Here is a 144,179-nt window from a genome sequence, read left to right as displayed (position 1 = left end):
ATAAGAACTTGGGGCCTTTGAGCCAGTTAGAAGTTGGTAACTGGGATGCAGGAATAGACCTTTTTGCATGATCTGCAGGGTTCTGATCCATTGGAACATACCACCACTGTGCTGGTTTAGAAGTTCTCCTGATCCACTCAACTCTGTTGTTCACATAGACATAGAAGTGTCTACTCTCGTTGTAGATATAACCCAGTATCCTGTATAGAAGGTGGTGGGTTCTAAGGGAAGATCTATCATCTTCGTTATCGTGTCTGATAGTTCTGTTGTCAGTGCAGCTCCACAAAGTTCTAGCTGTGGTACAGTATGACTTTTTTACGGTGCTAGTTTCGCCTTTCCCATGACGAATCGAACATATAGTTGCTCTCCCTGCCATAGACTTTGAGGAATGGCACAGCTGCTACTGCCTTTGTTGAGGCGTCTGAAAAAACATGTAGTTCCGTTATACCGTGGAGGGTGAGATGGGAACATACGTGCGATATAGGTAAACATCTCGGAGGCAGCAGAGAGAGTTGCCTCCAACTCTCATCCCAATCTTTGGTGTTTTGGCAGAGCGTGCGCAGTAGGATTCTACCTTGAATAGTAACAGGAACTGCAAACCCTAGAGGATCGAACAGGCTGTTAACTGTTGACAGCACTCCTCTCCTCATGGAGCCGGTCTTTAGGGCTGGGGTTTTGAAGGTGAAGAGGTCTTTCTTCAAGTCCCAACACAAGCCGAGACTGCGTTGGATGAAGGGTGTGTCGCTAGCGAAATCGTGGTCTTGCAATCCCTTGGCATGGTTCTTGGGATTAAAGGCCTTTAGAACTTCTTCACTATTGGACGCTATCTTATGCAGCTTGAGGTTGGCTGTCCCTAGCATTTGCTGTGTATTCTTTAAGAGGTCTATGGCCTCTGCTGGGGTGGCTATGGATTTCAGGCCATTGTCTACATAGAAGTTGTGTTCTACAAACCGCTGAGCTTCTGCTCTGTATTTGTCTCCTCCCTCAAGAGCAGTACGTTGGAGACCATAGTTCGCAATTGCAGGGAAGGAGCCGTTGCCAAACACATGCACCCTCATTCGGTATTCTGAGATCCTTTGGTTGTGTTGATCATCACTGAACCACAGGAAACGGAGATAGTTACGGTGCTCTTCTTGTACGTGGAAGGAATAGAATATCTGCTGTATATCGGCCATAATTGCTATGGCTTCTTTTCTAAAGCAGATGAGTACCCCAGGGAGACTGTTTGTGAGGTCAGGTCCTGTCAGAAGGGCCTTGTTCAGAGAGTGACCTTGAAACTGTGCACTGGCATTGAAGACTACATGTATTTGGCCTGGTTTCTGTGGATGGTACTCTCCAAAGAATGGCAGGTACCAACATTCTTCGTCAGTTTCCAGGAGTGGGGCCGGCTCAGCGTGTCCGTTCTGTATCATTTTGTCCAAGAATTCCACCATATAAGCTTTCATCTCTGGCTTCCGGGTCATGATCCGTCTCAGACTGAAGAGGCGGGAGAGCGCATATTTCTGGTTGTTTGGCAAGTGTTGTCTGGGAGTGCGAAAGAGTAATGGCGCAACCAAACTACTGGTTGTGTCCTGTTGAAACTCCTTGTCCATGAGCTGAAGGAATCTTTTGTGCTCAACAGACAGAGCTAAGTCATGGTCTTCTCTGGTAGTCTGAAATAGTGCCTCTCCCAAGACAGGTTTGACTGTCAAAAGCGTGAAGTTTTCTTGGCATGGTGTCAGGAGAGATGGTCTGCCATTCTTGAGAACAGAGGTAGCTAAGGTAGTTGACTGGGTTGGGGCCTGTAGGCAATTGATACAGACCACTCCTACAATACCCCATCTTAGTGGAGATTTGTTGGCCACTGGGCCATCTACAGGGTCGCCGACTGACTCGGAGAAGAGAAAGGCGCGTGGGACATTATTTCCCAGCAAGAGTAGGATCTCAGCCTTCAGATCTAGAGCGGGGGAGTGATGAGCCAGGTACTGTAGGTGAGGTATGCTACTTATGACCTCAGGTGTTGCGATCTGACTGAGGTCGTTCGGTACCCCATAGCATTCAAACACAGGCGGTAGTGGGAACTGGGAACTTCCATCCAATGACTCTATGCAGAGTCCAATAGCTCCCCTTCCCACCATACTTCTTGGTCCATGGCACATTGATACAGTGAAGTTTGTCCTGTTGCACCGCAAAGAGGTCAAAGAATGCGGGTCTGGCCAGGGTGCAGATCCTTTGAGTGTCTATCAGCATGTACATTTTCACGCCATCTTCAGGGCATCCTTCAGGGTACACTTTGGCTAAACAGATTGGAAGACACGAACGAGGGCATGGTGAGTCCGCGCACAGTGATGTGCAGTTGACACTAATACTCTGTTCTGGTTGCAGTTTGGTAGTCTGCCGAGGAGCCCTATATGCTTCTGTGTTAGGTTGAGGCTCCTTGTTCAAAGGAGGGCTATAAGATATCTGCAGTGGTGGCTCGGAATCTGGATGCAGCATGATCAGGTGCTGGTCACTATTGCATAAGTCGCATTGCACCTTGGCTGTGCAGTACTTGGACGGGTATTTGGATTCGCAACATTTATAGCAGTATTGGTACTCCCTTATCAACTCTTTTCATTGGGTCAGTGATTTCGCTGCAAACTCAGTGCACCTGTTCAGCGAGTGATGAGTGTGGTGCATAGGACAAAACTGTATTCTCCTTGTATTTGGAGATTGAAATTGGGTTGTCTCTGATGAGTTCTCTCCCCAACTGTGTATGGATTAGGAGTCGATCTCCGTTTTATGGACAGCCGTGAAGGGTCTTTCCCTTGCAGTGTGCATAGGGCCTGTGGACAATATATGGTTGCTGTTGTATCATTTTTCATTGGGAGGGCTAACAGCTCTGAGTGCACGGGCCCGGGAGGAGTTGCACACTATTGCCTGGTGGGCCACAAATTCTTCAAGAATGGTAAAGGGTATAAAGTTGTGGCGACCACTGGCCATGAAGGCGTCGGACATCCAGAGCCATTGTTCAATTAGCACCTGTGGGAGTTTTTGAACGATCTTGTTTTGCATGTCGTCTTGGTCAAGACAAGCGAGTCCCGGTAACTTGGGATCCTGTTGTGCCGCTTTCAGTTGTATGAGTATATTAGAAAGTTCTGCAATCAGGTGAGGCTTGCTGATAGGAATTTTAGGAAATCTGTGTAGGCTATCCAGGGGTGTTGATTGTATGTCTAAGGCAGCGCCATACAAATTGTCGAGTCTTTACCATGAAAACTGTAGTGCAGCGTCTGGGTCATCTAAGTGGGAGGCATAAAGTGCCTTTGTATCTCTGGCAGACTGCGGCCCTAGCCATGCCATCAAGTGTATGAGTATTTCATCGGATTTCAGGCGTGTAGCCTGAATGGGGTGCAGGAAAACTTTCTTCCATAGGAGATATTCGCCGCCTGGCTCATCAGAGAATTTGTATACACCGTTAGCAGCCAAATCTAGCTTTCCTCTGCTTACTACCAACTCTCTCCAGTAGTCAGCATCATCTGTAGAGTTGGGTTGAGGCATTGACATAGAGGGTAGGTTCAAGTTGTATGTCAACAATGGGATGTAGCCTTTCTCCCAGTGCTTATGGAGGATGTTGTTCTGCCATTCCAGAGGCGATGGTGGAGCTTCACACTGCTGTGTAGGCTGGCTGCGGTTATCTTGTTGTGCCTGTGAACTTGGGTGGTGTGGAGGTTATGGCTGGAATGGTACTGCTTGTGGATTGAGTGTGGCAGGTGTCATTGGTGGCATGTCTACTTGTGGAGAAGTCGTGATCACTGGTGGGCTAATTTGCTCACCTGGCAGGCCATGAGACGTTAGAGTAGGGTTGCTGGTGCTGTGAAGAGAATCTTGGACCTTGGTACGTACAACATCAGTTGGGGAAGGTTCGCTGTTGATGGGAAGTGAATCTCGTACTTTAGATTGTACAACATCAGTTGCATAACTGACGTGTAGAGTTTGTGGTTGAGATTCCTCCCTGTACTCCCTTGGTGGTGGGAGACTTCTAGATATCAGCGACAGTTCCACCTGCTCGTTTTGAAGCGAGTGCTACTCATCCACGTAGGCCTTGACCCGTGTATCTGGGTTCTCTTCCCCCAACTTTTCGAGGTCGAAGTTGAGGGAGGCAGCTTTGGCCGCCTTCTGCCATGCTGTAGCTTGTGCTGTCTTCACTGTCATCTCTGTCGTTCAAGTAACTCCACTTGGGCATGAGCTTTGGCCATTTCTGCTTGTTGATTGGCCTGAGCTTTGGCCATTTCAGCTTTCTGCTGTATCACCTCTGTCGTAATACATAAATCTGCCTCTGCTGCTGCAGCTTCAACTTGGGCTTCTACAGCTCGTTCGGCATAGCTGGCTGCCTTGGAGGCCTTAGATGCGCCGCTATGACGGGAGGATGCTCTGGAAGGATGATGAGAGCTGGCAGCAGAGAATTGGCGCAAGACATTGGGACCTGCCTGTGATCTAGCCGATTTGGGATGGAGGCAGGAGGGTTTCTTAGAGTGGTAGAAAGAAGACACGTGTGATCGAGGAGCAATATTGGATGTGGCCTACTCCCTTGACACTACTTCCTGCCAAAGCGCATTGTGGAGCGCTGCCTGGAGGGCTGTTTTGCTTGCCTCAACACAGTCTTCATGTTCCTTGTGAAACTCCTCGAAGCATTGGACGTGTTGTAGGAGTTTGGGATCACCCAGTCTTGACTGGATGGACTTGAGGTTGTCTTTGCTGCATCTCCACCATGCGAGAAGGGCATCTAGATCAACTAGCAATGTGCAGCTTCTCGGGGGGCAGCTTGTGTTTTTGGGCATCACAGATCTTCTCAAGAGTCTGCATAGCGGCTTCTCCCAGTCGTTCCTCAAGTGTTCTTCTATGGGTTCGGTAAGCTTCTTACTCTTTCTGAGGTTGTAGGCTTTCTGAGGTATCACTGCTTCTGTAGAGATTTGGACATCTGAAACTGGGTTTCGGGAACCAGGCTCCCATGTTTACAGCAAGGGTGAGTGGAGGATTCAAGTCCTCTGGTACTTCAGGGACATCCGTCATGGCTGAAGCAGTTGCCATGTTTCAAATTGGTAAAAGGTGACTTTTGGAAAATTTAGTGATTTTCCATGTAATTCCCTTTTTTTGTACTAGGGTGCACTGCAAGCAGGTAGCAGAAAGTAGAATTGCTGCTGGATTTAATACTTGAGCACGTAGGTGGCGCTGCAGAGGCTGGGCAATGCTAGCACAGCACACAGTATGGCAGTTTCTAGGGTGCGATGTGTGCTTGCTACACAAGGGGGCATTAGAGGTTGCATAGCAAAGTCTGAAGACTGGATGGCTAAATGCAGAAATATGCATGGAAGACGCTGTTGCTACGCCTGTGTTAGGTTGCAGTTAATCCTGGAACCTTAAATTGATTAAATTGTCCACAATAATTGCAAAAAGGGTTTATCATTGGATAAATACTCTGGTCAAATTTGAGAAACTGTAAAAAAAAAAAATCAAACTCTGGGAAATATCTCCTTGAGCCTCAGATATAGCTGTGGGCTGCTTTGCTTAGGTCTGTTAGGTTGCAGTTAATCTTGGAACATTTGTATTAAATTGATTAAATTGTCCACAATAATTGCAAAAAGGGATTATCATTGCAAGCACGTATTGGTAAACTCTGGGAAATTTCTCCTTGACCACTAGATGGTGCTGTGGGATGCTTTGCTTGAGTCTGTGGGGGGTGGGGTGAACTCCAGAGGAATTTATTGTTTCCTTTCTGGAAGAAAAACCAATCAATCAAATACAACACTCCAAAGGTTTGCTTGCAGTGGTATAAGTTTTTTTTTTTTAATAGTTTAATAAAGATAGGAGAACTTGAAGAAATTTTAAGGTTTTGATCAGAAAGAGAAATTGTTCCTTTTTAAAACGTTGCTAGGATTAGACTTCTTTGCTTTGAAGATGATCTGTCAGTAATGAATTATGACCCCCAATAAAACGGTCAGAGTAGTTGTAAAAATAGCTGGAGAGGCTTCTTTTATTGCCTCTGAGCTGGAAAAATGCAAAGCCTTTCAGTTGAAATGAGCAGGGCAAAGTTAGTTTTCTTTTCTAGAAATGCCAGTAAGATTTCTGAAACTTTCTCATTGCGTTTAGGAAGGGCTTGTAATTGGATGAATACAGGGATGGATGAGAGATACTTGGCCCCTCCCTTTCTTTTACAAATTGGTTCTTTCTGAGTTAGGAGTTGTAATTTGAAACACTGCTCACTTCTTTCGCTGAAGAGAAAAGGAGGGGGAATTTGCCCCTTCCTGACTTGATACGAAGACAAAGGAATCCTGCCTCAGTAAAGGAAGAGGAGGAAAAAAGGATCGAAGGAGGCAAATTTGTTTGCCTTTGAAAGCCAAAGCATAGGTTATTTGAAAAGTATCTTGCGTAAAAGGGGAAGGGGGGATTCTTGTCCCTCCCTGCAATTCAAACTGAGGCACAGAACTTAGCATTCCGCATTCACTTCTGGCTTCAACATTACTTTGCTTTATCACAAATCCAAATTAACTGTCTTTATACTGATGGGCTTCAGGATTTCAAATAACCATCTTTTTATTATTCTGTATCCTGCACAGATGCAGATAGATAAACTCCACAAAACACCCATAACAAAGTACTTTTATTGGTTCATCAGGTATCCTCATAACTCACATTTGTGATGAAGTTCTTCTTTAATGACCAATCCTTTGCATATCTGTCTTGTAGGTAAAAAGATGGTTTCTCCTATCCTTTTTCTCCCATCTTGTAATGATAAAAGTAGAACAGTTACCACGAGTCTATGAGTTCAGCCAAGAGTGAGGAAAACTCCCCCAACCCATCAAGGGTCAATTTAGTGACCAATTAAGATTACAGATGTGGTCACGTGACATGGCCTACATTTCCCAGGATACCTTAACTACATTTACCATAATGCATTCCCTTAAGTTAGCTCACAATTGCTACCTAACTATCCAATTCCCATACACTGGCTGGACAGCACATGAAGATAAAGGATTTTTTCCTTCATTTGTTTCGGTAACCTCATTCAGACCACGGTTGAGTTCCAAACTTCAGACTGAGGATGTATGTAAACTATCAGATATACACAATATTGATTGATTCCACTCTATAAGAATAAGCCTTATTGGACACAGGAGCTTCCAACTTCTAAATAAACTTGCACGTACTGAAGATTTCAGCTCTAAATTTGCACTCCACTGAATTCCTAACAGAAAAAAATAGAATGTTCAACCAGTTTTGCAAAATGATAGTAAATACTTGTGATGATATGTGGGAATTTGGAAGATGGAAGAAAAGACCCATAGCCTACATTAGGGGTCACCAACCTTTTGGACCTCAGGGGACCACCAAACTCATAATTTTAAATCCCAGGGACCACTAACTGGTTGTGTGGGCATGGCCTAATTTTTTGCGTGTGGCTTGATCATGTGACTGGCTGGGCATGGCTTGTATGTAAATATTATAAATACTGATTTTTTTCTAAAAGAAGAGCAACTTTTACTCAATCAGGCAAAGCAGGAAGGCAGATTGAGTTGCTCACAGAATCATTGAGTTATCTATCTATCTGCCATTGGCTACCTGAATGTCATATAAAATTGGCTTGCCGTGAGTCTGCACTGAATAATATAACCTTCAGTCCTAAGGGAGGTTCGGCTGTGCTTAAAAGCAGAGTTGAAAATCTAAAGACTAGCTAGAAAGCAAGAAATCCAACCATTTTCTGCTTCCTAGCTAATCTAAATCTCCTGGCACAGCAGAATAGCTGATGGTCGAAAAAGGAAAAATAGCAATTTAGTAGGCAAATTTGCCAGGTAAGGAGTGAGTGGGCAGGGAGGGTTCACGTGGGCCATGTAGGCAGCGCAGCCTTGTGTTTCTGCGCAGCCTGGATTAATTGCTTTGGGGGTTGCTCTAGGGGTGAGATTTCTTTGTGGCCCACCAAAATTTTCTCACGGCCTACCAGTTGGCGACCGCTGGCCTAGACAACTGTCTGAGAAGAGGCATCTTAGTCCACAGGAGAAAGGGTAGAAAACAATGCAGAAGGAATCTCCTTAGTTTTTGGAGACTAAAAAAGGGAAGTTTGAACTAATCATTTATGAAGATTCTTAATCATCAAAGTCATGGTTGTCCCAAAGATGCTTTTCAAAAGGCAAGAGGACTTTCTTGGTTTTTTTCCTTTTCACCTCATCCAAAAAGCTTCTTCAGTTCTGACTGAATGTTGGGGAATAGAATGTTCTTTGTATTCATCTGGTTCTTAGCATTCTGAAGATCAGTCAGTCATTAAATCTCTGAGAGTTTGAGTCCACTTGGGGATTTATCTGTTCCCTCAAGGTCACCTAAAATCAGAGTGCAAATGAATGTGGAACCTTCTTGAGATTGCTGTAAGGACTGTGTTGTAGACAGGAGATATAGGTGGTGTGTATCCCTCTGCCTCTGTTGACAGAGGGCTGTTCAATTTTAACATAGATGCTATTTTTGACTCCTCTTTCAAATCAGTAGTCTTATCTATCCAGAATGTGCTTTGCTTCAAAACTCCTCAAAATGAGTGACATTTGTCTTTCAAATGCAGATGGATCTTGCTGAATCTTGAATCTGGTGGGTTTGTTTTCCTTTGTTGTGCCATGTGTTTGTGAAGTGGTTGTTTTGTTTCTCCAATGTAGAGATCTGGACATGTCTCACTGCATTGTACTGCATATACCACATTGCTCAGTTTGTGTCTGGATGTTTTATCATGGGGTGGACAAGCTTCTTCCTTAATATATTCTTCTGTTTAAAGCATGCATGTATGTTTTGTTGATTGAAAATCCTTAGGATTTTCAGATATTCTTGCAATGTATGGAATGACAGCATTACTTTGCTCTTTGTTCTTTTCTTTATATAGAGCAGTTCCTGCTGGATCTTTTTCTGCATTTGATGAAGGTCCAGTTGGGATAGCCACAAGTTCTGAAGGCTTCTTTGACATTTTTTAATTTTTTTTCTTTTTTCTCTTTGCTGGTCCCAAACCTTCAGCCCAGTGGTATAGAGTTCTTATCATTCCCATTTTGTGATCAAAAGACTTCCTAATGCTTTCCCCCAACTCGCGGACTCAGCTGCTTCTTACAGACCAATACCTTAGGCTTCAGAATTTCCTCCTGTCTGCCAAGGTCATTCCCACATTCATTACAGTATATGACTGTAGAAAAGGTTAAAATAATCCCTCTTATTCAGCCTGTCATTTTATTTCAGAACTGGCCAGTAACACAGATCTTTTGAAAAGTCACATTTATCTAGCCAAGTATCAATGTAGCCTAGACACAATAGAAATTGACTAAAATAAAACAAAGTTTTATAAAGTATATAGCATTTTTTCTAAAATTATAAGAATGTTAGAAGTAAAAATGTAAGTCATGCAATTTAGATAAGGCAATCAAATTTAGTTATTTATTTAGAAAATTTATATGGCCACTTACAGCTAATATTTAGATGACGCCCTCATCTCATTCGAGATCACAATACTACAGGACTGTAATAATTCTAAAAGGTTCAAAAACTTGATTCACCATTGTTAATTTCTTAACTAGATGTCAAATGCCTTGGCAGTATTATACAATTAACTTAAATAACATAGAGTTGTTACTTTAAAGGTAGAATTATGAACATGGGATATATGCACAAGATAATTCATATTGTTTAGCGAACAAACTTTTAATGAGTAATAAAAATAAACCTTAAACCAAGGCCATTTTTTGCACAAATTTATTTAAAACTTTATTCTCGGTAATTATGAACAGGATCATCGTCCTTGAAAGGCAGCAAAGATTCTGAATCTTCTACCTAAAAAAATATTGTTTTGTTTAAATGTTGTAGATATGCAGATATAGAGATGAAATACAGGAAATTATTTTATACCACTCATACTCATGGTATGTTTTATAAGAACACAAAAGATTTCACGAGTATTTTGTGCTGTATCTAATAATGGCAAAAGCTGAATATAGGTGTTTTGCATGTAAAGCTTAGTACTTCTTTTATATTTAATGTCTAGGTTACCAAGTCATGGGTAGAATAAGCTATGACTTAATAAACATAATGTGTGAGCTAAAATATTATCCACAGCCAAAAAGCAGTGTGTTATTCCAACTAATGACTGGCTTCACAGAACATAATAAACTAAAACCATATGGAGTGCACTATAACCCCTCATTTAGTGACTACAATCCATTCCTTAAATCAACAGCAAAATGGTCACTAAGCAAATACAAGATAGAAAAAGATACTGCAAAGATCCCAATCTCCTGCAATCTCATTTAGAAGCAGCTATTTGAGAATTATTCTTACTCTGCTGTGCATTCTTGTCAGGCACTTAGAATAACTGGTATTGTGTATAGGAACATCTACACAGTGCTAGACTCTCCCAAATGGAGATGGGAGATATCACTAAAGGTTGTGAACTATAAGAAGGCTTAAAATCCTGTGGGGTTCCAGTTTCAGATAGTCAGGCACTAGCCAACCTGTCAGACATCATGGTAATTGACAGGGATGAGATCACTGCAGTGGTAGTGGTGCCAAGTCAGAGCAACATTGGGAATGAGGAATATGAGGGAACCATATATATATATAATTTTGAAATTTTTAAAAAAGAACTATGTATATACTTTTTAATATATTCGTTAGGCATTCACCATCTCAGCATTTTTCTTTGGTTATAATTTTTCAAGTGGGAATACAAAATAACAGCTAGTAACTAATGTGTACAAATTACATTTTTAGGGGGGAATGGCGGTATTGAAGAACTTATATAAAGCTGATACTGAATGCAAAATATATATATATACATATAAATTTTAATTTCATTCTTTTCTTTTGCTTCATGACTTTTCTTGAAGGGATCACCCCGAATATCGACTCCATTTGGTACACCACATGGAAAAGAGAAAACACTGTCCAATGATGATGTGGAGAATTATTATAAACCTTCAATGCTTGAAGACCCATGGGCAGGCCTAGAACCGGTGTCTGTTACTGATGTTAACCAACAATTCAGCCTTCAACAAACAACACATTGTGGTAGAAAAGGCAGATATTTCAGCTAAAGAACTCTATCTATCTTAGAATCTATCTGCTGCCATTCTTTCAACCATATTGATAAGGAATGATAAATTCATAATTCACTGCAAGCCTAAAGATGTTTTAATGTGGAGGCAGGGGATAATATATTGATAATCTACAGATTGTTTTTCAACCTTCAACATAAATTTCATTTTCCACCTACTGGGGGAGGAGGTATTGTTGTTCAAACACAATACATCTTTCAATCAATCCAGTGGTCACTACTAATCAAGAATGAGCTAGGCACAAATTTATCCAAGCTTCTTGTCCACATATTAATAGGATACAGATCAAAATTGATAGAATATACAATAAGCCATTGTCCCACTATCATTCTTAGCATTACTAATGAAAGTTATGTGACTTTAACAATGAATATAAGCAAGATTATCTGAAAAGAATCCATAAAGCTTTCAGAGTTCACTTGCTGAAAGCACTAGATGATCTTCCAGAGCCTAATCAGTGCCCCGATTCAATCCAGAATGAGTTTCTTAAGCAGTGAATACATAAAGGAGAAAGTGAAGAAAAACAAAAATAGGCTTTCTAATGAATTCTAAACTATACTTAGGCATATTTTGTTTTTCCTACATGCTTCATCTTCTGCAGATCTCTGATAAATAAGGAAATTGGTTTTGTATGGAAGTCTTAATAATTCAAGGTCTAGCCAACAATCAGTAATTGATGATGTAACCAGTTATCAAGGCATGGCTTGAAGGATTAGAGTCATCAGTAAATATTGCTCCAAGAGAGATAAAGAGAATGCCAAGCTCTTTAGAATTTTAATCCGGCTCAGCTTCTTTGCAGGCATGGGCTGGTCAACTATTGTAACTTGACCAAGCAGTCATACATTGACAAAACACTAAATTCTAGCTCCTGTAACCACTGAACATTTTTACTACAAAAAACAGGTCTACAATGTATCCTAGTAAAAACAGATTTTGTGAGACAGACATAATGGTCAGAACAGACCAGTTTCAGCATAAATGACAAGATTTGGAGGTGTCCACACCACTTTCAAAACCAATTTTACCAGCTCAAGCAGAGGTACTTTTTAGACATGAGACTCCTGGTATAACAGCAAATATCCCAACCTGTTTGATCCTCTAAGTCAGGGGTGTCAAACTCATGGCGTCATATGACATATCACAACTTCTTTCCTTCACTGAACAGGGTGAGCGTGACCAGCAAATGAGGCATCCAGCCTGTGAGCTTGCAAGTTTGATACCCCTGCTCCAAGTCCTAATAAGTCTTATTAAGTCTTCGTTTTCCCCACACAGAAATTTAGTAGGACAGTCTTAATTCAGATGACTCCACTCAGGTGACTCCACTCAATTCCTTCATTCAGGTCTCAGTCACAACACCTCAATTCATTGCTGGATCAAGTAACTTGATTTCAGTTAGCAGCAGCAAACATTGACCAGGAAAAAAGAACGTTTGTTAATTGACCTCCTCCCCCCTTGGCTGATGACTCATCATCAGACCTATTGAACTTTCCTATACTGTACTATAGGAGCCGTCAATTTTTTATAAATTAAAAAACCAGATAAACTTTTTAATCTTTACCATCATCTCAACAATCAAACACACCTAACTGCCCAACCTCATCTACAGTCAGTCAATTTTAATCAATTATAGCTCTGTGATAACTTCTACCAAATAAAGATAATCACAAAACAAGAATCCATGTTCACATTTCTCGTCTTCAGTTGTTACAATGATAAGCATTGTGGATGGTTCTCAGACATTTTGGCATCTAGACCCTTTTTCATTCTTAAAAATATTTTGATACTTATGCTATAAGAAATTAAAATTAGAAATGTTAAAATATTTATTTGGCTTTATGGACTTCTTGAAAGGTTATTGGGGATCTCCAGGGATCCCAAAGCACACTTTGAAAACTGTTCTAGTTCTTAACCACAATGTCCTACACAATTTCAAACATCAAGTCTTCCAGTTTTAAAAATATATTACTTAGAAATATTTTACTGTTTATGCTAAAACCTACTATGAAATTTATATAAAATGCCATGAAGACTTTAGGGAAATATTTTAGTGCAGTGACACTGTATTGTTGAACAATTTTAATAGTGCAAGTGTATTTTCAGAATATGATCCATAACAATATTGAAAATATTGCTAACTTTATAGTAAAATACATTTAGATAAAATACTTAAGTTGAAATTGGGTAGAAAAAATCATAAGTTTAAAAGTGAAATAAATTACATAAATCTTATACCTATTCAATAATTTGCTGTATGCAAGTTTCTATTGCATAGAAATCTATTTTAAAATGGTTAATGAACTATCAATCTGACTTTGTTAATTTTAAAATGTGAATTAAGCTCTTAATGAGAAATGCAAATTGTAAGTTTCAGTCTTTTTTGTTTAAAAATATTTACATTAAATTAAGTATTCTTTGGGTATATAGAATAACTTAACATTTTCTGTTCAATTTTACTAAAAGATACATCATGATAAATTTGTCACCAATTTGGCTTATTCATTTATTATTTTATTTTAGAAGATTGATTAACTGTGATAGTATTTTAAAGGACACGTTTTGTGTTCTGATGATTTAATCCTAATGAAGGAATTAAATATATTGAGTGAAAATCTAAAGAAACTGGTTATTATTCAGCTATAGACAGATAATACCCAAAAATGTTTTTCTCTGGTTCAGATACAAATTCTCAAATGATTTTCAGAAAATGTCTTTGAAAATATCATACAACCATATTTCTCTCCTGAAATCAAATTTGTGAATCTCAGTTATTGATTGTCTTGAAAGTTTCTGAAATCAATATATTGATTTTTTCAGATAAAATATAAAAACCATTTTAAGAGTGTAGCTGCTTTCTTAGTATTACAATTAATTTTAATGTAATCTTAGAATTAAAATTTGCCTTTCAAATCAAATCAAATCTTTATTGTCAATTCATAATGTGTACAATGAAATTGAATGAGTCTCCCTTGATGCAGCCCCCCAAAAAACAAAATATATCTCAATAACTCAATAAATGAAAGAAATAGAGTCCCTAAACCAAATAAGTAATAACTAACACACATTCCCATATACCTATATGTACATAACACAGTGGTGAGATTCAATTTTTTTTACTACCAGTTCTGTGGGTGTGGCTTGGTGGGCATGGCTATGTGGTCATGTGACTGGGGGAGGTCAAAAGACAAACTCATTTTCTGGAGGAGAGGGTTGTACTAGATGACCTCCAGGTACCTTCCAGCCCTGGATTGCTATGCTGGTTCAAAGCATCCTCTGAAGCTGCGTCTAGTGCAGGGTCTTCAAACTTAAGACTTGTGGACTTCAACTCCCAGAATTCCTCCTCCAGTCATATTAGCTCAGGAATTCTGGGCGTTGAAGTCCACAAGTTTGAAGACCCTTGGTCTAGTGCAGTGATTGCCAATCAGTGGGCCGCAAGAAAATTTTGGTGGTCTGCAGAGGAATGTCACCCCCAAAGCACCCCCCAAAGCAATTAATCCAGACTGCATAGGAACACAAGGCTGTGCCACCCACATAGCCCGTGGGAACACAAGGCTTGCGTCGCATTGAGAACAACACGAGGAGAGGAGGGGAGAAAGGGCAGAGGGGGGAACTTGTCCCACACACCTCGCCTGGCCACCAGGCTGCTTTCTGCTTCTGCACGTAAGGAAAGTAGCAAAAATCTTTCCCCCATACTGCCAGAAATGAGCCTTTGGGACCCTGCAAAGCATCCTGCTCCAAAAAGACTGCTGGCAATTTCTAGCGGAGTTTGGGGGAGAGAAAGACAGACTACTGCTGCTTCTGTTGCTTTCCTTGCATGAAGCCAAAAGTCAGTCAGTCTCTCTCTGTCCCGCCCCCCCAGGAATGGAGCTGAAATTGTATCCTGACATCCGAAATAAAGATTGATCAATCGGTAGGAAAACGGGGTGGGGAATTTTCCTGCAGATTTTTGGGGAGATTTTCTGTCTGCAGAGACCCTGGGAAAATCCCCCCAAAAGTCTGCAGGAAAATTCCCCACCCTGTTTTTCTACCGATCAATAGATTTTTATTTAGGATCGCAGGATACCTTTCTCTCTCTCTCTCTCTCCCCCTGAGAACAGAGCTGAAAAACAGATTATTGAAGGAATGTGGCTGCCTTGGAGGAAGTGTGTGTGTGTGTGAGGTACCTCTGTGTGTGTGTGAGAGAGAGAGAGCACATCACCGCCAGCCCTCCGAGGTTAGACCGGATCTCTCCCACCAACGTCAGCAAGCCACCATCAGTCAAAATTTATATTCGTGGTCTGCGGAATTTAAAAGTATGAGTTTGGTGGTCCCTGAGGTCCAAAAGGTTGGCAACCCCTAGTCTAGTGGCAAGGTTTGTGGTCTTTCCTTTTTCCTTCTCTCTCTTTTTTGTTTCCTCCCTTTCTCCCATCCCTCTCTCTCTCTTTCTTTTGCAGCACCCCACTGCACACTATTTTTGGCCAGTGGGCCTCAGGGAAATACTAGAAAAATGCATTTTGAAGCGGATCCAATTATTTCCTGCTTTCTAGCTAATCTAAATCACGTGGCACAGCTGATGGTCACCCAGCTGATAGTCGGAAATACCAGTTTGGCCTAACAGGTGCATTTTTTAATATCGGTCCGGCCGAAGCGGGCCAAACCAGAATACCACCACTGATTTAACATTATACTGTATTACACTGATATGAACATGTTGCACTTTGTGTTAACCCTGCAAGTCTATCATATTAAACCTAATTCTGTTATGTTGCTTTCAGAAGTCTGACAGCCCATGGATAAAAGCTATTTTTCAGCCTATTTGTTTGGCTGGCTATGCTTCTATATCTTGCCCAATGGTAGGAGAGCAAAGAAGTGCTGACCAGGATGTGAAGCATCCCTGAGGATTTTCCTCACTGCTGAGGCAGCGGGTTCTGGCGATTTTGTCCAGTGGTGTCAGGGGATAGCCCATAGTTTTTTGTGCTGTGCTCATCACTCTCGTTCTGTCCACGGCTGTCAAGCCAACATACCATACCATAATACAATATGTAAGGACACTTTCTATCGGAGACCAGTAAAAGGAAATCATCAGTCATTGTTCCACCTGATTTTTCCTCAAGACCCTGAGGAAATGGAGTCTCTGATCACCTGGATCATGTTATTTTTCCAGGTGAGATCTTGCTAAGATGGACTCCCAGAAATTTGAAAGAGGAGACCCGCTCCACACAGCCCCCTTGATGTAGAGGGGCAGTTTCCTCTCTCTGCTTCCACTTAATACCATCTCCTTTGTCTTGCTGGTGTTTAGATGCAAGTTGTTTTCTGAGCACCATGTAGATAACTTCTGGACTTCTTCCCTGTATGGTTAATTCACCTCCTCCTGCAATAAGTAGGATGGTATCTGCAAGATTTATAATGTTAGATGGATCAGAAGATATGTAGTATTGAGCAGTGCTGAGCTTCAGGGAGGAGAATGTGAAAGACCTAGCCCTCACTGTTTGTAGCCACCTGTCAGAAAGTTTTTAATCCAATCACAGATGAGAGAAGGGAAATTCAAGTCAGTCAACTTTTTAATGAGGATGTCCAGCAAAATGATGTTAAAAGTCGAGCTGTAATCTATTGAAAAGCATTCTGAAATAGTTCTCAAGTTTCTCTAGATCACTCACTACAGAATTTAGGACAGTAGCATTGTGACGTAGTTCCCAGGTTTCTCTAGGTGACTCACTACAGAATGTAAAGCAGTAGCAATGGCATCACCTGTCAACCTATTTCCTCTGTAGGCGAACTGATATTGGTTGAAATCTGATGGGAGGCATGACCTGAGGTGTTGAAGAACAAGTCTCTCTAAGCACTTCATCTCTACAAACATTAATGCAATAGGTCTGCAGTCATTCAGGCAGTTTATTGCTGTTTTCTTCAGGACTGGAATGATAGTGGCTGCTTTCAGACATGATGGAACACTGGCTTTTTTCAGGGAGATATTAAAAATCCTTGTTAGAACCTCTGATAATTGGTCAGCACAGGTTTTTATCACTATTCCCAGCATCCATCTGGACCTATAGCTTTATTGGAATTCATGGCCATACAGCTCTCACTTGGTGTTCATACAAGGTGAGTGGCTGGGAGTTGGAGGGCCAGCAGGCTGGGGCTACAGGGTCAGGTCTCTTGACCTCATAGCAGGCACAGGAGTTCAACTCTACCAACAAGGCATCAGAGTTGACTGTTTTTATTATATTGCCCTTATAGTTGGTTAGGTGCTGCAGTCCCTGCCACCGGATTGTTGTCTGCTAGATAGTTCACCTTTTTTATATATTTTTGTTTAGCTACCTTGATGCATCTCCGTAGATTTGCCCTGGCCTTATTGTATTTATCTCTGTCACCTGCCTTAAAGGCGAAATCCCGGGCTCTCAGAAGTGTCCATACCTCTGCTGACATCCAGGGTTTGCAATTCTCATAGACTCTGATGCACTTGCCCACTGTTATATTATCCGTTCACGTTTTGATTTGTGAGTATGGTGTCAGTGAATTCTTGCAACTCCAAATGTTCAAATATACTCCACTCAGTAGTCTCAAAGCAGTCTTGCAATGGTAGAGTGCTCCCTCCGGCCAGATTGTAAGAGTTTTCCTGACTTGGGCGTATCCTTTTCTTATTGGGGGATATACTTTAGGCACAATAGCAGAGAAATGTGGTCAGACATACCCAGATGGGAGAGGGGGGTTGCTCTATATTCCTGTCTTAAGTTTGAATACATATGGTCTAAAGTGTTCTTACCTCTGGTGGTACACTGCACATTTCATATTATGTAGAAGTGTTGGACAACACATGGCTTGCAAACTTATATAAGAAGTTTATTCATAGCTGAAACTAAACCTTCCTTCAAAACTGCAATTAATAATGGATAGCTGCAGTATCATATCTAACAAGTGGACACTTTTTTCATCCCAAGGGCTTCACTATAAACAATGGACACAGGAAGAACAGAAGGTGCAATTGCTTTCCTTCAAATTAAATGGTAAATGTTATTCCCATGTTTTTTCATCTTGTAGTGTTAAAAACTATAGATCAATGGTAGTTTTAGGTGAAGAGTATGTTATCTGAAGTTGTAGAAATCTTCATGTTTTATTTTGTTCTGGCTTGGTTTGATCGGCACTTATTTTGTTTTCAGATTTTGCTCTTCTTATCAGCTGTATTTTTATATGTTGGTTCTTAGGTGTAAGCCACCTAAGTCAGACAGCTTATAAATTAAATAAACTAAAAAAATAGACTTGAGATACCAAAGTTTTGAACATTTTTTGAATTACAAAAATACAACTTTCCTATAATATTTAAACCATTTGCATTTGCTTCTTCTCAAAAATAATAATCAGGAATAAGATCTCAGAAAAGTAAGCCATACAACAGCTTTCAGTCACTAGTGCCACCTTGTGGTTAGTGGATCTTATAGCTACAATTGTATAGCTAAATTTAAAAATAAATTTATCAAAGCCTATACAATTTCCACAGGGCTTTACTAGTTTAGTGCCAAGCTTACAAGAGTATTGTATTGTACCAAATCATCTTCATACAATCTTAACTTCACGAAGACTACTATATATCAGCTGACCCAAGTCTTCTTCTATTAGGCAAAGATATTATGAAGCAAAGCACTAAATTATAACCATTTTTATTCTCTAAAACTTCTGCAGTCCATTGGAGGCTAGAAATATTCAGGGAAATAAAAGGGTCATTGGTCTTACCTGAGACAACCTTTCTCTGGGTGGAGATAGCATCCAGATTGGGTTGTCAATTGCTGCTAGCTGATTGGACTGAGTCTGTCTGATCTGTGAGGACACTCCCCTGTTACGAAAGGTCCCCAGAAATTGGCGAAGGATAGTGACAGACTGACCTGTTTTCTTGTTGCTGCTGACATGCTCCACTGGATTCGGAACAGACCTCCATTAGGGTGGGGCTGGATGCTATCTCCACCCAAAGAGAAAGGTGGTCACAGGTAAGACCAAAGACCCTTTTCCATTGTGATGGAGATAGTGTCCAGAATTGGGACATACCAAAGCTGGTTGTCCTATGGGCAGGTCTAGTTCAGTCTGAATGCCTTAATCGGGGTGGACCTTTTGAAGAACTCTCTGTCCAAAGGCTGCCTCCCAAGATGCAAAGGAGTCCAGCTTATAGTGTTTCATGAACAGGGAAGGTGAAGCCCAAGCAAACCTCTTCTAGAGACGCCTGAGTGGCCCATGCCATTGACGTGGCCAGACTTGTTAAATGAGCTGTTATTTTTGGAGGCACTGCAAATCTCTGGGATAAGTAGGCTCTGGAGATGCACATTCTGATCCATCTCCCCATAGTCAATGGAGTGACCTTGCAACCCATGGTAGAAGGTTGAAATGATTCAAAAAGGGATTCAGACTTCCTGAAAGAGGAAGTTCGTTTAATGTACATATGAAGAGCCCTCCTTACATCTAGAGTGTACCACCACTTTTCTAATACATGGACCGGTTTTGGACAAAAATCAGATAATATCAGTTCCTGGGCCATGTGGAACCATGAGTTCACCTTTGGCACGAAAGAAGGGTCCAATCTCAAGCCAACTCGGTTGGGGTGAAAAATACATAGGTCCTTCCTGACAGATAAGGCAACCAAGTCCGAAATCCATCTGGCTGAGGTGATGACTACCAGGAAGGCCACTTTGCAAGACAAAAATTGCAGAGAAGTAGATCTCAGTGGTTCAAATGGGGCCTCAGGCAGCAAATTCATTACTTTAGAGAGCTCCCATGTGGGGTATTGATGAACCACTGGAGGCCGCAGACTTGTAGCCCCTTTAAGAAATCTGCTGACGGACGATGCCTAGATTGGGGTTCTGAGCCCCCCAAAGAAAGTACAGAAGGCCGCCACCTGCCATCATAATGTGTTTGGTGACAGGCCCTTGTCCAGTCCTTCTTGAAGAAGTCCAGCACCTGCACGACTGAGGCCTCTGTAGGGTCCAACCCTGATCATGAGCACCATTCACAGAAAGCCCTCCAGATTGCATAATAAATATAATTAGTGGTGGACCTCCTGATAGCCTGAAAGGTTTGTATCACCTTGGAGGAGTAATGGTCCCTGATCAGATATCCCTGCTCAATTTCCAAGTGGTTAACTGAAGCCACTGGGGCTCCGGATGTAACAAGGGTCCCTGGCTGAGGGATACTCTTCCGCTGGCATTCTCCAAAACCTGATCGCAGATAGGCTTACCAAGTCGGCAACCCATGCCTGCCTTGGCCAGTGAGGTGCGATAAGTAGAAGCTCCGCCCTTTCCCCCGATAGTTTCTGTATCACCCTCAGGATCAGGAGCAGTGGAGGAAAGGCATAGAGGAGCCCCCGGGGCCAAAGGCTGCATAAGGCGTCTGTCCCCTCCACCCCCAGAACTGCAAACCTGGGGAAGAATCTCGGGAGTTGTGCATTGTCCTGAGAGGTGAAGAGGTCTACTGCTCATCGTCCGAAACATTCCAACAGGTCCTGAAATAAAGCGGGGTGCAAACACCACTCTGCATGGTCTATAGTGGCTCTGCTAAGCCAGTCTGCTTCAACATTGGATATGTCTGGTTGTACCCTGACTTGGAAATTGGAACAACTCCTGCCTGCCTTTTGAAATGGTAGGAGAAACCATTGGAGAGCCCTAGTGTGCAGGCATGCCCAGGGCACTATATTAATACATGAAATCATCTTGCCTAGGAGCCTTGAAAGCATAGCCCTGCAGTTAGATTTCACTAGAATAATTAATTCCCTGATACTCATCTGATGCTCCTAAGATAAGAAAACCTTGCACATCATGGTATCTATTACAGCTCCATCTTGGACTGGGAGTGAAATGGCTTTTGGCCGTGTTTACAAAAAACCCGTGCTCCTGGAGCTCCTGGATAGTGATTCCCAATTCCTCCATTGCTGGAGAAGCAGATGGCTGGACAAGGATGTCATCTAGATAACACTGGACTCTGACTGTGATAGCTGTAAGGTGAGCTTCTAGGATTGCTAACAGTTTTGTGAATGTTCTGTACTGAAAATGTGTGCCATTATAGAAGAATCTGAGGAATTGCCTATGGGCAGGTAATATAGGGACCTGTAGATAGGCATCCATTAAATCTATAGAAGTGAGAAAGTCCCCTTCCCTAATTCCATCCAGAATAGATTGAAGAGAATGCATCTTAAACCTCCTGTATCTTAGTCGGCAGTTTAGATGCTTGAGATCCAGAATTGCCCTCCACCCCCCACCTCCCAAGGCCTTTGGTATGACAAACAGGGTGGAATAAAATGCCATGTCTTGTTGGTCCTCAGGCATTGACTGGATTGCATGGATTTCCAGCAGGTGCTGAATAGATGTTTTCATGAGGACCTTTTTCTCCCTGTTCTTAGAAAAGGGGCAATGAATGAAAAACCTCAGGGGTATGGAGAGGAACTCTAGAGAAAGGCCCAATCAGATCATATCCAGGACCGAGGTGTCTGTGATCACTTCCAACATCTGGCAAACAAGGCCAAATGTCCCCCAATGAGAGGGGTGACAGAAGATTTATCTACTAGGCATCGGAAGGGACAACCCCCTCCCCCTTGAAAGGGCCACTTGTTCTGGAACTGATGGTTTCTACCTGTCTGGTCCTGCTGTTGTTCCTGTCTGGGGATGAAAGGCCTCTGGGAACTAGAAAACCCCACTCCAGCTTCTGTCGCCCTAAAGGAGGGGCGGCAAAAATAAGCATTGAGTGGAATTTGCCCCTTCTTGGCCTGGTTGGCAAAATCTTCCCCTTACCTTTGGAGTCCACAGAACTTTGTCCATCACTTCTCCAAATAATTTATCCCCCTTGAAGGGGGAAGTGGCCACCCCCCACTTATGCCTCATGTCTGCCTGCCATTGCTTGAGCCAGAGCAGACAACAAGAGGCCACAGACAATCCTATCCTTTTGAAGCGAACCTGGTCGCATTGAGGGTGGCATCAGCAAAGAACTCAACAGTTGCTAAGAGCTTATTGATGTGCTGATGAGATTTCACATCGTTAGTTGGAATTTTCTCCTGCAGTTCACACAGCCAGATAAGGGATACCCTGTTGAAGAATGATGCAGCAGTGGAGGCCTTCGCTGTCCAGGCTGCTGATTGATGAATCCATTGCAGTGTTTGTTCCGCCCGCTTGTCTTCTGCTTTCAAGGAGTCTTCAGGCTCATCAGGAATCTCAGAATTAGACTGCAGGGCAACAACGAGGCAGCTATTGGGGCATCTACTATGGGTATTTCCAGAGCTCTGGAAAAAACAGGTCCCACATTAAACAACTTCCTATCAAGAGAAGATGGGCTTGGTCCAGACCCAGGAGAAGACCATTGCCTCTGGATCACCGTTGTAAACATCCTTGGTGAGGGGACATCAGCAATTATAGTCTTCTCTGAGAAGAGTGGATCATTGGGGTCTTCAGATGCATCTGCTGGCTCTGGTGGTGCTGGAGCCCTACCTTACCCTGTGGCATTTTTTGCCTTGAAGAGGAGCAATTTAAACAGGGCCGGTTGGAAAAGTCTTGAAATTACAGGGTGCTCAGAATCCTGGCCATCATCATCGGACAGGTCTCTCCCCCCCACACACACATCAGAATGGATAGAGTGACCACAGAGAAGGAGCATAAGAATCAGCCTCAGAATACATAGACAGGTCATCATGAAATTGAGAGTTTTGTCTTAAGCCCTGTCTTGAAGAACAGGCCACTGAAGGAGATTGCCTAGACTGCTTTAGGGCTGCTGATACACCCTGCTTCACTGACTCCACTAACAGAGCCTGCATCTTAATCTGCATATCTAGTTCTTGTCCCACTGCTGGACGGAGCCCCGCAGATGTGGGTATGAAAGTGGCCTGTGGAGCCCCTCTGGGTCTTTGTACAGTTGTTGCAACCTGTTCAGTAGCTGGGAAGACAGAGAAAAAGTCTCTTCCCTCAGAAGTGTCAAAAGGGATTTCTGGCTCTTGCCATCTAAACTGCTCTTCAGCTCCCTGTGTAGCCAGTTCCTGCAATTGCCTCCTGTCAGTCTAATGAGACCTAGCTCTTCTCTCCAACGGCCACTCTCATTTTGGCGGGAATCAATGCTAATGTTGTTTGGAACAGCTTCCAGGTTTCCTGGGGCTACTTCTTGTTGTCCCCTAGCCTGTTTAGTGCCCTGTCCCTGTGACACTCATCCCACTCTGCTGCCTTGGAACTCTTTCGAGCCCCTGCAGTTTTGGCTCTTGGCTTGGGGACTTCTGATAAAGCTGAAACATTTGCAGTTGTAGGGCTGAGAGAGTGTAACGGCCTGCAAGCCATTTCCTCCGCTCTCCTATTCACATAGCAGGTATTTTCAGTTGAATCCACCATTTTCTTTGAATTGAGAGGCAGCCTAACTCCCCTGGGAGTTTGCTGACCTGTGGATTCGAAGGGGCAAGGGCTATAATGAGAAATTAAGCCAAAAAGGGCAGCTGGTTAAAGGTGTCAAACTCCTGACTTTGATGACAGTTGCCTTTGTGCCCTTTTTAAAATTCGCCACCGTGGAATTAGGCTTGGGGCAGCCATTGAAAGCTGCACGATAGAGCTCCCAAGCTTAACACAGGAACGGTGTGGAGATCTCCTCTGACACATCGCCCTATCAGCCACTCTTACTTTGAAGATCGACACTCAGCCAACCTGTCATGTTGCTCTGGGCCGAAGCCCCGATCATTCGACAGCCGTTCACTTGGTAGCCGGCTGTCACCTCGATAGCATTCAGGATTGGATTATTTTCTAATTTAACCTTTCATTTCAAATTTGTAGAGCACTAAAAAACACATTTCCCTAGCTGCTTGACTGAGTCAATTTCCCTTGGTAACAGGGGAGTGTCCTCACAGATCTGACAGACTCAGTCCAATCAGTTAGCAGCAACTGACAACCCAATCCTGGATGCTACCTCCACCACAAATGGAGAAATGCTAGGTTCCTTTTAACTGAAACTCAAAAATAATATCTAGTTGGCACCAAGGGATGTGTATTATTCTGTCATCACCTAGGGCTTGTCCCAATAGCCAGATGTACTTACTTAAAGTCAAACTATAGTGCAATTATTTTTAAATATTTAGAATTTTGGAAAAATATAAATGAAAGCAAAGCAATGCTTTGCAATTGCAAAATGCCAGCTGCTCATCTTTTTCTAAGAAAAAAAGGCAAAAGTTAAGTAAATTAGATCTCTATATGGGAGTCCAGTGATACATATTTGTAAAACAGAACATGGAAGGCTGAGGTCTTCAAAAAAACCCTTCCTATTTAGAAGTCCTTTTAATTCTTCTAAAGAGGTGCATTGTAAATTATGTGAAGTTAGTACACTAAATATAAGATTCAGCCCTTAATCTCCTGTCCTATTAAATAAAATTCAGTAAATTAGTAAAATAGAATGTGTATCAAGGCTGCCAGTTTATTTCTTCTGAATTTAAGATGCTATTAAGATATACTTTATAAACATTGAAAAAAGCTGATTTGTCATGTATTTTTCCTTGATAAATTGTATATTGCAAACAGCAGTTTCCTCCCATTAAGTTAAAATAATGAATCTCAAATTATAGAAGAGATTTAGTTTTTTACCTATTAGTAGATAGACATATGCCCCAAGCGTAGGACTTTGCAGAAGGAAGGGGGATGGAGTTAATTTATCAATTCTTCTTTGTGTTGATAGTTTCCAACACTAAGCCCCTTGGTTTTCCAGTCTTAAAATATTTTCAGAGGACCCTCATGCTTGTAGAAGAGGGGGGAAATCATCCTATAAACAGGATATTTTTATCTGTAGAGGAAGTTCTTAAATTCTAACTTGCATTAATTTTATATTGCTATTTAGAATGGAGTCCATTCTAAAAACAATGGAAATTAGCCTTGACATTTAATTGATCAACTATGAAAAACAGGGATTTTAGTCAGAGAAATGCCTAAAATATAACACTGAAAAATCACAAGTTTTGACAGGCTGTTTCCTAATGGTTCTAATTATCTATGTGAACATGGATATCTTAAAAACATTTTGTCTTGAACACAGAAAATAACTTTATTAGATAACGACCTTTAGGACCTATTCACTGAACTTTACATTCTGTTGCACTTACCTGCTTCAGGTTTTGAAAAACTAAAGTAAGAAGCCAAGTGATCTCATCAGTAAAAATAAAGAACACGGCTTTCCTTGAATAAAAATAGTGTGTTGATTCAACCTATTTATTTCATAAGTAGACAGATAGGATCTGACATTGTTGGCAAATCAGCTTTTATAGGGCACAAAGGAATGGAAGTAGTCTATGTAATGCTTTGTCGGAGAAACTGGCCTTAATTAAGTTTGAGATATTTTAAATGTACATCAAAGTATATTAGAACTTCTGAATTACCTGTTAGCACAGCAGTATCATATATGGCCAATGTTGTACAAATAAAAACAAAGAAAAATAGCACATTTTGTCTGGTCTGGAACTTCTGACATGTTTTCTTAACACAGTCCTTGTAATATGTAAGGATCACGTGAGAACTAATAAACAATCAAAAGGATCCATAGGAGTTTAATCAAAAATCTGAGTATCAAACAAATTTTATCAAAAAGATGTTGATGTTGATGTTTACTTTTACTAAACAAGGTTATTCAAAAACACTCATTCCAGGCCACTATTCTTTTTTCTGAAATATCAACATTAACAGCTAAAATTACAAAATATTTTATTCCAGTTTAGCTGTTTTTATTTTCAATCAGGAATTCTCTACTGAGAATGACCATAGTTGTATATACAGGAAAGTTCACACATATTTGACACTCTACAAATGGAGTACTCACCCATTTTTTAAAAAAACAACAACAACCCTGAAGCAATGGTTGGTTGAATTGCTTCTAATAAACTCAGCTGACAATACATGTAAATTACATGTAATTATATTTTTAGAAAATAGCTACATATATGCACTAGCTTGCCAATTGAATAATCAGTTGGAAAGTATTTTTTTCAATATGGCCATTTAAAAACATTTCAGTACAGAGAAATCATAGCCGGTGGCTTGTCTACAGGGAGGGGTTTCTCTTCTTCTCAAGAAACACATATATAATGCCAGAAAACATCTCCAGAAGCCAGAATTTTATTTTTGGGAACCCTGTTTTCCCCTCCTTTGCAATTGAAGATACAATGAATGAAAAACCTATTCAAATTAAATGAATAGACTAATAAAATAATATAATACAGAATTGGTTGGCACCATCCTAATTTCTATAAATTTAAATTGTTTAAATTTCAGTTGCATTAATTGCTGGTTATGTAACCAAAGTTACATTCTACAGCAGCTACATTTAAAATGAGCAAAGTATTTGTTAGAAGATAGTGACAAAATGCTATCTGTTTTTAATCAAAAGACTTTTGAATAAAACAGGACACTAATTTTTATTTGGTAAAAGGTACAGCAAATTGAAGGAAACCTACGTTTTTTATTATTATCCATACATTCTCATGTAATTTAATTTAATTAAATATGGGGATGGTTATAGTTTTGGAAAAAAAGAACATAAATATTTCACCTAATAGGATATGAAAACTCCAAAGACTCTATTCTGTCCCATTTGTTCTTAAGTTAGCATCGGTGTCGTGTAAATATTAATACTTGTACCAAATACAAATTACCTTCAAACAGCCTTATGAATTTAATGAAATATTCTTCAGACCTTAAGATTACATCATTAAGGCACTTACCATTCAAGTAAAACAGATATTTATACAAATGTTGGGAAGATGGATGGGATATTTTACTAAACAATTGTGAAAGTAAATCAAATCAATGTCAATGTATAAATAGTATTAAGAGTGACTATATTTTATTGTCTGAAATGAGCAAAAACACTTTCCACAGATAACACTGAAAGCAGTGCAAAGACTGATAGTGACTTCTTGACTAAAGGTAGTTTTGTAAAAAGAAATACCAAATAAATCAGTGCCCTGTTTTGGTTTTGTAAAATTTTTACATAAAAGTTGGTCCAAACTTACAAAAAAGCACAATGTGCATAGTTCAGATCTTAGTAGTGTGCCTTAAAAAGCTGATGTTCCTAAATTTAGCATTGACTTAAAACTGCCAATATAAAATTTATAGCTAGAATTTGAAAGATGTACAATTATTTGGATTTTCAGAACAGCATGAATTGTAAGCAATTTCCTATTGTATTCAAGACCCTTTTCTGAATAAAAATAAAGCTGCTGAATTAACATTTTTCAAGTCTGTTGGATTGCTGTTTAAAATCACAGTTAAAAAGTTTTTCCAGGATACAAATGACGTGCCTGAGGGCCAGGGGAAAGCGGGAAAAGAACAGAAGCTTAGTATGGCAATCCTCTGCCTCGACCTCTGATAGCAGGTGTGCTAATATGTCCCCTGTACCCTTGTGAATATTCAGGTCCTTGAGCAGGAGAAGTCCAAGTTTGTCCATGAATGTGGCTGGCACTGGCAGGAGGTTCTTGTAAATTACTTCCATAGCTATAGTTCTGCATCTTTGAAGACAAAGAATGAGTACTTTCAGACCCAGACCTTCCAACTGAATCACCACTGTTTTCCAGTACTGTGATGGGACCATGGCTATATTCAAATCTATGATCCTTATCACCACTAAACAGCATGGAACCACTGTTGAGGTAAATGTCTCCATAATGAGTTACTGAGCTATGAAATGGTTCTGAAAAGGCAGGAGTTGGAAGGGTACTATTTGAATGAGATAAAGTAACATTATAGTTCTCCAAGTGTTGAACATCTGAATTTCCAACAAAATTTGCCCTTTCTAATGTCCCAGATGATATATTTCCTATTCCATCACTACCACTATAGTGTGCACAAGAGAATGTAGTAGATGCAAAACTATCTTTATAGTCTGGACCTGCTACAAAGGAGTCTCTCGACTGGAACTCCACATTAGATGTTGCTGGTTTCTCAGATGTTTGGGCCTGGTGATGAGCCAGCAGCTCTAAAAGAGCTGCCTTTACTCCAGCATTAGGATCCATCCCTGAAGAACTATTAACTGAAGGTAAGTGTTGATTCGCTGTCCGATAATCAAGATCTTCGTCAGTAACTGGTGGTGGTTCTGGTGGTTCAGGGGGTCGTTGATCTGGTGGCAAGATACGAGGACGTTCTTCTGGGGTTTGAGGTTTCATTTCAGGGGCTCTCACCAAGTCATCTTGTCCTAAATTAATTTTGAAATAGTTTAGAATTAAATATACAGCTAAAAATATAGTTTAGGATTAAATATACAATTAATGATACAGAATATTTATTAAGTGTTAAAGGTTTGGATCGAGCAAAGGCTTGTTTGAACAAAACTACTAGAAATATGCTTCTCTGTCCAAGTGTGCACCTTCTGTTCAACATAATATTCTCCCAAAAATTAATATGGCCCTATCCTGACCTTTGCCTTTCCTCTGGTCTTAGTCTAAAGTCAAAATTGTATGACTAGATGTAGAGTTGGGGGAGGGGAAGTGAGCTAGGATTATTTCCAGATCCCTGTTCTTCTTTGGTTGTACTTTTTAATTGTTTTAATACCGCATTCTACCCAGAATCTCAATGGAGTCTGGCAGTCTTATAAATTTAAACCTACGAAAAACTCACCAAGAAATAATTTATAATCCAACTGTTTGAGAGAAGCAATAGTAAGCCTGATATTCTCAATAATATAAATTATCTACCTGCCTAAACATAATTTTCCCAACACCAAAACTCATACCTGCACATGTGTATAATGATTTAATAAGATGGGGATAAATAGATGCTGGCGATTCTGCATCTTCCCAATTGCCAGATGCTGGTGTATTTGGCTCTGGAGGCTGTCTTGACTGTAATGACATGTCATTTCCTGATCCATTTTCTTTTTCTTCTAGGAAATTTTCTTTTTGCTTCAATTGTTGAGCCTTTAATAACTGAGATAACAAAACTGTAAATGCACTCTGCACAGCTGCTTGGGTAACTTCTGTGTCAACTTTAGATTGGGTCAATGGAGTGGCTTGCACAGAAAGCTGTGGTGTTGCCATTTGTTTTAAAGGCTCTTGGTCTGGTGAGGGAGGCAGTGGTGGCTTAGGTGGTGGCGGCAGCGGCGGCAGTTGTTGTTCAGACTGTTTTTCAGCCACATCCAAAATGCCAGCTGGAACATTTATTTTATTCAGTTGTTGCTCAGTCTCAGGATTCATTTTAATGTTCAGCACTTGAGCAAATTGTACCATACTAATACTAGTTTTAGACTGGAGCAGGTTTAGGAGAATTGCCACTTCATTTTGATTTAGTGGCTGACCACTGCCTGCTTTCACTGAAAGTAGCAAGAAAAACAGAAAGGAGGCATTTAGTATGCTCATATTTAAAGTCCCAAGCAAAATTCAATTGACTACAACCCACTTCAATGACTTCTTAAACAGTGGTTAGATATGAAGAACATTCTTGACTTTTCCTCAGTATGGAAGAATAAACATTTTGCGTTCATTTTAGAGGCAGAGATTAACATACAGACAATCTTTTTTTTTTCAAGTTAAGATTGGAAAATAAATTTTATTTTAGAATGAGAATCATTTTTACTGTCTTCTGCTTCACTTGAAAGTTCTGTATCATTTTTGCAATCAATTAAAATATAAATAAAGAGATTTTATATATCAGGTAGACTATATTTTCCAGTATTCATAGCAATAAGATAACCTATTTGTTTTTTTAAAAAAATTTTTATCCATTTATTATATTTATGTACCACACATCTCACTATCGGGAGACTATGGATTGCTAATCTGGCAAATAATATTTGAAAAAATAAAGTAAATAAATAAAGCAAAGTGGAAAAAATGTTCAAATCAATTGGGGATACAGGTATATATATAATAGTAGAAAAGATACATTTTTGAAGTATGCTGTGAATCTAAGCCATGCTGCCTCTACACAAGAGGGGCAGCACATACATCTAATAAATAAAATAAATTAAAATAAAACAAAATAAAATAAAATGACTGAGGTAAGACAAAACGAGATTTAAAAACAAAGAGAAAGGATTCCCCAAGCCACATCCTTTGCAAATCTTTCTTAAATAAAAGTAGTATACCACACTGAATTTAAGAAGCTAAGGGGAGAACCCAAGAAAAAAGAAATAATAAATATATTTTTGAAACTATGGAGGATTGCCTTATAAGAAAATTTCTTTTACAATCACTACATTACAGATCCAATATAAACATCAATCTGTTATGAAATATTAGGGAGGCATCATCTTGAGCTCGTAATAATTATCCTGTTTGCAACTGGAAAGTTGAAAACTGCCCTATTACAAAAGAAGGAATTATTTAAATTCTGCAGTAAAACTTGGGAAGGTGTGCTTCAGAAAAGCCAGTGAACCATTCATCAAGGGGAATGAAGCTGCAATATTTCATTGTTGAAAAAGCAGCCATTTTGGAATGTCTTCCACGTCTTAAACACTCTTTTATTAAGCTAAAAGAGGCTCTTTTGAGTCACAATCTATTTACTACTTTTTGAAAATCTGCACAATATTTGAAACTTTAATTATTGCTAAAAGTCAAGGAAGAAGTTTACTTGGAGAAAAGATAAAATAAAAAAACACACAGCCCCTTTTAATTTTGATATAGAAGCATAAGAATTTAAAAAGTTGTGGTAATATTTTATCATTTTTATATAATCTGTAGCTTTGGTCTGTTTTGTTGTGGGTAGCTGAAATCAACTTTTATGAATTCTGACTGGCCAGGAAATAACAGTTGATTGATTTAAAAAATCTACTCTTTGGCCACAAGAGGGAATTAAACAAAAAGACAATGAAGAAAACAAGAAACATGGAATGTATCAGACTCCCAAAGTTGTGTGAAGTATTTAAATAAAACAGATAAACAAATTCAAGAAGAAAAATTGCAGAGATGCAATTATGTGTAGAAAGTTACCAAACCACTGAAGCAATTCCACAAGAATCTGACTTAACTGTAATTTCTAATGTATGGATTTGTTTTTATAAAGTGAGTTTGAAAATGGGGTTTTTCTTTTCTCTCTTGAAATATTTCAGTAATTTCTAAAGTTTGTAAAATATTATTGAAACTGTATTTTAAAGTATGCATGCTAACAGAAAGTTTTTAAAAAGAGGTACAAGACTTTATTGACTTTAGAAATATTTTTAGAAAAGAGTTTAGAATTTCAAAATAGATACAAAAATAAATTTTCCCTTTAAGGTTAAATAATTTGAAGAAGTATAGTAAATGATGATAGTCTACAAAATGTAAATAGAACTATTTATTACTTCCCATAACAGGAAAAAAGCAGAGATAGCTAAATTGACTGCTGTAATCAAGAAAAGAAAAATCTAACTTTGTTTCCATTAGAAACCGCTTCTGGATTGTGTGCTTGTGATGGAAAAAATGAAACTTTAATTTAGAATTTTATTGATTAGATGGGTTTGTTATTCTAGAAATGGCTAATGTATGTTACTGTGTACAAGTAACAAATTGAGGCTGTAACATTACTATTTTCTATTGTGCTAAAAAGCATTGGAAGTCAATTATTTTCTTTCTTTTTTCCTTTTACCCTACACTTTTGGTGGCGAACCTATGGCATGTGTACCACAGGTGGCACACAGAGCCCTCTCTGTGGGCATACATACTGTCGCCCCAGCTCAGCTCCACCATGCATGTGTGCCTCCCACTGGCCAGTTGGCCTTTGGGCTCTGCCATGCATGGGGGCAGGTGTGGAGAGGCACTTGCAGGTGCAGGGGTGGCACATGCATGTGTAGGGGGGGGGCACCTTGCATTTTGAGTATGTATATGCACATGCTTTGGGCACTTGGGGCCCCAAAGGCTCACCATCACTGCCGTACATTTTTCTTCTCCTGTCTTTTAAATCTCCTAGTTTCTCATTATTTTAATTTTCCTTTATATTTTACATTATGATAAACTAATAAAAATTGATATAAAAATTGAAATAGCTATTTCAAGACAGAATCACTTCTGGGATATTTTTTAAATTATTAAATGGTTACTTTGAATGTATTTTGAATCTGAAATTTTCTGTGCAATCCTAAGAAATAGATGTTACATTTGTTTATTATTGAGATTCATCTGTAAGATTTGGAAGATACAGCAACATGCCTAAGATAATCTATTTTGATAATGTCTTGGGAACAGCTATTAATGGATTCTTTTCCAGCATAACAACTATTGAGGAAAAAAAAATAAAACAATTAATTTCAACAGTCAAAGTATACTATTTGCAGGTGGGCAAACCTATGCAAAGAACAGCCAGATTTTTATTTTACCTGGTATATGTATTCCAGGCACAAATATTCTGGGATGGGGGAAATGCAAAATGATCAGTATCCACTAAAAAAAATATACCGAGAAGGAAAGCAGTAGAAAGGCCCAGGAAAGAAAGGAATACTGATAGCGTTATACCAACAAAGAAGCAAGCACACATAAATATAAATAAATTGAATTAATAACTAGTGCTTAATATTTCTTGCCTCTAAAATAAAATTACCCACTTAAACATTAATTTCCATTTATCAAGCAATTAATCTCACTATCACACACTCTCCTTCAATTTACTATAAAGTAGGAAGAGAAAATAGTAGTTAATTGCAATGGTAAAGGAAATCTAAGAGAGAACCCAACTAGAGAAAGGGGTATAGGTCTTACCTGATAGGCCTCTTCTCTTTGGGTGGAGATAGCATCCAGGATTAGGTAGTCAGTTGCTGCTAACTGATTGGACTGAGTCTGTCAGATCTGTGAGGACACTCCCCTGTTATCTATGGTCCCCAGAAATTGGCAAAGGAATAGTGACAGGCTGACATGTTTTGCTGGTGTTGTTGTGCTCCACTGGATCTGGAGTGGACCATCTTCAGGGTGGGGCTGGATGCTATCTCCACCCAAAGAGAAAGGTCATCTCAGGTAAGACCAATGACCCTTCTCCATTGTGGTGGAGACAGCATCCAAGATTGGGACATACCAAAGCGGGCTGCTCTATGGGCGAGCCTAGTTCGGTCCAGATCCTCTAGTGAGGGTGGACCTTTTGAAAAAGTCCAGTTTATAGTGCTTGATGAACAGGGACGGAGAGGCCCAAGTTGCCGCCTGGCAAACCTCTTCCAGAGAAGCCTGAGTAGCCCACGCCATCAATGTGGCTGCACTTCTTGTGGAATGGCTGTTATGCGAAGAGGTACTGCAAGTCCCTGGGACTGGTAGGCTCTGGATATGCACATTCTGATCCATCACCCTACAGTTGATGGAGTGACCTTGCAACCCAGGGTAGAAAGTTGAAATGAAACAAAAAGGATTCAGACTTCCTGAACGGGGAAGTTCGTTTAATGTACGTACGAAGAGCCCTCCATACATCTAGAGTGTGCCACCTCTTTTCTAATGCGTGGACCGGTTTTGGACAAAAATCAGGTAATTATCAATTCCTGGGCCCTGTGGAACCATGAGTTCATATTTGGCACAAAAGACGGGTCCAATCTCAAGAAAACTAGGTTGGGGTGAAAGATTCAGAGGTCCTTCCTGAGAGACAGTGCAGCCAAGTCTGAAACCCATCTGGCCGAGGTGATGGCTACCAGGAAAGCCACTTTAGAAGACAAAAATGGCAGAAAAGTAGATCTCAGTGGTTCAAAGGGAGCCTTGATCACTGAATGCAGTACTTTAGAGATATATCAGTATCAATGAACCTCTGAGACCTCAGATTTGTAGCCTACTTAAGAAATCTGTGGATGGTAGGATGCCTGGATAAGGACTCCGTCTCCCCCAAGGAAAGCACAGAAGATAGGGCTGCTGTTGGGCAACAGGCCCTTTTCCAGTCCTTCTTGGAGGAAATCTAGCACCTGAGAGACCGATACATTGCAGGATCCAAACCCGATCTGGAGAGTTCTCCAAGTCACATCGTAAATGAGATTGGTAGAAGGCCTCCTAGAAGGCTGGGTAGTTTTTATCACCTTGGAGGAGTGATGTTTTCGGATCAGAGATCCCCACTCAATCTCCAAGCAGTCAACTGAAGCCACTGGGGGTCCAGATGTAACATGGATCCCTGGCTGAGGGACACTCTTCCGCTAGCATCCTCCAAAACCTGGTCACAGATAGGCTTACCAAGACAGCAAACCATGGCTACCTTGGCCAGTGAGGTGCGATAAGTAGAAGCTCCGCCCTTTCCCCCAATAGTTTCCATATCACCCTCAGGATCAGGAGCAGTGGAGGAAAGGCATAGAGGAGTCCCCGGGGCCAAAGGCTGCATAAGGCGTCTGTCCCCTCCACCCCCAGAACTGCAAACCTGGGGAAGAATCTCGGGAGTTGTGCGTTGTCCTGGGGGGTGAAGAGGTCTACTGCTCATCGTCCGAAACACTCTGAGAGGTCCTGAAATAAAGCGGGGTGCAAACGCCACTCTGCGTGGTCTATAGTGGCTCTGCTAAGCCAGTCTGCTTCAACATTGGATACGTCTGCAATATGCTCAGCTCTGAGCGATACATGATGTTTTTCCATCCAGAAGCACAGTTTAGTCTGCCTCTAGCATCAGGGGTCTAGAATGTGTTCTCCCTTGGTGATTTAAATGTGCCTTAGTGGTCACATTGTCAGTTAAGACCAGGATGTAATTGTCTGATACTATGTTTGAGGAATTGCCTCAGGGCCAATGAGTTGCCCTGAGTTCTAACCAATTGATATTATGGCCTAAATCAGCCTGGGACCACTGTCCCTGGACCATCCTGGATTGGAGATGAATCCCCCAGCTGTAAAAGCTGGCAACAGCGGTCAGAACCAGCCAGTTAGGTTCCTTGAACTGGTTTCCTAAAGAAAAGGCTCATGACGACCATCACCTAAAGGACTTAATCAGTTCCTGTGGTATTCTGACCTGGGAATGGGAACAACTCCTACCTGCCCTTTGAAATGGTAGGAGAAACCATTGGAGAGCCCTGGTGTGCAGGCATGCCCAGGGCATTATAGCAATACATGAAACCATGTTGCCCAGGAGCCTCGAAAGCAGAGCCAGAGGCACCCCGTGCTTTGATTTCACCAGAATAATTAATTCCCTATGCTCACCTGATGCTCCTGGGATATGAAAACCTTGCACACCAAGGTATCTATTACGGCTCCCAGATGGAGTAAACAGTTGGAATGAAATGGCTTTTAGCCGTGCTTACAGAAAACTTGTACTCCTGGAGTACCTGGATGGTGACCCTCAAGTCGTCCATTGCCTGAGATGCAGAAGAGGACCTGGACAAGGATGTCATCCAGATAACATTGGACTCTGGCTGGGATAGCCCTAAGGTGAGCTGCTAGGACTGCTAACAGTTTTGTGAATGTTCTAAGTGCAGATGAAAGACCAAAGGACAAGCCCTGTATTGAAAATGTCTGCCATTATAGAAAAATCTAAGGAACTGCCTATGGGCAGGTAAAATAGGGACATAGGCTTCTGTTAAATCAATAGAAGTGAGGAAGTTACCCTCTCTAACTCCCTCCATATTAGATTGGAGAGAATGCATCTTAAACTGCCTGTAGTTGGCAGTTCAGATGCTTCAGATTCAGAATTGCCCTCCATTCCCCCAAGGTTTTTGGAATGACAAACAGGATGGAATAAAATCCCAAACCTTGTTGGTCCTCAGACACTGGCTGGATTACATGGATATGCAGCAGGTGCTGAATAGCTGTTTCATGAGAACCTTTTTCTCCCTATTCTTAGAAACAGGGCAATGAATGAAAAACCTTGGGGGTATGGAGAGGACTCTCCAGGACCCAGATGTCTGGCTACTTCCTCCCAACACCTGGCAAACAAGGCCAGACATTCCCCAATGGGAGCGTTGGCAGAGTATTTATCTAGGGCTTCATAAGGGATGACCTCCTCCCCCTCAAAAGGGCTGCTTGTTCTGGAACTGGTGGTTTCTACTTGTCCAATCCTGTTGTTGTTCCTGTCTGGGGATGAAGGGTCTTTGGGATCTGGAAAACACCACCCCAGCCTTCTTCGCCCTAAAGGAGGGACAATGAAAGTAAGGCGCCAAGCGGAATTCACCACATCTACACCTGGATGGTAGAATCTTCCCCTTGTCTTTAGAGTCCACCAGAACCTTGTCAAGGGCTCTCCCAACAATTTATCCCCTTTGAAGGTGGCAATAGCCAATCTCCACTTAAGCCTCATGTCTGCCTGCCATTGTCTGAGCCAGAACAGATGAGGAGAAGCCACAGACGATCCTATAGCCCTCGATGTGAACCTGGCTGCACTGAGAGTGGCATCAGCAAAGAACTCAACGGCAACCAACAGCTTATTGATGTGCTGATGAGATCCCACATAGCTAGCCGGAATTCTCTCCCATGCCCTGTTGAAGAATGATGCAGCCCAGTGCTGGTTGGGGAGTTCTTTGAAGCATTTGCTCTGCCCTTTTGTCTTCTGCCCTTAAAGAGTCCTCAGGCTTGCCGGGAATATTGGAAGTAGACTGCAGAGCAGCCACCAGGGCATCTACTGTGGGCATTTACAGCACTTTGGTAAGATCAGCCCCCACATTGAACAACTTCTTATCAAGCAAAGATGGGCTTGGTCCTGACCCAGGAAAAGCCCATTGCTTCTGGATCACAGTAGTAAACATCCTTGGTGATGGAATGACATCTGCAGTTATGGTCTTCTCTGAAAAGAGTGGATCATTGGGGTCTTTAGATGCATCTGCTGGTTCTGGTGGTTCCAGAACCCTTCCTTTCCCTGTGGCATTTTTTGCTTTGAAGAGGAATGATTTAAATAGGGCCAGTTGGAATAGCCCTGAAACTACTGGATGCTCAGAATCCAGGCCCTCATCATCTGAAAGGTCTCTCTCTATATGATCCCCCATGTCAGATGGGATAGACTGGACATGCTGTGAAGGAACATAAGAGTAAGTCTCTGACAGTCCCAAAGACTGTCTTGATGAAGAACAGGAGGCCACTGAAGGTGATCGCCTGGACTGCTTTAGGGCTGCTGATATACCCTGCTTCACTGCCTCAACTAACAGAGCCTGCTGTCTCACTGATTCCTGTTCCACTGCTGGACCGAGTCCTGCAGCAGTGGGTGTAAAAGTGGCCTCTGGGCCACTTTGGGTCTCTGGACAGTTGCCGTAATCTGTTCAGTTGCTGGGAAGACAAGACAAAAAATTTCTTCCCTCAGTAATATCAAAAGGGATCTGTGGCTCTTGTAATAGAAATTGCTCTTCAGCTCCCCCAGTGGCCAATTCCTGAAACTGCCTTCTGTCAGTCTGCTGAGACCTAGCTCTTCTCTCCAACAGCCGCTCCTCATTTTGGTGGGAATCTGTCATAGTGCTGTTTGGAACAGCTTCTGGGCTTTCCTGGACTGCTTCTTGTTGCCCCTTAGGCTATGGGCTAAGCACCTTGTCCCTGTGGCGCTCATCCCGCTCTGCTGCCTTGGAGCTCTTTCAAGTCCCTACAACTTTGGCTTTTGGCTTGAAGGCTTCAGAAGAAGCTGAAGGGTTTGGGGCTTCAGGGCTGAGAGAGTGTAACGGCCTGCAAGCTGTTTCCTCCGCTCTCCTATTCATGCGGCTGGTCTTTTCAGCTGAATCCACCATTTTCTTTGAACTGAATTTCCTGCCTTGTGAATTAGAGGGTGTGAAGTGCCCAACAGGCAATTACACTGATGTTAAGATCGGGGAAGCTGTCAAATTTTCGATCTTGGATGACAGCTGTCTTCGCGCCCCTTTAAAATCACCGCCTTCGTACTTTAAAGGCTTTTGAAGTGGCTGTTTGAAGCAGCATGATACTCCTCCCAAGCCTAGCATGGCAACAGTGTGGAGGTCTACTCTGTCACACCACCGTGAAAATTCCTCTTACTAAGATGTAGATCGGCCCTGAGCCAATCCAGCCCCAGACGATCTAGGCCGAAGCCCCAACTAACTGTTCCTTTGACAGACGCTCAGTTGGTAGACCGGGAGCTGATTGTTACATCGATAGCATTCAGGATTGGTTTTAAGCTATAATTTATCTTATTTAATGTCAAATTTTTGGAGCAATCTAAACACATCATCCTAGCTGTTTGACTGAGTCAATTTCTGGGGACCGTTGATAACAGGGGAGTGTCCTCACAGATCTGACAGACTCAGTCTAATCAGTTAGCACCAGCAACTGACAACCCAATCCTAGATGCTATCTCCACCACAGTGGAGAATAAAATAAAGTGAATAAGTAATTTACAGGGAAAAAAAGAAGACAAAAAGTCCAGTTAGGATTCTTATTATAAAAATATCACATTAATCAGACAAATATTTTATAGTATATACTAATTAATCTTCTGGCTAATTTCCAAGTTTTGAAAGACAGATCTTTGAATCCTTTTGTATTTTATCTAATTTATTTCTTTTCCAGTGTTTCTTTTGGTTTAAATGATCTTTCATAGAAAAAAATAATGTCCAACCTAACTTATAGATAGTTTTCTATTTATGACTATAAGGGACCCTGGAATTTACATCATGAAACATAATGGTCATAAGTTGAGACGTTTGTGTGATGAACCAGTTTTAAAACATTTTTTTACAGTTATTAAGTGAATCAATGAATTCTTATGAGTATTTTTTCCCAGAAACTGAAAAGGCCAGCTTCTGGCACAACTGGTATAAATTACATCTATGATCATGACCATGAATTGTTGCAACTGGCCATAAAGGCCAAACCTGTTATCAAGAATCCAAAATGTGATCAAGTAACTAGTGCTGCCATCAGAATACCATAAGCATCTTTTAGAGGATCCACTGTAACTTCAAATTACTAGGTGAGCAGTTATTAAATGAGGACTTATATTTGGTAAAGAAAAATGAAAAAAATTACCAAGTGCTATATTAGAGTTGCTCTGCATCTTCAGTTGTGAAGTCTGCAAACCTTGGGGGGTGTTGGTTCTGCTATCATCCATCCCCAAAGATAAATCCTTTCTTGGAACTTTAGCTGCATCATCAATCATGCCCATTTGCTTTTGTCTTCTACGTTTCTTACTCCACAGTTCATGGCAATCCTGCCATAAAGGAAGACTATGAATAAAAGAAATTACAGTCATTCAGCACAAAATAGTTACCACAAGGATCTTGAGTGATAAAATTTAAAAAGGAGGCTACAAAAGAGTTAAGAGCCAATGGTTAACTATTATGAAAGAGAGCTCAAGAAGCCATTATCTGGAAACAAGAGAAGCTCAACATATCAACCAACAGACAGACCAAGCCAGGATTTGATAAAAACTGTAAAGTTGTTGTTTGTTGGAGCTTCTGTGCAGAACCTAGCACTAGGTACAAATGGAGACTGACATCCTTGGAGTACCTCTGCTGTTGTTATTAAGGAGCTCTTGATAGACTATAACAATTTGGTATGCATACTTTTTAGATTATTCTTTTACTTCTGTATGCTTTTAGCTAATAATAAAGCTTAAACAACCCTTACTTTCTGAAACATTTTTTGATCTCTGGGCACCTGATCACTGCCCGGAGACTTTTTTATCTACTATGAATTACTTTCAAGAAATTAGGAAAAGGAAAATGATGTGTGCATATTATCTCATCATAAAGTCACATCTTTTTTTTCAACCATGCAAAATAGGCACTCAATCACTGTCACTAAGTTGCTCAAAACAAATGGGAAAAACCTGAGCACATTATTGAAGATCAGAGAAAAAGAAGAGTGCTTGACTGTAAGTGGGACTCATAAATTAGTCTAATTATATAAGATGAAGGAAACTAAACCCACCACTCTAAAACCAAATTTGGAGACAAGTAAAGCTGATCTTGATCCCATCATTTTCAATATACTGTATATTCAATAAAAATGTGTGGGCAAAAGCAAAAAAATACTTGTCAGTTAGCCAAACCTATTGCTCTTTTTAAATCTTTTGTTACTGAGACGTCGAAGTTCAGAATTGTTGTTTCTATATATATATTTCTGTGTGAATTGTTTTCTTTTTCAAGAAAGTTGACAAATACAAAGGTACGCCTTAGGTAGGGAGTGAACATTACAGACTACCACTGAGCTGTAGATTTTTCCAGATAAAGTTTGAAATATTTTCCAGATATGTTTTTGCTGCTAAGTTAATGTGATATTTTGAAGCGAACCTATTGAGATGCTTACTCCTTCACTGGGCTCAGTTTTATGGTTGTTGGTACTGTAAAATCTTTAGGAGATTAAAAAATGCAATTTCCACAATATGCTTATACAATGTAGGGATTCAAATTTTGTAACAACCGGTTCTGTGAGCATGACTTAATTTGTGGATTTGGCTTGGTTATGTGACCGGTGGACATGGCTTGGTGGCCATGTGACTGGGTGAGCATGGCCAGGTGACTGGCAAACCTAAAGTGGTCCTCGCTTAATGGACGGTTGCTTAGCAAGTGTTCTAATTTATGACTGTTCTCCCCAGAGCTACTTGACCTGTTTTTGGAGTTTTGACAGCCATGCACACACACACACACACACACACACACACACACCCTTCTAACCCTGCTATTCTGATTCTGTAAGAATCTCCTGCTGGAAGAGGGTTTGGACTAGATGACCTCCGAGATCCCTTGCAGGCCAGGCCTAGATTATTGTGCTGCTTCAGAGTCTTTTGAAGCCAGGGTTTGTGTCCTTCCTTCCTCTCCTTTTTTTCTCTCTCCTCCCTCCCTCCCTTCCTTCCATGTATTTGTCTATCCATCCATATATCTCATTCACTTTCTTCTCTCTCCCTATTTCTTTCTCTCCCTTCTTCTTTCTTGCTTTTTCTTTCTTTTTCTCCCTTTCTCCCTTTCTTTCTTTCTTTCTTTCTTTCTTTCTTTCTCTCTCTCCCTCTTTCTCCCTGTCTTTCTATCCCTTCCTCCTTCCCTCTCTTTCTTAGTTAGGAGACTCACCTGAAACACACACACACCCTTTTAACCCTGCTATTCTATGATTCTGTAAGGATCTCCTGCTGGAGCAAGGGGTTGGACTAGACGATGACCTCCGAGATCTCTCCCAGCCCTAGATTGCTGTGCTGTTTCAGAGTCTTCTGAAGCCAAGGTTTGTGTCCTTCCTTCATCTTCTTTTTTCTCTCTCTCTCCCCCTCCCTCCATGTATTTTATCTATCCATCCATGTATTTATCTATCCATCCATATATTTCATTCACTTTCTTTCCCTCCCTCTCTTTTTCTCTTTGTCCCTTCCTTCCAGCTCTCCCTTTGCTTATCCCTTTTCTTCCCTTTGCTTCCTTTCTTTCCCTTTTCTTTCTTTTCTTTCTTGTCTCTCTTTCCATCTTTTTCTCTCTTTCCCTCTTTTTCTTTCTCTTTCCCTCTCTCTCTTTTTCCCCTGTGTATCTCTCTATGGCTCTCTCCCCCCTTGTATCTCTCTCTGCCCCTCCCCCTATCTTCCATCCCCCACTCTCTGTGTGTGTTTCTTTCTCTCTCTCTCAAAGCCGCAGCTGGGCCAAGTCCAAGAACGCCAAGGAAAGCTTGCTGGCTTGGCCCAGCCACAGGAGGGAGGGAGGGAGGGGGGGGAGAGAGGGGAGAAGATAGGGACCCAGCTGCTTCACTATTCCTCACTGTCGCCCTTACCTTCTCAGACTAGGCAAGGGAGGGAAAGGTGAGGGCAGGGCCAGCCACTTCAGGCAAGGTGAAGAGGCGGCAACCAAGCATGGGTGAGTAGAAGCCTGGGAGCGGTGGCTCCCAGCTCAACTAGCCCGAGAGGCTTTGAGGTTGGATGGCCTGGAGTGGCCGAGATCTGAGCGAGCATTGCACCGTGGGTTCACCTGAACACCCACTTCTTTGGTGTTGGTTTTACGGAGCCGGGGTGAGGCCTGGGCTGACGTGCAACAGCAGCGCCTTTAGCTGTGCTCGCTTGTAAGTGTCCAAATCATCCAGCAAAGACACCGGAGGAGTTGCTCAAGTAGATCTTCCCCCTCTGAAATCCTCCTCCTGCAGAAAATGGCCGTTCCCTAATCTAAGAAGGCAAGGAGCTGCGGCTGAGCTCACCCAATCCCTAGGACTACCCCGAATGGACCCAATTCAGCTAGGAGAGGGCAGCTCCCCCTGGCAATCCCCCTTTCCCTCAGTGCTCTGATTTCCTATGGCTCACCAGCCTGAATGCTGGGTCAGACCATTAGAAGGCCACTTCCCTGCTTCTCAGCAGCACTCCTGTGCTGGCCACTGCAGGACCCTCCACCTCCTTCCCCAACTTCTCCCTCAACTTCTCAATGACGACGCTTGTTGCTGACACGGGTACAACTGGGCGAGTGTGGTGGGGCCAACCAGGGGCAATTGTTCCGGGTCCAACAAAGGGGCTACAGGAGGGAGATGGAAGCGGTAGCAGGTAAAGGGGCCATGCGAGCAGCAAAGTGTCATGCTCCCTGGTCGCCCACCCCCACCTCTGCCCCTGCCGGCAAGACCCAGCAGCTGTGAATCAGAGCTAAATTTCGCTGTACTGGAGAACATGTGGAGAGGCTCGTGTTCTCCTGCTGCTGGGAAAGCAAGAGAGTCTTTCCCAGCACAGCAAGTTCCCCTCCCATAGGGAAACAGAGGTGGCAGAGAAGCAGCCCAGTTGAATCCTGTTTCTCTCTGCTGCCCGGAGGTATGCCAGGAAAGACTCTCTTGCTTTCCCAGCAGCAGAAGAACACGAGCCTCTCCACATGCTCTCCAGTACAGCGAAATTTAGCTTGGGTCCCCACCAGTCTGCATCTCGCCCCCTGCCTGGATTCAATGCAGCTGCTGGGCCTTACCCGCTGGGGGTAGGGCGGCAGCAAAAGACAAGTGGGGGGGGGGGAGGCAACCGGCAGTGACAGGTAGCCAACTGGGCCCCAGAGCTTGCAGAGCCTCACTCACCCAGGGAGATCAGGCAGGGCCACAGCAGAAGGCATGCAGCAATGGCTGGCCTGGCGGGTGGGCAAAAGCAGGCTGCAGGCAATGCTGTGCATGCACGATAAGGACTGACTGGGTGCAGAGGGAAGAGGTGGGCAGAAAGAGGCGGAGCCAGCCAGTGATGCGATTTGCCAGTTCTCCGAACTGCGCAGAATTATAACAACCAGCTCTATAGAACCAAGCAGAACCAGTAGAATCCCACCCCTGAATGCAGTCACAATATGTAATAAACCTTGATCCAATGTGCAACAAAAATTAGTATGTATGTAGTACCTGGTTTCTATTGATAGAAATGAGTTTTATTTTGTAGAAAATAAACTCAACTAAGAAACACTTACTCTGGTGGAGGCATCTTTGAAGGGTCCACATCTCTCAGAAATTCACACTGAAGTGCCTGTTCTGCTGTGCAGCGTTTGCTGGGATCAAGAGCAAGCATGTAATCAAAGAGATCTAGTGCAGCTGCAGGAATACTGTAAACAATAAATAAAAGTATGTCAAGAAAACAAAGTAATGTTGTAAACTGACATTTGAAAGTAGAGAACAAAAAAACAAGCAATTTTATATGATATGGGATTTGTTTAATCAGTGGTTGGATAAAAAGGCATGGTAATGTAATAGACTAAATAATTTTGTGATAGAAATTTAATAGACTGATATAAAACATAATATAGATATATATAACCACTGGTTGAAAGTATAACACAAATTTTAAGATAAAATTTGGAACATCTCGTATAAAATGATGGATTAAATAGTTTAGTCATGGATGATTAATAACTGATATATATATAAGTGTTATGACTCCCCTTCAAAATTCAAACGAACAAAACAGAAAGTAGCCATTTCACAATTAAATCAAATGGAAAGAAGTCTTACAAGATAACGGCTGGCAGAAACCACAGCGTAAATCTTTACTCTGTCCAGCAAACCAGTCCTGGCAATAAATCTCCAGTCTCAGAGCTCCTTGCTGTAACGTCCTCACTCAAATAGTCATTTTGTTCCTGGCAAAATGTACCAGCCCAGCTGTGTCCTTTTATACTCATTGAGGCAACGTGCTAATTTACTGACTTGCTCTTCTCATTCGCTCCAGCTGATTTTGCCTTCTCAACCGTCTTCTATTTTTTACATTTAACCACAAATTTTCCAAGTTCTCATCTCCACTAGAAGACTCTCTCAAAACTTCCCTGTCAGCCATTCCCGGCTGTTGATCAGATAAGGAACCAGAGGAGGTCAAAGGTCCTGACAATTCTAATACATCAGGTCTGTCGTCCTTTGTCACATCCATCTCCTCATCCTGGTTATCAGTCCAATCAGTAAGCCAGGCCAGCTCATGTTTTTCTGCCATGACCTCTTCACTTGAACTCATATCAGTCACAGGAGCTGAATCCAAGCCCGGAGCCACAACACTATCCCTCACCGCAGGGTCCCTCCCCCGGGTCTGACGATCCGGATGCGGTTTCGAAGGGAAACGTTCATGAAAGTCCCGAATGATGTCTGGAGCATGAACTGCAGACGCATCTGTCCATGAGCAAATTTCCGAGTCATCCACTCTCCTCCCGACTAAATACTGGAAACGACCCTTGAGCCAACGCGAATCAGTAACGCTGACCACCGTGTCATCAACCTCCGCCTCACGGGGCGTTGATGGGGAAGTCGTACCAGCTGGAGCACGAAGAGGACAGTCCGGGGAGTCAGGAACCAAAAGAGAGCGATGGAATACAGGGTGAATACGCATGGAGTGCGGTAAGGTGAGCCGGTATGCCACAGGGTTGATAACCGCCTCAATCGGGAATGGACCGATGAAACGATGGTCCAATTTCCTAATTGAGCGATCGATCCGAAGGTGTTTCGTGGACAACCACACCTTGTCACCCACAGCTAATGGGGGCGGTGCTCGATGTGACCGGTCCGCAAACCGTTTATAGTCCTCTTTCGCTCGTTCAAGTTGTTGCCTTACTAAACGGTGGACCGCTTGTAGTTCCTCCAGAAAATCTTGTGTCTCAGGAACCGGTGAATCCATCCAAGTTAATGGGAAGAAGCGCGGATGATAACCTACATTCGCGAAAAATGGCGTTACCCGAGTGGAGGTGTGCTGCGAGTTATTAAAAGCGAATTCTGCCAATGGGAGGTATTTCGCCCAATTGCTTTGTCGCTGATTAACAAAACACCTCAAATATTGGGTAAGAATGCCAATCACCTTCTCAGTCCCGCCATCAGTTTCCGGATGGTGCGCTGATGCTAAGCACACCTGAACTTGTAGCGCTGCCATTAACTGTTTCCAAAACTGCGCAGTAAACTGAACCCCACGATCAGAAACCACTCTATCTGGCAGTCCATGCAGACGAAAGATATGCTGTAAAAATAGCTGAGCTGTAGTGCAGGATGAAGGTAATCTCCGACAGGGAATGAAATGAGCCATTTTAGTCAGCATATCAACTACCACGAGCACCGTCGTGAAGCCTGACGAGGATGGTAAATGCGTGAGAAAGTCCATGGAGATCGCTCCCCATTGTCTGCCCGGAGTCGGCAATGGTTGGAGGAGTCCAGGGGGCGCACCCGACGCCGCTTTCGCTTGCCTACACTGGACGCAAGAAGCGACGTAAGAGAACATATCGTGATGAACCCAAGGCCACCAAAAAGTCCGGGTGACCAAATGCAAGGTTTTATAAAATCCAAAATGGCCAGCAGCGGGGTTATCATGACATTGTGTCATGATGAGAGCTCTCAACGACCTGGTAGGTACATATAATAAACCCCGATGTCGGAGCAAGTCCTCTTCAATGGACCATGGAGAATCAGGTCCGACGTCCCCCCGTCTCTGCTGCGTCCACGCATCCAATCGTTGCGCCTCTCGTATGCGAGCCCGCAAGTCTACTGGATCTTGCAGTATGGCCAAGGATTCTGGTGGTAACACCGTTCGTAGAGGAAGAGGATCCTCGGGCCCGATATACTCGGGCTTCCGAGACAATGCGTCTGCCCTCCGATTCTGTCCACTCGGAACATAAGTAACGGAGAAATTGAACCTGGCAAAAAACAACAACCACCGAATCTGCCGTTGGTTCAATTTTTTAGCTGTGGTCAAATGTTCCAAGTTTCGGTGATCTGTCCGAACCTCTACCTTGTGCCGAGCCCCCTCTAAATGATGTCTCCAGGTCTCAAAAGCAGCCTTAATGGCCAACAACTCCTTTTCCCAGATGGTGTAGTTGCGCTCTGAAGCTGTGAGCTTCCTAGAATAGTATGCACATGGGAAAAGAGGCGCGCCATCCTTCGAAGCTTGTAACAGTACCGCTCCGATAGCGACATTAGAGCCATCTGTCTCGACCACAAATGGACGATTCAGATCAGGATGCCTCAATATCGGCTCAGCTACAAACGCTTTCTTTAAAATGTCAAAAGCCTGTTGTTGCGGGGCCCCCCACACAAACGGGACCTTCTTACGGAGGAGCTGAGTTATGGGGTCCATTACTTTAGCAAAGTCCGGGATAAAAGTCCGATAGTAGTTGGCGAATCCCAAAAGACGTTGGACGTCCTTGACTCGATGAGGGGCTTCCCAACTACACAATGCCTCAACCTTTTTTAGGGTCCATAGCAATGCCCTCGGGAGAAATGATATGCCCTAAAAACTCTATCGACAACTGAAAAAAGAAACACTTCTCCAGTTTCGCATAGAGATTATGCTCCCGAAGACGCTGCAGCACTTGACGGACCTGATGAAGGTGGTGATCTCTGGACCGAGAGTAGATTAAAATATCAACCAGATACACCACGACAAACCGATCCAGCATGTCCTGAAAAATGTCGTTCATCAAATGCTGGAATACAGCGGAGCGTTGGTTAGACCAAATGGCATGACGGTGTACTCAAAATGACCATAACGAAAAGCAACGCCGTCTTCCACTCATCCCTTGCGCATCCGAACCAGGTTGTAAGCCCCACGCAGATCGAGTTTAGTGAAGATAGTAGCCTCCCGCAACCGCTCCATCAATTCCGGAATGAGCGGTAAGGGATAGCTATTCCTCACGGTGATAGAATTTAGTCATCTATAATCACAACAGAGACGCAGTTCTCCCGACTTCTTCTTAACAAAAGAACGCGAGCCGAAAGAGGGGACGACGAGGGTCAAATAAATCCCGAGCTAAGTTTTTATCCAAAAACTCTCGAGTGCAACCAACTCGGGCTCCGACATGGAGTATAATCTCCCTTTGGCAATGGAGCGTCCGGTATCAGGTCCACGGGACAATCATAAGCACGATGTGGGGGTAATCGGTCTGCCTCCTGTTCGCTGAAAACATCGGAGTAATCCAACAGCTCCGAAGGAATTGAGACAGCAGGAGCGGCGATATCTTGGCCAGCGCAAACATGCCTCAGGTGGTCCACACATTGTAGGCTTGGAAAAGAAATGGCGTTCTGCGACCAAGCCACCAACGGATCGTGCAAACGCAACCAGGACATTCCGAGCACCAAAGGGAGATGGAGGTTCGAGGTGACATAAAAACTTATCGCCTCCTCATGATCCCCAATAAGCATACGCACTGGCTGAGTAGTACAGCGAATGGGTCCCGACTTGAGTTCACGCCCATCTACGGTTTCCACCTTAATGGGTGGATTCACAGGAATCAAAGGAATTCCAAAATGTTTAACAAAAGCACAGTCCATAAAGCTGGTTGTAGCCCCTGAATCCACCAGCCCAACGGCAGGAATTCCTTCCTTCTGGGACTGTAAGAAGATACAAGTGTCCAAAAATAAATGCCGAGGAGGACCAAGATTTACTTCGGCAATTTGGGATGGGGGTGGAGGATGTGCCCGACCTAGGGTTTCCCTGAGGTCGGGCCTACCCCATTTCCCGACGGGCCAGGAGTGGTTTCAGGCACAGGTCTGCGAGCCCTTCTCCAAGTGCAGGAATTTGCAAAATGTCCCGGATCCCCGCAATAAAGGCACAAGCCTTGCTGGAACCTTCTCGAACGTTCTCGCACCGTTAAGCGAGGGCGGAGTGCGCCTAACTCCATCGGCTCCTCAGCATTAACCGTGGGTTGGAAAACTCTCAGTGGCGTGGGTTCTCAAACATCACTCTCATTTGTTGGAGAAAACCCTGGAAATTGTTCAAGAACGGGCTATCTTGAACTAACAAGGGAGTAGCCCAACTAGCAGCCTTCCCGGTTAATAAACTGATTATAAATCCTACTTTAGACTGGTCAGTTGGGAAGTCTTCAGGCCTCAGAGAGATAAACAATTGGCATTGACCCATAAATGCCGGGAACCTGTCCATTTGCCCAGAAAATTTCTCCGGCATGGATACTGGGCTTTTCCTCACAGGAGGGGCAGGGGGAACAGCAGCAGGGCTTGGTAAGCTGGAAACATAATTCAGCAATTGTGTTACCTGATTCTGAAGCGTCACATTGCTTTGCAGTAGCTGATTAATTTGTTGTTGTTGCTGCTCTACCAAACGCTGCAGTTGATTTGAATCCATCTTGCTTTAAAGATGGTTTGTTTGGGCCAGGAACAATAATGTTATGACTCCCCTTCAAAATTCAAACGAACAAAACAGAAAGCAGCCGTTTCACAATTAAATCAAATGGAAAGAAGTCTTACAAGATAACAGCTGGCAGAAACCACAGCATAAATCTTTACTCTGTCCGGCAAACCAATCCTGGCAATAAATCTCCAGTCTCAGAGCTCCTTGCTGTAACGTCCTCACTCAAATAGTCATTTTGTTCCTGGCAAAATGTACCAGCCCAGCTGTGTCCTTTTATACTCATTGAGGCAACGTGCTAATTTACTGACTTGCTCTTCTCATTCGCTCCAGCTGATTTTGCCATCTCAACCGTCTTCTATTTTTTACATTTAACCACAAATTTTCCAAGTTCTCATCTCCACTAGAAGACTCTCTCAAACTTCCCTGTCAGCCATTCCCGGCTGTTGATCAGATAAGGAACCAGAGGAGGTCACAGGTCCTGACAATTCTAATACATCAGGTCTGTCGTCCTTTGTCACGTCCATCTCCTCATCCTGGTTATCAGTCCAATCAAGCCAAGCCAGGCCGGCTCATATTTTTCTGCCATGACCTCTTCACTTGAACTCATATCAGTCACAGGAGCTGAATCCAAGCCCGGAGCCACAACATATACGCATATGTTAGTTCAACAATGTGAAGACTGATATAAATTGTGAGTAAATGACTACAAAAGGATAGCACAAAAGATATGTAACCAACTGACACACTGTATGTATATAAAATGGAAGATGGTTTTATGTTTTTATGTTTTGTATGTTTGTTTTTAAAAATTAAAAAAATTAAAAAAGAAAACAAAATAATGTTCATTCAAAGATTTCAAAAGTTTTCTTCCCTTTTAGACTTAACATTTAAAGAAAGTTATATTTGTTTTCATTAACATTTAAAAAATGAGACCTCAGATAACTGACAACTTTTTCACATAAACTGATATGCTCAATTTTAATGCTACTCTAGAAGAATCTATACCAGTTGTCTATACAATGTAATGTTTAATATAATATTGTGCATATGTTAAATGTTAAATATAACACTTTGAGTCTGAATGAAAAATAATGCCTCAAAAGTTGTCAGATGACACTAGAAATTCTGACAAATTCTTTAGCATTTGTTGTTTCCTTTCAGTTGATGGAAGTTGCTAAGAAAAATAGTTATACTGTTATTGTTTGTGAAATGGAAGGCTGAAATGAGCATTTGTCACACCATTTTAAGCAACATGCCTTAATCGAAGGTTTTACTGCTAAAGGAGTTCTCCAACTGAAATTCAATTCCAAATGCTTATGGCAGTGACAGCAGTGATATAAAAATTGCGTGCTGGACCAACAATTATAAAAATGGTATACTGGGCAAAAGTGATTTGTTTGAACACCACAACCTGAACTAAATAATTAATGAATTTTGTATGAGAAATGTAAATGAATTGACAAATAGTCAGCAGAAACTCAAACAGGAATTGCTATTGTTGAGGTAATTCCCTGTTAGGAGAATGAGTGCATACAGGGATACGTATTTGAGAGAAGTGTTTGAATAATACACACACAGTACACAGATACACTGTACAGTAAATGTAGGTTTTTACTTCCAGAAAGGTTTAAGCAAAGTCCAAAATAAGCAATCCAAAATCATTCACAGGTAAATCAGTCAGTTTTCAATCCAGGGATAATCCAAATATCAAATTCCAGTGTCAAAAACAGTTCAGTAACAAACTTACATCAAATCCAGTAATATCAGTCAATTAGGAAAAATGGAGGAACGGCAATACTTTCCAACAGAAGGAAACAAGAGATACTCACTCAGACACACTCTCTTCTGAGACTAAGACTAAAACAATCCAGGTTTCTGGCTCCATCTTATGGCCGTTTGAAAAACCACACCCAATTGCAGTTTTTGCAATCTCTTAAAGACATAGTACTAAAATGTTTATCCTGGTTTATATATTTCCAACCCAAATACCTGTTAGGTGACTTATATTCCTAACAGCTATCAAACATGACATTTCACAGGAACATATTGGTCATGTTATTGATTTCTTCAATGTCAGAAGATTGTTAACAGCTGATCAATTGGGTTCATAATTACGACCCAAAAACACATTGTCAATCAAGGCAATATCATACAGAATTTTACTTGTGAAGAAAAAAAATCAAAACCCAAGTTTGGATCAGAAAATTCATGATTATCCCTTTTGGGGGGTATAAATGATATTTACATGATCACATAGATTTCTTGAAGCCTGTGACTAACATCCAAAACATCAATTAAAGAATTCAGAAGTACAAGAAAGAAATTTTGTTGCAACATTTTGCTCCCAATTTTATGAGCCATCCAAAAAGCAATTGCAAATGCCATATTTTCTCAATATTGAAGGAATATTTTTATTAGCATCTTTTTTTTACTCAAAGAGGTACAAAGGTCTATCAGGAACAAGTTGGAGGGATAGGATTTGGAGTTCTTTTGTAGTGGCTTTAACATGCTCATCCATCACTGACAGAAGTGTGTAATAAATAGTGGAAATATGTAGATAAGTACCTTATTTTTCACAATATAAGATGCACTTCTTCCCCCCAAAGTGAGGGGAAATGTCTGTATGTCTTATAGAGCAAATTGTTAACTAAAAAGATACTAAAAAGAGTGGGGGGAAACAAGGCATTCCTTAAATGCCTAATCACCCCGGCAGCCCAAAGTTTTTAGAGTGTAAGAAGATTATTGGAGAGCATGATGGATGACTCTTGGAGACGATGTGGCCCATTGGAGAAGTCACATCCAGGGGGTGGGGGGAAGACCAGGGTTAAGGGGAAAATGTATGATGTAATTTAGTATCAGTTGCACCCAGCTAAACGCCACATGGCCACTTCTAATAAATCAATTTTCTTTTCTTTGAGATGCGGCTAGACTTTTGATTTGAATAGGGGTGGAATTGTTGGAATCCTGACACGAATATTGCAGTGGGGGGGAAGGGGGTTGGTGCGGCAGCAGAATGCTGGAGTCTTCACTGCTGAGCAGCTTTTATTGGCGGTTGGATCAGCCTCCTGGAATATCACTGATCAGCTATCTAGGTGGCGGGGATTACCACCGCTGCCTATTGCCACCTGTTTACCACCGCTCAATCGCCATTGCCCATTCGCCACCAATCGCTGTTGCCCATTTGCCACTGCAGTTTACCACCAATTGGGCAGCTGCAATCGGCATCAGCTGCTGGCGTAACTAGGCAGCACCCAATGAGGCTCGGCAAACAGGCAGCGATAGGTGGCAGTGATCCCTGCCACCTAGAACAGCTGATCAGCAGAATTCCGGGAGGCTGATCCAACTGCCAATCAGCTGATCGGCAGCAAAGGCTCCAGCGTTCCCTGGTGAAGGCAGCACAGAGAAAGCACACTGTTTGCTGCAAAGACGCTAGCCAGATGAATACCGGATGGGTGTTGGGAGGCAGAGGCAGATTTTTTTTTCTTGTTTTCCTCTTCTAAAGCTAATGTGTGTCTTATAGTCCAGTGCGTCTTATAGTGCAAAAAATATGGTAAATACAGCATTCATTAAAATATCCTTATTTATATATCGAATTGATATGGTCACCCATCTTACAAGCTATTCTAATAAATAAAATAGTATTTATCTCACATGCAATATTTATTTTTCTCTATGTAGAGAGTATCAACTTAACTAAATAAAGAGCACTTTTCAAAATAGTTTGAATCATGCCAAAATATGCATAAAGACCTATGAAAATAGTTTTAAATAAATAGTCACAGCCCACATAAAATACAGGCAAAAACATTGCTTAGACTCTGGGTAGGCTTGGGAAAAGACTCAGATTGGATGAAAGGAAACGTAAAACACATGCAGGCATGCAAGATTTGTATTACGATAGCTTATCTCAATAAAATTTAGTTCCACTCTTTCTGTTGTTTCCTAATCTGGTCTATCTTGTAGGCTGTCAATAAAGGCAGAAGTACTTTTGTTGTCTATAAATTCTGCTTCTTTTCAAAGATGATATTTCAGAGATACAGGATATGAAGATCATAAACAACAGAATAAATTCATGAATGGGAGAAAACATATATTTAAATACTTAAATTCTTACAAAACAAACTCTTCCCTCAGTCTTCGACGATATTGCTTCTTTGGTTTCATGGTATTGAAATATGCCAATTTTATAACATCAGGCCATACTGCAGGACAAGGACTTCCACATATGCGGCTATGTAAAAACAATATATGTCATAAAATTAAAAAAGTACCACAAAGGTTATTGCATCAAACATGCGTTTAATTAAAACAATGCCACTCAAATCTACACAATTAGAAATACTTAAAGACTAAATTAATCTTAAATTGTAAGAATAACTCATCAGTAGAGAATTCTTGTTTGCCTAATAAAGCTATGGCCTGTTGGGTACAATATTTTATCTTCATTAAAAAATATTGCAACAGAAAGAAGACAAAAATTGGAAGAAGTGCTTAAAAAGCATCATTAAATTTTCTGAGTTGAAATCTATAATCATAATTATATTACAACTCCAGTTTCTCACTAGAAACAATTGTTTTTATTTTTGTAAAATATTGCAAGTAATATATTTTAATTGTATGGAGAGAAATATTTGCTGAAAAGTAATTTTTCAGTGACCTAGGATATACTGACCTTATCAGTTCCAGCTGAGCAAGTTCTTGATTTGCTTGAAATATTGGTTTTTTAGTAAAAAGTTCACCCAAGATACATCTACAAAAAGAAAGCAAATAATTCTAGGAGAATATAGGTCCAAATTAAAAATCCCCAACCCAAATAAATTTCCCAGGGGAAATGAAACACTGCTCAGCTTTATAGTATCAAATTATACAATTAATCCTTAATAACATTTCCCCAGAAAAACTTCTTTCAGCATAAAATATTTAGAAAGCCAAGGAATGCTGAAAATCTCAAGAAAAACAAGTATCTCAAGAAAAACTATATTCAGAAAATATTTTGAAATTATTGGAAGCCCTACTTTATTTGCAGTCCTGTTTCACTACATTGTACGTACACTCTAATGGCTTTATTCATTCCATTTGCACATACCTGCTGCTGTATCCAGGCAGTGATATTTTATGTGAGTAAGTATAAACAGGGACTGTAACTGCACCCCTTTTTAGGGCATTCTAGAGATAATACTGATAAGCACTGTCAATAAAACAACTGCTGCTGCGTTGTAACGTATCCTGGTCTATGGTTCAAATGTACCTATTATACCACGTAATCTGTACCTTTTTCCAAATTACTTTGCTGCATAAAGTTTATTAGTAAAAAATGCCTCACCCACAGCTCCAGACATCAATGGCAGGTGTGTATCGTTCCTCTCCTAGCAGAAGTTCAGGGGGACGGTACCATAAAGTTATAACTTTGTTGGTATATGGACGACTGGGGAAAAAGAAAATATTTTTGCATTTTTATTCAAACATAATTTCCCATTAAACATTTTTCCAAATCATGTTATCAAAATGAATTAAATCATCCTATAGGTCTTCCGAGCTCACTTTTCAATAGAATTACAGATTTCTTTCCCAAAATTTATGATTTTATCAGTGCTGATGGTATTCAAGTGATGCTTCGCTTATTTTGGGATTAGATCCAGGACACCTATTACTATTGGTACTACCTTTGCTTTTTTTGCCATAGTCATTCTACTTCTTTTTATTATTATTATTATTTTATTTTTTAAAAACAAAAATACAAATCTCTATTCACATTAACAGGGGCTTCCGGTGGTGAGGTCATGGTGAAAGGGGGAAAGGAGAACGGTCTCCGTTCCTGGAACCCATTCTTTTGCTTTTGGGGACCCTTCGGGGATGTGAAGAGCCTAAAGAGCCGAGCAGAATAGAGGGGAAGCCTGGACGACGACGAGGTGAAAGGCGATTGCCTGCTGCCATGAAAAAAAACTCCTGAAACCCAAAGTGAAAGTGCCTTCATACCAGTATGGCAGACCCGAGGCTGTGACTAAGCCACAGATGAGAAAGAAGTGAAGAGATTACTAACAGAGTGTGTTGTTAAAGCTGATCAGAAAATCCCAGAGATGCAACGGTGGTGACTTAACAAAAGAAAGTGAGTCCTGAATATTTACTGAAAAGGGAAGCTTCGGCAGGTGGGGAATCCCCGAGGAATGTGGATTTGGCAGAACGAGCAGTGATTCAGCAAATTTGCATAGACTGAAAAGATTGAGAAGAGAGAGGACACAGAACTTTGAGTGAAGGACTTCAGCAGGTGGCAAGGAAAGATGAATGGATATACAGAGGAGGATATGGAAAGAAAAAATGAGGATTTGAAAGATTTAAAGAAGGAACCAGGAGAGTGGAGGGAGAAGGAAGGAAGCAGCAAGAACGGCGAGTTGGAGAGAGTGAAAGGACTGGACAGATATTTGATTGAAGGAGACAATGAGGCCCATGAGGTGTGGAGAGGAGATCGACAAGACGGACATTAAACTGAAGGGGATTGAAAGGAGAAAGAGAAAGTGTGAAGTATAAGATGGAGAAAAGAAATGAAAAATGGCAGAAGGAAAGATAAAGTGGAGCTCAGACCTGAGGAAAGAGGAGAAAGGAACGCCAGAGACAACAGAATAGAATTGGACTGAAGGATAGTTTCTGATAGTGCTGACAGTGAGTGATTAAGTTCAAAACTTTCGACTGGTTTAACTTTGGTTAAACTTAAACTAAGAAATCTAAGGAGCTTGGGGGGGGGGGAACAAAACTGGATTTATAGATATTGTTTGATTATGTCTATAAGATAAGAGGAGAAATATATGTGGTGTATAATTATATATATTTCTCCTCTACTACAATTTACTATAATTACAGTGATGTATTATACTGAAATACTTATACTACTTCTATATCTATGCACAATTAAGTTCTAATTTATAACTAATAACCATATTTCCTTTTTTCTGTAAGAGAAATATTGATTAATTAGTTTGTTATATTGATAAGAGTGCTATTATTTCACTCGTTGAAACATTAATGAATTGTTACTTAAGATAAATTTAAGATATCTATTCTTTAATAGAATTAAGAACATTTAGTATATGGATCAAAAGAAATTATGGTAATATAGTATATAAATAGGATAAATAGGATAGGAGTAGTGAGAAAGAGTTTGGTTGAGAGGTAGATAGGTATGCTTTGTGATTGGTAGAGATATAGTGGATTGGAAAGGTTTAAATGTTTAAAATAAGGAAAACCTGGAAAATTGGAGTAGGTTCTAAAGTAGAAACAAGTAGAAATAAGTAGGAAGGGGAAAAAAAGAGATCAACCAAAATAAAACCTTAAAACAGAACATAAAGTGGATGCTAGTGTGGGCAGAAGTAAACTGAAGTTTCAAAAACATGACAAGTGCCATAACATCAACCTTGAAAACGACAAACAAGACAACACAGTATTGACAGTCTCATCCCCTGCTAGCCAGAAAATGATCGAGGGAATGTTGGTGGCCAAAAAGAAAGTACAACGTCTAACATGCAAACAATACAAGCATCATTGCTGGTAATCCAAGAAACTATGATGAAGATGCAGGAGAATATATCAAGGAACCAGGTGGAAATAAAGGGGAACATCAACAAGCTAGAAGACAAAGTAGACACGATACAACAAACTATTGAGAAGAATGAACAAAAACTACAAGTAGTGGAAATTAGATCAGAGCAAAATGAGAAGAAACTGGAGTTAGTAGATAGAAAGATGACGACAGTGAATAAGGAATTAGAGGAACGAATTATACATCTCAAAATGGACCATGATGCTTTTTACTTTTTACTTGCTTTTTACATCATGGAGAGCAAAGAGGAAGATCTGAGCACTATCATGGCAGAACTAATTGCACCAGTTTTACAGAGAGAAAGTCGAGAGATCCTGTTAGAAATTGATGAAGCCTATAGAATTCAAACCAGCTATACGAGACACAATAGATTACTACAAGAAGTCTATGTTAGGTTTGCTGGGAAGAAGGTACGGGACATAATATATAAAATAACGAGGGACAAACCATTAATATACAAAGATAAAGAAATACAAACTTTAAAACAGATTCCGAAAAAAGTTCTCAAACACAGAAGAGATTATAAATTTCTGGCAACACAATTGATTAAAAGAAATATAGTGTTTCGGTGGCTTATCCTGGAAGGGATGTTAATAACATCACAGGAGAAGAGGTTGCAAATAGACAATTTGAATAAAGCACAGAACCTGTATGACCAAATAATAGGAACGGAAGAAAGTAGTAGCAGGGATGAGCTGGAGACAGGGAGCCAAGAAGACCAACGACAGGAACTAGGAGAAATGGAACAAGGAGGAAGTAAAGAGGAAATTGAGCAAGGAGAGAAGGAAGTAATGAGACTAAGAACATGCCCACAAAGAGACACGAGAATTAATAGAAGGCAGATATTAACTTGTAGGTAGGATGATGGAAGAGGAAACCAGGCCAATATCATTAAACATTAATAGACTAAACTCACCCATTTAAAAAAAACCCAAATATTAACGAGATTGGCTAAACAAAAAGTAGAAATAATATGTCTGTAAGAAGTGCACATTAAAGAACAGTTTAGGAAATACTTAGAATACCCAAAACTCGGAAGATTATTTACAGCTCTGGTGGATCAGAAACAGAGGGATAGCTATATATATCAAAGAAGGAATAAAGGCAGTAGAAAAATATGTAGACCCCAATGGAAGAGTGTTGATACTTGAATTAGAGATATGTCAGAAGCAAATGTTATTAGTTGTAATTTATGCCCCGAATGAAAATCAAAATCAATTTTATAGTAATTTACATGATAAAATTTTAGAAATTGGACAAGGAAATATATGTATAATGGGGGATTTTAATGTGGTGGAAGACAAAAGAAAGGACTATGTTAGTAGTACAAAAAATAAAAAAGGAGAACCCTGCCAACATTCTTCTTTGAGATGATACAGGAATTGAACTTGGTGGACCAATGGAGGAGATTAAACTCGGGGAAAAAAGAATATACTTTCCATTCCAATCCATATAAGTCATGGTCGTGATTAGATATGGCGTGGATGAACATAGAACTAGGAAATGAATTAGAATCAGTAGAGATTATGACAAATTTATGGGCAGACCACAATCCATTAAAAATAATTTGGAAAGGAAGGAAAAAATTGAAGAGAAGATGGACATTGCACCCCAGATCATAAAAGAGAAAATTCAAACAGAAATTGAGTTATTTTTTAAGGAGAATACTGTCCAACAAACATCAATACAGACATTATGGGACACAGCAGAAGCATATTTGAAGGGAATAACAATAGACTGCATGGCTAAAAGAAATAAAGAAAGGTGGGGAAAACAAAACAGGTTACACGAGGAGATTAAAGAGTTAGAAAGCAGACTACAAAAAACACCACAAGATGAGAAAATGAGAAGGGAGATGATTTTAATTTAGCATAAGTTAAATATTATGAACCAGGAAGAGAGAGTAAAGGAGGTCAAAAGAGAGAAGGAGAATTTTTTTTGAGCATGCTAATAAGCCTGGGAGGTGGTTAGCCCATAAGTTAAAAATAGAAAAGGAGAAAAGGCTGATACAGGAGTTGAGAGATGAAAATAGAAAATTGCAATATCGAATGGCAGAGAAGAAAGAGTGCAAAAATATTTTGAACAATTATATAAGGAGGTTAAGATGAACAAAGATAATATAGAACAATATCTGAAAGAGAAAGGTCTACCGGAAATAAGAGAAGAACAGAGAGATATTCTAAATAGAGAAATAACACTCATAGAATTAGATATGGAGGTTAAAAAACAGAAAAATAATAAGATTCCAGGGATGGATGATTTCCTGGCAGAAATATATAAATGTCTGTATGAGTGTTTTGAACCAGTGATGTTGGATCTGTATAATGATGTACTGGAGCACACCAAGCAACCCGAATCATGGACAGAATCCCCAAAGAAGATACTGACCACAACCAAATTAAAAACTATAGGCCAATTTCTTTATTGAAAGCCGACTATAAGAAATTCACAACAATGTCTGAAAGGTTGAAAGTAGTACTAAACGATCTTATACATCCAGATCAGAACGATTTTCTACCTTCCAGATAGATAAGAAATAACATGAGAATAGTGCTTAATGTATTAGAATACTATGAGGCCCACCCAGAAAAGCAGGCAGCATTGATTTTCTTGGATGCTCAGAAAGCATTCGATAATCTCAATTGGCAGTTCTTAATTCAACAGGTAGAGAACATGGGATTTGGAATCAAATTTAGAAAAATGATAAGTATTGTATACTCAAACCAAAAAGCTAAGGTGATAAACAGAGAGACTACAGAAAGTTTTAAAATAAGGTAAAGTGTACAGCAGGGATGTCCAATGTCACTTCTACTTTTCATCTTGACTCTGGAAGTGGTATCAACCCAGATCAGACAAAATATGGAAATAAGTGGATTGAAGATTAAAGGAGAACAATATAAGGAACAGGCGTTTTCAGATGACCTGGTGTTTTTTATTGAAGTCATTCTACTTCTATTTACAGGTCTTTGTACTTTGTGTCATCGTTCTCATCTTTCTCTTCTGTTCTACTATCTCCAGATATTGCCATGTCCACTATCCAATTTTCTTTGTCTTTCTTATAAGTAATTGTTGTGTCTGTTTGTAATCAGTCTGTGTGATCTTCTTGCAATAGCAAACTACCGTATTTACCGGACTATAAGCCGCTACTTTTTTCCCACGCTTCGAAACCTGCAGCTTGTACAACAATGCAGCTTATCAATAGATTTTTCTTCGCTAACTGCCATCAGAGGGCGCCAAAACGTGACAGACACAAGAGGTCAATGCAAAGACACTACTGGTAGTTTTTGGCGCACTCGAGGCAAGCAACACGACACGCACGAACGCAAAATATTTTTCACACCCTCATCATGGAAAGTACACGAAGAAAAGCATATGATGCATCTTTTAAGTTGAAAGCAATCAATCTGTCTATCCAGGAAGGAAATAGAGCTACTGCACATAAGCTTGGCATTAATGAATCAATGGTGAGACGTTGGAGACGTCTGGCCGCATGCGAAGAGCATTCTTCTCTTTCTTGTAAATATCTCATTTCATAACGTATATATCTGTGGCTTATAGTCTGGTGTGTCTAATATATGTAAAAAATATTTTTTTCTTTTAAAATTTAGTGGGTGTGGCTTATATTCTGATGCACTCTATAGTCCGGTAAATACGGTACATAGTTCACCATTCACTTCTGTGCAGAGGCTCCATTTGCTGTCTGTGGCTGTCTACTCAATTCTGACTTCGTATGCATTTGTTCTTAAGGTTTCATTTTGTGCAGCCAGAATTAATCCAGCTCTTTTTTCATTTTTCTTGTTCTTAGCCATCGCCATGTGTTATCTGCTATGCCTATTTTTTTCTATACTGGTTGTAAAATACTTTGCCTTGCCATGTCTATTTTATACTCATTTAGTTTTTCCTTTAGGCCTGTTTGGCCTCAGCAAGCTTTCCTGATATACTAACTTCCATGCATCTTCTTCACCGTCTTTCAGATACTCTTTCAATACCCTTTTATTTTCATCTGCCTGGTATACTTGCAACATTCCAAGCTCACCCATTTTTCTTGGAAAACAGTGTCTGTCAAGGGCATGATTCATTGTCATTATTTTCCAGGATTTTTGTTCTCTTTGAATCCAGTTGACTATTTCATCTGCATATATACTGGAATTGCCCAGATGTTAATCACCTTGATATTATTTCCTCCTATGAGTTTGAACGTTAAGATCTTCCTCATTCTCACTGTTACAGTCAGAGGTGGTATTCAGCAGGTTCTGACCAGTTCTGGAGAACTGGTAGCAGAAATTTTATCAGCTATGACTGGCCCTGCCCCCATCTATTCTCTTCCTCCCAAGTCCCAGCTGATCGGCTGGATCTTCTTTTGTTGCCCTGCACAAGACAACAGAGCTGGAAAGCAGGTTAGTGGGGTGGGGATGGAATGGGATTTTGCAGTAATCTTTCCCCAGGAGTGGGGATTTTACAATATCCTTCCCCTGCCATGCCCACCAAACCACACAACACCCACCAAGCCATGCCCACAGAACCAGTGGTAAAATTTTTTGAATCCCACTACTGGTTGTAGTCACTTCTGACCTTCATGACTTCAGTGTGCTTAATATTGCCAACTTGAAGAACACCGAGATATTTGTAATTATTGTCTGCAGCCAGACTCTGAAGTTAAGTTATTAACATAGGGCATTGATTACTTCAGTAGTCACCATTTTCCCTTTTTATTTATTTGACTGATTTAAGAAAATTTATATGGCCAACTCATTCTCAGTAACTGTGGGTGATGTACAAGGTTAAAAGCTCAATTTTAAAAAAGAATTTAAAAAAGTTATGTTCTTCAAATGCAATTACATTTTATACAAAATAATTGGATGATCTGTGACTGCTAATTTTGGCATTTTCTTATTCAGTTTCCATAGAAGAGTAATTCTGATCACAGAATTAGTCTTCTGATTCAGAAAGGACGTTGGTACTTACCTGATACTCCTGTTCTCTGTGAGCTGTGAAGAGCATCCAGAAGTGGGGAAGGGCTTCAGTCTCTTCTGGAAAGGCTGGGCTTAAAACTCCGGGATGCTCCTCCTCCTCCACGGGACACCTCCCCAGCGTCCCCCAGTTTTGCGAAGACTGAGTGCCAAAGTCCGGAACTCATCACCTATTCTAGATCCCTGACTGGAACAGAACCCCACCAGACGGAAAGAAATGGGTGGGGCTGGATGCTCTTCACAGCTCACAGAGAATGGGCGTATCAGGTAAGTACCAATGCCTTTTCTCCCATGAGCTGTTCAGAGCATCCAGAAGTGGGACATACCAAAGCTTGGCCTGTCCTTAGGGAAGGACTGGATCAAAATCCACTCCTAAACTCTGTGGACCCTCTGCAGGACTCTTCTGCCAAATGAAGGATAGACATCAATTTTATAATTTCTGACAAAGAGCGATGATGAAGCTCAAGTTGCCGCTCTGCAAATTTTGTCTATGGAAGCCCGTGTGGCCCATGCTGCTGATGTTGCTGCACTCCTTGTTGAGTGGGCTGTACTGCCCTTAGGAACTGAGATGGACTGGCATTCGTAACTTTTAGCTATGGTAGCTCTCAACCATCTACCAATGGTCATTGACGACACCTTGTGTCCTAAAGTGGATGGGTTGAATGATAGGAATAGAGCCTCAGATTTTCGAAATGCCACTGTGAGGTCTAGATAGATGCTTAACGCCCTTCGAACGTCAAGTCGATGCCATTGATGCTCCAGTCTATGAGATGGTTTCGAACAAAAATTTGGAAGCACCAACTCCTGCACTCTGTGGAAGACTGAATTTACTTTAGGGGTGAATGATGGATCCAATCTGAGAACCACTCTGTCCACATGAAACACGACAGGTCCTTTCTCATCAACAATGCTGCCAATTCGGAAATCCTCCTTGCTGATGTGATTGCAATTAAGAAGACCACCTTATGTCATTTGAGACTAGCGGTTCTTAAAGGCTCAAACGGGCCAGTTGTAAGTGCGGTTAACAACTTGTTGAGCTCCCAAGTGGGATAGCGGTGAATTACAGGAGGTCATAAGTTTGCAGCACCCTTAAGAAAGCTGCGGACATGTGGATGGTGCGCTATGGAATGAAGGTCACCCCAGGATATCACTGAGGCTAAGGCCTCCACCTGTCTGCGTAAAGTATTTGGAGATAGGCCTTTGGTCAACCCCTCCTGTAAAAAGTCCAATAATTGTCCTATTGATGGGGCGGTTGGGTCGATCTTAGACTCCCGGCACCAGCGACGGAAAGCGGATCACGTGGCCTCGTATATACGATTTGTTGAGGATCATCTGGATGTTTGTATGGTGGCAATGGCATCCTGAAATCTGTTGGGTCCTTAAATGGCTCCGCTCAACCTCCATACGACGAGGCTGAGCCACTGTGGGTCCGGGTGAAGTACCGGCCTTTGCGAGAGGAAAACCCTCAACAGTGGAATTTTCCACGGTTGTTGTCTTGACAGGTCCTGCAAGTCCACAAACCACGTTCCCTGGGCCAGTAAGGGGCGACCAATATCAATTCCGCTCGTTCCTCCAATAACTTCTGGATCAACCTGGGTATTACAGGGAGTGGAGGAAATGCATATAGAGGTCTGGGAGGCCACTGACATCGCAGGGCGTTGACGGCCTCCGCCCCAAGTCGGGTACCTTGAAATATACCGGGGCAATTGGGCATTGAGGGGAGAGGCAAATAGATCAGTCACCAGTTGCCCAAACCTCCGCACTGGAAGAAAGACGGGTGTAGGCGCCACTCTGATCTATCGTGACCCTGCTGAGCCAGTCCGCTTGTGTGTTTAAGGTCCCTGCTATGTGCTCTACCTTGAGCAAAAACAGATTGGCCTTGGCCCACTTGAACAACCTGGCCGTCTCCAGCATCAGAAGTTTGGAGTGGGTACCCCCCTGTCTGTTTACGTGGGCCTTGGTTGTGATATTGTCTGTCAAGACCAGAACATGGCATGATTGGAAAAGGGGTAGAAAACTGCGTAATGTCAGTTGAACTGCTCGCAGCTCCAACAGGTTGATGCTTTGTGATTGTTCGGAAATAGTCCAACTTCCCTGTGCAGCGTGGGATTGGAAGTGATCTCCCCATCCTACCAGGCTGGCATTGGTTGTGATCATTGCCCTGCAAGGTTCCTTGAAAGGACACCCCTTGTTTATCGTGTTTTCCGACCACCAGCGGAGTGATCAGAGAACATTGTGCGGTACCTATCTGGATGTTGGAAGTGGCTCTTCTGGATTGCTGGAAAGGTAGAGGAACCATTGCAGATCTCTAGAATGGAATCAAGCCCAAGGCACAATGGAAATACAAGAAATCAGTTTCCCTAACAGTTGAGACAGAACTGCCAACTCTTTAAGGCTCTGATCTCTCTGGCCAAAGACTGGATACTATTTAACCTGTCCTGAGAGAGAAAAACCTTGCTCTCCACAGTATCTATCACTGCCCCTAAATGAACTAACCTAGTTGAAGGGATCAAATGGCTTTTATCCCAATTTATGGAAAAGCCGTGGCCTTGAAAGGTCTCCAGAGTAATCTTGGTATCCAAATTTGCTTGATGTCTGGAAGATGAAAAAATTAAAATATCATCCAGATAACATTGTAAACAAATAGATTTGATCCTGAGGGAGGCAGCCAAAGCCGCTAGGACCTTGGTAAAAGTCCTAGGGGCCGAAGCCAGACCGAGTGGTAGGGCAATATATTCATAGTGCCAATCACAATAGCAAAATCTAAGATATTTGTAGTGAGCAGGTCTAATTGGTATAAGTAGATAAGCCTCTGCCAGATCTATAGAGGTCAGGACATTGTTCTCTCTGATGCTGAGCAGAATGGACTGGAGAGTAGTCATCTTGAATTTTCGATAAACCAATGATCTGTTCAGACGTTTGAGGTCCAGAATTGCCCTCCAGCCCCCCAAACTCTTTGGGACCACAAACAATAGAGAGTAACAGCCTTGACCCCGTTGTTCAGATGGAACCTCTCTAATGGCCAGAATATGCAGAACATGATTGATAGCCTCTGCATCAACACTCTCTTAATGGGGTCCGTGGACCTAGGACTCCTAATGAAAAAGTTCGGGGGGGAGGATTGAAACTCTAGCGCCAAACCAAACCTAACAGAATCCCTGACCCACGCATCAGAGGTGGAGCTGTCCCATTGATCAGTAAACAATTTTAGCCGCCCTCCAATGGGAGCTGCTGTCAAAGACTCACTTGGGGCGACGAAAAAATCTGCCTCCGGTACCTCTGGGTTTTTTTCTGTTTTGGCCTCCCTGCTGACCTCTATCGGAAGATTCCGACCTATCCTGTCTAAAACTGGGCCTGTAGCCTGATGTTCTCTGCGATCTGGGAACATATGGGCCTTGATAGTGGGGCCGAAAGGAACCCCTTCGAAACGACTGGGACATTCTGTTTTCAGACCTCCGAAAAAGAAGGGGAAGCACTTTTTTCTTGTTTCTATTCTCAATAAGCAGGGGCTCCAAGACATTGCCAAATAATTTATCTCCCGATATTGGGGCTGATGCCAGTTTGCATTTATGCTTAGTATCCGCCTGGCAATGTCTGAGCCATAGCAGTCTCCATGCTGATACATGAGATACTATGGCTCTAGACGAGAATTTGACTGCATTAAATGTGGTGTCGGCAGAGAATTCTGCCGCTGCAAGAATCTTAGCAATGTCATGGTGGGCTCTGACATTTGACGCCGGCAATATATCCCTCAAGTGGAAGAGTCATCGTAGGGAGGATCGTGTAAAAAAGGACACAGCTGTAGCTGCCCTAATGGCCCAGGCGTCAGAAACATGCGCCCTACAGAATGCCAACTCTGCTCTCTTTTCTCCGGTCTCAGGTTGAAGAAGAGGCCAGTGCCACAATGGGCTCATCCACCTCTGGCGTTTTGAGAAAATTTGAAAACTCTGGTGCCAAATTATAATATCGTTTATCGTACCCTGTTGGGGCTGGGTAGGATGCTGCTGATGCCCATTGATTTTGTACTAATTCAGCAAACATACGAGGGACAGGAATAGCCTCATTAGCCGGTTGTGAGAATATTAGATCCTCGGATTCGTCCTGAGACCCTGTTGACAACGGATGAGGACTTGATGTGCCTAGTTTAGCGGTGTTCTTTGCTTTGAACAGTAAAGATTTAAAGAGGTGCGGATGAAAAGGCCAGAAAAGGTAGGCTGGTCCAGAATGAGACCTTTGTCATCTGACATTCCTCGTTCTAGTGGGTCAGCCTCTGACAACCCCAAGTCCATCTGATGGATCGACCCCACCTCCATGGGAACATCCTGGTCATCTAATTCCACCTCCTCCCGAAGCCCCTGGACTGGTATGTCAGGAATATTGGAGAATACCTGAGTTTGATGATGTCCCATATGCGCAAAGGATCGAGCAGACAGGGATCCCGCTTCCAAAGTAGCCGAAAAGTGTCTGGTCCGGATGGATTGCTGAACTCCAGTTGCAATGCCCTTTTGTATGGCCATCTCCATCCATTGCCTCATTTTGATGGGAATAGTCTCAGGTAATCCCTCTGTCTTAAACCAGCGGCCGTAGGGGTGAAGATTGCCTCTGGGATTCGCAGGGCAGTGCTCATTGGAGGAGATATGCCTATGGGAGGCTGTCCAGAAATAGCCTGTCTGGGCTGGGTGGGTAAGTCCAAGGGCCCCAACAATGTACTTGGGCCCTGATCCGATTGTTGTGTCATAGCCATCTTGTCCGCCGCCCTGGCCCGTTGTCACCTTCCATTGTGGATGACTGATTCTCGTGCCTCTAACTTTAATTTTTTTAAAAAAATATTGTTGCTGTTGTTGTTGTTGTTGTTGTTGTTGTTGTTGTTGTTGTTGTTATTATTATTATTATTATTATTATTATTATTATTATTATTATTATTATTATTTGTACTTAGGGATGATGCCTACCCTGTGGTTGAAAGTAGAACGCTTCTCCAGGAGTATAAGTCTATACACACACACACACACACACATTTATACATATACGTGCCTATATCTACATGTAAAACTGTGTATATGGGAAACAGTATCTAAGGGTCCCCAACAAGGGAAACCCCCAGGCGCTCCAAGCAAGAAATATTCTGGATCCTTGGTCCCCAACAAGGGAAACCAGCTATACAGGGCCTGGATGGATCCTTTCCTGTCAAAAACGTCCCACTGTTTGCAGCTTCACTCCAATGTAATGATCCAAAAGCAATTGCAAAAAGAAAAAAATTCCTGTTTAAGGACTAGCCTGCTTATCCAACTCCAGCAAGATAAAAGAGAAATAATGCCAGGGAAGTGGAGTGGGAAGGTACCTGCCCCAGTCCCCAAGAAGGGAAACCAGCGGGGAATGGCACCTGTGATATTTAGGCGCGAACTTGAAGCCAGCCGTTGAAAATGGCGGGAAGGCAGAATCTCCGATGTAAATTGCCTGAGCAGTTTAACGAGCCGCTGCTGCTGACTCTCTAAATTGTCAGATAAATGATCCTGTCAGTTGAAATGGCAAGGAGAAGTGAGCCGCGGCTGTGAGCGCTCCACCAAGATCGCAGAGATAAGACGATCGGGGGATTAGATAAGCTAATTGCCTGAAGCAGCCGTCTCAGGCCAGCCACAAAGAACTGCTCTCAAACTGATCAGGGGATGACCTAATAGAGCCACAAGCCTTGAAATCGCCAAATTAATTGAGGGAAAATTTACAAGCCAAATTAACCCAAGAGCAAACCTGAATTTTGACTAGCTGAATCAGAAAACCATTCCAGTCAGGGAGTGCACAACCTCTTACCACAAAGGCTGAGCTAAAACTGAGGGACGCTGGGGAGGTGTCCCGTGGAGGAGGAGGAGCGTCCCGGAGTTTTAAGCCCAGCCTTTCCAGAAGAGACTGAAGCACTTCCCCACTTCTGGATGCTCTGAACATTTCATGGGAGAAAATGATGTTTTAGAATGTCATTGGATGTCACTGCTGTTCTAAGGCTTCTTTTCAAACTACCGTAAGATTGGATCTGAATCAATTTTTGCTGCCCAAAGCAAAAGCCAATATGGCATCCTATGCTATGCTACAAAAGCCAATACGGCATCCTATGCTATGCTACAAAATCAGTCAGACTGTTAGTCATGTCTTACTTCAACAATGACTGTAAGATTGCCTGACACCACTGAGATCAACAGCATAGTTTAGGCAACACAAACGAAGCTATCACTATAGTATAATCAGCCCCTATTCTTCAAAGGCTTGTCACTGATTCTGTCTTAGCACATACCTTATGTAAAAGCCTGCACGCTAAATAGCTTTATATTATGATGTAAAGAAAAATATTCCATCACACAATAGAATGTATTGTACACTTAGCACAGTGGTGCGATATAGAAAGATTTTTACTACATGCAGTCCTTATTTAGAAACAGCAATTGGGACTCACAACTTGCTTGTTAACCAATCAATCACTGAGTGAAAAATAATATAATCACTATTGTGATTACAATTTTGAGCTCTTTTCTTTAGAGAATCAGAAGAATATGATCCCAAATAGCTGAATGAACCCAAACAGCAGAGAAGGTTTCCAGAACTGGACTAGCAAGGAAACAAAGTAAAACAAATCTTATAGCACTTCCCTGCCCTTTGGAATACTCACACTGACACTACTGGCATAATTAGCAAGAAGAGATGTAATGTTTGTTGTTTACATTTATTGGAGATGAAGGGATTGCAAGAGAGTAAACAGGCAAACTATGACGAATATACACAAAAATGAAGGTTTTGGTGCACACTATTGCCTTAGGAGCCAAAAAACAAACAAAAAACAACAACAACCCTTGATATTAAACTAAATAAGGTCACAAAGCTGAGCTCGTTAACTTTCCATTAGCATCTTTAAGGGATGAAGCTGCACTGCTGATAAAAGGAAAGATAGCTTCGTTAAGCAATCTCATCACTCTGCGAGAGTAGAATAAAGGAAATAACTGGTTGTAATGGAAAACACATAATTAGGAGAGATACTGCATTGGTCATTAATGCAGGCATTGATTGCAAAGTTACTTTTTCATCATTGTCACAACTGCGAAAGGTCACAGAAAAAGGCAGTCACTAAACAGAGACTACCTGCATTTTCATGACAATTAGGCCAATGAGTTAACATACTAGTGTTACCAACAAATTATGTCCGTTTATATGCTATAAGAATCAAATATTTTACAATTTTCCGGGTGTATTTAGATTTTTATACTGCATCTGAAGCAGAGGTGGGCTGCTGCTGGTTCACACCAGTTCAGGCATAAGATTCTACACAGTTTGGCAATCCAGCATATTTCACATCTGGCTGGCTCCGTCCACGCCATCTCACCCCACCCTCTCTCACCTCGCCTGCCTTGGCCAGTTGCTAGAGTCTTGCCTGCGCCCAGCTACTCCCTGGCTCCTTTACTTGCTCACCCACCCAGACCATGTGGCCCAGCTGATCTCCGCGCCTCACCCACTCTGCTCACTGTGGCTGCCTGCAAAGGTAAAGCGCCCGGCCAAAGGACTGCCTTGGGGTGGACACAGTGAAGCTCAGCTGCCTTTCAGGCCTGGCTCTCACCATCCTTCCGCCGCATGCTGCCCTCTTGCCCTTTGCCTTGGATCAGGGAACGCATCAGTCCCTGGCTCTACCTTCCCCAGAGCCTCCCCCTTCACTTCAAGTCGGGAAATGCATGAGTCCTTGGCTCTGGCCTTCCCTGGGGTTTCTGCCCGCATACCAGGCCACCACTGTAAAACAGTGTGAGCCCCATGGGCTAGAAAGTAAAGCTGATGGGGAGGAAGGAAGAAGATCTGTTCTGGGCTTGCTACGCTCAGCCGAAGGACCGCCTCAGTGGGGGGGGGGAGTCACACAGCGAGGCTTGGCTGCCTTTTGGGCCCAGCCTTGGCTTCCACGGGGCCTTCTGGGTACGAGGCTGAGAGAAAATGCCTCCCCCAAAGGCCGCCCTCTCATCCATCCTCCAGCCTTGTCACTTCCGGCCAGCAAAGAGACTGCTGCTGCAGACCCTTTGCACTGGCAAAAAGCAGCATGAGAATCCTGCAGCCACCACCTCTTTGCCGGCATGAGAAGCCTGCAGCCACCGGTCTTTGCCGGTGCAAGAATCCTCCAGCCGCTGCTCCTAACTCAGTTCCGGCCGGCAAAGAGGCAGCTGCTGTAGGCCCTTCATGCTACTAAAAAGCAGTGGCTACAGGCTTCTCACACTGAAAAAAGTGGTGGCTACAGGCTTCTCACGCTAAAAAAAAGCAGCTGCTGCAGGCTATTTGCACTGAAAAAAAGGGGTGGCTGCAGGCTACTTGCGCTGAAAAAAGGGGCATCTGCAGGCTTCTTGTGCTGAAAAAGACTGGCAGTGGCTGCAGGCCAGTGTCACGGGGCTGAATCATGTGCCCAGCTGTACTGACTATCGGGCAGCAAGACCCAGCAAGAGGCATCGGAGAATCACCACTGCTGTTGCTACACAAAGATAAATCTAAGGCTTCGGCCATTACCGCTTCAGCCCGCCTGCGCCACCCCAACTTGCTGTGACATTGAGATGGTCCTGCCCACTCAGTCACATGACCCACTTACCCCAGCTGCACCCACCCGTTCTTTAGGACGAACCAGTTAAATTATTTAGAGCCCACCGCTGATCTGAAGTACCTACCAAAAAGGTATATCTTTTTAAATTATCGTGCAAACCATTACAATAAATTTAACAAAATTGTGCAATACACTTTAGATACTGTTGAATAAATGAAGTTATCACTATGGTAGAACACAATCCAGTCACAGGAAAGAGGGATTCATTTCCAGCTAAAAAGGATGACATATTTGGTATTTATTTTTTATTTATGAAGAAAATATGTGAAAGCAAATCCAAGTTAATAGTTTACAGATACATTTAATGAGTTATGAGATAAGTACTTTAGTCAGACAAAATTTATGTCTATAGGCAAGCAGCAATAAAGAAACTACTTTGAAATAACACCTCATGTTGCTCCTGCTTCCTTTTCATATTATGAAAAAAAATATTCCTGTAAAAGAAGAACTATACGTTAGTGTTAGCTAATTTAAAGCCATTGATTTAAATTAGCTACCTTAAGTATAAGTTTGAAGCTAATCAGGTATAAACCAACTTAGAATAAAAAATTGTTTAAAACTTGATTAGAAAACATTAAAATAATAAGAATAATCACATCCTTAAAGGGCATGGAATAATTAAAAAATTTTTAATTACATATGACATATTTTCAGAATGCTTCCAAAACAGAGATAGTTTTAAATTAGTATTAAACTTACCTTTCTTCAGAGCTGTACAGGCGAGCCAGACCAAAATCTGCCAGCTTGATCTGCCCTCTAGTGGAAACAGTAAATTTTGTTTGATGTACAATTGAATAATAGCCATAATATTTATATTTATCTCAACTTTAAGTGGGATTTTTGCCTTGGACCCACCAAAACTCTTTGCAGTACAGTCCTCATGCAAACCCTAAGCTTTACTCTTCCTCCATAAAAAGTTGTATTCTCGTGATTTAGATGTTGCAAACATGCAGTCAAAAATGAGAATAATAAAGCATTAAAAAGTAATAATGAATCATTTTAATACTTAAAAACATTTACTGTAATGTTTTAAGATTAATAATCCATTTATTTTTATCTTAATGCTGCAATTATCAAAAAATTTGACACCTACTACATGCCACTTTTTAACTAGTTTCTCAAACTGACATATAGTTAAAACAATATTTTAAAAGCACATAAAATACAAATATAATAAATAAGCATAGTAGAGCAGGAAAAAAGTTCCTAAAAATTACTGTAGAATTTACACAGATGATAAACTATGGTAGGTTAAACAGTCCCAACCAGGATAGGTATTGCTGAGCAACACCAGGAATGGTACTATAACATCCAGTGTGAGCACTGGAGGACTATAAGTTGTTCTCAATAAATGCATGCATACAGTATGTCATTAATCTAGCTCTGTATGTATGTATCACTATGTATAGGTGAAAAAAAAGGTTCCTTGGGAAATAAACACAATCCTACTACTAAAATGCAGAGATTCAGTATACACAGAAATCTTATTTTTGCAATAATGTATTGATCCTATGGAAGTTGCATAAGATCTCTAATATTAAAATTAGAGTAGGGAGCTTCTGCGGAAGCCTTATGGGGTTGTATTTAGTCTAAAATATTCTGATTAAATAATTGGAAATTTAATAAACTTACTGCTTTCAATGTATCTATTCCAAATGTAAGTAAACCTAAAATAAACTCTAGATTCATATTAATTATGCATTCAAATAAAAGAAATGCTGAAGTCAATATTTTAGAATAGAGTAGAGTGGAGTGGAGTGGAAGGAGCTGGAAGAGACCTTGGAGGTCTTCGGCCAGACCCTGCTCAAGCAGGAGAACCTATACCATTTCAGATAAGTAACTGTCTAGTCTCTTCTTAAAAACATCCAGTGATGGAGCGCCCACAATTGCTGCAAGCAAGCTGTTCCACTGGTTAATTGTCCTCACTATTAGGAGGTTTCTCCTTAATTCCAGGTTGTTTCTCTCTTTGACTAGTTTCCAACCATTGTTTCTTGTCCTGCCCTCTGGTGCTTTGGAGAATAATTTCATCTCCCCTTCTGCTTGAATACTGGAATACTGCTATCTTGTCACTCCTATTTCTTTTTTTCTTTGGATTAGTCAAACCCAAATCCTGCAGCCATTCTTCATATGTTTTAGTCTCCAGGCCTTTGATCATTTTAGTTGCTCTTCTCTGAACTTTTTCCAAAGTCGCAACATCTTTTTTGTAATGTGGTGAGCAAAACTAGTTGTATTTTTTAGTATTTCAAGTGTGGTCTTAGTAAGGTTTTATAAAGTAGTACTAACACTTCAAGTGAACTGGATTCTATGCTTCTGTTTATACAACCCAGGATTGCATTAGCTTTTTTGGCGGTTGCTGCACATTGCTGGCTCATATTGAAGTGATCATCTACTAGGACTCCGTTATTATTATTCCCTTTATTGTCAAGAGTACAACATATGTACAATGAGATTGGCCAAGCCTCCCTTCATGCACCCTCCCACAACACAACTCACATTGAGGACAGAAATTCCTAACCCAATCTTATTACTCTATGTAACCTTGTTGCACAGCACGCCGGCCGCGCAAGTCTGTGTTATTTTCCATTCAGAAGTCTGACAGCCCATGGGAAGAAACTGTGCTTCAACCTGTTGGTATGGCTGGCTATGCTTCTGTATCTCCTACCCAATGGTAGGAGAGTGAAGAAATGCTGATTGGGATGTGAGTCGTCCCTGAGAATTTTCCTCACTCTAAGGCAGCGAGCCTAGTGACGTCATCTAATGGTATCAGGGAACAGCCCACAAGTTTTGTGCTGTGTTCACCACCCTCTTTAATGGCTGTCAAGCCAGCATACCACACCGTACTGCAATATGTGAGGATGCTTTCTATTGTGGACCAATAAAAGGAGATCATCAGTCATTGTTCCACTTTATTCCCAAGACCCTAAGGAAATGGAGTCTCTGTTGTGCCTTTCTGGCCACCTGGGTTGTGTTGATTTTCCAGGTAGGATCTTCGCTGAGGTAGACTCCCAGGAATTTAAAGGAGGAAACTCTCTCCACACAGCCCCCCTCGATGTAAAGTGGGACGGGTTCCTCTCTCTTCTTCCAGAAGTATAACATCATCTCCTTTGACTTGCTGATGTTTAGGTGCAAGTTGTTTTCTAGGCACCATGAAGATAATTTTTGAACCTCTCCCCTGTGCGCTGTTTCATCCCCACATCTAATGAGACCCAACATGGTGGTATCATCTGCGAACTTAATACAGTGGATGGGTTAGATAATACACAATCATGTATACAGTGAGTACAGGTAGGGACTGAGCACATACCCCAGTGGGGAGCCAGTGCTAAGCTTCAAGGAGGTGGATGTGACAGACCCAGCCCTCACTGTTTGTGGTTGGTCCCTCAGAAAGTCTTTGATCCAGTTGAAGATGGAAGAGGGAAAATCCAAGTCAGTCAGCTTTTCGATAAGAATGCTCGGCAGGATAGTATTGAAGACCAAGTTGTAGTCAATAAAAAGCATCCTCACATAGTTTCCGGGTTTTTCCAGATGGCTCGCTACAGTATGTAAGGCAGTAGCTATGGCGTTGTCTGTAGACCTCTTCCCCCATAGACAAACTGATATTTGTCAAGGTCTGGCATGTCCTAAGGTGTTGGAGAACCAGTCTTTCGAAGCATTTCATCACTACTGACGTTAACACAATAGGTCTGTAGTCATTTAGACAATTAATTGCTGTTTTCTTGGGGACTGGGACAGTAGTGCTATTTTCAAGCATGATGAAATACAGGACATCTGCAGGGAGGTGTTAAAGCTCTTTGTCAGGACCCCTGATAATTGATCAGCACAAGTCTTTACCACTATCCCCAGTACCCCATCTGGACCTTCAGCTTTATGTGGATTCATAGCCTTCAGTGCAACTCTCACTTGATGTTCGTATAGGGTGAGTTGCTCGGAAACAGAAAACTGGCAGGCAGAGGCTATGGGGTCTGGTCTTTTCACCTCATATTGGGTGAAGATGTTCAACTCTTCTCCAATGAGGCATCAGCACTGATCACTTTCCTTATAGTTAGTTAGGTGCTGCAGTCCCTGCCACACTTGCTTCAGGTTGTTATCTGCTAGGTGGTTCTCCACCTTTATATTTGTATTGTTGTTTTGCTATCTTAATGCCTGGCTTCTCTATATATATCTATATAGAGAGAGGCCAGGCCTCTCTCTATATATATCCCCATTTCCTGCCTTAAAGGCAGAATCCTGGGCTATCAGAAGTGTCCATACCTCTCACTGTTTCCTTTCACTGTTACTGTTTTTGAGCCAGGTCTCACCTAATCTGTACTTATACTATCATTTTCCCTCTCTAAATGTAAAATTTTGCTTTTCTCCATATTAAATTTATTTTGTTGGATAGGGCACATTGTTTAAGTTTGTTAAGAGTTTTTTTGGATCCTTGTCTTCTGGGGTGTTGGGTATTCCGGCCAGTTTAGCATCATCTGCAAATTTGATAAGTTCCCCTTCTATTCTCTCATCGAAGTCATTTATGAAGATATTGAAGAGTGCTGGGTTTAAGACTGGGCCTAATTATTGGATTAATAATTTTCAGTATCTCCAGCAGTTTGAACAAAAAATGCACTATATGTATCAATAAAACATTATTATTTGGAAATGAACTTACAAACTACATTTTGTTTCATTTCTAAATTTTAGAATTTTTTTTTTAAACCAGCTGATTACCTGTTGTTTAGTAAGATGTTAGAACATTTAATATCTCGATGTAAGAAATTCTTCTTATGGCAGTAATCTAAGCCTTCCATCAACTGTCTCATGAAAGATTTAATATGACTTTCATCAAAATGAACCAAGCCAGATTCCAGAAGCCCCATGAGATCATGATCCATATATTCAAATACAAGATAGAAAGCACCTGGAAGAAATTAAGATAATTTATATATCTAATTTAATTTTAAAGAATATCACCATTTATTCAGACTATAGCTGTAAATCTTGCTTTGCTATCAGAATTCATACACATATTAACACTTGCATAATATATACACAACATAATTCCCCGTAATATTTTGTAGAGAGGGGATATTTAATTTTTAAATATCCTTATCTCATCAATCATCTTAAATACTACAGGGAAACAATACAAAATATATTCTGATTTAAGAGTTTATAAAATCACAATAAAATGGTAAAATATAAAAAAAGAAAAAGTATTTCTAAGATGGATTAAACAATGAAAATTGAGTTAAAGTAGCAGGGAAAATACAGGTGGTCCTCGATGGTTCAGCAACCATCCAAAGTTAACAACGAGGCTGAGCAAGTAGTACTTATGACTCATTCTCAAAATTCTGCGTATCACAACATTCATGTGTTTATGGGATCCCTATTTGGGCGCTTAGCAACCAGTTCAGACTTATGATTGCATTGTCCCACAATCACATGATCAACATTTGCAATCTTCTCTGCCGGCTTCCCACAAGCAAATTCAAAAGGAAAGCTGGCAGAGAAGGCCGCAAGTTGCTTCTGTTAATTGGTCTTGCCATTTTTATTCCCAAGGAGTCCTGTTACAGAGTATGAGATCCCAGAGTCACATATTCAACTTGCCTATGACACCCCACCACCCATATTTCATAGCAACTGTACGTGGAATCCATGCAGTCTCCCCCACTCCACAGTGTTTGCCTGGTGCACTTAGGACCCTTGCCTCCTCATACTTAATGACCCATAAAGTCCTGGAATTATGATGACAATTGGGACTTCCATCACTAAGCAATTCAGTCACATCACATGACACTCCATATTTTGAATCAACATTCTGGTCCCAACTGCTATCAAAACCCAAGGACTACCTGGAAATTAATATCAAATCGAACAACATTTATGTGTATAGATAGTCGTTACTTACAACAGTTCATTTAGTAACTATTTAGGTGACTTAGGACCATCTCTTCTCCCTATATACCAATGACTGAATCTCAAACGATCCGTCTGTTAAAATATTGAAGTTTGCTGATGACAGAACAGTGATTGGTCTCATTCAAGACAACAACGAATATGCATACAGACAGGAGGTTATACAACTTGTCTCATGGTGTAACCGGAACAATCTGGAACTGAACACACTCAAAGCCATTGAAATGGTGGTAGACTTTAGAAGAAACCCTCCCATACTACCACCTCTTACAATACTAGACAACACAGTATCAACAGTAGATACCTTCAAATTTCTAGGTTCTACTATATCACATGACCTAAAATGGACACCAAACACCAAAAACGTCATCAAAAAAGCACAACAAAGAATGTTCTTTCTCCACCAACTCAGAAAGCTCAAACTGCCCAAGGAGCTGCTGATATAGTTCTACAGAGGAATTATTGAGTCTATCATCTGCACCTCTATAACTATCTGATTTGTTTCTGCAACCCAACAAGACAGACACAGACTTCAGATGATAATTAGGACTGCAGAAAAAACAATTGCTACCAACCTGCCTTCAATCAAGGACCTGTATACTGCATGAGTCAAAAAGAGGGCTATGAAAATATTACAGACCCCTCACATCTCAGACATAAACTGTTTCAACTCCTTCCCTCAAAATGACGCTATAGAGCACTACATATCAGAACAACTAGACACAAGAAACTTTTTCCCAAAAGTCATCACTCTGCTAAACAAGTAATTCCCTCAACACTGTTCAACTATTACAAAAGCTGTACTACTATTACTGTTAATCTTCTCATCACTCCTTATCACTCATCCTCTCCCACTTGTGACTGTATGACTGTAACTTTGTTGCTTGTATCCTTATGATTTATATGGACTGTTTCCTAGTTTGATTTGATTGCTTATTGTACCCTATGACTAACATTAAGTGTTGCACCTTATAATTCTTGACTCTTGACGAATGTATCTTTTCTTTTATATATACTGAGAGTATTTACACCAAGACAAATTCCTTGTATGTCCAATCACACTTGGACAATAAAGAATTCTATTCTATTCTACTTTAGGACAACCATTGCAACATCCCCATGGTCACATGATCAAAATTCGGCCGCTTGGCAACTGACTCATATTTATGATAGTTGCAGTGTCCTGAGGTCATGTGATCACCTTTTCCACCTTGCTTTCTGATAAGCAAAGTCAATGGGATGCCAGATTCACTTAACAACCATGTTATTAACTTAGCAACTGCAATAATTCACTGTGGCAAGAAAGGTCACAAAATGAGGCAAAATTCATTTGAAAACTATCTTGCTTGGCAACAGAAATTCCATATTTAATTGTGGTCATAAGTTGAGGACTACCTGTATTTATAAACATATAGATATATACAGAGCAATAGCAAGATAGAAACTAAAAAGCCTTTTCTTTACTGTCTCTGAATTGTGCAACTACTAAATTCAAAGTTATTGACTTTAACTATAGCAACAATATTTAAGACCTTTAAAAAGATTTTAATGGAGATATCTCCAAATAAAGTGTGTCGTTTCATTCAAGCAATCTTATAAAGCCATCAGGAAAAGAGTGTATCCAAACTGACTACAAATTCTAGTATAATACGCAATGCAACAGATTATGAGATATTAACTCAATGGTTTCCTTAGAACATAGGCCATAGTGTCTAAACATAAAATATTAATAAATGGCTCTTTTGCAAGTTTCAACAGTATGGTATTATAATCTTTATATTTAAGGAAGAAATAGTTGAGAATAGCTAATGGACTGAGGTAAATATTCTCTAATGTATAGCTTTCAATTTTGTATCTATTAGTTTGTAAATTAAAATACCAAATACATTTTACCTTAAAAATAGGTATTCCAGTTTCTCTTCAGACAGTATCAATCTTTTGTCCCCATGTGAGGATAAAGCAATCATTTGCTGAATTGAAAAAATCTTCGCTTTTAAACAGAATATTTTTCTCCTCATTTCAGAGCAGTTATTGAAGCAGCATCATTTATAGTATGTTCAAGTTCCGGAAAATAATTCTGAACTTTAGCATTATCCCTTATGGTAAACAAAAATAAATTCTACTTTATCTCCCCTCTCCAGCCCACTTACCACCTTGGAATTTATCAAGATCTGGAGGACAGTCTTTATTGCAACATAAAAAGATACGATTACGACATTAAGGATTCTTTTCAAGTTTGAATAAAAACTCAAAATCTAGTCTATTTCTCAGATTTCTGTAATTTTAAATTCTCGACATTTTAGTCAAAAATAATTCAACCAAAAACATAGTAGCCAGAAATCCAAACAACATTAGGAACTAGGATTAGAGCTGCAGTAACACAGTGGTTAGAATGCAGTATTCTACTGACTGACTGAAATTTGATAGATTGAATCTCATCAGGTTCAAGATTGACTCAGCCTTCTGTCCTTTCAAGGTGGGTAAAATGAGGACCAGATTGTTGGGGCAATATGCTGACTTTGTAAACCACTTAGAGAGGACTGTAAAAGTATACTGTTTCACAGTATATAAGTCTAAGTGCTATTGCTATTGCTATTAATTGCTTTTCTTCATAAGAACGTATCAAGAAAGATGCACAATTCCCCCCACTCCTGTCACCATACATTATTTTAAAAGAGAAATATCTGGGTGACAAATGCTCGGCCATATGGAAACGTCACCTTCTTCTCCTATTTTATGAAAGATAAGTCTATGAAGCAATTGGATTTAACTTCTCATCCCAGAAGCTTCTTCATCACAATCTGAAAAAAAATGTCTTCAAAGAAAAACTAGAAAGTCCAGTGGCTTTTTGAAAAAGCATTTTTGGGACGATCTGGATGACTAAAAATTTCCACAGACATAAGTCTATAAATTTACCTTTTATCTTAATTTAATCTTTTATCTCCTATATTATATACATCATGTATATAATATATATATGTATATCATATCACATATATGTACAAATAGTCCTCAACTTACAACAGGTCATTTAGTGACCGTTCAAAGTTACAACAGCACTGAAAAAAGTGACTTATGACTGTTTTTCACAGTTACAACCTTTGCAGCATCCATATAATTTACATTCAAGATACTTGGTAACTGGTTCATATTTATAACCGTTGCTGTCCCAAGATCATGTGATTCCCTTTTGTCACCTTCTACAAGAAGTCAAAGGGGAAGCCAGATTTACTTAACAACACAGTTACTAACTTATCAACTGCAGTGATTCACTTAACAATTGAGGCAATAAATAAATAAATAAAACAGGACAAAACTCACTTAACAAAAGAAATCTTGGGCTCAATTGTGGTTGTAAGTCTAGGACTGTCTGTATAGGTATAGCTATAGATATGCAGATGTTTTACTTAAATTTGTATATTAGTGATTGCATGACCTCCACAGATTCCTTATGTTAAATACAATGTATATGTATCATAGAGCCATGATAGCACAGTACTTGGAATGCAGTAAGGCTAACTCACTGCTCACTCCAGGAATTTGATCCTGACTTGCTCAAGGTTGACTCAGCGTTGCATGCTTCCAAGATTGGTAAAATGAGGATCAGATTGTTGAGGGCAATACGCTGACTCTGTAAACCACTGTTGTGGTTAGCCGGCAGCAGGTGCGGACGGCTGAGGAGAGTGAGGACTCAGATGAGGGGCCAGGACCATTAGGGAGTGGACTGTTGCCTTCAGATATTGTGTGGGCTGGTAGCAGCGATTAGGAGGTTCCCAGGGAGCCTGTGCCAAGTGAGCATGTATGCAGGGCTGCTTGTAGGAAAGAACAGCTGCGGCAGGGCTGGCAAATTGGGAGTCAGGCTGCCCCTCCTTCAAGAAGACAAAAGCCAGCTGTGAATCAGATGTTCTTTGTAGGAAGTAAATTGTTCTGACCCAAACCCTTTTCCAATAAAACAAACAATAACCTAAGGGAACAGAACCGGAGATTTGTAAGACTCATTAAAAGGTTTCTGTTCCCTTTGGTTATTGTTTGTTTTATTGGAAAAGGGTTTTGGTCAGAACAACCACTTAGAGAGGACTGTAAAGTGCTGTGAAGCAGTATATAAATCTAAGTGCTATATAAGTGCTATTGCTATAATAAATAAATATATACTACAATTCCTTGCTCCTTGCCAATCTTTCATTTATTCGAAGACAGGTGCATAAGTCCAAGCTAACAATGTAAGTTTTCAGTGTATGCTACTGTATTTTGACAAACCCCAGAATTTCATCAAAATAGTAAAAAAAAGTCAGAATAAGTTCTTCCAGACAGTAAATCAGCAAATATATACTTTAGGAAACTCACTTAAGATAGTCCACTACATGTATTTTGCACCTTTTATTTTCTTTTCTATTTCCATTAAACAGATCTGGGAGGCACAATCAAGACTGTATTCCAACTTCAGGGAACTTTGTTGTAAACACGTGTATGAAAAAAAACAAGCCATAGCAAACTTCAGGTTTGCACAGTCCTGTCCTCCTCCTTTCAGATGGCCAAGAGGAGCCAATTGGAAGCTTTCACTTCCATTCTTAATTAACAACAGTTCTGGGTCTGGAAAATAAAATACAATTAATTTTAACCAAAGTTATTTAAACAGGCACAGATTTCCTATGATAGAATACTTGAAACACCCTGAGTTTTTTTGTATTTGAAACATACAAGACACAGGGTACTCAGATCCACTAATTATATTTTGGCTGGTACGAAACAATTGTTAATGAAGTATATTAGCACAGATAGCATAACAAATTACAGTTAATAAAAAGCAGATATATATGTAAACCTTTTGAACTCTTGACCATAGGTTTGTTTGTTTTTTTGAAGAAACACTGTTGTTCAAAAAGATTTGACTGCTCCAGAGAAAGAAGTTGAAAAATTGCCACTTCTCATGAGGAAATCACAGGACGGGAGTCAATTTATGGGTTTGACTACTAGGAGATAAGGAATGACAAAAAGCTCTCAATTGCATCAGAGCCTTTATGGATGCTTGCATTATCTTTTACTATTGTTAAAAACTCTAATAAAAGGTTCTTTAAAAAAATATTTGATTTTCAATTCCTTTCCCATTTTTAACAAACTTTTTAATATCATAGATCAATTAATCTCTTTAATTGGGATGGAGAGGGGAATAGTCAATTCCAAGATATTGGAAATTCAATCAGAAGTAATGGACAGGTAAAGGAAGTAATATACTTATGACTGTTTTCTCATGCCCAAAACTATCAAGTACCAGTTATTTAAGAGTTTGAAATGATTAAGCAATTCATTGTGACCTATTAAAAGCATCATTAAAATGTCACAGGCAAAAGTCTCACATAGATATGCAATCTCTAATTTAGTTTCTTTAACAAGAGCTAGAAAAACAATCCAAATAAAAGCAGTGTCATGGTGACTATACTTTCTCTAACTACCGTATTTCCCCATGTATAAGCACCCCCCTTTGTATAAGCCACCCCCCCAATTTTTGGACTGTGAAGTTTTGAAAAAAATATTTTATTAGAGAAACAAGTTATGAAGAAAGAAAATTTACAAAGAAACAAAATTCGACGTCTAGATCTACAACTTCGGTCATGACACCGAAAGCGGTGCGGGCGACGCTAGCAATCTACGCATCGGAACGAGAGTAGGAACGAAGCATTCAGGCCGATGCCTAGCATATGCATTTCTATCGCGTACTCGCACTCGTAATCGTATCATCACGTACAATTTTTACAAAAAAGTATAGCATACTGCTGGAAAACCAGTTTATTCCTACTTTATTATTTTATGCATTTTTCACGTATAAAAAGTGTACCTGCTTTGTATATGCCACCCCCTACTTTTTGGGCTTGAAAATTTTGGAAAAAAGGGGTGGCTTATACATGGGGAAATACGGTACATCCATTTATATATACAGAGAACTATTAAAATAAAACCAGCCAAGTATTCATTATCTTTGTTAATGAATAACTAAACATCAGTTTCTCCATATTTACCCATTCTTGAACTATTAATTCCAAGAGGATTGTATATAGGACTTCATATAGATGAAAACAGAAAAAAAGAACACTTTCCCCGATATTGATAACTCTCAGTGAAATTTTCCAAATTGTAGGATTGCAGCAATGCCCCAGAATATTTGCAAGTTAATGTAACATTCTTCACAATAATAAAAGATCTACAAATTATCAAAACAGAAAAATAGATGTAGACTGCTCTGCCTTTTCAAAAAGACAAACTTCCCATCTCTTACACTGAAAAAGATCAAAGAATTGGACAAGATTTTTGCCACCTATATATATATACATGTTTTGTTTGAAGTTAGAGTGCGCATTCAACTTTTGTGATATAACTTTAATCCCCATTGTAATAGATATTATTAATCACACCACTTAATACTTATTTTTTTCTGATTCACTGTTCCCACTTAAGATTTCAGGGACAGAAGTCTGACCTACTACTTAAAACAATAAGAATTACAGAATGACATTTCAATTTAATTCATGTAAGAAATGTTCAAACCATTTTGAATGTTCATAAGAACAATCAAAAATATTTCAGTCTTCAGGCTAAAGGTGTATCACTCCAATCTTAATTTATACTTTGGTAAAATCTCTAAAATTATAGTATTAGAATGTTCAACTAAATAAATACTGTTGTGTTTATGTTTCCATCATGGAAAAGGTGAGAAGCGTTTTTATAGTGAGATTAAGAAGTTGATTATATTTTTGCTTCACTTCAGCAAAATAATTCTTTTACTTACATACAAGAAAACTATAGCATAGAATGTTAAAAAATTAGACACAGGGATAATTAGATATAGATAAAACACTGTGTGTGCCTTTAATGCAGTACTGTTCTGATATATATTCCTTTCTTAGGTACGTATTTGCTGTTTGTATATTATCTCTTGTGCACTCAACATCTCTTGAAACTGTTCAGGAACTCTGGAATTCATATCTACTATGTGTGGAATGTACTTTTAATAGCATATAAATTTATTAATGGATTCATTTATCACAGAGATGCAAAACATTATGACTATGGATGGCACTTTTAAAAAATATTTTAGCCCACCTTTTATTATTTTTATAAATAACTCAAGATGCAACATACCTAATATTCCTTCCTCCTACTATTTTCCCAACAACCACCCTGTGAATTGAGTTGGGCTGAAAAAGAATGAGTAGCCTAAAGTCTCCCAGCCATTTTTCATACCTAAGATGAGACCCACAACCTCCTGATTTCTAGCCTTGTACCAAACTAGCTCTCATTTTTGTTTTTAGTTGAGTGTTAGTTAGATGTACAACAGGAAAATCACTAAAGGACCATGGCTGAAATTTTCTCTCGTGTTTTTCATTTCTGAAGTATCTTCAGGTATAAATTGTTCTTTTATCTAAAATGGATTAATTGAACTTACTGAATGCTTAATTCCACTATTCTGAACAAAAACAAATAGTAGCTGAACTACCAAATTTGGTTGCTGACCTCTGATATCTCCACCTAATTTCAGAAACTATAACAAAGGGCATTTTATATATGGCTTTCTTATCTTATTTTTTTTTAAAGGAGTGTTTTTTAATTGTTTAAAAACACGTTTTTGAGGGTAGGGAGAATATGAAAAAAATGAGCAGTCATGGTTGCAAGGAGAAACTCTGATATAATGGTATCACTCAAATGAACATGCTAATATTTTTCAGGGGAAATTTTATTTTGTTTATTGCAAACATCAATTACTTCCATGTTTAATTAAATATATATATTTCAGTATCTCACTGCAATAGACAAGCGGGAATCTCATGAGAGATTAAGGGATGGGGCAGGGTAAATTGATCCATCTTACCACACAACTTGAATTATGTACTAAACATGGATGGACCATAGCACGCATTACATATCCAATAGAGGATACTCTACATATTCAAGATAAATAGAGAGCACCCTATCTGTAACCATTTATAAAATCGGAACAAATGGCCTAGAATATTGAAAGGATTGTTTTTAAATATTAGCCATAATAGTGAGGCTATTCCATGTTCACAGAGCCTTTAATAGGAAAATGACAATGGTTTTTTCAACCCCCATTGACACAGGAGACTGTATAATGTTTCAGACAAATGTCTGTCCAATCTCTTCTTAAAAATGTCCAGTGATGGAGCAAACTTATTGTTTTAGCTGACAGGAAACTACTACTTAGTTCTATGTTGGTTGTCTCCTTGCTTAGTTCCCATCCATTGTTTCTTGTTCTGCTCTGATCAATTGCCCCCTCTTTGTGGCAGCTCCTCAAATAGCGAAACACCGCTATCATGTTACCCCAGTCCTTCTTTTCACTATACTAGATATACCCAATTTCTTCAAACGTTCTTCATATTTTAGCCTCCAGCCCCCAATCATCTTTGTTGCTCTTTTTTGCACTTTTTAGAGTCTCAATGTCTTTTTTTATATTGTGGTGACCAAAACTGGATGCAATATTCCAGATGAGATCTTACTAAGGCAGCAGTTGCCCACCGTTTGAGAAAATTTTGGTGGGCCGCAGAGAAATCTCACCCCCAGAGCACCCCCACAAAGCAATTAATCCAGGCTGTGCAGAAACACAAGTCTGCGCTGCCCACATGGCCCACAGGAACCCTCCCCGCCCATTCATTCCTTACCCGGCAAACTTGCCTGCTAAATTGCTATTTTTCCTTTTTCCAACCATCAGCTGTTCTGCTGTGCCGGGAGATTTAGATTACCTAGAACGCAGGAAATGGTTGGATTTCTTGCTTTCTAGCTAGTCTTTAGATCTTCAGCTCTGCTTTTAAGCACAGTCCTCCCTTAGGACTGAAGGTTCTATTATTCAGTGCAGATTTACAGCAAGCAAATTTTATGGTAGCCAATGGCAGATAGATAGATCTAATGAATGATTCTGTGAGCAACTCAATCTCCCTTCCTGCTTTGCCTGATTTTGAGTAAAAGTTGCTCTTTTTTTAGAAAAAAATCAATATTTATATAAATATTTATATTTACATAGAAGCCATGCCCAGCCAGCCACATGACCACCAAGCCACACCCACAAATTAGGCCACGCCGAGAGAACAGGTTAGTGGTCCCTGGGATTTAAAACTATGCGTTTGGTGGTCCCCGAGGTCCAAAACATTGGCAACCCCTGTACTAAGGCATTATAAGTGGCACTAAATTTCACATGATCTGGATTTTATCCCTCTGTTAATGTAGCCTAGGGCTATATTGGCTTTTTTGGCAAGTGCAGCACACTGCTGGCAGAGATTTAAAGTGGTTGTCTACTAGAACCTCTAGATCCTTCTCACAGTTCCTACTATTGAGCTAGATAACCACCTATTCTATATTTGTACATTTGGTTTTACTTAATTGTAGAAAGGGCATTGGTACTTACCTGATACTCCCGTTCTCTTTGAGCTGTGAAGAGCATCCAGTAGTGGGAGGTGCTTCAGTCTCTGCACCTCTAGGCTGGGCTTAATTTCTGGAATGCTCCTCTTCCTCCACGGGACTCCTCCCCAGCGTTCCCCAGTTTTGGTGAAGACGAGAGAATAAACACCACTCGCCCTGAACACCTTATAAACAATTCATTGGCCGAAACGGAACCCCACTAGATGGAAAAAGGGGTGGGGCTGGATGCTCTTCACAGCTCAAAGAGAACGGGCGGATCAGGTAAGTACCAATGCCCTTTCTCCTATGAGCTGTTCAGAGCATCCAGTAGTGGGACGTATCAAAGCTTGGCCTGTCCTATGGGAGGGACTCCATCTGGCTTGGAATTCCCTCCTGGTCCCCGTGGACCTGTTGTAGAACTCTTCTGCCAAAGGAGGCCTCAGCGGATGCAATCACATCTATTTTATAATGCCTAATGAAGGTTGCAGCTCGACAAATATCAGTTATCGGTGCCTGCGTGGCCCATGCTGCCAATGTTGCTGCGCTCCTTGTTGAATGAGCTGTTATACCCCTGGTCACCTGTAGTGATTGAGTCTGATACGTTTTCGCTATCGCAACCTGTAGCCAATGGCCTACTGTGGAAGAAGAGACCTTGCATCCCTGAACGTTTGGCTGAAACGACACAAATGAAGCTTCCGTTTTCCTGAAAGTCGCTGTGCGGTGAATATATATTCACAATGCTCGCCTCACATCAAGCCGATGCCATTGTAGTTCCAACCTTTGAGATGGCCTGGGACAAAAGTTAGGAAGTATCAGCTCTTGTGCCCTGTGAAATGCCGAATTTTGGGTATAAATGTAGGATCAGGACAAAGGACCACCTGGTCAGAATGGAAGACACAAAGGTCTTTTATGATTGACAAAGCTGCCAGTTCCGAAATACATAGCTGAAGTGATTGCTACAAGGAAAACTATTTTATATGTCAGAAATTGGAGACTTGACGATTTCAAGGGTTTGAAAGGGTACTTAGTGAGTGCAACAAGACCTTGTTAAGGTCCCAAGTGGGATAATGGTGAACCGCTGGCGGGTGTAAATTTGTGGCTCCTCGAAGGAAGCTCCATATGCATGGGTGATGAGAAAGAGATAGTAGACCCTCAGAAAAGAAAAACCGATGCCAAGGACGCCGCCTGCCTTTTCAATGTATTAGGTGATAATCCCTTGTCAAGGCCTCTTGTAGAAACTCTAGGATTTGAGCCACTATTGGATAGATGGGATCAGTTTGAGACTTAATACACTATTTGCAGAAACTGGACCACGTGGCATTGTAGATGCGAGTCGTTGAGGGGCGTCTGGCAGCTTGGATGGTGGCGATAACTGTCAGAAAACTGTTCGCTCTTCAAACGTCTCCACTGAACCTCCAGAAGTCAGGTGCAACCATTGAAGGTCCAGATGTTGAAGGGGTCCCTGGTTTAGTAAAACCCTGTCCGACGGAATTCTCCATGGTGTTGATAAGGATAGACTGTGGAGGTCTGCAAACCATAGCCGTCTGGGCCAGTAAGGAGCTATTAGCATCAGCTCTGCCCTCTCGTCCAGCAGCTTTTGGATGACCTTGGGGATCAGAGGAAGTGTTGGGAATGCGTACAGAAGACCCTGTGGCCAATGGCAGCAGAGCGCATTGAATTTCTCCGCTCCTTGCGAGGGGTACCTGGAAATGAATCTGGGGAGCTGAGAGTTGAGGGGGGAAGCGAACAAATCTACCACCAGCTGCCCAAATCTCCTGACCACCTCTTGAAACAGGGTCAGATAGAGGCGCCACTCCGATTGATCGATCATGGCCCTGCTTAGCCAGTCTGCCTGTGTATTCAACAGGCCTGAAATGTGTTCTGCTCTGATGGAAAGTAAGTTGCTCTCCGCCCAACGACACAAGCGCTCCGCTTCCCGCATGAGGTGTTTCGACTGTGTGCCCCCATTTGTTTATGTGAGCTTTGGCTGTTACATTGTCGGTCAATATTAGTATGTGTTGATTGTGTGCCTGTGGAAGGAAGCTGCAGAGCAGGTATACTGCTCGAAGCTCCAGCCAGTTTATGCTGCACAACTGTTCTATGGTGGACCAGCGGCCTTGGGTTGTGAGCGATTGAATGTGAGCTCCCCATCCAAACAGGCTGGCATCGGTGGTGAGGTGTGGCTCTTTGAAGAGGCAGCCTCTGTTGATGACTGGTCTGGTCCACCAGAGAAGAGATATGAGGACCTTTGACGGTACCTTGACCTTATATTTGGAGCTGCTTTGGCTGGAGAGCTGGTACGGAAGCAGGAATCACTGGAGGGATCTAGTGTGGAGCCGGGCCCAAGGGATGATAGATATACATGAGATCATCTTGCCTAACAATTTTGATAGTTCAGCTAGGGACACCCTCTTAAGACCCCTGATCTCCTCAACTAATTGCTGAATGCTATTTAGTCTATCTGGTGACAGGTAAACTTTGCCTTCCACCGTATCGATGACTGCCCCCAGATGGATTAACCAAGTTGATGGTGTTAAATGACTCTTTTTCCAATTTATTGAGAACCCGTGTTGTTGTAGGGATTGTAATGTGTTCTGAGTATCTCTGACTGCTTGATGATTGGAAGATGACAAAATTAAGATGTCATCAAGGTAACACTGGAGTCGTACAGGGATATCACAGAGATGAGCAGCTAGAGCTGCAAGAACTTTTGTGAAGGTCCTGGGGGCAGAAGCTAGTCCGAAAGGAAGGGCCACATATTCAAAATGGTGGTTATTATAACAGAATCTCAGAGATTTATAGTGGGAAGGCCGAATAGCAATATGTAGGTACGCCTCCGTCAGATCTATAGATGTAAGGACGTCACCTTTTCTGATGCCAAGTAAGATAGATTGCAGGCTGTGCATTTTAAACTTGCGATATAGTAAGAAATGGCTGAGACGCTTTCAGATCTAATATTGCTCTCTGCCCCCGAACTTTTGGGAACAACAAAAAGATGTGAATAGAAACCCCATCCTGGTTGGTTGGTAGCTACTGGTTGGATGGCTCATATGTCCAATAGATGTTGGATAGTTGTTTCCATGAGATTACGTTTAACCGGACCTCTGGAGAGAGGGCATGACAAGAAAAAATCTGGGGGAGTGGACTGAAACTCCAGCGCAAGGCCAAATCTGATGTCTCTGACCCAGGAATCAGACGTTGAGTCCCATTGGTCCACGAATAATTTAAGGCATCTGCCAATGGGAGTTATCTTGCACACTGGAAAGACCTGTTTCTTGCTCCTCAAAAGGATCTCTTGGATTGACCACCCCTTCTGCTCCTATCCCCTAAGTCGGACCTGTCTGGCTGCTGCCCTGGTCTGAATGATGGGGGTCTCTAGTATCTGGGTGAAAAGGGTCCCTGGTAAAAGGGCCGAAAGGATCCCCTCTGAAAGGATTGAGGGTTTCTAGAATCTGACTTCTGAAAAAAGGAAGGTAGAATTTTCTTTTTGTTTCAGGTTTCAATTAGTAGTGGATCAAGGGAAGGGCCAAACATCTGTCTCCCACAATAGGAGATGAAGCCAGCTTGCATTTGTGCTTAAAGTCTGCTTGCCAATGTTTTAACCATAGTAAGCATCGCGCTGTGACATGTGAAGAAATGGCCCTGGCTGAACACTTGACAGCATAAGTTGCGTCAGCTGAGAATTCAGCGGATGCTATAAGTTTAGCAATATCTTGGTGCACTCTAATGTTGGAATTAGGGACATGTTCCCGTAAGAGGCAGAGCCATTTGAGAGAAGAACGGGTAAAGGAGGTGGCCGTGGCTGCTCTGATGGCCCATGCGTCAGACTGATGGGCCCTGTGTAGGGCTAGCTCGGCCCGTTTTTCCTCCGGCTTTAATGCCTCCAGCGCTTCACTGGGAATGGGGGAGGGCGCTAATCCCACTATAGGTTCGTCTACCTCAGGACTATTCAACAATTTTGAGAAATCAGGGGCCAAATTGAAATATTTCCTATCATATCCAGTGGGGGCCGGGTACATCGCTGCAGACGCCCACTGTTTCTGTACCAGGTCCGAAAACATGTGAGGAACTGGGATCACATCTGCCTCTACTTCTGGTTGATTGAAAATTAGATCTTCCGGTCCCTCTTCTGAAGGAGTTGGAGTGGTAGAAGGGGTCGACTTGTTCAGACACGCAATGTTTTTTGCCTTAAAACAAGAGAGATATGAAAAGCTGTGGGCGGAATAAGCCTGTAAATACAGGTTGATCGGGAACCAAGGCCCTCATCCTCAGACATACCCCTTTCTAAGGGGTCCGCTTCCGACAGGGGCTCGCTGTCATGTATTGATCCCGATTCTATCTATTCCATTTGATCAATTTGATCCACTTCCTCCTCCTCCTCCGTCAGCCCTTGGAGGGGCGCTTCCCCTTGTAAATGTACCTGGGTATAGTGTTGCTCTGACCTGGTCAATGACCTCAGCGATTGGGAATCATAATCAGCGGTTACAGGATGTCCCCTGGTCAGAACTGCATGTTGGAGACCTGCGATTCCCGGGCGAATTGCCAGCTCCATCCAGGCCTTCATCCTCTCTGGAGCTTCCTCTGGAAGAGTGTCATCCTTTTGAAGACCGGCAGCCATTGGAGTGAATGTAGCTTCGGGAGCCCTTTGCGTGGTCAGTGTTCCAGGTAACTGGCCTGTTGGCTTTGGGGAGCCAAGCTGCGCCTGGATGAGAGGGAGAGATCTAGGGGAGGAGGAGGGTGGGAAGAGGTAGACGGACCTGGACTGGAGAAGGAAAAGTCCTGTGAGGCCCTGTGCGCCTCCCGTGTGCACTTATCTATCTGCTTTTCTAATGCTTTTTGGCGCCTGTTGGCATCCCTTTCTGAAGCTTTAGAATTCTATTTAGCCTGCTTGGGTTTGTGCTGAGATTTGGCTTTCACCTTCAAGGATGAGGTCTGAGAGCTGCTACCGCCTGCCATTTCAACTGAAGGAACTACAGTATGCTTGTTATTTAATGCAATACTGTGAAGGCGGTTGGCACGCCCAGGGACCTGATCTAAGAACAGTCCGGTTGCCCTGATTATGTTTTTTATTTCCCCCCCTTTCTCTCTCCCTTTTTTTAATATCTATGAGTCGTATCTCAGTAATTATATTTTATTGATATTAAAATATTATACCAAATTGATGATGATTATTATTATTATTAATCACTAATATATATAGCTATATGTATATGAATATCAATTAAATAGCATGAGGCTAAAATGTTGAAAAACCAAACAGCCAAATTGAGAACGCCTAAAGGCCCAAGTTGATAAAGGTAGAGGCCTTCAACAGCTTCTCTGTACAGGCGGACACAGGCCTAGGTGCTTGCTGTTGTGCCGCTGGGTTGATTGGGCTGTGAGGGTTAAGTCAACAATTTAAATGTAGGAATAGCCTTGAATGTAGTAAAAATAAGACGAGAGTATAACGATCCCAAGTGCTCCTAAAGAGAAACCTCTGCTTGGGAAAGAAAGTACCTCACACAGCACAAAATGAAATACAGTCAGCATGGCCACGAGGTTTTTGTAAGAAAAAATGGCCTCTGGCCGTTAACCTTTTGGCATGCTCCCCAGCAGCAAACTCCCACCGTGTGAAGGAGTAGCCTTCAAGGGCTCTTCCTATAAGGCTAAATGGCGGGGAAGGGTGGAAGGAATGTCTGCGGCTGTCGAAATGGCAGGGGTAGAAAGAGCGGTTGTGGGGAAGGGGTGCGGAGCAGCGCCGAAGCCTCCCTCCTCTTTGGGGCGCGAAACAGCACTTCCTTGTAATGCAAGCAATCTCTGACTGTCTGATGTTAAAGAGCCAACGTCAAGAGATTGTAATGCAATTAGGAGACTAAAGAGTCCTAAAGACAAGCTGATCAATTTTCAAACCTGCTAGTAAAGAAACGAATTTTCCTGTTTCAGCCAAGGAAGAATCACAAGCACTGCCTATTCCTCACGAGGCTGAGCCAAAAACTGGGGAACGCTGGGGAGGAGTCCCGTGGAGAAGGAGCGTTCCAGAAATTAAGCCCAGCCTAGACGCTCAGAGACTGAAGCACCTCCCACTACTGGATGCTCTGAACAGCTCGTAGGAGAATAGGGTGGATAAAAATGGATGATTTTTAAAATTTAATCAGATGTTTTTATTTTTTTATTTTTATCAAATTTATTTTAATAAAATGTTTTGGAGTAAAAATCTATCTAAATATAATTTTCTATTTAAGATACATTAATAATTTAGTTTATTCAGCATGAAATGGAGCTTAGTTATGTAACATGCTTATATTCTGCAATATTAGGACTGTCGGCGAGTCAGAGGAAGAGCCATTGAGGGACAGAGATGACAGTTGCTCTTTAAAAATTGAGCTGATTTAAATAAAGTCTTTTTACTAGTGATTTAAATGATGATTTAAATTGACTTGATTTAAATCAAATCCACCTGTGTAGAATCTTAACTTTACTCACCACTGAATTTCATTTTGTTAGATAGGACTAAGTATTCAAGTCTGTCAAGATCTGTCTGTATATTGAGCTTTGCTTGTGGAGTGTTAGCTATTCCTGCCAGCCTGGCGTCATCTGCAAAAATGTAATGAGTTCCCCTTCATCCCCTCACAAAATCATTTACGAAGATATTGAAGAGTACTGCGTAAGACAGAACCTTGAGATACCTCAGTGCATGCAGATGCATTAAGGACTGTATGTTGAGTGCAGTTGGTCAGTCAGTTATTAATCTATCTGGCAAATGGTTGTTTTATTTTTTTTTATTTTCTAAGTTCCTTAGATTGTTTATTTACACTGAACAAGTAAGTTAAATTGAATCACTTAAACCACTTATGCATTTTTCAATATACTTTTTCTTGAGCTGCCCACCAAACTTATTTAATAATTTCTACATCAGAAGATGAAGGGTTTTTTTTACTCCAAAATCAGTAAGATTGCAAATTTGCTGATAAGTACTATACAGAAAATATATTTGATTATCTGTATTGATTGTCTTCTGTATCTACTTCTTCTCTGGGGTAAACTTTTAAAGTCAAACTTCCCTTTGGAAATTTCCCTTTGGAAATCTATTGTGAGAGATAAAGGGAAATTGTCAATTAAATACGATTAGAGGGACGTTCCACATAGTTTTTTCAACAACAGTACAAAAGTGGTTTGCCATTCCATATTTTTAAATTAGTTCTGCTAAAGTTTATCCCAAGCTAGTTTATAAACCTAGTATAAAAGAACTGTTTAACCTACTTCTTGATTACATCAGAAAAACAAATCTATACAGTAAAAAGCAACAATGTAAAAATGACATCCATTAAGCTTACCATTATATCTTCAGTTATATGGTTAATTCTAACATGGCCATTTATTAGTCTTGCAATCTAATCTAGCCATTTTGCCAGCCAGTTAAAAATCCTAGCACTGCAATAATAGCACAAATAGCACAATCACTCACAAGCCAGAATTTGTTTCCATATCATTGTTACTGCATTCCTATACTCCTAAGGTGAGTCACAGTTAAGCAGAATAATAATAAGAACCCCAATTAGGGCAGAATCATGACATTTATTTAATTCCATAGTTTCTTTCATGTTATGAAGCAGTCCAGAAATATTTTAATATCAATTTAAGTCAACAAACAATTGGCAGCCATGCACAAGATAAAGAACAAAAACTGTATCATTGTACATGTCACTAATCTTTTCCTTGCATTTACTGAATTATAGTATAAGAGTGCAAGATCTTGCCATTCATAACTTTATGTAGAAAGAAAAACCCAAATAGAATTGCTCCTAATCCTGTATTGATATATGTTAGTAATTATTTCTCTATTTAAAATAATAAAGCAAGCACATTTTACTGCAGCAAAAATACCTTATGCATTATGAATTCATCATTTTTCTTTATATATCAACTTTTACTATCATGTATTAACCTGATATTTTTTTGTCATTTTCTTGTACTATGAATTATTATTATAAATTTTATTTTGGGAGCTTTGTGGTATTTGTGATTCTTTTTCTTTTCTTAAAATACCTTTACCAGTCGGCATAGTATGCTAAAAATATTTCAATACAGCTAGTCCTCCACTCACGATCGTAATGGAAACTGCCTGTTACAACTTCAAGTCATAATGCTAAGTAAGCAAAGTGACCATGTGATTGTCTTGCTTAATGGCCTCCACATCTGCTCTTCCCAATGTAGTAATTAAGTAACTGCACAGGTCATTAAGCAGAACATGAGTTCCTCAAGGATAAGGAAGCTTCTGGAAGTCCTAGCACAAGACTAGGCGTACCTGTTCCAGGCCCCCTTAGGCTTCTCCCAAACTCAAGGCATCTTGTGCTCCACTTCCTACCACTCAAGGATTATGTAGGCCTTAGGCCTGATTTTTGCCCCACCACCACTTAGTCCCATAGACCTTGGTGTTCCTTCCCATCCCACCAGGCCCCATCCCTTCCACCCCACCCCTCTACCCATTTGCTCTGCTTGCCTAACACAATATTCAGAGTGCTCTGAAAAGGGGCATTGGTCTTACCTAATATGCTCCTTCTCAGGGTGTGGTGATAGAATCCTGGCATGGGTTAACTCGTCTCGTAGCTCTTTGAGTCCCCAAAAATGAGGACATGCTTTCCTGTCAACATTCACCAATTTCGATGATGCCGTACCAATGTGACAGATCAACTGTGCCCATACCTGTACTCAGGACCAGACGGTCTCCTGGGTGGGGCTGGATTCTATTGCCACACCCTAAGAAGGAGCATATCAGCTAAGACCTATGCCCCTTCTCCAGTGTGGCAGTGATAGAATCAAGGCATCGGACACCATTGAAATAAAGAAAAAAGGGTTCTGGAGCTAATATGTGCTTGTTAGTATCTCAGTAAGCCTTAGTTAGAACAAACCTTTGATAGGGGAGCAGAAACCACTGCAAGGATCTGGCCTGGAGATGGCCCAAGGAATGATCAAGATGCAAGAAATCATTTTGCTCAGGAGCTGGGAGAGCAGGGCAAGAGAAACCATTCTGTCCACATGTATTCAATTCACCATGGCTTTGATGTCAGCCAGGCGCTCTGGTGATACAAAAACCTCACCCGCTGAGGTATCTACGATCGCCTCCAGGTGCAGCAGTCAAATGGTCGGGCTCAGGTGGCTCTTGTCCACATGCGGTGAACTCTGTGGCTGCAACCATCTTGTTAAAGTCTTAGTGTGTCTGGATATCACTAGCAGGCACTCTCTCGTGCAGCTGGTGTAGCCAAATGAGGCCCTGGTAAAAAAAGGAGCAACTGCAGCAGTCTTCACTGCCCAGGCAGCCATCTAGTGGGCCTTGCAAAGTATCTGCTCTGCCTTCCTATCGTCTGCCTTCAGGACATCTTCAGCATCATTAAGTGTGTCAGAGGAAGATGCTAGTGCCATCACCGGCTTGTCCACTTCAGGAATCTGTAGTGCTTCAGCAAGAGCTGGGGTAATGTTGTAAAAAATTTTATCAAATGCCATGGGGGTTGAATAAGCCCCTGATGAGTCCAACTGACGCTGGACCATGTTCAAAAATACCCTTGGGTGGTGGAATCACTTCTGCCTCTGCTATAGGCTCAGAAAAGAGCAAGTCACTGGGTTCAGCTATTCCCAGGGATGCGTCCAGAAGTTCCATGTCCAAAGGCCGAACCTTTGGCCTTAAAAAGGAAGGACTTAAATACATGTGGCATTTGAAGGTCGGCTTTTCAGGGGCAATCCTGTCATCCTCTGACAACTCATGCTTGATCTGGTCTTCTTCCTCTGAACTAGATGATTGACTGTCTAGAAGAGACTGGGCCCCTGTAAGGACGAGAGGTCTTGTGGCTCCTGAAGTGACTGATATTGCCCCTGAATAGGGGAAAACTCAGACACCACCGATGTTGCATGCCGACTTTGTTGGATGCCAGCCGCAAAGGCTGCTTGACAGCCTCAGAAATCCACCTTTGCACATCCTGAGGCATTCCAGGGTCATATGCCTCCCCTGGGCAGAGCCCCACTGCGGTGGGGGTAAATGTAGCCTCCGATGATCTAAGGGTGACAGTAGTTCTGAGGGAAGAATTTAGCCAGTTGTAGGGCCAAGAGATGTCATAGGACCTAAGCCAAGTTCTCCAGTTCTATCTGGTGGCCAGACCTGGGAGCTTGATTTGTCAATTTGAGTGTGCTCATTTGAGAGCTCAAAAGGTTGCACAGAAAAGGGGCGGGAAAATAGGATCTCACTCCCTCAGGGGCTACGTTGCCTTTGCCTCTCTGCTTCTCTAATCCCTTTGGCCACTTGTTTTTCTAAAGCCCTCTGATGCATTCATGTGTCCTCCTTAGCCTTGGAGAGATAGTCTTGGCCTTAAGTTTAGCTGCAGCTCCTTTAACTGCTCATTCAGACTTTGAAGAATTACTTCTGGAACTCTGAGAACCAGCACTGTCAGTCTGATGCTTCCCAGCAGCCGCATTCATGGGGTCGTTAACAGGCATTGGAGCTGCCATCTTAGCCCCCGGTTTACAAGGTGTGCATGCTCTCGAAGGAGTCCTGCTGCTTTGGTTGGGCTGTTTTTGTGCTCAGGTTAGACTGCTCCTGAGTGCAGGCAGGGGCTCTCAAACGCAAAACTTGGGAGCTGTAGCAGTCTTAACCTGTTCTATGGCAGCCTGTAGTGGTGGCTGTGCCGGTTAGACCAGGGGAAGCTCACCCATCTGCTCATTGAGAGCACAGAAGCCGCAGATCACCTTTGCGGGTCCCAAAGATCAGCAGCTGTCAGAGGCTCGCTTTCATTCCTGTGCTGACAAAGATCCAACTGCCTGCCTTCAAACTGCTTCCTGTGGCCATCTGGCAGTGGCAACGTGCCAAAGTGCTCGTCACTCTGAAACTGCGCTTCCCCAAGGGGCAGGCGGTCAAGTGAGCATCTGAAGTCCTCTGCTGTGTGCGGGCTCGAGCTAATAGCTCTTCATGTTGGACAATTTCCACCAAGAGTGAGGTGCCAACTGTTTAGCTGGCTCGAGCCAACGGCCCTTCATGCTAGACAGTGCTCCAACTGACGATCTATTCTCAAAATGGTGCCGGCTGTCAGCGGGGTCAAGCCAATGGCCCTTCACATTTGACAGTTACAGTAGCAGCCGATGTGCCTTCTGGCGCAAAATGGAGGCCAGTGACAGTGGGCTTGGGTCAATGGCTCTTTACACTGTCAACTGTCAAGGCTGGGATTGGACCTTCCTGCCTTTCCGATCCAGCAGCCTGACAGTCGAGGTAGAATCCAGGCAAAGAAGAAACTCTGTCTAAATGTTAATTTAGGAAACTTCAACAAACACGTCTAATTAAGCATTAGACTGAGTCAAAACTGAGGAACATTGACAGGGAAGCGTGTCCTCAGTTTTTCTGACTCAGTCTAAAGAGCTACAAGACAAGAGTTAACCCATGCCTGGATTTTATCGCTGCCACACTGGAGAAGCTCTGGAGCTTATACTGCACTGCTCCATTTGCTGTCTGCTGTGCCACACTAATGTGTCAACAGAATGCTTTGGAAAGCTCCGGAGCTCACATTAGGAAAGCAAAAAAGACCACTCTGTTCAGTTTACTCTATTTTTCTAACGTGAATGCTTCTCTGGAATGCTTCAAAAATACCCAGAGGTTCTCAGGAAAAGAGTAGATTGATCTGTTCCTAGGCTGCATGGTTTCAATCTGGAAACAAGTGCACTTTTTAGAGCAACAAATTCCTTACAGCCACTCCAAAACTGGTAGCTGTTTCCAGAATACAGCTGTAGAGTCCAGGGAAGCTGAGGGCCCCCTAACACAAGCTCTGGAGATCTTTGAAAGGTAAATCAATGATCACTGAAAGAAGGCAGGGAACCCAGTGGGTGGAAAGCAGACCCAAAGTTTGTGGAAACCCAGCAAGGCAGAATAGGGCGGACACAGATGGAGGGGCTACTACATCATCCTTGCAATTGGTGGTAAGGACAACTGAACCTAAAGGCACTGCAGCAGCTTTAACTTCAAAGCTTGACATAATTTCAGAGGTAGGGGGTATATATCATAACTTTGAAAGGTGGCTAAGTAACTCCTCATAAGTCAAGGACTTCCTGTAAAACATATTATAATAAATAGAACCAACAAAATGGAAAGAAACTAGGGAGCTTTATTTTATCCCCCCCTTCTTTTTTTTATAAATAACTCAAAGCAGTGAACATATCTAATACTCCTTTATCATCCTATTTTCTCCTTAACAATCTTATATGGTGGATTGAAAGAGACTGACTGACCAAAGTTATCTAGGCAGTCTGCATGCCTAAGTGGAACAGAATTCATGGTCTCCCAGGTTCTAGCATGATGGCAAGGCAGAATTAATGCAGGCAAAAGTTCAAAGCATTATTATTTATTTATTGAATTTATGTTGCCGCTTATCAGCCCATGGCGACTCGAAGTGGCTTACAGAATGTTAAACATATTACTTTTATATTCAAGAATGGAAACAATACAATTCAATACATGCCATGTTTTTTAAATCAGCTGTCTTTTTCCCAGAAACAATTATAAATTACTTTACAATTACGTAGTGACAAAATAATGCTTATCAACATACCTTTATCTTTCTTGAAATCTAAAGCATCTTCCTTATCTGTCACTATTTCTTTCATGTTGATTATACTTGGATGATTTAGTTGTCGAAGAATCTTTATTTCTCTAATAGCTGTAATAGGAAAACCTTCTTTTTCATTATCCAACCGTACTTTCTTTAATGCCACCATTTCCCCTGGGAAAATATTAGTCAAGCAAAAACTTAAATACTGACATATCCAGAAAACAATTTTATATTATAAAAATATAGAATAGAATATAGAAAGAGAAAAAACTACTTTGTGGCAACTAATAACTTATAGTACTTTTAATTAAAAATTGCTACAAGCTCTATATTTATCAAAATGTAAAGTTTGTCAAGGACTTTCATTTGATTCAGCAAATCAAGTATTCTGTCAATTAATCAAGATTGACTTAACTTTAAAAGACTGGATAGACAACTTATAATAATTAAGTCAAATGACGAGGAATCAGAAGCTATGAGTTCTAATCTTAGTTTAAACATGTCACTTGGGTGATCTTAGGCGAGTCACTCTTTCTCAGCCTGAGGAAAGACAATGCCAAATCCCTTCCAAAATTTTGTCAAATAAACTGCCAAAACTACAGGTAGTCTTCAACTCACGACTCCAATTGAACTCTACATTTCCATTACTAAGCATGGCAGTTGTTAAGTGAGTTATGCTTTATGTACATTTTTTGCCACAGTTGTTAAGCAAATTCGTGCAGTCATTAAGGGAATCTGGCTTCCACCAATGATTTTGCTTGTTGGAAGCCAGCTGAGGTTACCAGTGGTGATCACATGGCTCCAAGACAAGGCAATTGTCATAAATACATGCCAGTTGCCAAGAACCAAAATTTTGATCCCAGACTAAGGGATCAACAGTTGTACAAAAAAAAAAACTTGTTTTCAGTGCTGTTATAACTTTGAACAGTCAGTAAATAAATAGCTTTAAGTTGAGCACTACCTATAGTCCAGAAAAATGCCAGGAGTTAGCACTGAATAGTTAATTGAGTGAAATTAACACATCTTAAGTCAATTTTCATGTCTTCTTTCATGTCTCCATACATACCTGAACCATAGTTCCAGACTATGTTCATTTTTATGGGGTATATGACTTGTTAAACCAATTGTCTCAGCTTTTTGATAGCATAAATGCTCTTAATATCTCCTACTATATATATGAATTTCTCTTCTCAACAGAAAACGGAACACATGAAGAAACCATAAAATCATTAATATGAGTTCTCCAAACACCTATGTTAAAGAATATAAACAGTCCTCGATTTACAAATCCACTTAGTGACCGTTCAAAGTTACAGCAGCACTGAATAAAACTGACTTATGACTGTACACTTATAAGCATTGCAGCATCCCCATAGTCATATGATCAAAATTTAGACACTTGACAACTAATTTATATTTATCATGGCTTTGCGGACTTCTGACAACAAAGTCAACTGCGGATATTAGATTCAATTAATAAACATGTTATTAATTTAACAAATGCAGTGATTCATCTAACCACTGTAAAAAGAAAGGTCGTAATATGAGATAAAATTCACTTAATAACTCTCTTGTTTAGCAACAGAAATTTGGGGGTCAATTACAGTAATTAGTCAAGGACTATTGCATTTTGACCTGGTACTAATAGAAACTGCAACAATTACTTATAACAGTATTTTAGTTGTGAATCATACTTTTAAACTTACCTGTATCTTTATCCCTTGCTTTGTAAACTTGCCCATATGTGCCTTCTCCAATAATGCCAATGATATCAAACTTATCTACACAACGTTTCCCCCAGTCAATTTCTTTCTGCTTTGTTTCACCATGACGTGGTCCACATATCCTAACCAAACAATTAATAAGGTTTTATTCTATCAGAATATGTTTACATTTTTGTCTAAAAATATACTTCTCTGTACATTTCTCTCTATAAATATGCCACTACATATTAAATTATTTTTTTAAATATCAGTCACTCATACAGTGAATTAGCATTTTTATATATTTTATATCATCCTTGTAATGCTCTAGTACAAATCTTATACAACTATTTTCATCACAACTGGCTGCTTTGAGGTTTCATGTTTCCCACAAAACCTTGTTTTTTCAATGACTGGTTTTTCAAAAGCAGATTATAGCATACTGTGAAGATTGCCTATTTCTACAGTTCAAACAAAATAAGTTTTTTTAAATTGGTAAAATAGAGAAATTGAATGATCTGGAATACCAACCAGAAACATTTAAATACAACTATTTTTTTTATTCTGTTCTTATATTACTTTATTTCACAACCTGCAATTAACATGTAAGACAGAATAATAATGAAATAATCTTATTTTACCATTCGAAGCACTACATTATGATGTATCTATGGATTGGAGTATTTCTGCCCAAAAACTATAATTCTGGATACAAGACAAAAATGAGGAGACTATAGAAAATTTATCTACTGAAAAACATACAAGGCCATTAATAATTTAAAATCTAACTCTTCTACTTGTTCATGCACAAAACACTAAAAGCAATTTTAATCGAATACTATAGTATCAATTCCCCTAATACCCAATGACTGAAACAAGTAGTTAAAATGTTTGTATTTATTATTTATTTTATATTATTAATTATGATCTCTCTCCCCCCTCTCTCTATATACAGACATCCTATACACACACACACACACACACACACACACACACACACACGCATACGTATATATATAAAAATAAAAATAAATGCACATACTTTGGTCTCTTTTTATTATTTGATTGTACTAGAATCTTTTTCTCTTCAGGGCTTTGAGATATATCATCTCCTTCAGGAAACTCAGGTGGCAATGGCAAGTCTGCAAGCAAATGGCGTAATTTCTTTTCCACTTCTTTTTTCACTGCTTTTACTGAAATGTTACCTTGCAAACTGTACCAAAATAAAAAGTTTTTTTTATGTCAGCATAAATGACAAATTTATAACTAAACAAAGGATCAGGTCTAATACATTGTTCCAATATCATACTTATGTAAACATAAGGGAAAAAGTTAAAATCTAGACTTTTGGTACAAGAAACAGTGAACATCACTACTAATCCATGTACTTTATGTACATTACTAAGCAGTCATCAAAATGGACTTGTGAAGATTTTGACTACAAACACTTTTTTAAGCATATATAAGATTAAGTTAATCTTAGTATAACAAAAAGTATTTATACTTCATTAAACCTGTCTAGCATTTGCAGATTGACATTGCATTTTTAAAATTATATTTCACAACTCACCAATCTGTATCTTTATCTTCAGGTAGCATAGGTGGAAAAGGCAGGGGTGGCAGAGTGGAAGTGATTGTTACAATACTACAGTCTTTCTCCTTACATGCTGCAGTTAGGATATGAGGTTTATTCTTCTCTTTTACTGCAACAGGTTGTGTTGTTGATTTCACAAGCGTTGATTTATTTTCTTTCGCTGCTAAAACTTTTTGTTTAGCCACTTTCTCTATAATTACATTGTTTTCCACCTTAGTTTCCTGAACAGAAATGTTTGTTTTTATCTTATCATTTTTCAAGGTTGAGCTATTTGAGGGGGAAGATATATTTTCTATTTTTATCTTTTTTACTTCCTTTACATTATTCACTTGTTGTACAGCAATTCCTATATCAATTCCCTTAGTAGGTGTAGAAGTGTTTGAAACTTTTGCATTGGCTTTAGCTGCCTCTGCTGCCCTGGCTTTTTTGTTCTTGTTCAGCTCAGCTCCCAGGCTGCTTTTTAGAGTCAGAGTACTGGGAGAAATACTGGACTGCCGACTTCTGGATCTTGACAATCTGTGTCTACTACGAGATCTTGAATGTCTTGATGAGTAAGGACTTCTGCTTCTGGATTTTGCTGATTTTCTGCTTACAAAAAATAAAGTTTTAGTGAATAAATATTGTTATATTTGTAAATTATAAATTAACATGTTTACTGGTTAGCTGGCTTTTTTTAATCAAAAAACTTTAATAACAGCAAAGTGTCACCTAACAAATTTTAAATTTGTGTTTATATTTAAGAATACTTCCAGCACATTGTGAGTAAATCTGAATTATTAATTCAGAATATCACACAAAGTTAAGATTTTATCCAAAAAAATGAAAGAAACTTTGAAATGATTTGTGATTGAAAGACATAAATTTCTAATTTAGAAAGCAAGCTATTAAACAAATAAATTTGAAAACTTAACCTAATCATTAAAATATAAAAGCTTTCTACAATAACAACTGTAAATTTTGGATATATTTATATAAATATCCTGTAACAGATTTTTAAATATTCAGTCCTCAATTTAAATTGCAAGAATGTAGTATGCTTATTTGAAAACAAGCAGGTTTAAATTAAATCTGCATTTTGATATCCAATTAAAACACTAGACAGAAGAACAGAGTTTGGGAAAGTGAGTTTGAAAAGACAAACGAAGTTTGAATTTAGATGGGATAAGTTAGAAGGGGTGATTTTTACTTTTAAATGACAGAGATTAGGTTTAATCTCTGTGCAGAAAGCCAGAAATCTTTTGGAAAACTTTAGTTTGGATTTCTATGATTTGGCTAATAATATTTATAAAGTAGAAGCATTATCAAAGATCTTTTCAAATCACTTTTTAAAGGAAAAATGGATCATCATGGAAAATGTCAGAATGCCAAAATTCTCAATACTGGACCAAAAAAATAAAATATGAACTTTTGATAATTATTCCAACATTTTTTCTACAGCTTTCAAAAAAGTTTAAAGAAGTAACAGTTTTCTTTCTGGTTCTGTTGAGGTTTGGGAAGCTGAATTTAAAATTGAAAGATATATAAAATGACAATTCCACTACTGTATAAAAATGCACAGGAACTGAAAGAATTTATTTCCTTGTCAACATTCAGCATCAGGGTTACTGTTGGGTTGTTAAAGAGAGCTTACAATGTATGAACATCATTAATATATATATATTTGCTAATGATACATCAACTGTATCATATTGGTAAAAGACACTAATTTCAACTAAAAATCTTTTTAAGTACTAATCCAGCTATTAACCACAATGGTTTTTTGTATTGATTGAGAACTTTTTCTTTCTTTGTAATAACTGATTCAAAACTGAAAAGCAATTTAAGAATTAAAAAAGCAGAAAAGTTGCCCCCCACCGGACAATGAAAAAAGACACAAATAAAGTATTCATTAACTACAACAACATTTAAGATACTACTGCTAACTTTAGTGAAATTGCTTGTTTTTAAGAAAAAAAATCAAATGTATGTTTTCTATTAATAAACAGTTTGGGATAATTTCTTTAAATAAGTTATCGGTTCAGTGTAAAAGCTAGTGATGGATGTAGAAAAATGTTTCCAAATGCCCACTCAGTTAATTGAACTGGTAATGGTTACTAATATTTATATAATTGTAATATTATATAATGTATCAATATAATTACATATTTTAAAAATTAATCTGGAACAAGAAAGAGACCAGGTACTCCTCAACTTACAAATATTCATGTAGTAACCATTGAAAGTTACAACAATATTGAAAAAAATTATTTATGACTGTTTTTCACACTTACAACTGTTGCAGCATGTACATGGTCGTGTGATCAAAAATTGGATGCTTGGCAACTGGCATGTATTTATGATGGCTGCAGTATATAAGGGTAATGTGATCAACTTTTGCAACCTTGACAAGCAAAGTCAATGGGGAAGCCACATTCACTTAACAACCACATTACTAACAAATACGGTGATTCACCTAACTATGCAAGAAAGGGCGTAAATTGGATAAAACTCACTTAACTATCTTAGTTAGCAAAAGAAATTTTGGGAACAATTTTGGTTATAAATTGAAGATTACCTCAACGTTCTATATTCTCAAAAAACGACTATCAAAAATGTTGAAAAATATCAATAAAGATTTTAAACATCAAAAGTAGAAATTCTAAAATCTGATTAGAAATATAAATAAAATCCATTTATTTAAGAAGTGCTTTGTTAACAAAAATAATCCTATTTGAATTATTTTCAGAATCATTAACACATTCAAATGAATCAGAGACAATGATAATTTCATCGAAAAACAAGTACTTTGTATTCAGATTTATCATTAGAACCCACATGTGTAGAATACCCTTTATTAAATTCAGAAATGGAGACACTTTTAAACATTTAGTCATAATTATCTATCCTGTTAAGTTAGATTGTGGTTAAGGTTTCTGAAGAAGGCAGCTTTATGCCCCACCTTAGGCACAAAGCCAAGTGACTTTAGGCTAGTCAGTTTCTCTCAGTCCTAGGATGAAAGCAAATCACTTCTGAAAAACCTTGCCAAGAAAACAGCAGAGATTTGTCCAGAATCAAACACAATTGAACTGAAGAAAAAAAAACCATATCCTGTATGAAAATTACGGTTCAATGATACCAATATGACCCTTAAAAACCAAAACTTTACTATTTTGATCATCTAATAATTTCCCTGGTTCCTGGTTTATCTAAATGTACCTACAGCATAAAGCAAAAATACATGAAGAAACGCCTCCAAATGCAAATAATATATACTAACCTCATTTTCTAAGGTCCATGTCTATGAAGCTGGATCTCGACAAGATAAACTACCAATAATGAAAATTCTCAACTAAAATTGCATTTAAAATATTTAACTTTTATTCAAATAAGCCACTTCCTTTTTTAATTTTTTTAGGTTACTTTACTAATTGAATATTTTACAAAGCTTCTTTGTAAAGCTTCCATTCTGTTTTTTTTTTGTTCATTATATTTTTAATTTTAATTACTATTTAATTTTATATTATTTTATAATAATTTATTTCATTTTATATTATTTATATTATGGCCCTAGTGGACAATCACTTAAATATGAGCAGCAGTATGCTGCAGCTGTTCTGACCCAGCTTTAGCAAGTAATGATAAGCCACTTACTCACAAGTAAAAACAAACCACTTTTCAAACAAGTAGGAACAGTCTTTTATCCACATGGATAAAGAAAAATCAAATGGAATTAGTCCCAACAAACCTGGCCAAGAAATCCCAATTGCTTGCTGTATCCTAAAAGCGAATGGTTGTCATAGCCATTCCTACAACCTTATTTATTTCCCAGCCAGGGAGGAGCTGGGTAGAGTCCATGTCTGCTTTTCCTTGAGAGCTGGCTTATTGTTTTCCTTTGCTCTTCTCTCCTTTCCTCTCTGAGCATACGCGCATCTGGGGTGGGCCCCATCTGTTCCTACTCCTCACTCAGCTCAGGCCCCGAAAACAGCTGACTCTCCACCTGGTGAGGATGGGTGCTCTGGCTCTGCCTGTCTCTGATGCTGTTTCTTTATTAGAGCCTTCCAAAGACTCCAAAGCTGGCCTAGGCACTCCCTCCACCTCCTCGTCTGACTCTGCAGCTCACTCTGCTGGCAGCCAACAGGCCACAACAGCAGCTGCCAAAAAAGCCAAAGCAATGCTAGGCTGCACTCTTGAAAGAGTGCAGAAAAAAGCAATGAAGATGGTTAGGGGGCTAAAATATATGAAGAACAGTTGGCAGTAATTGGGTTCATCTAGTCTAGTAAAAAGAAGGACTAAGATGATATGACAGCAGTGTTCCAATATTTGAGAGGCTGTCACAAAGAAGAGGGGGGGGTCAACTGTTTTTCAAAGCATCAGAAGACAAGACAAAAAACAATGGAGAAATCACCTAGAACTAAGGAAAAATTTCCTAACAGTGAGAACAATTAACCAGTGAAATTGTTTGCCTTCAGAAGTTTAGGGTGTTCCATCACTGGAGGGGGAAATAGACAGCACTTGTCTCGAATGGTATAGGGCAGGTATTTGCAACCCACAGCTCCAGAGCCACATGTGGCTCTTTGACCCCTCTCCTGTGGCTCCGTTGACCCAGACACATGATGACCTCTTTCCACCTCAAGACACTAGTCCAACACGGTCATGCAACCTGTTTTCCGCCCAGAGAAGGCACAAGCCTCTCCGCAGAGTCCTGCAGCTGAAAAGCCCCTTGTAGTTTTTTCTGCACTGCCCGTGACTGCCTGCTTTTTGCGATTCCATGTCCTTTATGGACAGCTCAGCGCCAGTCACTGTCCCCTTCATGTCAGCTCAGGAAGGATGGGAATGGGGAAGAGCAGCCGCCGCCGGATGCAGGGAGGGAATAGCTCCGGCTTCCCTGCGTAGCGCAGCTGGCTCCTCACCTAAGCACACTGTGGCGGCAGCAGGAGTCACCATTGCTTCTGCCACCGTGATCCCGGCCCAGGAGGGTATCCTGCTTGTGCATGTGTCTGCGAGAGTGTAATGAGAGAAAGAAAATGGGAGAAAGAGAGAGAAATGAGAAAATGATGGAGAAAATGAGAGAGGAAAGAGAAACAAATGAGAGAGAGAGAAACGAGAGAGCTGGAGGGAGAAAATAGAGAGTGTGAAAAGAGAGGGGAAAAATAAAAGAGGAAGAAAAAGAGAAATGAGAGGGAGAGAGAAATGAGAGAGAAAAGGGGGAAAGAGAGAAAGGAGAAATGAGAGAACTGGAGGGAGAGAATGAGAGGGAGAAAGGGAGGGAAATGAGAGAGAGAAAAGAGAGAGAAATGAAAAATGGAGGGAGGGAATGAGAGAGGAAAGAGAGAAACAAATGAGAGAAAGAGAGAAGGGGTCAGAGAGAGGAAGAGAGAAATGAGAGAGTGAGCTGGAGGGAGAGAAGGGGAAGACGGAAACAAATGAGAGAGAGAAGGGGGAGGGAAAGAAAGAACTCTCTCAGACCTATGACGAAAGCAATGGCAAGCTAGATCTCTTGCCAAGAAAACTGCAGCTTGCCCGAAGGCACAAATTGGAAGCAAATCTGATTTTTTTTAAAAAAGGAAATAACAGAGATGGAAAAAATGCAACTAAAAATAAAATTATTTATAATTTTGGACAATGGATTGCATTGTCAAACTCAAAAGAAATCAAAATATATGTGCTATTGCTGTTAGTACAATCTGGCCAGCTTCTATCAACTTAGAGCTCACTATGAAAAGATTACAGAGAAGCAATTTTCCACAATTAATAACTTTGTTTTGGATTTGCTATCATATTCAATGAGAAAGAAAGAAAAAAGGGAAGGGAGAGAGGAAGAAGAAAAAGACAGAAAAACAGAAATGAGGGGGGGGGAGAAACCTATTTCCCGCGGAAAACACCAGGAGTACAAAACCTGGGTAGGCATGGGTGGGGTGGGGTGGGTCGTGTGACTGGATCAGAGTGACTTTGATTTGGCCATGCCCATCTAGGTTTTGTGGCTCCCGGTGTTTTCTTTTCTGTGGGAAACAGGTCCAAATGACTCTTTGAGTGTGTTTAAGATTGCAGACCCCTGGTATAGAGTCTCCTGCTTGAGCAGGGGATTGGACTAGTACATTTCCAAAGTCTCTTCCAACTGTTATTCTCTTATTCTGTCATTAAACAATTGACCACTCTACAGTCAACCAAATTCATTATGCTTGATACTGCAATTAACACAATTTAATCTGTAAAATGTTCATGACTCCATCAGGTCAGTCTTCTTTGAATGAGTTTAAGGTTTTAAGGCTTGATAATGCAGACGTCTGTGGGTCAATTCAGTGAATTGCATTAAATCTTTACCCCTAAGGCGTATTATATCCAGTAGGCTGCTCAAACAAGCATACATTTCCCAACACATTACAAAGACTAGTCCCAACTTTATTTAAGCTTTAAACTTTTGCAGAAAAGCAAATAGATATACAAAATAGTACAAAAAAGGCAGGCTAGTGGACTAATATTGTAACTGATCAAATCCAGGAAATCTTGGATAAAACAGATCTTCTAGATCAATAGCCTCAATCTCATATAAATATTAACATATTTATATTGCAGTCACGTGTGATGCTCATTACGTGCCAATGCCTATATAATTTATTATTTTATTGTCCAAACTGAAATAGTTTTCAGAGCAATAGGGAATGCTTAAAATGTTTATATTATAACATTGTACTCCCCCCCCCCTCTCTCTCTGTGTGTATATATTTTCTCCTCCCAGTTCCCTCTGATCTCATTTCTTATTCTAAAAGAAGCTTTAGTAGTTCTTGTTTTGGTTCTTCATATCATTAACAGATGAATGAACTAGCTGGCTCAGGGAAAATGTGCAGGTTAGCATTGGAAGGGAAGTGTGAAGGTGGCATCAGGCCTCTTTTCTCAGTACTGCTTTCTTTGTAAAGTCCCTGGGCATTTACTGCTATTTCTTCCCTATAGCACACAAACAATAAAATGCAGTCAACATAGCAATAGCAACAGCAGTTAGGCTTATATTCTTCATAGTGCTTTACAGTCGGCATAATGCCCCCAACAATCTGCGTCCTTATTTTACCAACCTCAGAAGGATGGAAGGCTGAGTCAACCTTAAAGCCAGTCAAAATCGAACTGCTGACAATCTGCAGAATTAGCTTGCAACAGTGTATTCAAACCATTGTGCCATCATTACTCCTTATATAGCCCGATACTGGGCAAATGTCATTTAGTATTAATCCTATTTATTTATATACTTTTTACACATGCTACATTTCTATGATCTATTTTATTTGCTCAGTGTTGAATGTTATGTGTTTATAATCTATAGATGCTTCTGACTAAGAAAAGCTTGAACACCACAGCATTTACTTTTCCCGTCCAGTACCAGTTATCTTCCCCACAACACCTGCAGAAGCCAGCACTGTGGGAAGAAATAAAGCCAGTGTTGCATAAAGTGGTGCTACAAAACAGAAATCATATCTGCAGGGAAAAAAAGCAGCAAGAAGAGTGGCCACTGCTAAAAAATTAAAACTAATTCACCCACTGGGGCAAAAAAATATGCAACAGTGGAGCCCAATAAATGAGCTATCCTGAGTTGCACAATAGGCGGTTGTGGCCCCTATTGCACTTTCAAATGCCATTAGCATGATATTCTTCTTGAGTAGCTATCCTAAAAGGGTAGAACAAGTTTAAAGCTGTTAGATTTATTTCTTAGTATATGGCTTCATCGATGCTGGGACATTCTTCCTTTATCCCATTGGATTTAACTTATTCAAAACGGTGCTGCACCCCTTATTAAAAGGTTATACTTTTTTGCTTCCAGCTTTTCATTAGAGCACAAAAGGCTTCTGTCCTAACAAGATAGCTTTCACCAGCTTGTGCTCCTGCTTAATGGCAATAATCTTGCAGTAGTAATCCATGACTTAGCAACTTCCCGCTTAAATTATTGCAGCATTTTATGTGATGGGCTTTGTTAATTCAGAAGGTTCAGTTAGTTTTTAAAAATGCTATAGAAAGAGCATCATCTGGAATTTGGCCTATTGATCTCCTGTGACTGGTATTAGGATAGGATAAGATAGGATTCTTTATTGGCCAAGTGTGATTGGGCATACAAGGAATTTGTCTTTGGTACATATGCTCCCAGTGTACATAAAGAAAAAATAAAATATATTCATCAAGAATCATAAGATACAACACTTAGTGATAGTCATAGCATACTAATAAGTAATCTTATCATGTTAGGAAACAATAAAAATATAAGTTATAAAGATACAAGCAACATGGATATAGCCATAAGTGGGAAGAGATAGATACTAGTAAGGATGAGAAGAATACAGTAGTAATAGAGCTTTAGTAGTTAATTCTAAAGTGTTGTGGGAATTAATTGTTTAGCAGAGCCCTATAGCATCATTTTGAGGGTAGAAGTTGAAACAATTTATGTCCAGGATGTGAGGGATCTGTAGATATTTTCACAGTCCTCTTTTTGACTCATGCAGTATACAGGTCCTCAATGGAAGGCAGGTTGGTAGCAATTATTTTTTTCTGCAGTTCTAACTATCCATTGAAGTCTGTGTTTGTCTTGCTTAATTTAATTTAAGGTTTCAAATTGCTGGTTTTAACATTTAAACTTTCACAATTTGGGCCATTTGCCCTTTTTTGTTATCTGAATCCCAGTCTAGCCATCATAAGATTTCCACCAGATTCCCTGTGTTGTAAGAGGTATGAAAGGTTGTTACAGTGGATATAAAAAGGTCTACACACACATCCTGTTAAAATGTCGGGCTTTTGAGATATTAAAAAAATCAGATCAAGGTATTTTTTCTACCTTCAATGTAATGCAGGGGTGTCAAACTCGATCTCATGGGTTATGTTTGACCTTGGGGAGGGGGCTGGGGGCATGGCCAGGGTGGCCATGGCCAAGCTCAATGTCACTCATGTTGGGGAGGCTCCTGTGGCAGTCCAAGTGCTCTGCCAGCGAAAATTGGCTTCCAAACTCCGTTTTTGGCTGCGACAGCTTTCTGCAACCCTCTGCCAAAGAAAACACAGCTTAATTTTTGCTGGAACAGGCACCACTGGCTGGTCCTTCATTGTTTCCAGGGCGGCCCCGTGGGCTAGATCTAAGCACCCCGCAGGCCAGATCCAGCTCACAGGCCTTGAATTTGACACCCCTGATCTAATGTATGAGCTTACAATTTAATTGAAAAACAAACTGAAGTATTTTAGGAGGGAAAAATTAACATGGTTGTTAAGTGTGCACAAAATACTTTGCTGAAGCACTTTTTGATTTCATGACACTGTAGCATTCAATCTTTTGGGATATGAATTTATCAGCATGGCACATCTTGCCTTTGGAATTGTTGTCCACGCTTCCTTGCAAAAACATTCCAAATCAATCAGACTGTGAGGGCATCTCCTGTGTACAGCCCTCTTCAGATCATCTCACAGATTTTCCGTTGGATTCAGCTCTGTGCTCTGACTAGGCCATTTTGCTTTTCTGATGGAAACCTTTTATTGATTTGGAGGTATGTTTTGGGTCATTGTTGTGTTCAACATTTTAACAGAAGCCTGAACGTTTTGTGCCAAAATTGACTGATATTTGGAATTGTATATAATTCCTTCCACCTTGACTAAAGCCCCAGTTCCAGTTGAAGAAAAGCAAACCCAAAGCATAATGCTGCCATCACCATGTGTCATTGTGGGTATAGTGTACTTTTGATGATGCCGTGTTGTTTTTCCCGAAACATATAATACTTTTTGTAATTATGGCCCAAAAGTTCAACTTGGTCTCATCAGATCAAGATCAACATTTCCCCACATGCTTTCATCAGATTTGATGTGGCTTTTTGCAAAATGTGGCTAGGTTTCATCTTGTCACTTACTCCATAGGCCAGACATATGTAGAATATGGAGATTGTTGTTACAGGTAGTACGCAACCAGTATTTGCCAGTAGCTCCTTTAATGTTACTATAAGCCCCTTGGCAACTTCTCGGTCCAATTTTCTTGTTTTTTCATCTGTTTTGGAGCGACATCCACTTCTTGTACCATTTTTTCTCTAGTTTCTTTTTCCAAAAATTTTATTAATTTTTAAAAATGCAAACATATAAACCAAACACAAAACATCTTTTTTGAAAGCAGCTTGATCCCGGGTTACATCTCTTCGTACAGACATAAATTCAAGTTCATGCTCACTTTTATATACCTTTCCATATCTTATTACCATTCTAGATTTTCTATATAGCTTCTCCCCTCTTTTCACTCTCTTAATTCTATTTTATTTATTTCATCTCAATTTAAATCATTATACTTATATCCTTTGTCTGTCCTGTTTCAACTGTCTATTATCTTTTCTCATTAACACAAAATTTCTCCTGTAATCACTCATTGGAGTATGACGCCTTTATATCTTTCCCCTAAATTTAACACTTAATATAGTACATAACTTTCATTCGGATTCTGCTTAGTACATTCTAAAGCTACACACTATATTTAAAAAAAAGAAAAAATTATAAATATATAATTAAAACAATCCATACCAGTTGAACTCTATCGTTAAAATTAATATTCATTTAAATCTTAAACATTTTACACATTTCTTTTCAAATAAGTATCATGCTTCTATGGAAACCCTTATAAGTTTTGCGTAATTACTTCCCCCCCAATTTCACTTATATTTTAAAACATTATGTAATTAAAATGTTCCCATTCCTTTTTAATTCAATTCTCTCATGTTTCATTTCATTTATTTTGTTCAAAAAAGAAAAAGTTTCACTAAATTACATTGAATATTTTATCCCATTTTATAATTATATGTTATTCCAATTTTCTAACATTATTTCTAATACAAATACAACAATACAGTCTATATGTACCTTTGCAGAATCTCTTTTTCAGTTATATTTTTACCCGTTATCTCTAAATAAATCCTGTTTCTTTACATCTTGTTTCAAACCCTTGTAGTTTCTCTTCCCTTCCTTCTTCCCTTGCTTCTTCATACCCTTTTTACCCCCTTGTCTCTCCATTTCCCTCTTCTGTATTCCTTTTTTCTGACATTATATCCACTTTTCACCTTATTTTTCCCTTTTTTGGTTGTTCTTTTAGGTCTTAAATTCTCCGTTCTCTTTCCCCTTTCTTCCCCAGATAAAGTTACTTGTTCATTAAAGATGGCTTCTTCTTTGTCCCAATCTTCTTGTTCTTGTAGTTTCTCATAGGTAGAAATCACCATTTCTAAAAAGTGGAAAACAGAGCCAAAAGAGCCCTTCCCTCCTTGTTCCTCTTCTTTATATTTTTTAAATTCCATTTTCAGTTCATCCACAAGTGATGCCATTATAAAAAAAATTAAACAACCACCCAAGTATTTTTAATCATTAAAATATAATTTCCAAAAGTCCCAAAGTCACCAAGCAGTCCAAATACACACAAGCTGTTTCATTTAACACTTTCCTCTTTTTTCACTTTCTCTTCCTGGGGTTACAATTCAGTTACAAAGTTCCAATTAAAATGTATCTTTTAGAAGTCTTGTACAATTTAACTTTCGATTCTTTTAAATTCCAAGCAGTCTCCTCCAGCCAAATCTTACTCTTTATTCTTTTCCTCTCCCTTCCCACTTACAACGGAAAAAAAAGTTTTTTCAGTGTTCAGTGTCTTGGCTTTGATTTTCAGTTTAATTACCTGCTGGTGCCAAAGTGGAGTTTTCCAATTTCTCATTCATCTGCTGTTACCGTAAGGAAGGAGAGTGAGAAAAAACAAATTTTCCCTTTTCACTTTCATTCGCTGCTTCCGGATCTTCCTTCGGAACGATGAATCTTTTTTAAAGTTTAAATTCCAGGATATCTTGAATGTTGCTTCTTATCCCAGTCAGCCAAAACCTTCACTTCTTAGCTTCCTCCTGCACATTCTTTTCCAGATGAGTGCTTCTTTGAGGCGGCCATTTCTGACCGCCACTCTACCGCCTTCGGAAAAGGGAGTTAAGCCAGCTGAGGAGGGGAGGTGCGGACTCCCCTCAAAACCCTGACGGGTCTCCCTTGTCTTTAGCCACGGGGTGGCTTTAGCCCCAAAGCCAGCTGGCTCGGGGCACTCCAGTGGCAAGCGCAAGCAGAAACTGCGCATAATCGCGGATTCCTGCCGCCGCAGAAGCCCAGCAAACCAGAAGTCACCATCTTTTCTCCAGTTTTTGATGACTGTCTTCACTGTGTTCCATGGTATATCCAATGCCTTGGCAATTTTTTTGTATCCTTCACCTAACTGGTACCTTTCAATGAGATCCCTCTGATACTTTGTAAGTTCTTTGCAGACCATGGCATTTTCAATAAAAGGCAACTATAAATATTAGAAAAATCCTACAACTACAGCTGAACTTTATATGGGCTTAATCAGGGTCACTTTGATTGCAGGTGTACCTACTACTATAATCAGTTTGAACGTATTGCTTACTTCTGAACACAGCCACATACTTATAAAAGGGCATGTACACTTATGTGCAACCACATTATTGTAAGCTATTCATGTGACTGCTGGAAATAGCTAGAATCTAAATTTTAGAAGAAATGGTAATTGGGGCACCCCAAAACTGAAGAGACTAAAATAGTTTAAAATAAATCTCCAAACATTAATTATGTCTTTCAACTCTCAGTGCTGCAAAAAGCTAAGCTGAAAACATGGAATATCTTGTATTTTCTTCACTTTGTTAGAAAAACACGTTTAACATATCTTTAAAATACAAACTAGTATAACACACTTTAATAACAATGAATAGAATATGCTAAATTATAAAGCTGTGCACAAATACAGCAGCTTCTGGTGATTAAGATACAGTTTTGAATTCCTTGGAAAACTCTTATCCAAGCACTAAGAAAGCCTGACTTGTTGAATTTCCAAATTTCTGAAAAGATTTACCTAGATCTAGCAAACACATGTTATAGCCATATTAATAGTGAGAGCATTCACCAGAAAAGAAACATAACTAATCAAACCATCAACATAAAATAATATAATCCAAATTTTGTATCAGTATACGTCTATTCATACTCAAGTAACTGTTGCCTTGAGGCTACAATCTTCAGAAAAAATAATCTTAAAGCAATCAAGTTCCTACACAGCAAAATAAAACATAAATCCCAAAACATTCAGATCAAGAGCAACAAAAAATTACTCGAATTTCTTAGCACAGAATGGTCAAATGTGGTAGATCATTCCCAAGACATTTTAAGGAGTTATCCTTAAATAATAACAGGGAAAATAACATAAATATTGGTCTGTTTTCATTAGCATCTTACATAGATACTTAAACAAGATTATCCAAATACAAATTAAGTGTTTTGAATAATTATTTTAGTCTGTCCAGTTTTAGTCTACTTCAGCTTCCCTCACATTCCTTTAAAAATAATTATACAAAATCAGAGAAATCAAATCAGACTTCAACCTAGAATATTCCATTCATTAAAATATTCAGTGACAATATGCGACCAAAGAAGTTTTAGTGAACTGATTTATATATTTCAAAAGCAGAATAAAGACAGAATGCAAATTATGTGGTACTGACCATTATTTGCTAGGAATTGCACCTCCACTATCAAATGTTTCCTAATAGTAAGCTCTTCAGAGTTGTGTTGAATTGTGAGATGGGCAGTAAATAAATTTGATGAATAATAAATAAATAATAAATTTATTAAAATCTGTAAAATCAATTTCATTTTTAAAAAATGAAACAAACGTAGCTAGGTACCACACTCTGGAAAATTAAACAAATAATAGACCATAAATATATTTATAATTGAAGATAAGATTTAAAGTTCTTCATTCCCTAACAGAACTATTAAAACCACGATTGCAAGAGAAATAGTGATTCAGAATAATTAGTTTTATAAAATCTTTTAATCATTAACTTCTCTGACATAATTAATAGAGGAGAGGCATATGGTTAGAGAGAAGCAACAAAATATGAATATTACCAATCATGAAGCTGCTTTCTAACAAGATCTATTTTATCAGTGTGAATCAGATATCATGTCATAAATAGCACTAACAAAAGGTTGTGGCTATAGTTCGTAATATGTTCCTTCTATTCATAATGCAAAAAGACCTTCAGCATGTATGAAAATTCTTATCTAAGCAGTAGTTGAGCAAATGAAGTAATATGTATGAAATTCAATGGATCAGGTGCATGTAATTCAAAAAGTATATAATGTTTCAAAAGTATCTCATTCACACATACAAATTTCCTTTCTATAATTTTCAAATATATTAGTTGTGAAAAGAATTTATAGCAAAATCCAACACTTTTGGATAGTGACTACTGAATTTATTTATGCTAAACCTGTAATACCACTGAGAAACAGAGATCTAATTCTCCTTGTAATCATTTTTTTTTATTTTGTAGTTATTTTTAAAACTAAGCTGCTGAATATCAGCTTTTTTATATTCAATATTTCTGTTTATCTAGCGTTGCATCATTTGTTCATTGGATGAAAGCTAATGTGCTATGTTGCATAGTTAGGAAATACATACTTTTTTCTAGAAATCCCATTGAGCCCAAGGTTTACTTCTCAGTATGCCTGTGTATCTTTATGTGTAAAATACACACACACATACACACAAACTGAAACATACAGCAGTTAAGAAGCAATTCTCAAACTTATATTTTCCTTTAAAATCAACCTATAACATTGATTTTGCTCTAGAGCTTGATTATTCAGAACTCACATTTTAACCTGAAAATTATACATCAAGATGCAAATTTATAGTATTAGCCAATAACTGGGAAAGATTTTTATAACAAAACATCACTTAAAACAGCTGAATTTCCTCAAAAGTTGTCTAATTGCAAGTACTCTCCATTTCTAGCTGCAATAGCTATTGCAAAAATATCTTTTTAAAAAGCCCATTTCTAATATCATTGTAATTGATAGTTCATATGCATAAAACATTTGTTGCCCAATTTCAAAAAATACATTATTTTATGTTCAGTCCATCTCACCCCATTTCACCATCTTATATTTGATTAACCAGCTGGAAGACACATACTTTATTATCGGATTATTCTATTTTGAGACAATAGCCTAAAATAATGTGTTTTTAAATTAACTTCAACCTTATGATTACCTGATGGCTGGACTGTAAGGGCTGCGTGAGCGACGTCTGTAAGGAATCGGTGATACATCCCCACCACACTCGAAAGAACTGTGACGGCTGTAGCTGGGTGACCGCCGCCAGTAAGGGCTAAGAGAAGAACGGGGACTGGGAGATTTGCGATTCCGTTGACTTTGTGAAGCTCTATGGCTAATTGGACTGTCATCTCGATAAGGGCTGGGTGACGACCGTTGCCGTCTGTAGGCCCTAGGTTCTGTCTTAACCTCCCGGTAGGCTTTAGGCGGCTCCTTGTAAGCTGAGGGAGGCTCTTTGCCTGCTTTCGTCCGGTTCCGGTGGCTTTTATTTTCCCGGTCTTTGCGATTGCTACTAGGCGACGCAGCTGAGCCCTTCCTGCGGCCGTCGCTGCCGCCGCCGCCGCCGCTCCGGGAGCCATCTCGGTCCTGGCCACCGCTGTGATTGTGGCGGCTGCGAGACTTAGATGAAGAGGCGGCCTCGGCTCCCCCCCTGGCAGCCGCGGCCACCCCCTCCTGCTGTAACGGCGCCTTGTCCACCCCCCGTCTGCGGTGTTCCCGGTGCCGCTCCCGAGAGCGACGCCCACTGTTGCTGCGGTGCTCCCTGCGCGGTCGCCGGTTGCCCCGATCCGCCTCACAGTGGCTTGAGCGTTGTTGGTTGCCTCCGCCGCCACTGGAGGACGCAGGACTCCCGCCGCCGCTCCCTACCCCGGCCGTCCCGCCTCCCACCGGTCCCTCCGATTGGGAGCTTACGTCGTCGTATTCTTCGGCCGCCGCCTCTACTAGTGGCCCCAAGCCCGCCCCAGTCCCGCGCCGCTCCGAGGCTGCGAGGGCAGCCCTTGAGCTACCTCCACCTGTACCCCCTGATCTGCCGCGCCGCCGTTTGTTCCGAATCCCCGATCGCCGCTTTCGCTTCCGCTCCCCCCCTTCCCCACAGCAGGAGGAGGCGGCGCCGCCAGTGGCCGCCAGGAACAGCAGAGACTGCGGCGGCAGCGGCGGCTGCAGGAGCGAGGGCTGCAGCAGCGGGAACAGCAGCGAAGGTGCCGGCGGGCCCGCCACAGGTGACAGAGGCAACGGGGGCGGCGGCTGCTGCGCCGAAGCGCAGCGCTTCCGCCGCCGGTGTTGCAAACGCTTTTTTTCTGCCGCTGGCGATTCGGAGCCGCCGGTCCAGGCCCGGACACCGCTCCCGCCTCCGGACGTCGCCGCCTCTGAGGTACTCGGCATCGGTATCTCTCTCCGACAAACAAGAATCCGTCAAGGCGCCCAAGAGGTGGAGGAGAAAGAAGCAGTCGCCATTGGGACCCCTTGCCAGATTCGGCTCCGTAGGACGAATCTCTCCTGCTGGCCTCTGTTTCCTCACATAGAAGGACAGTTCCTTCAGCTGGGACGGTCAGCGGTCGCTTCCACAAGTTCCTAAAACTAGGGATGGCGGCTTCCGCTTCGCCTTACACAAACCGGTCCCATTTCCCGGCCTGGCCCCGAGGTAGGCCTCACTGTCGGTACTTAAGCCCAAAAGATTCCTCAAGGCCGTGCCCGAACGCTTCGTGTCTCACCGCTTCTTCTGCTGCCCCCGGCTCATCGGTTCGCTCCGTATCCGTGAAAACGAGTAAGGGATGAGAAGGAGCAATTGCCAAATAGCCTCCGTCGTCCTCTATATTCGCTTCTGTCTTACTTGCGCGCACACAGAAAAGAGACAGAAGGAAGACGGCCGGTGCAGCCAGTACAACTGCGCGTGCGCCACTACGCTGAAGTAAGAAGCAATGAGCCTATCTCTAAGCTGGAGAGTTCGGTTTGTTCCTTTTCCAAACGCAACCAACAAAAACTCGCGAGACTTTCTCTCCCCACTCCCGCCCTCTCTCTCGCGAGTAGTAATCTCGCGAGTCTTCCGGTTTTGCATTGATAGGAATTAAATGTCTATCATGTCCGAGGAGAGAAGATCGAACAGCCATTTACATAAAATGAAGCCATTTCTTGTTATAAAGTTTGAATTTGGGAGAAAGAGTCAATTTGGTTAAGACATCAAGCTACAAACCAGTTCATTGTAAGCTCCAGGAATTGGTGGGTCCCGTGTTAAGGCATTAAAAAAAAACCCCGTCTCGCTCTCAGTCAGGACTTCAGACTCGGAGATATTTGGTTGATCGGGGTGAGGTGGGGAGATGCGAACTCTGTATCTGCAGGAAAAATACTAGGGAAGGAAGAAAATGTAACTGGGAAACGGCGGCAACGACGACTTTTAATTTGATTTAAATCCGCTTTTCTCCAACCCAAAAATGGAAAGTGTCAAGAGTTAAAAAAAATATTGTTGACAGAAAGCTACCACTTATCCCACTTGTACTATTTCTTTGGGAAACTTAAATTCTGAAAGATACTGAAGTATATTTGCAGTATCGAATACATTTTATCCTAGCTTCTGGACCTTTGTAGACTTCTATAAAATCTTGGGTTGTGACAGGATGCTGTCCAATCTTTTAAAGACTTGAAGTAGCCTCTTAAGGAGCAAAATAAGAAAATTCTTCTCTTATAAGCTTGATGATAATAGAGCAACTTACTTGGAAGGGAATAGACTTTGGCCAAGAGTGGTTAGACACAAAATAAGTTTGTCTGGTGCATAAGCTCATTGTATACACAAAAAGTAATTATAAAGATAGCAATAAGACAGTAGACAAGATAAGCATGATAATAGTAATATTGAAGACTGAGGAATTATGTTCAGCAGAATATTATGTGAGGGAAAGAACTGTCTGTGTCTAGTTCTTTGGCATGCAGTGCTCTGCAGCAGCATCCTGAAGGGAGGAGTTGAAACTATATAGCAAGAACACTTAGATTTATATACTGCTTCACAGTGCTTTACAACCCTCTTAAGTGGTTTTCAGAGTCAGCATATTTTCCCTAACAATTTGGGCCCTCGTTTATGTTCAGGATGTGAGGGATCAGTAGATATTTTCTCAACCCTCTTTCTGACCCAGTGGCATCAAAGAAAGGCAGACTGTTTGCAATTGTTTTTTCTTCAGAGCTTAGTATCTGTTGCTGTACCAAACCAGACAGCTATAGAAGTACAAGTGACAGACTCAATCATTCCTCTGTAGGGGACTTCTGGTGGTGATGTCATGCTGTGGCGGTGAAGAGGGACAGCGTTCCGTTCCCTGTGCTGGAGTTTTCATGTTTGGTTTTCATGTTTCATCTTTGCCATCTGAGACAAAATTTGGTCCCAGAGGGACTAGCAAAGGAAAGGGGAATTCTAAGACGCAGCAAGGAGAGATGCAGTTTCCAGCTGTGCTAAGAAGAGAGCCTTCAGCCCGACACAGAAGAAGCTGGCCTTTATGGTAAACTCAGAGGCATGACGTGCCAATTTGAAGAAGAAGGAAGCAAGGACAGAAGACAGTATAGCAGCAACAGGCGAGCAGTGAATTTAATCCAATATAGAGAATCGGTGAAGAGACAACTGGCGGAGGAATCAAAAAGATAAGTGAGTCTCCAAATAGAAAGGGTTTATCCCAGAAGACAGGCAGTATTTTGTATTAGGAGCAGAATAGCACTTAGAAGAAAAGACTAGCCAAAGAAACAACAAAAGAGGAGATAAAAGAGACAGGTGTATTGTTTTTTGGGAGAAATAACTACAGAATTGTTCTTCGAAGATCTAGAAGTTGAAGCTTCAATGGAAAGAGGACAGGTTTGATGGCTGTGAGGAGAAAGTGTGGGAGAATGACTATGCAGAAAGTGTGAGACTGCCATTGTGAGAAGCGATAATAACTGAGAACTGATGCAATATAGAGACGAACCAGAGAAAAGATACTTAAGCATTTAATTCTTTATATTGTTTGGTGTATTTAGGAAAGTAGATAGCTATACTGTATATTTATTAAAAAGTAAATATATTTAGATGTAAATGACCAGGGACTATTTTGATAAAAATTAAATATAGAAGTATAGTGATAAATAATAGAAAATATTTGATATAGAAATTTTGTAACTAGACATATATATTTTAGTATTAACTATACAAATTGTATTTACATAAACTTATACATAGATATACATAAGATCTCATATAAGAAATTAGAATTATAGATATATTTTTATTCATAATATAGTTATACGTAGTGTTAATTTATACCCTTTGCTGTATTGACTTACTTATATTTATTATTAACTATTAACTGCATTTATTGTATTTACTGTATTTATTAATACCTATTAATAAATTATTATAATATAAATCATAGGAATCCATAGTATAGAGCATATTATTTAAACTGGATGGTAATTTGGGAGAGCATATATAAAATCCTAGGAGAACAGCATAAAATTATAAAAGAGATGACACAGCCCTGAAGACAGGAAAGAAAGCCACATCATCGGTGTCAGTATCTAGCCCATCTACATCAAGCCAATGACTAATCGAAGGAATGCTTACCACTGAAAAAAGGAATACTACCCCCAGTCTGCAAACGATCCAATCTACATTGTTGATAATACAGGAAACAATGGTCAAACTCCAAGAAAACGTATCAAAAAGCCATGGAGAAATAAAATTGGAAATGGGAGAGATGAAAACAGAGATACATAAACTTGAGGACAGGATGGGCTCAATCCAAGAAGCGATCCAGAAAAACAAAATAATAAAAACAATTGAAAATAGAATGGAACAAACTGAGAAAAAACTAGAAATGGTGGACCAGAAGATGACAGGGCTGAATAAAGACCTGGAAGAATCTTTGATACACTTTGAGATAGATCGGATCTCTTTCTTCCTGAGGTTCCATAATGTAACAGAGACAAAGGAAGAAGACCTGGGGATGTTGATGGTGGAATTGATTGCAGAAACTCTTCAGAGGGATAAGCAAGAAATTTTAAATGAATTAGATGATGTCTACAGAGTGTACATGAGTTATGCCAGATGCCATAGACTCCCTAGAGAAGTACACATAAGATTTGTAAAAAAGTCAGAGACATCATATATAAGATCACAAGGGAAGAATTGATGATGTACAAAGGGAAAGAAATAATCACATTGAAATAAATCCTTAGAAGAATCCGTGAACAACTGGTTTCTAGTGACTCAACTAAACAAGAGAAATGTGGATTACTCTGGAGAGAATGCTGGTCTCCTGGAACAATAAAGAGATCAAACTCGATAGTTTGGAAAGGCCCAAGATCTCCACGACCAGCTAGTTGGACCAGAGGAAGAATATAGTAGCAGAGAGGAGTTAGAATCAGCGAATCAAGATGAACAACGGCAGGAGATCAGAGACAAAGAGCAAGAAAAGAAGAATAACAAAGAGAAAGAACTTCAAGAAGAAGAAGGAGTAAGAGTGAGGACTCAAAGAGAAACCAGGACGAATAGAAGGCAGCAACTGGAACAAAAATTAAAAAAATGGGAGAACTGAAATTAATATATATTAATGTCAATGACCTAAACTCATCATCAAAAAGAAAACAAATATTTTACAAATTAGTGAAACAAAAAATGGATATTGTGTGCCTCCAAGATGTGCACATTAAAAAAACAAGATGAGAGATATTTACAGTGTAATAAATTGGGGAAACTTTATTCAGCATTAGCAGAAGAGAAAAAGGAGGAGTGGCAGTAAACATTAAAGAAGGGATAATAGTTAAACCAGTATACACGGACACAAAAGGAAGAATATTGATAGTTAAAACAATAGGGGGAAATATATTATTAGTTATTATGCACCTAACAAAAGTGAGTTCTATAAAAATATGCATGACAAAATTATAGAAATAGGAAATGATAAGGTAGATCTAATTGGTGACTATAATGCAATAGTGGATATTAAAAAAGATTATGCTAATGATCAAAAAACAAACATAAAAGGAATATATTACCCCAAACCTTTTTTGAAATGTCGAATGAACTAAATTTGTTAGATCTATGGAGAACCTTAAACCCAGGAGAAACTAAATTTACCTCACAAATCCTGGTCAAGAATTGATATGGCCTGGATAAACGGAGACCTAATTAAAAATATTGAATCAACACAGATTATGTCAAATACTTGGGCTGACCATAACCCTCTTAAAATAATATGGAAAGGACAAAAAAGAAAGAGAGGTACATGGACACTAAACCTACAAATCATCTTCTTTTTTATTTATTTTATTGGTTTTTAAAAACAAACATAAACAAACAAAACATAAAAACATCAAGCTATCTTCCATAGGTGTACATACAGTGTGCCGGTTAGTTTACAAATTGTTTTGGGCTTCCATTTCATAGTCTTCAATTACAATTACATTGCATATGATCTCATATTGTCAATCAAAAATTAAATACCTTAGTATTATTAATCAATCATTTAAATATACTTTTATTCATTCATGTTTTACAGGATAGTCATAATTTACTTAGTTTATTTTATAACAGTTCATATTATCATCCCAAATCTATCCTAAAATCATTTTGTAGATATAATAAGAAAAAAGTACATCTTTATATATTTATTATTTTCTAAAAGTATGTATTTCATTACTGTATTTTATTGTCTAACCATTGATAGAAAAGATCCCACATTTTATAAAATTGTTTATCCTCTTGTTCTCTAATTTCAAATGTCAATCTACTCATTTCAGCACATTCCAATATTTTCTTAATGATTTCCTCTTGTGATGGCATTTTCTCATTTTTCCAGTTTTTAGCAAATACAATCCTATCCGCTGTTTATACATTTACAATCAGATATTTCAAGTCTTTACTACATATTTCAGGTAAAATTCCCAATAAAAATATCTCTGGTTTCAAATCTATATGTTTTTTTGTCATTTTTTCCAACCACATGTGGATTTTAGTCCAGTATTTTTTAGCATCCGCACAAGTCCACCACATATGGTAACATGAGCCAGGTGTCTGATAACATTTCCAACATTTTTCGGATTTATTCTTGAACATTCTTGCTATTCTTGTGACCTGAAAATGCCACTTGTAAAACATCTTATACAAATTTTCTTTATATGCTGTTGACATTGTCATTTTATAATTTTGAGACCACAATTTTTGCCATTTTTCTAAATCAATCCCATATCCAAAATTCTTCCCCCAAGCAATCATAGTTTCTTTAACTTGTTCTTCTTCTAGTTTAATTTCTAATAAATATCCATACAATTTTTTAATCATCTTTTTATCAGTACCTGTCAAAATCTTATCTAAGTCAGTCAGTTTATCATAGAAACCTTCCGTTTTAGAATCTTTACCATACCTTGAATGTATTTGCACATATGAAAACCAATTCATCTTTATACCTTGTTCCTCTAGTTTTTGCATAGATTTAAGTTCACCCTTTTCAATCAATATTTCACCATATCTAACTGTTTGTTCCTTTTTGTATATTATAGGATAATAAACCCACAAATCTTAAAAGAAAAAGAATATATCCAAAAGATTTCAAAAGAATTGGAGCTATTCTTTAAGGATAACAAAAAACAACATACCTCATTACAAAATTTGTGGGACACTATGAAAGCATATTTAAGGGAGATAATAATAGCCTACATTGTAAAAAAAAAACAAGAAAAATGGGAAAATCATAATACGTTATCTGAGGAAATCAAAGATTTACAAGAAGAACTTCAAATGGAACCTGGGAAAGAACAAATTAAAAATAAATTGGCCTTAGCAAAACATAAATTGAATATTTTGGATCAAGAAGAATTGGCAAGAAATTTAAAATTTGCAAGACAAAATTATTTTGAACATGCAAACAAGCCAGGGAAATGGTTGACCTATAAATTAAAAAAGCAAAGAAGAGTAATTACACCATTACAAGATGAGAATGGAATCGTGGAAACCAATATTGATAAGAAAAAGAAAATTATAATGAATTTTTTGAAGACTTTTATAGACAGGAAGAGATAGTAAAAGGAAAAATAAATGATTATTTAAAAGGAGAAATTATGTCTCCATTAATTGAAGAAAAAAGGAATTATTAAATAAGGAAATAACACTATCTGAATTAAAAGAAGCAATTAGAAAACAAAAAAATAATAAGATTTCAGGACTGGATGATTGCCAGGGGAAGTTTATAAGAACTTGGGAGCATCGATAGAAACATTATTATTGGAAATTTGCAATAAGGTCTTGACAGAGGCAAAATTACCAGAATCATGGAAAGAGGCATATATTACCTTGATTCAAAAAGAGGGTACTGATATTCAATCAATTAAGAATTATAGATCAATCTCTCTTCTAAATGCCAACTATAAAATATTCATGAATATTATGGCAGAAAGGCTGAAAAAATTATTAAATGAAAATATACATGCAGATCAAAGTGGATTCATCCCAATGAGACAAATAAGGAACGATACAAGAGTAGTAATTAATATATTGTAGTATTATGAGGCATATCTAGGAAGACAAGCGGCTCTTTTCTTTCTGGATGCCCAAAAAACTTTTGATAACGTGAACTGGGAATTTATGATTCGACAAATTAAAAATATGAAATTTGGAGATAGATTTGAGCAGATAATAGAATCGATTTATTCCACTCAAAAGCCAAATGTAATAATAAATGGAAAGATGACAAATCCATTTAAGATAATGAAAGGAGTCAGACAGGAGTGTCCACTGTCACCTCTACTTTTTATCCTGATTCTAGAGACATATTAATAAGAATTAGATCAAATATTGAAATGAAAGGAACCCAAATTAAATAAGAAGAATACAAGTTACAAGCATTCACAGACAATTGGTTTTTTTTTTTAAACAAATTTTATTAATTTTCAAAGAGAGTACACAAACAAAACATAAGACATAAGAACATAAAACATCTTTTCTAACAACTACTTAACAAAACAAATAAGACATCTCATTTAAGTACAATATAGTTCTAAATTATCACGTTCCACACACAATTTAATATACAATTTATATATTCAACTTCATATCTTATTACTGTTTTCCATCTTCTTACTGTTTCTTCCTTTATTTCTGTTCAATTTTATTCATTAAACCTTTACTTTCATATATTTCATATTACTATATTTCATATTATTACTATTTCATATGTTCTTATCCAACATCATTACTCCTCAATAGACAAACATAGACTAACAAAACACATAACATAAAAACATAAACTTCTTTTTAGAAAGCGGCTTAACCCCAGGTTATAACTTTTTGTACAGACGTAAATCAAATTCATATCTTATTTAAAATTCTATATTTTGCATATATCTTCTCCCCTCTTTTCACTCTCTTAATTCTATTTTATTTATTTAATCTCAATTTAAATCATTACACTTGTATCTTTTGTCCGTTCTTTTTCAATTATCCATTTATCTTTCTCTTTAACACAAACTTTTTCCTGTAGTGACTGGTTGAAGTATGACACCTTTCTATTTTCCCCCCAAATTTAACACTTAAAATAATACATAGTTTCTATTCTGATTCTGCTTAGTACATTCTACATAACATTTTAAAATATAAAACATAGTAACCTTATAATATATTAAAAATAGTGTTCCATAACAAATTAGTTAATTAAACATTAATTACACAATCCCTACAGTATTCTATTAACACATATTTCAAATACAAATACTAAAATACAGTCTTGTGTACTTTTGCAGAATCTCTTTTTAGATTATGTATTACCCTTTATCTCTGAAGAAAAATTGTTTATTAACATCTTGTTTTAAGCCTTTATAACTTCCCTTCGCTTTATCCCTTCCTTCCTTGTCAAATCTAACCTTTTTACCCCCCTCTCTCAATCTCCAACTTTTTAGTCTCCCCTCTCTGTTGTATTCCTCTTTTCTGTTGCTTTCTATCATTATATCGATTTTTCACCTTTTCCCTTTCTTGGTTGTTTTTTTTAGAACTTAAATTCTTCATTTTCTTCTCCTTTTTACCCTTTTTTTAAAATCATATGTCCATTAAAGATGGCTTCTTCTTCATCATCCCAGCCTTTTTCTTGTTGCATTTCCTGGTAAGCAGAAATCGCCATTTCTAAGAAGCAAAGGATAGATCCAAAAGAGCCCTTGCCTTCCTCATCCTCTTCTCTTAATCTTTCAAATTGCATTTTCAGTTCTTCAACAGATACCATTGTGAACGGAAAAAAAATATTTTTAGACAATCCAAATGTTTTCTTAGTCTTTCAAAAGATAGTTAAGGTCCCAAAGTCATCAAGCAATCAAAATCAGCACAATCAGCACAGTCTGTTTCACTTTCTTCTACTTTCTTTTCCTGGGGCAAAATTCAATTACACAATTCCAAGGCATTTTTTGGAAGTTTTATTGCAATTTAATCTCTAATCTTATAAAACTCCAGGCAGTCTCCTTCAACAAATGTTAGTATAAATCATTTACCTCTCTTCCTTCCCACTTAAAGCAAAAAGATTTAAGTTTTTAAATATCAATGTTTAGAAATCTAATGTACCCTTGGCTTCAATTTTGAAAGTTAGTACCTTCTGCTGCCAAAGCAGGTATTTCTGATTTCCATCTGCTGTCTCCGTGGGAAGGAAAGTGAGGAGAGAAAAAAAGTTTCCCTTTACTTTCCACCATAAGCTTAACGATCCTCTGGAAACAATATATCACTTAAAAGCCAAAGTTCCAGGGTATTCAGATGTTAATTGTCGTCCCGGTTCAGCCAAAAGCTTTCTCTGTCTTCACTTCCTCCAGCACATAACTTGTCCGGTTGAGAGGTTCTTTGTGATGGGCATTGCTGACCGTCGCTCCACCACCTTTGGAAAAGCGAGTTAAGCCGGCTGGGAAGGGGGAGTGCGATATCCCCCGACCCCTGCCCGGATCCCCCCTCTCTTCAGCTATCCCTACAGGATAACTATAGCCTCCTAATCCAATTGGATCGAAGGCACTCCAGCAGCGAGCGCAGCAGGAATCGTGCACAAACGCGAATTCCTGCTGCCTCCGAAGCCTGTCAAACTGGAAGCTAGACAATTGGTATTTTTAATTGAGGACCCACTAGAATCTGGACCTATATTGTTGCAAGAGATAAATTTGGGGAGGTAGCAGGCCTTAAAATTAATAAGGAAAAAAACCAAAATGCTAGTCAAAAATTTATGCTAGCCTGTGAAACAAAAAGGAGAATTAGAAGAAAGATTGGGGCTCCAAACTGTAAAAAGGGTAAAATATTTAGGCGTTTGGTTAAGGACAAGATGTTCAGCACTAAAAAAGGACAATTATACAAAAGTAATACAACAAATTGGAAATGACCTGGATAGATGGGGGAAATTACAGCTTTCATTATTAGGGAAAACTACATGTTGGGCTCCATAAGAATTGGCACCCAATAGCCGCAGCGTGTTTGATCCCGGAAAGATCGGCACTCACATATGACATTGCCAGAGGCAGCAATAGCTTGGGAAGCAATGGCTGGGTGGGGAAGCTCTGACATGGATTCAGCAACAATTAGGAAATCTCTAAAACTAACCCAGGATCCAACTGTCAGCAAGGCAACTGGCTGGGAGGCAATGGTCGATGGAGGGAATCCCTGGCAGATGCGTTCGGGAATCCCACATTGCTGATAATGATTGTGATCAAACAGAACTCCTGGGGGGTGTATACTGCCAGATTGAAAAAAAGGGAGTAGATGGGGATCAAGAATAGAAAAGAGGGTGCATTAGGCTACAAGGATTAAAGGAGGCTAGGTATAAGAGGGTAGGGTGATTGGGAAAAGAGCATAGGGCAGAGCTAGAAGAGTTTAGGTGGATGGAATAAGATAATAAATTACACTGGAAGGCAGACACTTCCAGCGCTAACCTCTCAGCCATTGGTCTGGATAACCGTAGGGAAATATGAGTCAGCAAACTGGAAGGTTTGAAGTAACTTTATTCTTCTACACACACAGCATGTGGCAAGAATGGTATATTCTGATCCATGTTAGCACTGGAAACGTCTGCCTTCTGGTGATAATTTATTCCCTTAAAAAGGGAATGCCTTCCAGTGTAATTTATTCCCTTAAAAGGGGTAAAATACCAAAACCTTGAATGTACTCTATGATCCCTCAGGAAACGGATGAGATTAGGAAGTATATAGATACTAATTTAGCAAGGGTTTTTTATTCAGCCAGGACGGGCACATATAGCAGATCCGGTTTTGTTTAGAGAAAAAAAAGATGGGGAATTAAGATTATATGTTGGTTTCAGGGGTTTAACAGGTTTTAGTTAGTTATCAGTTTAGGATCATGCCATTCGGTCTGCAGGGAGCCCCAGCTGTCTTTATGCAGTTAATAAATGGAGTCCTGCATGAAATCTATATAGAGGGGTGTTTGTGTATCTCGAAGCTATATTAATCTATATGGAATCAATGGAACAGCATGTATGCCTGGCATGGCTTTTGAATCACATGAATGTCACACATAAGCACGGATTAAAACATCCTGATCCCGAATTGCCTTTCGTGATTCAAGCAGATGCCAGCTATGTGGCAGTGGAAGCTGTGCAAGTTACTGCTAGATTTTGGCAGGAATTTGTTAAAATGATTGGTTCACAACACTGTTTAAGTACTGCTTATCACCCGAGTATGAATGGAGCTTCTGAAAGAACCAATGCAGCCATTGAAAGATATTTACACTGTTAAGTGTCCTATCAACAGAATGATTGATCTGAATTACTACTGGTTGCTGAGGTAGCATATAACAATACTACAGGTGTAATTTACTCAAAAGGTAATTTAACAATACTACATATAACAATACTACAGGTGTAATTTACTCAAAAGGTAATTGCAAATGAGGTTGGATGTTCCCAAAGTGCTGTGTCAAAGCACATTAATAGAAGGAAAAAGTGGAAGGGAAAAGTGTGGAAGAAAAAGGTGCACAAGCAGCAGGGATGACCTCAGCCTGGAGAGGATTGTCAGGAAAAGGCCATTCAAAAGTGTTGGGGACTTTCACAAGGAGTGGAGTGAGGCTGGAGTCAGTGCATCAAGAGCCACCACACACAGATGGATCCTGGACATGGGCTTCAAATGTCGTATTCCTCTTGTCAAGCTGCTCCTGAACAACAAACAATGTAAGAAGCGTCTTACCTGGGCTAAAGAAAAACAGAACTAGTCTGTTGCTCAGTGGTCCAAAGTCTTCTTTTCTGATGAGAGCAACTTTTGCATCTCATTTGGAAACCACGGACCCAGAATCTGGAGGAAGAATGGAGAGCACATACTGCAAGATGCTTGAAGTCCAGTGTGAAGTTTCCACAGTCTGTGTTGATTTGGGGAGCCATGAGTCTATCTCATATATTAGTTTCACTTTTTAAGTTGCATTCCTGAAATAAATGAATTTTTGCACAATATTCTAATTTTTCAAGTTTCACCTGTATACATAAAAGCACAGTACAAACCCCGTTTCGGATAGCGTGTGGTACTGACTTCGTACCAATTCGAGAGTGCCCACAGAATGATCAGGAATCCATAACCCGGTTCAGTGGTCAGAATACAGAACACATGGGCATTAGTACAGGAAGCCTTGCATAAAGCCTTTATTGCATATAAAACCCAAGTCGACAAACGAAGAACCGAACCTAAACCATTTCAAATCGGAGATCTACATCTTTTAGCAAAATATTTAAATATGGGATTCCCATGCAAGAAATTAGGTCCAAAGTATATTGGGCTGCTCCCTATAGTGAAAATTATTAACCCTGTAACCACACAGTTGAAACTGCCATCACGGTTTAAACTGGTACATCCCATATTCCATTTTAGTTTACTAAACCCTATTAATATGGAACAAATGGTTTCACAACCAACACCACCATGACCGGTAAGAGATGACCAGTATGAGGTTGGGGGGGATATTGGATTCCCAGAGGCATAGAGGGGTCTTACAATATTTGGAAGATGCTTCGTGGGTAGTGCATACCGACACATACGCTCCTCTTTGGTGTAGATGTTTCCACTGAAAATATCCTATGAAAGAGAGTGGGAGTCAATAAAGGTAACTGTAATATTCACATCCTTATTTTTATTTTACTAGATAGATCTATGGTAGAGGGGGCAGTCTGTCAGGCTCTGTAAGAATCGGCACCTGACAACCACAGCATCTTCGATCCCGGGAAGACCGGCACTCACGTATGATGTCGCCAAAGGCAGCAACAGCTGGGAAGCAACGGCTGGGTGGAGAAGCTCTCACGTCGATTCAGCAACGATTAGGAAATCTCTAAGTCTAACCCAGGATCCAACTGTCAACGAGGTGACTGGCTGGGAGGTGACAGTTGATGGAGGGAATCCCTAGTAAGCGCATTTGGGAATCCCACATTGCTGATAATGATTGCGATCAGCTGGAACGCCTGGGGGGGGTGTATACTGCTGGATTGAAAAAAGGGGATTAGATGGGGATTGGGGATAGAAAAGAGGATGCATTAGGTTACAAGGATTAAGGGAGGCTAGGTATAATATGGCAGGGTGATTGGAAAATGAGCACAGGGCAGAGCTAGAAGCGTTTAGGTGGGTGGAGTAGGGGAATAAATTACACTGGAAGGCAGAGGCTTCCAGTGCTAATCTGGTTCGAAATATACCATTTGTAAGGCATCCAGAAAGCATTCATGATATCAATCACTCTGAGACATTTTCTTTTGAATTGATTTATTTAGAAACAGACCTGGTATGTCTAAAGCAATTTCCCAAAGTGAATTTTTTTCACGTGTTACACAAAGTCCACCTTCTCTCCTCCCTTCTCTCCTCCCACTTTTACACTTCATAAATCGCGAGAACCAACTAACTGCAACTGGAATTTCTAAATATGACATACAAAATAACCTTGAACTTTTCAACTCCACCAACCCCCAAAATGTGGCAGCTGAATTTCAAAGCTGACAGGCGTCCCCCCTTGAAAACTCCTCCTAAAAGAAAAGAAAAAAGACATACAGGGGTTAATACATTGTCCTTAACCCCCTTTCCCCCCCTTCATGAGGTCCCCTCGGTTTCTGGGGAAAATCCTCATGGAATTGGTTAACCAATTGATCAGCATGAACATCCCAACTCTTTACCCAACTAGCATCTGAGAGGGGGTATCCTTACCATAAAACCAAATATTGCAATCGACCATGTTGAGGTAATTCCCGGTTAGGAGAATGAGTGCACACAGGGAGGCATAATGAGAGTGGTGAGGAATAACACACAACGAGCACACAGATACACTGTATAGTAAAATGTAGGTTTTTACTTCCAGTAAACAGTTAAGCAAAACCCAACAAACAGTCCAAGACATACACGGTTAAAGCAGTCAGTTTTCAGTCCAGGGATAATCCAAAATCAAAGTCCGGTATCAAAAACAGTTCAGTAATAGAGTCAAATCAATCCAAGAATAACGATGATCAGCAACACTCAATAGGGAAAATGCAGGAACCAAAAACAGCAAACATCAGAACCTCGACCAACTAGCAACAACAGAACAAACAACCCAGGTTTCTGGCTCCATCTTTTGGCTGTTTGAGGAACCACACCCAATTACAATTTTAGCATTCCCTCAAAGAGACAGTATTAAAATGTCTATCCTGGTTTATATATTTCCAATCCAACTGTTAGGTGACTTACATTCCAAACATTCTCCCCTTTGGGTAGGACAATATATACAACCTTACAGTTTAAGTCCATAATCCTCACAGCAAGCCTTATGCTTTACAGAGCCTTGGGCTTTTGTAAAATGATCTGTAATGTTATTTTCTGACATACAGTATTCCAGCTTAATCATCTTACCTTGCACACATTGTCTTACATTTAAATATCTTAAATCTGTGTGTTTTGTTCTTGTCTTTATAGCAATATTTGAAACCATCTGTATTGCTGATTGGTTGTCTTCATAAACAACAATAGAATCTGTTACATCAATTCCCGTATCAATCAATAGTTGCTTATAACAAATTAAATCTATACATAATAAAGACAAACATGAGAATTCAGCCTCTATTGTTGATAAACTTAGATGTTTCTGTCAAATAGACCTCCATCCAATCAACACTTTTCCTAATAATACTACAGTACCTGACGTAGATTTATGTGTATTTACGTCTGTAGAGAAACTTGCATCAGCATATTCAGTTAGTATTAGTTCATCCTTAGGCTCCAAATACATTGCATAATGCATTGTTTGTTTCAGATATCTTAACACATGCTTAGCAGCTTGCCAGTGCCTTTCAGTTGGCTCAGCATTAAACCTCACTAATTGGTTAACACTGTATGTTATATCTGGCCCTGACCAATTACTGAGATAGGATAAACTACCAATCAAGGACTGATAAATGTTCTTATCAAAAACAGGACTTTGAACATCACTGTGGCTAAACTCCTGGCTCTTCAGTGTTTTAGCCGGTTTACAAAGTTCCATTTTAAAATTCATTAAAAATTGGTTAATTTTATCTGCCTGTCAGATTTTGTATGCTCCCCTAGTTTTATCTATCTTTAAACCAAGATATTGTTTAATTTTACCTGTTTTATTTTAAATTTCTTTTCTAACAGTGAAATTATTTCAGTAGTTTCTTGTTCAGTTTTGGTGATTAATGCTATGTTATCAGTAAACAATAGCAACAATGAAACTACACCATTACTTTCCTTTTGAAGCAAACATTGATCAGCCATGCCAGCTACAAAACCTATCGTAATTAATTTCTTAACTATACATTGGTTCCACTCATATCCTGATTGCTTCAAGCCATAAAGACTCTTTTTCAATCTCCAGCAATCAGTTGTATTATCATTTTTTATACCTAAAGGTTTCTTTAAATAAATAGTGTGTTGCAACAGTGCATGCAACACACTATTTCTCTTCATCTAAATGATTTATAATGTATTTCTCCTTAGCTTCCCACACTAATGCTGCCCTTAATGTAGTAGCCTTCAGACGAGGTGCATATACCTCATCATAGTTATTTGCTGTCTGATTGAACCTTTGTGCTACTAACCTGGCTTTATGGGTAACAGTCCCATCTATACCTGCCTTTAGCTTATAAATCCATTTACATCCTATGGCATGTTTACCTGATGGTAACTTAACATTTTCGTATACCTCCAACCTTTGTAAGGATTTCAGTTCCTTATCCATTGCTTCCTGCCAAGCAGCCTGATCCTTAGCAGGATACAGTTTCACTTCATTATAGTTATTAGGAACTGTATTCACTTGGCATACAACACTAGCCTGATATCTATCAGATGGTCGTGTTACACGGGTTGAACGTCTTGGTAATACAGGGCTTACTGGTGGACTCACCTGTGCCACCTGCTCCTGTTCTTCTACCTCCTCCTGTGCCTGTTCTTCCTCTTTAATGGCTATTCGTGGTTTACTTATTTCATCTTTTGGGACTACTTTGGTGTCAATAATAACATCATTTCTGGATCCTGTTCCAGTTTATTCCACCCAACGTGCTCAAGAAATTTTGCACTAACGCTACAATAAATATGAGCTGTGCCTGGATCCCAGAATCTAAACGATCTATGGTTGGCCTCGTAACCTACAAAAAATAATTTCCTAGCTCTATGTTGCCCTTTCAGTCTTACTTGTGAGGGAATATGCACCCATGCTGGAGCTCCAAATGTGTGTAGATAACTTAAATGTGGTTTTCTGCCATGCAACCGAGTGAATGGCAATTCACCAGTTGTTGTGTTAACTACATTGTTTAACACATGATTGCTACATATTATGGCTTCACCCCACAGTGTTTCAGGCAAATCTGAATAACATATTGCGAGCCATGGTTTGTAACATTTGCCCTCTTCAATCTACAAACAAGTTATGTTGTGGTCTGTAAGGTGCAGAACGTTTATGCTCGACACCAGCCAATTTCAACATAGTTTGGAATCTCTTGTTAATAAACTCAGTCCCATTATTAGTAACTAAAGTAATTACTCCTCATTTTTCTCTCAGCAAATCTTAGCCAGTTAAAGAAATGTTGGAATGTTTCTGTTCTGTTTTTCATTAAATAGCAGAAACCGTACCGTGAGTTATGGTCCATTATACTCAAAACATAGCAGGCACCTCCCAAACTAGGTTTCTTAGGACCAATTATGTCAGCAAACACAACCTTTAAAGGTTCTTTGGTCTTAAACCCATTAAGTCTGTTTGCTGGAATAACCTTGCTTTTATCTTGGTTACACGCATTACAGTTTAAGTACTTGCTACAGGGTTTTAATTTTACTTCCTCTGAAAAGTTGACAGTTTGTTTCAGCATTTTGAAATTAATGTGCCCCAGACATCTATGCAGTAAATGTATACATTCATCATGTGGCTTAACACTGTTAAAAACAGAGTTAGCCATCTTCAACTGTTCATCATATATCACATATAAATCATTCTCTAAATTAGCAGTAACACTTTTACCCTCTTTCTCTATTGTACAGTTATCTCCCCTAAAGGTTATTACATAACCAATATTAACTAAATCCCTTACTGATAACAAATTAAATTTCATGGTTAAATGCTTAAATGCACATCAACACTATGCAGGACCTTCACCAGATGCTTTCATCTTCCATCCATTTGCCAATGATACATGTTGCTTACTCGTGGACATCGTTATAATCCTCTATCTTTCATAATGCACTGCGATGCTCCACTATCATGGTTTACAGTTGAAATCATGGTTTACAGTTGAATTGCTAGACATAGCTAAACTAACATTCTTCTTAGCCTTCTGGTGATTACCAGTATTCTGTTGTTTTCCCTTCTTACAGAATCTAGCTATATATCCCCTAGCCCCACAAAAAAAATGTTTCCTAACAGTATAGGTAGTTGAACATAAATCCTCTTCTTGTGGTTGTTCCTTCCACAGTTGTTCCCTATCCAGCCGTCTTCTTGTCTCTTCTAAAAACCTTCCGGTTATGTCAGTCAATGTCAATTCATTTCTGGTCAGGACTTCCAGTGAAGATACATAATCATCATAACTTTCATCCAATGAGGAAAGAATGATGTAAACTTGATGCAGCTCTAAAAATATCAGTTCCTTGTCATGTAACTCTTGAAAAGTTCTTTTCATGAAGTTCAAATGAGCTAACATATCTCCATCTTTCAGAAGACATGATCTAAACAGTTTACGTGTAAGATGTATGTGTACACCTACACTGTCACGAACATAAATCCTCTTCAAATTCTCCCAACACCTAGCAGCAGACTCTTCTCCATGAATATGGACTAGCTGCTGGTCACTCAGTGTTAGTCCAATTATACAAAGAGCTCATTCATTGTTCCATTTAAAGTCAGCTAACTTTTTGGCATCGTCTTCATCATCTGGATCCCAAACATTTACATCTAGTGGATCTTGAACTACATAACCCTTCTCTACGCAGAAGTAGACTGCACTTCATAGACCAGGAAACATAGTTTGTTCCATCCAACCAGGTTATCAGTGATAGACTTGTTGACAGGTTGTGTGCCATCTTTACCAGGACAGTAATGCACAATTAAACAGTAAACAGCTGTCTTATATGGTACTGTGTATTCACACTAACTCTCAGTTATGTGAGCCTGTTATAGCCTGGGCCCATAACCGGTGTTGAGGTAATTCCCCGTTAGGAGAATGAGTGCACACAGGAAGACGTAGTGAGAGTGTGAGGAATAACACACAATGAGCACACAGATACACTGTATAGTAAAATGTAGGTTTTTACTTCCAGTAAACAGTTAAGCAAAGCCCAACAAACAGTCCAAGACATACACGGTTAAAGCAGTCAGTTTTCAGTCCAGGGATAATCCAAAATCAAAGTCCAGTATCAAAAACAGTTCAGTAATAGAGTCACATCAATCCAAGAATAACAATTATCAGCAACAGTCAATAGGGAAAATGCAGGAACCAAAAGCAGCAAACATCAGAACATCGACCAACTAGCAACAACAGAACAAACAACCCAGTTTTCTGGCTCCATCTTTTGGCTGTTTGAGGAACCACACCCAATTACAATTTTAGCATTCCCTCAAAGAGACAGTATTAAAATATCTATCCTGGTGTATATATTTCCAACCCAACTGTTAGGTGACTTACATTCCAAACAGGCAACGGTGTAATCTAGAATCGAGAATTTTTTGAATTTCATAATGTGTTTCTTCCTGTACCATTAATGGTTTAGAGGGAGCGATTGGCAGTGGTCTTATCATTGATGTAATAGCTGGTGTTAGTAAACTACAATGGAACACTGGATGAATTTTCCCCAATAGTTGAGGAAGACTTAATTGGACACTGACCAGATTGATTATCTTTGAAATTGGAAACGGAGCCAAGAATTTTGGACCCAGCTTCTTACTGGGTAGTTTCAACCTAAGATACTTGGTCAACAAATATACTTTGTCTCCTACTTTAAAAGGCAGTTGAAGGGATCTATGTTTATCTACCTGTTTTTTATAATTTTTTGCAGCTTCGGTCAAAGATTTTTTTGTATCTTCCCATGCTTTCTTTAATGAGTTCATCCATTCTGTTAGGGACATGGATGAGGGAGGTTGTCTAGGTAATTCTGGCATTGAGACAAAATCCATTCCAGTGTTGATTTGGAATGGAGTCAATCCTGTGATGCTATGTGCTGCATTATTGTAAGCAAAAGGTAATAACTCAGCCCAATCTTCTTCTTGATAATTTACATAGCATCTAATGTATTGTTCAATCATGGCATTAGTCCTCTCTGCTGCTCTGTTACAAGTAGGATGGAAAGCGGAGGATAACTCTTGAGAGGAACCAATGGATTTCAGAAATTCCCTCCAAAATTTTGGTAAATTGTGCCCCTCTGTCTGATGTTACTCTATGAGGTACTCCATGTAGTCTATAGATATGTTTCATGAACAGCTTTTTCGCAGATGAAAGTCCTTTGCAGGCTATAAAATGGGCCTGTTTAGAGAATAAGTCAATTATAGTCCAAATGATCGTATTCCCTTCACTTTTAGGTAATTCAACAATAAAGTCCATTGCAATCTCTTCCCAAGGTTGGGTTGGTTCAGCAACTTGTTGCAGGAGGCCAGGGGTTTTCCAGTTCTGTGTTTCATTGTGGCATTAATTGAGCAACTTTTTACATAGTCCTTGACATCAGGTTTCCTTTTTGGCCACCAGAACTGTCTTCTCAGTAAGTGTAGGGTTTTTAGGAATCCGAAGTGGCCTCCCAGCTGGGAATTGTGGCTATGCTTCTTAGGGTTGTGGGTACATAAAGTACCCACAATTAGTCCCTTCCAATTTGCTGACTCATATTTCCTATCTACAGTTATCCAGACCAACGGCTGAGATTGCAACAATCAAAATGAATATTCTACCCAAATTACTTATTTCAAACGATTCCCATAAAATCAGACAAATTTTTTTTAAAGACTTAAATAAATAACCACAAAATTTGTATGCTCAGGGAAAAAAGCAGGGATCAAATTAATTTATCTACAGAATAGTAGAAGTAGAGGTGGCTTTGGACTCCCAGCTTGGGAGACTTACTGTAAAGCAGCATCTTTAGTTTGGATTAGGGAATGGATTAACTTAAACAATAGGAGAATTTTGATCTTGGAAGGACATGATATTCAGATGGGGTGGCATACCTTCATATGGAATGCCAGAAATAAGAAACACCTACACTTCCATAGACATATCTTATGAGATTTGCTGATACAGACCTGGGAGGAAATTAGAAAAAAACATATTAAAATCCCAGGCTGGCTATCTACTCTGGAGGCAATGATCCACCACAACACATTGGATATTGGTAAAATGGCCAGATATAATCTGATTTTGAACAATCAAATATTAAAAATTAACCAAGAATTAAAAACACAGAATAACTATAGATTGGTGGCCATATCTCCAGCTGCAATCATGTTATAAAAAAGATGTAGAGGAATACAGATTTGAATTGGATGCAACTCAATTAGATAAATTATTGTTGAGACCGGAAGAGAAATTACTATAAAAAATATACAATTATTTATTAAATTTTGACCTAGAAGAGGAGATAGTAAAAGGGACAATGTTAGCCTGGGCCAAAAATTTTGAATATAATATTGCATTAGAAGATTGGGAAAAAATGTGGAATAAAAATTTTACTCTAACAAAATCTGCCCCATATAAAGAGAATCAATACAAGATGTTTTACATTTAGCATTTAGCCCCAACAAGACTTGGAAAGATGTATCCCATCCTAAACCCTAACTGTTAGAAATGCAAACAAGCACAAGGTACCTTTTTCCATGTATGGTGGTTATGCCCGGAAATAAAAAAAAACATTGGATCAAAATACAAAAATGGCTAAATTAAATCACCCACTGTCGAATAGTATTGAAGCCTGAATTGTTCCTCCTGGGTATTATTAAGGGTAAATACCCCCAAAAGATTAAATATTTGATTATACATATTATTATGGCAGTAAGAATTGCACTAGCACTATCTTGGAAAATGTCTACTATACTGTCAGACTATTTAATAATCTGAAAAAAAAATTAATGCACAGAAATGGATAGACTTACCATAGAACTGAATAACAAGGAAGACTCGGATTACTGTTTAACTTGAAAATTGGTATCAATGGATAGACAATAGAAATATGAAAGGTACAGGTTAAAAATAAACTATATTCTTTGTATATGATTAATGAGAACCTATTGAAATGTATAAATATTTGGAATGTATGAATATAGCCGACATTTTTTGTGCTGTCAGAGAATGATGGTGAATTGTATCAACCTATTTTTCTTTTTATAGACATATTTGTATTTAAATATTTTAATTTCAATAAAGGTGTTTCGAAAATTTTAAAAAAAATCTTCTGTAGAGATAACCTATTGGAATAAAATTGCAGGGTGGGAGGGTACCTATAACAATGTTTGCCAACTGGTGGGTGTGAAAATTTTGAGAAAATTTTGTGGGCCGCAGCATGCTGAGGCGGGGAGGTGGAACAATCCTGCAGTCTCCCTAGCAAACCCTAACCATGGCTGCTGCTTCCTTCCACAGCGCAACGAGAAGGCTGAACAGTAGTGGGAAGAGCGTGGACCTCCTGAGCCACAGGAAGCAGCTTCCCTCAAGTAAAGTTGTTGCGAGAGGGAGGTTCGACCCCCACTTCCTCCTTGCCAGAAGTGCTCACATGCTCAGCGGGAAGGAGGAAGCTTGTCAGGGGCCAGAGGAGCAGTGAGCGCTTTGCATGTGAATGCTTCTGGCAAGGAGGAAGAGAAGGTCCTGGGGGGCACAGGAGATCACGCCCTCCCCTCTCAGGCCAGGAAACACCCAGAAAGGGCTCTGATGCTGCAATCTCCAGCACCCCTGCCCTCAGGAGCTTCTCGTCCTCCTAGCCAGAAATGCTCACATGCTCAGAGGGAAGGAGGAGGCTTGTCAAGGGCCAGAGGGGGGGTGAGCGCTTTGCATGTGAGCGTTTCTGACAAGGAGGAAGAAAAGCTCCTGGGGGAGATTGAGTGTCCCCCTTGCAATATCTTCCTCTGAGGGCATCACTGGCAGCCGCTCAACCTCCTTGATGCACAGAGGCAAGGAGATAACATCAGTTCAGAATTTCCTTTCCCCCGCCCTCTCACAGGCCAGGCCTATGCTACGATCTCCCATGCGTGTTTGAGTCCATTCACCTCCAGTATCACCTCTGTTGCCCCACCTTCCTGACAGCCATCTGGTCTTCAGCACATGGCTCATCAGCCCAGAGTGGAGATTGCCCAGTGTGCTGAACTGTGTTTACCTGCGCCCGCCGCTCTTCCCAGCAGGGGAAAGCGACTCCTCTCAGCTTGTGACTGGTATGTCTTAACTGGGACCTGGATGACTTCACCTCGTCCACAGGACCGCCAAGTAGCAGCTGCTAGCTCCTTTCTCCATACACCAAGTCTTACCATGAGAAAGAGAGCAGCTGGGATATCAGTGTAGCCTCTTGGTTAGTTCATAATTGCCCTACCTGGAGAAGGTGGTGCTGGAGGAGGAGGAGGCAGTAGTGGAGAAGCAAGGCAGGTGTTAAAAGACCTGGGGTGGGGGGTAGGCTTCCAAGTAGGGGTAGGCTTCCAGCCTGGCCTTCCTTCCCTCCCCCAACTCCAGGCAGCCACACCTGGCAAAGGAGGGAGAGGTGTCCTCTGACTTGGGGAGATATGAAATGACAGGAGATCAGATGGGGGGCTCTGCTTTTCTTGTTATTTTTTTGTTATAATTAAATAAGCATTTTTATATTTAATTTTTATATATATTTAAATATAAATATAAATTTTAAATATACATATATTTATATATATGTATATATATTTATATATAAAAATAACAATTTTATATTAAATATATTATCTTTTTAAAAAAAATTCATATTAGTGGTCCTCATGGTTTAAAAGTATGCGTTTTGTGGTCCCTGAGGTCCAAAAGGTTGGCGACCCCTGACCTATAAGGATGACATATTGCTGTACTTTGAAATGTTAAATACCAATTTTTATCTAAATTGATTTAATTTAGTTAATAATTTAAATTCTTCACTGACTGGAGGCTCAACTTCTAGCACCAACAAAATGGTAACTACGTGCTTCCACATTAACAAATTAGCATATAAAGCTTCAAAGGTCTACTTAAACAGTAACTTACTCCCCTATGTTAGGAATAATCATAGTTACCTAACGTTGTTTGGGTAAATAATACATAAACCATGATAGCAAAGTTTAAATGTGTTTTTCACTTTAAATGATATAATCTGGGTGCGGTTGAGAAACTGCCATAAGAGGGAGCTAGAGAACCTGGATTGCTACTGGATTGATGGTTGATTGTTCTGCGTGTTCCCTGTTGTTGAGGTCGAAGGAGGAAAGAGTTTTGAATGCTGCATATCTACTCTACTGTGAGAAGATATTTACTGGACTGATTTATGGATTGACATTGTAAGTTACCTGACCTTTTTGTTTGACACTGGATTTTTGCAATTGAACAATCTCTGGACTGAGCTGACTGAACACTAGTGAATGATATTTGGACTGCTTGACCCTGCTGAACTCTTAATGGAATAAACTATTCAACTAAGACAGTGTATCCGTTTTTACTCAGTGTGTAAACTAAAAAACACTTTCTCTCATATTCGCTTGACTGCTGTGCACATTCTGCTAGGGTATATCCCTAACACCCTACAATGTGGATTGGAATAATATTGGACAGGACTATCTCCAGAAAGATACACATAGAAAATATGGCAGCAAAACATGACAGCAAAAATCAGTACCAGGAACAACATACTCCTGAAATTTTGTGAAACTAAAGGAGGAGCTTCAGCTGCCACACTCAGATCATCAGCACTAAAATTGATCTACTTCACAGCAGAATACTGTGTCCATGTATGACTTCAACAGCTGTCATACAAGTAAGTCAGATGCCAGACAATGACGCCATGAGAATTATATGCAGATGTATTAAAATCACTCTGACTTGTGCCACCCTGTTCTGAGCCATATAGCACCACCAACTTTATGAAGGCAAGAGGTATTAGTGAGGGAATATAGAAAAATTATGAACAATTCATTCCTAATGGTGCATAGCAATCTTACTCATTTATTAGCCAGAAGAGTCAAATTTAGGAAATAGGCACTGGCATTTGGACAACATCTTCCCTATAATTTTAACATCAATTCCAAATGGGTCACTGAATGTCCAGACCTAGGAAGGCATATTAATGACTCCACCTCAGCAGTGGATACGCCTGAATAAGATTTGCACCTCACATGGTATCAACCAGGACTCTCTATAAATGTGACATTTATACACTTCCCCTCAGTGTGACTGTAGAATCCCACATCATCCTATAGATCACATCATGACCGGCCATTAGCTCAGAGCATATACCAGTCCAGTATCTGATTTTTTAAAATATAAATGATTCAATTGTTTACATAGCCTGGGCAGGGTATTTAAACAAAGATCTTTTTAACGTATTTCATTTGTTTTACTAATGTAGATGAAATGTTAATATATATTGCTAGTCCATGAGATGCCATATGCTAAATAAATATAATTTAAAAATGTATTCTGAGGATGTTGCTTTGTATGGATGCAGGAAAACATAATTTGACAAAATAGAGATTACCAATAAAAGATAATATTTGTAGCCCAGGGTTGAAATAAGGAGTCATTGGTGCTCTGTGAGCTTGGTTGTTTTCTTGCAGATATTTTATTACCCAAATTAACATCATCAGTTTTAGTAGTGCTATCACTAGCACTAGTTTAGGCAATGAAACAACCAAGTTCAGAGAGCACCAAGGACCCCACAAAATAGAGATTGGTAGATAACTAGATGGTCATCATTTGAGATTTGAATGCCACAGCTATTTGTGGTATGATAAAGTTAAGTTTAATATAGATTTTAAGAATCACTTATACCAAGCTACTAACATTTGTTGCAAGAGAAATATATCTCTTTCTCTTCTCTTGTCCTCTTAAAAATGAGAAAACCTGGAGCAGGAATATTTTATTTATCTATTGTTCACATATACTCAGCTGCTTGAAAGACACTTCTTTTATACATGAAATAACTTATTTTGAAATCGATCTATGTACCAGTGATGAACATCTTATTGTTGAGATATATAAGTTCCTTTATTGAAGATAAATGTACATGAATATATTAAAGAATGTATGCTTAAAAGAGCAAAAATGGATATAATAATTATACTTGAATAATGGAAAATAAATGTACAAATGGATTGAAATTTTCATATTTAATGTCTGATAAACTGCCAGAGATGTATACTGGATGTTCAAACAAAAGTTAGAAATGTGGTGATGCTTTTTATCATCTCTGATGAACTTATACAAGTGTTTTAAGAAATACTTACCAACAAATACCAGATGTATTCTTAAAATTTGAAACCAGAAATTTTCCCGTTAGGTTTGATGGATAAACAGACTGAAAGAAAGTATGGGGTTTTGTTTTTATCTATTATAACTGCCTTCAAGGCTTCTATATACACAAAAATGAAATGATATTTGTTTATTTTATTTGTATCCCATCTTTATTATTTTTTACAAAGAACTTAAGGCAACAAACATATCCAACACAACTTCCTCCACCTATTCTCCCCACAATAAAACCCTGTGAGGTGTTTTAGACTGAGGGAGTATACAAATTCCCACAACGGATGAATGAATTGTGAAGTTAATGTAATGCCAAAATTGACTGCCTTAGTTAAAGATAAAAGTTCAGTTGCTTTTCTTTCTACTTGGAAATAACTTTTGGACTTTTTGCTTGGTTAAAAAATATTAAATTTTGCCCTTCAATTTGATACTATTGGAATTTAACAGGCATACATTTGAACATTGGGTTTTTGTATAATTTGTTTAAATTTAAAGTAGTGAAGTAGTGTTACATTATAGATTTAGAATTAGAATTTGAACTAAAATTCTTTATTGGCCAAGTGTGATTAGACACAAAAGGAATTTGTCTCCAATGCATAAGTTCTCAGAGGACATCCAACAACAGTGATAGACAGTGGTGGGATTCATTATTTTTTACTACCGGTTCTGTGGGCATGGCTAGTAGGTGGGTATGGCTAGGTGGCCAGTTGACTGGATGGGCGTGGCCAATTCGACATCATTTCTTTGCCCTAATTACTGTTTTAACTTTTAAATATAAAAAAAAGATATACCAAAAGGTAGTTTATTTTATGCTTTTAATACTTAAATAAGAATAGGAGGGACTTCCAGTAGTGACATCACAGTGGAGCAGAGCAGGGAAATGAGGCTTCGTTATTCCCATCCAATTTCACCTGTTTGGCGACCCTCAATGGGCATGGTTAATCCCAAAGGGGATAATGAAAGTAGAGAACCCAGAAGTCCGCATGAAGAAAGGCAATCACCTGCTAGAATGAGGGAAACTCCTTGGAGCCAACAGGAGAGAAGATGGACAGTATGGCCAACCCAAAGCTATGACAACTGGATGAGAGACAGAAGATCAAATTGAAGAACAACTTGGATGTACTGGTGATAATTTTCTAATCTGCTGCAAACAAATTTACCATGAAATAACAAAAAGAAGGAAAGTGGGACTCAAAAGAAGGGCTGAATCAGGATTTCCGCTCCACAAGACTAGCCGTGACTGAGCTGTCAGAGTTACTAACAGATCTGAAAAGAATAATAGAAGGACTTTAAGGAAATGGGGATAAAGCAGGAAAACTCACTTGCTAAGGATATTTTAAAAATCTAAGACCAAGATTATTGGGAATACGTCTTTTTTATAACTGTGGTGGAACTGATTTCAGGCTTAAAACACTTAAGGAGGAAAAAAAAAGGAGTAAGAGCGCCATCTATTGACCAGAAGAGTGTACAATAAAGAGAAGTAACTGGTGTAATATCCACAAAGTTTTCATAAAGGTTCCTGTGATTTCTAGAGAGAACACTAATTTGAAGATGGAAGAGTGACAAAAAAGGAGAGAAAGATTGTTGATGAACCTGAGAACTGTATGTTAATTTAGTGCTGTCTTGGAAAAAAGCTTAAAGATCTGAGGGACTTTGGAACAATGGTAGATTATAAATTCTGATCTGAAAAAATTTCCCAAAGGATTATAACAACAGTGTGGACTAATCTAATGTAGATTATAAATTTGATGGGCTAAGGAAGAAGAAACAGAAGA

General features: G+C 39.8%; 2 protein-coding genes across 4 annotated transcripts in view; one reads left to right on the top strand and one right to left on the bottom strand.

Annotated features, from left to right (window-relative positions):
* MPLKIP (M-phase specific PLK1 interacting protein) overlaps positions 1-13,996 on the top strand; it is a 19,151-nt gene extending 5,155 nt beyond the window's left edge. For both annotated transcript variants that reach the window (XM_087916667.1, XM_026702265.2), the window contains exon 3: positions 10,857-13,996. In XM_087916667.1, coding sequence (XP_087772793.1) covers positions 10,857-11,063 — 207 coding nt within the window. In that variant the 3' untranslated portion in view covers positions 11,064-13,996. The remainder of the gene's footprint in view (positions 1-10,856) is intronic.
* Positions 13,997-25,559: 11,563 nt separating this feature from the next.
* On the bottom strand, positions 25,560-119,522 carry CDK13 (cyclin dependent kinase 13). Of its 2 annotated transcripts, XM_087916317.1 has the most exons (15): positions 115,698-119,522; positions 100,613-101,221; positions 100,085-100,255; positions 99,046-99,185; positions 97,340-97,510; positions 79,752-79,967; positions 74,190-74,379; positions 70,185-70,241; positions 53,640-53,741; positions 52,989-53,066; positions 52,431-52,547; positions 43,182-43,313; positions 38,827-39,023; positions 28,761-29,336; positions 25,560-28,223 (listed from the first exon to the last, which is right to left on the bottom strand). In XM_087916317.1, exons 1-15 carry the CDS (start codon positions 116,918-116,920, stop codon positions 27,370-27,372), a joined length of 4,833 nt encoding a protein of 1,610 aa, XP_087772443.1. In that variant the 5' UTR covers positions 116,921-119,522; the 3' UTR covers positions 25,560-27,369. The 2 variants fall into 2 exon arrangements, with proteins under 2 accessions (XP_087772443.1, XP_026558049.1); XM_026702264.2 differs by lacking the exon at positions 79,752-79,967.
* Between the last annotated feature and the right edge of the window lie 24,657 nt (positions 119,523-144,179).

This window comes from Pseudonaja textilis, chromosome Z (genome assembly GCF_049901715.1).
Source record: "Pseudonaja textilis isolate UNSWEBS1 chromosome Z, rPseTex1.2, whole genome shotgun sequence".
Classification (NCBI taxonomy): Eukaryota; Metazoa; Chordata; class Lepidosauria; order Squamata; family Elapidae; genus Pseudonaja; species Pseudonaja textilis.
The sequence above is the reverse complement of the archived record's forward strand: the minus strand, read 5'-3'. Positions and strand labels throughout refer to the sequence as shown.

Excerpts from the sequence above, each read along its gene's own strand:
- CDK13 (XM_087916317.1), bottom strand. The coding sequence starts at position 116,920 with ATGCCGAGTACCTCAGAGGCGGCGACGTCCGGAGGCGGGAGCGGTGTC. Across the intron at positions 100,256-100,612 it reads GAAGATAAAGATACAGATTG|TTTGCAAGGTAACATTTCAG; the intron begins GTGAGTTGTGAA and ends ATTTTGGTACAG. Across the intron at positions 70,242-74,189 it reads AACATCTTACTAAACAACAG|AGGGCAGATCAAGCTGGCAG; the intron begins GTAATCAGCTGG and ends TGTTTCCACTAG.